Genomic DNA, 103371 nt, shown 5'->3' with positions numbered 1-103371 from the left:
CTGTTAGGATACAATCCTGTTCTGATAATGCCTGTCGCCTCCAGAGAAAGGGAAGTGCCTAGAAGATGTAAAAGGAAACTTAGCTTGATAGCATCCTGTCTGGCAAGAACTCACTTATCAATAGCTGGGATGTGAAATCCTCACTTCTGTATTGTTTTGTCATTATAGTTCCCACTTTGCTATTGTTTGTCTGTATAATCTCTGTCTGGTTCTGTGATTGTTCCTGTCTGCTGTATAATTAATTTTGCTGGGTGTAAACTAATTAAGGTGGTGGGATATAATTGGTTACATAATCATGTTACAATATGCTAGGATTGGTTAGTTAAATTTCAGGAAAATGATTGGTTAAGGTACAGCTAAGCAGAACTCAAGTTTTACTATATAGTCTTAAGAAAAGGAGGATTTGTGGCACCTTAGAGACTAACCAATTTATTTCAGCATAAGCTTTCGTGAGCTACAGCTCACTTCATCGGATGCATATATATAGTCTGCAGTCAATCAGGAAGTGAGTGGAGGTGGGGGGGGAATGGGAACAGGGAATGGGGGTAAGGAAATTGGAATCATGTTTTGCTAAAGAGGGAAATGGGAACAGGGAATGGGGGTGGGGAAATTGGAATCATGTTTGGCTAAGGGCAGGAATGGGAACAGGGACACAGGTGTAAGGCTCTGTGGTGTCAGAGCTGGGAAGGGGGACACTAAGAAAGGAAACTGGAATCATGCTTGCTGAAAGTTCACCCCAATAAACATTGAATTGTTTGCACCTTTGGACTTCGGGTATTGTTGCTCTCTGTTCATGTGAGAAGGACCAGGGAAGTAAGTGGGTGAAGGAATAAGCCCCCTAACAATACCTGCTGCACCATTAACCCAGCCCTGGACTTCTTTGTAGCAAGGGGAGCTGGGGGTGGGGCTCATACAGGCAAGGCCACAGCAAGTTACATCCCCTGCCCGGTGCCCCCCACTGCCCATGCAGCCCGCCTTGAGGGCTGCTTCACCCTGCGCACCCAGCCGGCTCCAGGCACTGCCCCCAGAGCCAGCGGCTAGCTCAGTCTGTGCCCGTTCTGCCACACTGGCGGGTCCGTACTGGCCATGCTGCTGGAATGGTGCATTCTGGGAAAATCCCCCCATGCAGCTCTCCCCTAATGCCTCCGCGGCGGACGGAACGTCGAGCGAGATGCCCATGGAGTGACCCCACCGGCACGTAGGGCTCTGCGTTCGGGGAGCCCCACCATGCAGAGAGAGGGAGAAAGGCCCTCGAGGCCTGGGAAATAACAGGTGGCTGCACTGGCTCCGTGTGCCAGCCCAGACCCCTGGCGGGGGGTGACTCACTCTGCTGCTCGGATAACCAGCCCCAATTAACCCTGCAAATCCTGTTTAGAGCTAAGCAGGTCACTAACAAACAGGGCCTCCCCCTGCTTCTTCCAGCCACCCGCAGCCATGCATGGACCGTACACCCTGTGCTGTCAGATACATCCCCATCCCACCACCCTGCTTGGGCTCCATCTTATACCCACTGTTCACTGGGGTAAATGACCACACGAGGTGCCGGGTGGCAAGGAGTCAGAGCCACCCACTAGCACAGGGCACAAACCCCTGGCTGGGTCATCTGCAAGGCCTGAGCATCAGTGCCTGCTCCAAAACACAGATCTCTGACAGTCTGGAATTCCTGGGATGCACCGTTCCAAAGCGACCGTGTTACAGCCGGAGAAATGCCATCGAGCTGAGGATGGGGCCTGCTTTGTTCCAGACGGCCACGGAGAAATGACACCAAGTGGAGTTCAGGGCCTCGTTTTGCTCTGCCAATTAAAAAGAAAAGCTATTCAAATTTGTACCTTTCTGTATAATGACCCTCATGCAAAGTCACCATTTTAGGGCTTGTCTACATGGGGACATTAGGGAAAGAATCCAAATTAACTTTCAAAGTGGATTAGTTAAAGTGCCTTAAACCCCAGAGTGGACGCTCTTATTCAGAATTAAAGTGACCTTAATTCAGTTTAGATTACTTCACTTTGGAACCTGGCACCTTCAGCACCATGGCCCAGACCTCACAACATCTGAGCTACTGGAGCAATACTGTTAGCTGGTAGCAGTAGTAAACTGTTATCCCCCAGTTAAGCAGCCTCTGTAGGGTTTGTGTGTGACACTCTGGGAGGCTTCCTGTTTGATGGCCACTCAAGCCCCGCCCTGCCCTGTGTCTGGGGCGCTGGCAGAGTTATTTGTATTCCACGAGCAGCTAGAGGGCCCTGCACGTCATCGACCATGCTGGCCGAACTCTGTGCGTTGTTCAACTTTTTGAGTGCAAATGAAGGCCTAGCTGGAGTGGGGTGGGGGTGGCTGAGGTGTCCAGCGGGATGTACAGCTTGGCCTACAACATGCAGGGTCTGCAGAGAGCCATTTAAAGTGGGGGGGGGGACACTCAAGAGGGGTTGGATCCTGCCCCTAGAGGGTGTAATGGGGTGGAGGGAGGCCCCAGGGCAGGGGGGTCAGGTCCTGCCCTAGGGTGTGTGACATGGGGAAGAGGGAGTTTGGGTCTTGTCTCAGGGGGAGGCCCAGGGGACAGGGGTGTCGGGTCCTGCTCAAGGGAGGATGGAAGGCCTGAGGGGGCGGTGACAAGCAAACCCACCCTGCAGCAGTTCCTGTCCTGTGCGGCTGGCCTGGCTCCACACTCTCTCCCGTTGGCTCTCGGCACAGCATGCAGGCGGGCACCTCCTCTTATAGAGCCCTGCCCCCTTCCTGGAGCTGCTGGATCGCCTGCCCAAACTGGGCAGTGGCCAGTCAAAAATGGTCACACCATGGGTGGGCTGGTCCTCCCAATTCTGTGCCCTGTGCCAGCCTGAGCAGAGAAGTGCACAGCCATCAAATAAGCTGTGTCTTACCCAGTCTGTGTAGGCAGCATCAGGGGGCATCAGAAAGCTTCCTCTGCCTGTGGGAACCAGAGATCCTTTTGTAGTTCTTTGCAGTCTGTCTGGGATTTAACTATCTGGAGTAGTTTTTTATCATGGTGTAACCCTTCTGCCCGTCAGAGTTGGCAGCAACAAGGGCCGGGTTCAATATCGAGGGCTTCCGTTCCAATAACACAATGCAAAACCGGCTCGAGCCCCCACCCAGTGACCTGGGACAAATATATACCACCACCACCCCCACGCCTCTAAGAGGTCATACTTCTCCTTTCACAAGCACAGAGTCTGAGTGTAGCAAAAGCCTCTTAATAACAGAGAGAGACAAGGTGGCATTATGTTGGGGAAACACCACCAACAGGATTCATAACACAAACCATGAGCAAAAACCCACCCCAAGCAAATTGGGCCTTTGGTTCTTGAGTTCAGCAACCCAAAAGTCACCCAAAGTCCCAAAAGTCCAACAACCTAAAAGTCTCTGTCCCTGGTCAGTGCAGCTCCAGAGTTCGAAAGTTTATCTGCAGAGTTTTAACTCCCAGCCTGGGTGGAAATGGGGGGGAGGGGTTAAGGGGCACCTTACATGGTCCAAAGCCAGCTGCCCTGCCTCTCCATGGGGCTCCGCTCTGCTCCGTCAGCCACCCCACAATAGATCTTCATGCCCCCCCCCACTACTTAACACAGCACTCAGTGACTTCAGCTCTTAGTAATTTTAGCTCTTCAGTGATTTCAGCTTGTAGTAGGGGAGCCTCAGTGCTGGTGCACCATTAGCCCAAAACGGATTCAGCTCAGCAGCCTGTAACTAGACTCCTCATAGAATCAAAATTAGCTGATATTCCACAGTGGAAAGGGAAGACAGTGCAAATGGTGTTTCAGGTTCTTACAACCAGCCCATACCTCCCCCAGCCTCTTTCAAGTCACTAGGTTTTGGAACCCATGACCCTTGCCTAGAGAGTGCTACTTAGTTGATGGCGAGTCCCTCCATCATAACAGAAGGCCAGCTACAGTTCCACTGTCCTTGATTCACATAATCAGGATAATAAAAGTTTGTTCTTCCTGCTCCAATAAAAGAGAAACTGGGGCTCCTACAGCTGCCAAAGTGACCATCTAGGCGGGGTGGGTGTGTCTATGCAAATGAGATCAGCCCCTGAAGTGCTTTCCCACAACCCGCCACAACTCGCCATCAGATGTCAGGGTAGAGCTCATCCTAACTCTGCTTCCGTCAGTTTTTGCAAAGGGAAATCACACCTCACCTATCTACTAGAATTGATGAGGGGGGTTAACAAGCATGTGGACAAGTGGATATAGTGTACTTAGATTTTCAGAAAGCCTTTGACAAGTTCTCTCACCAAAGGCTCTTACGCAAAGTAAGCAGTCATGGGATAAGAGGGAAGGTCTTCTCATGGATTGGTAACTGGTTAAAAGATAGGAAACAAAGGGTAGGAATAAATGGTCAGCTTTCAAAATGGAGAGAGGTAAATAGTGGTGTCCCCCAGAGATCTGTAGGGGACCAGTCCTATTCAACGCAAAGTAAGCAGTCATGGGATAAGAGGGAAGGTCTTCTCATGGATTGGTAACTGGTTAAAAGATAGGAAACAAAGGGTAGGAATAAATGGTCAGCTTTCAAAATGGAGAGAGGTAAATAGTTGTGTCCCCCAGAGATCTGTAGGGGACCAGTCCTATTCAACATATTTATAAATGATCTGGAAAAAGGGGTAAACAGTTTTGTAGATTTGCAGATGATATAAAACTACTCAAGATCATTAAGTCCCAGGCAGACTGCGAAGAGCTACAAAAGGATCTCACAAAACTGGGTGACTGGGCAGCAAAATGGCAGATGAAATTCAATATTGATAAATGCAAAGTAATACACATTGGAAAACGTAATCCCAACTCTACATATAAAATGATGGGGTCTAAATTAGCTGTTACCACACAAGAGAGAGATCTTGGAGTCCTTGTGATAGTTCTCTGAAAACATCCACTCAATGTGCAGCGGCAGTCAAAAAAGGGAACAGAATATTGGGAATCATTAAGAAAGGGATAGCTAATAAGACATAAAATATTATGTTGCCTCTATATAAATCCAAGGTACACCCTCATCTTGAATACTGCATGCAGATGTGGTCGCCCCATCTCAAAAAAGATGTATTGGAATTGGAAAAGGTTCAGAAAAGGGCAACAAAAATTATTAGGGATATGGAACAGCTTCCATATGAGGAGCGTTTAATAAGGCTGAGACTTTTCAGCTTGGAAAAGAGACAGCTAAGGACAGATATGAGAGAGGTCTATAAAATCATGACTGGTGGGGAGAAAGTAGATAAGAAAGTGTTATTTACTACTTCTCATAACACAAGAACCAGGGGCCACCAAATGAAATTAATAGGCAGCAGATTTAAAACAAACAAAAGGAAGTATTTCTTCACAAAATGCACAGTCAACCTGTGGAACTCCTTGCCAGAGGATGTTGTGAAGGCCCAGACTATAACAGGATTAAAAAAAGAACTAGATAAATTAATGGAGGATAGGTCCATCAGTGGCTATTAGCCAGGCTGGGCAGGGATGGTGTCCCTAGCCTCTGTTTGCCAGAAGCTGGGAATGGGCGATGGGGGATGGATCATTTGATGATTACCTGTTCTGTTCATTCCCTTTGGGGCATCTGGCATGGGCCACTGTCGGAAGACGGGATACTGGGCTAGATGGACCTTTGGTCTGACCCAGTATGGCTGTTCTTATGGTCTTATGACTCGAAAGAGAGGGAACCCCAAGCCATCTTTCACCAAAGATGACAAAGGAGCACTCTGGACTCCATGGGAGACCTGCTCAGATGGGCGATCAGCCATCTGGCTGGAAGGTGGACTGGTAAGGAAGCTGTCTTGAACAAAGCCTGCAGCTTTGTTACGTCTTAGTCTCCCTTTTATGTGCTTGCCCCCATTTCTAACTCCACCCTTTGAACTCACTGATAATCCTCTCTCCTTGTGTGAATAAACTTGTTTTCCTTGTAATCTAAACCCGATGGGGGCTGTGTTTGAACTGAAATGCTCGCTAACACTGGTTAAGGTGATAAGCTGTGCAGTGTGTCCCTTTAGAGGAGCAAACAAACCTTATTATTCCTCTGAACGGTCCAGGGCAGGGCTGGGCATTGCAGAGCACATGGATTGGGGGCATTCGGGGCCTGGGGTTACTGGGTTCTTGCCAGGTGTAACCAGGAGGCCAGAGGGTGGCTGGGGTGTAGCAAGCAGGCTGCTGGAGTCAGAGAGGCGGTCCAGGGCGGCTTATTGCACGGACGCTCAGTGCCTGCGGCCGGCTGGCTGGGGGCCTCCAGACAAGGGAGCTACAGCAGCAGATCACACGGGATCACAGGGCAAGTGATGGCACAGCCCCTCATGGATAACGCCCCAAACATGACAGTGACAGGTCTGGGGGGGCAGGGAGGGGTGTTTTGGGGCAGTGAGGGAGAGGGGTGGGGCAGTGAGGGCAGGGAATGGAGGAAGGGGTTGGGGTGGTTGTGGGAAGTAGGTGTAGAGGGGGGGTTGAGGAGGGGGTTGGGGTGTTTGGGAGCACTGGGGGTAGATGTGGGGGAGAGGGAAGGGTGGTTGTGGGGCAGTGGGGAGTAGGGGAAGGGGAAGGAATCAGGGTGGGTATGGGGCAGTGGGGGGTCAGGTGTGTGGGGGTGTTTGGGGGCCCTAGGAGGTAGATGTGGGGAAGGGGGTTGGGGTGCTTGTGGGGCAGTGGGGAGTAGGTGTGGGGGAGAGGGTTTGGGTGTTTGGGAGGGTAGATGTGGGGGATGAGGTCAGAGTGGGTGTGGGGCAGTGGGGGTAGGGTGTGTGGGGGTGGGATGGGGGTGACGAGGCAGGGGAGGGAAATGGGGGAGGGGCAGATGGTGTCCTGGAGAGGGCGTAGCATGGCAGAAGTGCTGGGGGGTGCATGTGCTGTGTGCCAGGGGTGGGTGCATCGGGGTTCCCATGCCATGCAGTCAGTCAGGCGTGGCCGCTCTCCCCTCACTAGGCCGCACTCTCCCTGGGGCTCCCTCCCCCTGGCAGCAATTTGGGCACTGGCCTGGCCCGGTGTCTCACTGAACTGCCCCGCTCCAGAGGTGACTTGCTCCTGACCAGGCCTTGCTGTGGCAGGGGATGAGATGCCAGCCTGCCCAGCTTCCCCTCACCCCTCGCATCAGTAAGGAGCTGGTGTCCTGGGGCCGCCTGGCTGGGTGTGGGGGCTAGGCAGGGCTCAGGCTGCATGAGAACAGGGAGGCTGCTGAGTCCTGCGGATCTGGGCTCAGATGCTGCGCTCTGGACCAGTGGGGTAGATCTAGAGTAACCCCAGAGTCACTTCAGCATGATCTGCCCTGGTGCGGTCAATCCGCAGCGCCCTGGCTTCTGGGCAGCAGGAGACACCGGGGCAGGCAGGGTGACCTGATTCTTGTTCTGAGGGGCACGTCACTGCCTAAGGTGCCAGGCCTTGTGTCATCACTGTAGCAGGCTCTGTCCTGTGTCCATGCAAAGCATCTGCCATTGGCATTTGTACCACTGTCCCTTAAAGACCAGCTTTGCTCTGCCGTCTCCATGCCACCCCCTCCCCTCCTATTTCCTTGCATCGTAGATAGCTGCATGGGGCTGGGAGACTAAAATCGGAGTGAACCAGGACCAAGTCTCACGCAGCCTCTCAGCGTGGTGTTAATGGGAAGTGAGCTGTCCAGCACCTCCTCCCTCCCACCCACTTGGAAGGGGTGAGATATTCAGAGGAAGCGTCTGCTATTCATGAAGGTTCCTGCAGGAGGCAGAAGACACGGTCCCACACTGGGGCTTGCTGTGCCCAGCAATGGGGTCAGGGGTGTGAAGCAGCCTGGCCCAGGAGCGGAGAAAGCCTTCAGTGCTGGCAGCAGGCAGCCTCCTCCTCCTTCCCACCCCAGGAGCAACTGCCTGGTATCTGGTGCATGGTGCTAGGTGACCGGCTGCCCCCTCTTCCCCTCCCCAGCAAGCTGCAAGCCCTGGGGAGCCATGTGCAGATGTACACAATTGCACCCGACCCTGGTGTGACGTTATGAATGTAATTTAATATCTCATTGAAAGGTGACAGGGCCAGAAAGAGTTAACTAACTCACAGACTGACCTGACCCATGGCCAAACTTCAGAGACTGGTTAGGAAGATCTGTAAATGAACAGAGCTTTGAAACGCAGCCGGCATTGTTAGAGATAGAAGGGGAGATGTTTGCTCAGGTCTTGTGATGTAAGCAAACAAGTCTTGTACATTGCTATAGCTTTGATTCAAAGATCAAAAAAGAAATATTAACATTTAGGAAGACACTTGAGTGACAATTATTGTCTATCTGTCTCTCTGAAGGTTGTGGTAACCTGCATCTGAACTGTTTAATGGATAAATTACCTTATGCTAATTGCCATCACGTCAGGGAGAAGGAAAGTTAAGCCTATTGTTTTCTCAGGCCAAACGGCTGCTGGAAATGTATAAAAACCTTGGAACACGATCCTTCTTCATCTCAGAACTGCTCTGGATTTCAAGAGCAGGAAAGCTGAAGCCATAAGGATTGAGATCCCCAGTCACTGACTGGAGTCACCCTGACTATGAACATTGGACTATAACCGATGGACTATTTCTAAAAGGACTTCTGGCAACTATAAGCTCATCTCTGCTAGAAGAAAAGGAGGACTTGTGGCACCTTAGAGACTAGCAAATTTATCTGAGCATAAACTTTTGTGAGCTACAGCTCACTTCATCAGATGCATTCAGTGGAAAATACAGTGGGGAGATTTATATACATAGAGAACATGAAACAATGGGTGTTACCATACACACTGTAATGAGAGCGATCAGGTAAGGTGAGCTATTACCAGCAGGAGAGCGGGGGGGAACCTTTTGTAGTGATAATCAAGGTGGGCCATTTCCAGCAGTTGACAAGAACATCTGAGAAACGGGGGGGAAATAGTTTTACTTTGTGTAATGACCCATCCACTCCCAGTCTTTATTTAAGGCTAAATTAATTGTATCCAGTTTGCAAATTAATTCCAATTCAGCAGTCTCTCCTTGGAGTCTGTTTTTGAAGTTTTTTTGTTGAAGAACTGCAACTTTTAGGTCTGTAATCGAGTGACCAAAGAGATTGAAGTGTTCTCCAACTGGTTTTGAATGTTATCATTCTTGGCGTCTGATTTGTGTCATTTATTCTTTTACGTAGAGACTGTTCAGTTTGGCCAATGTACATGGCAGAGGGGCATTGCTGGCACATGATGGCATATATCACATTGGTAGATGTGCAGGTGAACGAGCCTCTGATAGTGTGGCTGATGTGATTAGGCTCTGTGATGGTGTCCCCTGAATAGATATGTGGACAGAGTTGGCAACGGGCTTTGTTGCAAGGATAGGTTCTTGGGTTAGTGTTTCTGTTGTGTGGTGTATGCTTGCTGGTGAGTATTTGCTTCAGGTTGGGGGGCTGTCTGTAGGCAAGGACTGGCCTGTCTCCCAAGATCTGTGAGAGCGATGGGTCGTCCTTCAGGATAGGCTGTAGATCTTTGTTGATGGGTTGGAGAGGTTTTAGTTGGGGGCTGAAGGTGATGGCTAGGGGCGTTCTTTTATTTTCTTTGTTGGTCCTGTCCTGTAGTAGGTGACTTCTGGGTACTCTTCTGGCTCTGTCAATCTGTTTCTTCACTTCAGCAGGTGGGTATTGTAGTTGTAAGAATGCTTGATAGAGATCTTGTAGGTGTTTGTCTCTGTCTGAGGGGTTGGACCAAATGTGGTTGTATCGTAGAGCTTGGCTGTAGACAATGGATCATGTGGTGTGGTCTGGATGAAAGCTGGAGGCATATAGGTAGGCATAGTGGTCAGTAGATTTCGGTATAGGGTGGTATTTATGTGACCATCACTTATTAGCACCGTAGTGTCCAGGAAGTGGATCTCTCGTGTGGACTGGTCCAGGCTGAGGTTGAGGGTGGGATGGAAATTGTTGAAATCATGGTGGAATTCCTCAAGGGCTTCTTTTCCATGGGTCCAGATGATGAAGATGTCATCAATGTAGCACAAGTACAGTAGGGGCATTAGGGGATGAGAGCTGAGGAAGCGTTGTTCTAAGTCAGCCATAAAAATGTTGGCATACTGTGGGGCCATGCGGGTACCCAGAGCAGTGCCGCTGATTTGAAGGTATACATTGTCCCCAAATGTGAAATAGTCATGGGTGAGGACAAAGTCACAAAGTTCAGCCACCAGGTTTGCCGTGACATTATCGGGGATAGTGTTCCTGACGGCTTGCAGTCCCTCTTTGTGTGGAATGTTGGTGTAGAGGGCTTCTACATCCACAGTGGCCAGGACGGTGTTTTCAGGAAGATCACCGACGGATTGTAGTTTCCTCAGGAAGTCAGTGGTGTCTCGAAGATAGCTGGGAGTGCTGGTAGCGTAGGGCCTGAGGAGGGAGTCTACATAGCCAGACAATCCTGCTGTCAGGGTGCCAATGACTGAGATGATGGGGTGTCCAGGATTTCCAGGTTTATGGATCTTGGGTAGCAGATAGAATACCCCTGCTTGGGGTTCTAGGGGTGTGTCTGTGCAGATTTGTTCTTGTGCTTTTTCAGGGAGTTTCTTGAGCAAATGGTGTAGTTTCTTTTGGTAACCTTGAGTGGGATCAGAGGGTAATGGCTTGTAGAAAGTGGCGTTGGAGAGCTGCCGAGCAGCCTCTTGTTCATATTCTGACCTATTCATGATGATGACAGCACCTTCTTTGTCAGCCTTTTTGATTATGATTTCAGAGTTGTTTCTGAGGCTGTGGATGGCATTGTGTTCCGCACGGCTGAGGTTGTGGGGCAAGTGATGCTGCTTTTCCACAATTTCAGCCCGTGCACATCGGCAGAAGCACTCTATGTAGAAGTCCAGTCTGTTGTTTCGACCTTCAGGAGGAGTCCACCCAGAATCCTTCTTTTTGTAGTCTTGGTAGGGAGGTCTCTGTGGGTTAGTATGTTGTTCAGAGGTGTGTTGGAAATATTCCTTGAGTCGGAGACATCGAAAATAGGATTCTAGGTCACCACAGAACTGTATCATGTTCATGGGGGTGGAGGGGCAGAAGGAGAGGCCCCGAGATAGGACAGATTCTTCTGCTGGGCTAAGAGTATAGTTGGATAGATTAACAATATTGCTGGGTGGGTTGAGGGAACCACTGTTGTGGCCCCTTGTGGCATATAGTAGTTTAGATAGTTTAGTGTCCTTTTTCTTTTGTAGAGAAGCAAAGTGTGTGTTGTAAATGGCTTGTCTAGTTTTTGTAAAGTCCAGCCACGAGGAATGCATCATCAAAGATCTACAACCTATCCTGAAGGACGACCCATCGCTCTCACAGATCTTGGGAGACAGGCCAGTCCTTGCCTACAGACAGCCCCCCAACCTGAAGCAAATAGTCACCAGCTACCACACACCACACAACAGAACCACTAACCCAGGAACCTAGCCTTGCAACAAAGCCCGTTGCCAACTCTGTCCACATATCTATTCAGGGGACACCATCACAGGGCCTAATCACATCAGCCACACTATCAGAGGCTCGTTCACCTGCACATCTACCAATGTGATATATGCCATCATGTGCCAGCAATGCCCCTCTGCCATGTACATTGGCCAAACTGAACAGTCTCTACGTAAAAGAATAAATGACACAAATCAGACGCCAAGAATGATAACATTCAAAAACCAGTCGGAGAACACTTCAATCTCTTTGGTCACTCGATTACAGACCTAAAAGTTGCAATCCTTCAACAAAAAAACTTCAAAAACAGACTCCAAGGAGAGACTGCTGAATTGGAATTAATTTGCAAACTGGATACAATTAATTTAGGCTTAAATAAAGACTGGGAGTGGATGGATCATTACACAAAGTAAAACTATTTCTCCATGTTTATTCCCCCCCCACACACACTGTTTCTCAGATGTTCTTGTCAACTGCTGGAAATGGCCCACCTTAATTATCACTACAAAAGGTTCCCCCTGCCCTCCTGCTGATAATAGCTCACCTTACCTGATCACTCTCTTTACAGTGTGTATGGTAACACCCATTGTTTCATGTTCTCTGTGTATATAAATCTCCCCACTGTATTTTCCACTGACTGCATCTGATGAAGTGAGCTGTAGCTCTCAAAAGTTTATGCTCAGATAAATTTGCTAGTCTCTAAGGTGCCACAAGTCCTCCTTTTCTTTTTGCAGATACAGACTAACACAGCTGCTACTCTGAAACCTGTCATCTCTGCTAGGTATCTGAACCTCAAGAATTGAATTTGTGTCTGTATGAATACTGATCTTTTAACCAACACTCTCTCTTTTTTCTTTTTTAATAAATTTTAGTTTAGTTAATAAGAATTGACTATAAGCGTGTATTTTGGGTAAAATCTAAGTTATCATTTGACCTGGGTCTGGGGCTTGGTCCTTTGGGATCAGGAGAACCTTTTCTTTTATATGGTGAAATACGATTTTCCGTAATCATCATCCTATTTGACATGTGTGTCTGGATAGAGGCCTGAGTCTGGGTACTTTAAGGGAACTGCATTATTTGGACTTCCGAGTAACCAGGGAGGTACTATAGAAGCTGTTTTGTGCGGGCTTGGTAAATCTAAATATTGGAATATCCATTGGCTTTTGGGGTTTGTCTGCCCCGTTCTGTTTGCAGTTCACCCTGATCGAGTGACCTCAGCTGGTTCCCATGGGCAGCATCGTCACAGCTGGGGAACTGGGACCAGGACCCGGGGGGGGGGGGGGTTCAACTCCACAAGCACCCTTGAGCTAAAGGAGATCTCCTTCAGCTGGCAGCAATGGGAGACGCCTCCCTGCGGGCAGCAACTAGACATCCCTCTCTCAACCACAGCATCCTGTTGGAGGCGGCTGAGCTGTGACCATTCACCTCTGGCAACCCCCATGCAAGGCTGCTGGGTGATTGTCCTAAGTGAAATGAGTTGGGGGGCGGGTCTCGGCTCAGCCACCCCCCTGCCCACCCTTGCCCAGGGCAGAGTCCACAAAACAAGCCTACCCCATCACTCCGTTCCGTGCTTCCCAGGTGTCCGTTCCAGGCCAGCGTCGGCAGGTGAGCCCTGGGTGGGCTCACCCAGTCGGTACAGTAATGGGGAAGCCCAGCTAAAAGCACAGGGAGAGCCCCCAGCTTGGGGCAGCAGGGCTCCCCACAGCTCCCCCTCCTCCTTGTCTGGTGAGGTGAGAGCGCCCCCTGCTGTCGCCACCTCCTTTTGTCCCCAGGCACTCCCATGCTCTCACCTCGCAGAGACTGCCACCGCATGTCAGAGGAGTAGCCCTGGTATCCCAGGGGGCTGCACTGGGCTTTCTCCCTTTTCCTTTAGAACTGGTTGGGTGACCCACCCCACAGCACCTTACTGCCTCCTTTCCCAACCTGTCCCCGCAAACTCCCTCAGCTCCAGCTGGATGTGGTGTTCTCAGCAGCTGTGCAATGTTGCTATTAAACAGTGGCTGTGTCCCACCCCAGAGGTGGCTGCATTGCAGCCGTGTCTTGCCCATAACTAGGAATGGACAATATTGATCATCGCTGGCCCGCTCTCCGTTCACCAGTGCATCTTGCTGCTTAGCATAAAAGCGCAGAGGATGGCTGTCAGCTCAGCAGGCAGGCGGGTAGGGGACAGGCCAAGTGGCAGAAGGGAGAATTGCATAAGGATGAGATGGAACCAGGATTCACTGGACTGCCCCACTGGGTGCAACGTCCCCTCGCTGGCCATGAGGAAGGAAGGAAGGAAACAGGGGTTAGCCAGATAGAATAAGAAACAAATAAAGACAAAATAGAAGCAGCAAAGCAAAAGGCTGAGAATGAAAAAGCAAGAGAGAAGAAAAAAGACAGACAAAACAAGAAAGAAAAAGAACGATAAAATAGGAAAAAAGAATCCAAAAGAGAAAATGAGAGAAAAGAAGGAGAGTGAAAAAGGGAGCTAGAATAAGAAAGAAAAAAGAAACAGAACGACAGAGAGGAAAAAAGATAAAGACACAAAGAGGGAAAGAAGGCGAGATAGAAAGCAAGCAGCCTGATTTAATCTGTCGGGCCCTGAGCTCCCAGGGCTCTGAAAGGGACGTTTGTTTCTTGCCATTAAAGCCCCTTTGATTTTGTTTCGAGAAACAGACCCAGCAAATTGCGGTTGGAGAGAAGTTACGATAAAGCCGACGCTGCGTGAGAGCAAAGGGGCTTTCACGAGGGGCCAGATCCTGCAGCTAGTGCCTCCAGCCAAAGCCCTGCTGAAGCCAATGGTGGGAGGGCTGCAGGGGGAGATAGACACAGAGAGAGGCTGAGTGTGATTGACTCCTGGCAGAAAGAAGCCGGTGCAAGCAGAACCAGGACACCCACCTGCAGCAGAGGGTGTGTGAGGCCGAGGTCCCCCCTGTGCATTCACTGCCCAGGAGGTGCCACCAGGGGTCAGTGCAGCTTCAGAGAAAGAAACGGTGTTGAGATCTGTCAAAACTCACTGCACTGAGCAGCCCTCCAGTGGGAAGGTATCAGCCCCTGCTCCTCCTCACAACAGGCACTGGGAAGGTGTGAAATACCGGGCACGTTCCTGCCACAATAACACTCTTTGCTCTGAAATATGGAGAACAGGATTCATTGTCCAAACCAGGGCAGGCCTTGCTGGACCCATAGGTATGCAGAGCCCAGAGGGAGATGACTTTTATGATACTACATTTCAGGGCCAACATACCATGACTGGTCCTGATACAACAGACAGATAGATCCCCCTACACAAGCTTCCCACACCCAGCAACGGCAGTCGCTGTGTCCAGAAGCCTCCCCCTCCCCCACACTGATGCCTGGAGTGGCTGGGAGGTTTCCCTCCCCTCTGAACCTAGAATACTGCCCCCCACCCCCAGCAGCAGCAAAAGTGACAGCAGGGTCCCCACCAAAGAACAAGGGAGGCCTGATCTGACAGGTGGCAGGTGTGGGACCAGGTGGCTTCCTCCCTGGCTGTAGCAGCTGCTGCTCCTCCCGCCGGTGGAGGCTGCCTGCAGACTCAGGCAGCGTTGCTGCGTCATTTACATGCAGGAAAGTCCTTTCTCCCTAGAACGACGGGCTCAGGCTCTCTGCAGACTCAGGCAGCGTCGCAGCATCGGTTACACTCAGGGCAGCTCCGCCCACCTAGAGTCATGGGTTCAGGCAGTGAGCCCCTGAGCAGCGCCAGCCCCATGCCCGATTCTGGCCCAGGGGCAAGTGCCAGCTGGGGAATCCTTCCCCTGAGGGTTGTAGAGTTTGATCCACAGAGATCCAAGTGCCGAGCCTTGAGAGGAGAGAGTGGAATCGGTCCCCAGGGGCCGGGCACAGGGCTGATGGGGCTGGGGGAGGGAGGGAAAGGGATGGCTTTTCTGGCCAGCTCCAAGGGGAGCCGACGAGATGACTGGGGCTGACAGCCTCCCGCCAGGCATGGGCCCCGGCCAGCTCAGCGCACAGAAAGGCTGTTTATGTTTCTCGCTTCACATGCTGCAACAGGAGGGCGATTTCCTCCTTTTCAACCCTCCAGATCAAACTCAAAGCCATGTCGGGTGAGATCCTCCTGAGCGGGACAAAAAGCAGCAAAGCCCAGCCGAGGCCCTTTCTCAAATGCTCAGGCCCTGGGATCAATCCAAGCACTGGGAACAACAGTGGTTTTGTGTCCACCCCGCTAAATTACGGAGGGCTGCTCGTTCGGTTGCACTCTGGGACTGCTGCCCATAGGCAGACTTCAAGTCGGTACCGCAAGGCATCTTCATGAAAAACCCAGAACAGTATCAGATGAACAGGGCCCATGTTCAGTGAGTTAAACGCTGGCTGGCAGCTAGGTCTCAAAATGTAACTGTAAATTCAGACTCACCATCAAAAGGGGTCCCACAAGGATCGGTTCCTGGCCCCACACTATTCAACATTTTTATGAATGACCTGGAAGAAAACATAAAATCGTCGCTGATAAAGTTTGCAGGTGACACAAAGATTTGGAGGGGGAGGGTGGGGGGTAGATAACGAAGAGGACAGGTCAATGACACAGACGCTGACTTTCCAAAGTGCCGGGGGTGGGGCTCGAGCCCAGGCTCTGCCCCAGGCCCCACCCCCACTCCAGCCCTTCCTCCAAGGCCCCACCCCTGCCCCGCCTCTTCCCGCCCAGTTCCACCCCCTCCCCCGAGCGTGCTGCATCCTCGCTCCTCCCCCTGCCTCCCAGAGCCTCCTGAACGCCACAAAACAGCTGATTGCGCCAGGCAGGAGGTGCGGGGAAGGAGGGGGAGGCGTGATCGGCGGGGCCCACCGGTGGCCATAAGGCGCAGGGGGTGGGGTGGGAGCTCATGCGGGGGCTGCTGGTGGGTGCTAAGCATCCACCATTTTTTCCCCGTGGGTGTTCCAGCCCCGGAGCACCCACGGAGTCGGCGCCTATGGGCGCAGAGCGATCTGGCTGGCTTGGTAAACTGGGCTCAGGCAAAGAATATGCGTTTTAACATGGCTATATGTAAATGTACACAGCTAGGAACAAAGAACGGAGCCATAAGGATGGGGACTCTCTCCTGGGAAGCAATGACTCTGGAAAAGATTTGGGGCGTGTGGTGGACGATCAGCTGAGCGTGAGCGCGGCGCTGTGGCCAAAAGATCTAATGTGATCCTGGGAGACAAACAGGGGAATCAGGAGTAGGAGCAGAGAGGTGATTTTACCTCCATTTCTGGCACTGGTGCAGCTGCTGCTGGAATCCCTGTGTCCACTTCTGGTGCCCACAATTCAAGGAGGATGGTGTTAGATTGGAGTGGGGTCAGAGAAGAGCCACGCGAATGATGAAAGGATGAGAAAACCTGCCTGAGAGTGACAGACACTTGGAGCTCAGTCTATTTAGATGAACAAAGAGAAGGTTGCGGGGTGGCTGGAAGTACCTAGACAGGGAACGAAAACTGGGTGACGGGCTCTTCAGTCTAGCAGACAAGGGTGGGACAAGATCAAAGGTCTGGAAGCTGGAGCGAGACAGGTTCAGACTGGAAATCAGGCGTGCAGTTTTAACAGTGAGGGGAACAACTGGAACAACGTCCCCAGGGCGGTGGGGGATTCTCCGTGACTGGCCATTTGTCAATCAAGATGGGATGTTTCTCTAACAGATCTACTCCAGTTCAACCCGGAATTAATTCAGGGAAGTCCTAGGGCTGAGAGGTCTGCTCGGGACCCAGACCTGAACTGGACCCAGGCTCACTCGACCCAAGGGTTGAATCATTTTCTGACCTGACTCTTCCTCCCATACCTGAGTTAGTGCCAACATCTCCTGCCATGGGTGGAGATTGGGGGGGTCATAGGGCAACATTGCCCTCCCAAAACTGGATACAGCGCAGAGGCAACGCTTGGTGGGATGCCCAGATTTCTCCCTTCTCTTTGGTCCTGCTTCCTCCCTGTGGAGGAACGTCTTGGGGGGCGAGCAGTGATGTCAGGCGCTCCGTGCGTCCAGGTCGGTTGGACCTATCCCTGTGATTAATAGTATTAGGCTCCTTGCACACACACACACACCCCCAAATAGAGAATCAAACGATGCCTCCTGCCTGTGGCGTCATCTCTTCTCCTCCTGCCCGTGGCTTGGAGGAAGCTGCATGCACCAGTGGCTGCGTGCCCTGCTCCTGCCACCTGCCGCCCCCGGGCTGCGCTGTGTGTGCTGCAGCAGGGGAGGCCCAAAGACTCCTCAGCACATGGGGGCAGGGGGTGGCAGCCGGCAGGAGCAGGGCACGGCCCCAGGGGCAAGAGTTGGAGAGCCAACCCGAGCCTGAGAAGATCTGGCTGACCCAGAGGCTGCGCTTTTTGTTGGGTCCCATCAGGTTCGGGCCAGATTGCTGGGCCGTCTCTGGCCTGCGTTAGCCAGGAGATCAGACGAGAGATTCCAATGTCCCTTCTGGTGCTGGAATCAAGGAATATTTTCTCCCATGTGGCTATCCATCCATCAACTGGAATAATAACACTGCCCATCTCTCTGGGGCCATGAGGCCCAATGATTGGGGCACTGGACTGGGATTCAGGGGATCTCAGGTCTATTCCCATAACAGGGAGAGTTACTTCCCTGTCCCCTGCCTTTGTTCAGCCTGTGGGCTCCCTGACACTCACTATGTCTTTGCACAATGGGGCCCAGAACTGGACAGTGACGACAATAAGGATCTACCACCTTCTGCTCAAAGTGCCTCACAGACATCACTGAGTTAACCCTCGCAGCTTCACTGGGGAGTTGGTAGCACCACCCGTGTTCGTAATACTGAGGAAACTGAGGCACAGGGAGGTAGGGACAAATCGGCAGCAGATCCATGTGTGTGGCAGCGGCACCCAGCTGTTCTTTGTCTCCCACAGGCCTGGCCAGAGAGAGACGCAGCCACCGTTATGGGTTTGTTATTTCTCTGGGTGGCAGGGGAGGCAGCTGCCTGACAGCTGTGGTGATTGGCAGGCACTCACTGTTTACATGTGGGGTGGGTACAGCTCCAGCAGTGCCAGAGCCAGCACACCCCCCCAACTAGACCAGAGGGTCTCCGGGGAGGTGACATGGGGGTTCAGTCAGGCCTTGGCCTCTCTGCCCAGGTTTCCCCGAGCAGCCCTTTAGCAAACAAGGACTCCATTCCAGGAACAAACCTCGTCTGTGCCATTCTTCTCCATCCCAGCGTGTGGCGCTCCTCCCTTCGGCCAGCACAGCCTGACTGGTGCATCAGAGCTGAACCGCTGTCCAGCTTTGTGTCTAGTAGAGACAACAGGTCAGTTTCTATCTAATTACTTACCTGGCCCCCTCTCTGAGGTACCCAAGCACCTCACCATCTTTACTGTGTCTCTTGACAGCCCCCCTGAGGGGCAGAGCAATCCCCCCGTGGAACACCGGGGCAAAGTGACTGGCCAAGGTCACACAGACAGCTTGTAGGAGAGGAGGGAATTGAACCTACATCTCTAGGAGCCATGGCTACAGCCTCAACCACCCTGTTTCCCACACATGGAGATTTCACAGCTCCGATTCTGCTCTTCTTGGCACAACCCCATTGACCTCAGTCCCGCAAGCAGTCAGGATTTAGCTCATGCTCCTGCCTCAGTGAGAGGACTCCCAGGACCATGGGAGTGGGGCAAAGCCTGCACTGGAGACTGCTCTGGCTCCGTCCCTCTTGAGCCAGCCGTCACTGCACCTGCCCCAGGCTATGGCTGCTGCGATGCATTGAAAAATTAGGGGTAAATGCAAACTCCCTTAAGCACTTAATGCAAGCAGTGGGGGATGGGACTAGAACCAGCAACCTGACATAGTACTAATGAGCATGTTTCATATAACTTCTTGACAGCTGCATAACACTACTAGGATCACTCAGCCAGCAAGGAAATGCAGCTGCCTCTGGGGTGGAACAGGACAGCTGCTTAAAAGCTACACAGCAACGCTGCACAAGAGTTGGGGGAAAGAAAGGATCCTGTATCCGAGTGAACTGGCATGAAGGGTTCCCAGGAAAAGGTGCCATCCGAGCAGACATAGCTCAGGAGTGATCCATTTGTCCTCTTTTCCTTTGGTGAAAAATGGCCCCTTCTTTCTGTTGTACTGTCACTTTTCTCACAGGGACTCCTGCTTTTTAGGCCATCTCCTCCCATCTCTTTCACTGAAAGGGACTCGGGTTTCAGGGTTGGATCAACTAAAGGGTCCCAGACAGATGCGTCTCTGAAAGCATCTCCTGCGATCCCCCAGGGCCCACGGACAAATGGACGGAGAAGCTGCGTCCAGCCCAAAGTCACTTGATACACCTGGTCGTCTCACTCTTATCTGCACTCGGAGTTGTACTATAATGGTCACTTGTTTAAAGCAAGCGTGGTTCGCGGCTGCGGTAGTGTGGTCTAGTGGTTAGAACAGCCAGCTGCTCATGCCGGAGCTTGTAGTGGAAAGGTTCTGTTCCTACATCCACCACTGACCTGCTACAGCGTGTAACCTTGGTCAAGTGCTTCGCCCTTCCTCAGTAGCTGAGCGATGGTTGTTGCCCCCAGGACTAAGGCAATCCCAGGAATCTTAGAAACGTTGCAAGTCTCATAGACCAATGGTCTCCAAAGTTTTTGGATCGTGCACCCCCATGGTGCCGCCGAAGAAAGAAGGAGGGAAGACCTGCCGCAGGCGTGCAGAGCTGCCGCCAAAGAAAAAAGAAGGCGGAGAGCCGTCCGGTGACACTCCTCCTGCCGCACACCCCCTGGGATCCTCTGGCGCACCCCACTTTGGAGACCACTGTCATAGACTATTAGGGCAGGTGTCTAAAGCGACGCTTAGACACCCTGATTGTCAGCATCTGCGGCTCCCATGGACCGAGCTGCAGGAGCTCGTCACCTTTGAAAGGGATCATTATTACACGCGGTACGGCAGCACCCCAGCCGAAGCACTGTTATGCTGGGTGCTGCATAGGTGCCCAGAGAGAAACGGTCATTAGAATGGCTCAGCAGCAGTTCTGCAGAAAAGGACCTAGGGGTTACAGTGGACAAGAAGCTGGATATGAGTCAACAGTGTGCCCTTGTTGCCAAGAAGGCCAATGGCATTTTGGGATGTATAAATAGGGGGCATTGCCAGCAGATCGAGGGACGTGATCGTTCCCCTCTATTCGACATTGGTGAGGCCTCATCTGGAGTACTGTGTCCAGTTTTGGGCCCCACACTACAAGAAAGATGTGGAAAAATTGGAAAACGTCCAGCAGAGGGCAACAAAAATGATTAGGGGACTGGAACACGTGACTTATGAGGAGAGGCTGAGGGAACTGGGATTGTTTAGTCTGCGGAAGAGAAGAATGAGGGGGGATTTGATAGCTGCTTTCAACTACCTGAAAGGGGGTTCCAAAGTGGATGGACCTAGACTGTTCTCAGTGGTAGCAGATGACAGAACAAGGAGTAATGGTCTCAAGTTGCAGTGGGGGAGGTTTAGGTTGGATATTAGGAAAAACTTTTTCACTAGGAGGGTGGTGAAACACTAGAATGAGTTACCTAGGGAGGTGGTGGAATCTCCTTCCTTAGAAGTTTTTAATGTCAGGCTTGACAAAGCCCTGGCTGGGATGATTTAGTTGGGGGTTGGTCCTGCTTTGAGCAGGGGGTTGGACTAAATGACCTCCTGAGGTCCCTTTCAACCCTGCTATTCTATGATTCTATGATTCTAATCATAGAATATCAGGGTTGGAAGGGGCCTCAGGAGGTCATCTAGTCCAACCCCCTGCTCAAAGCAGGACCATTGCCTGAGTCGACACAGAAATGACGGCTGAAGGGTTACTAGGCCCTTGGTACAAAGGGGGAAGCTGCGGGGTGAAATGACTTGCCCAAGGAGAGCTAGAAGTGGAAGCCAGAGCTCTAGATCACCAATCGAGCCCTTAACCCATGAGGCCACCATCTGCCGGACTTGCGGTCACTTTTATGTGTCTACCTGTAGGCAACCAGGTTTGACCCTGTTGGCCTGTCTGCCTTGTCCTAGCGCTGACCTGCGGGGGAGGCTAGCCCTCATCCCTAAGCCCTTTCCATCTCTATCCTAGCAACTCCAGCCAGTTAAAAGTACCGTGTCTCTCTCTTCTGTGCAGACAATAAATTCTCATGTCACTGGAATCCTGCGGGAACCAGTTCCCGGGCACAGTGAAGCCCTTATCTAGCACGTCAAGCAGGGCAGCTGTTGCCTAAAGGCGAATGCGTCCACCCCCCACAACACACACACACACAGGTTACAAATGGCACAGGGGAGCCGCAGGTGGTAGGCGGGCGTGGGAACCTCCCTTTACGACGAAGGCTGGGCGTGTGGCTCAGTTCCCTTCCCGGCTCACCACAGCCTCCCCTCCCTGCATGCCCTTGGACAGTCACCTAGTCCTGCTGCACCCAGGTAGCCGTTTAACACTTCCTGTCTACCCCTCCCACTTTGTCCGTCTCGTCTAGGTGGATGGGTAGCTCTGGGAAGCCGGCACTGCCTCTCCCTGTGGCCCCAATCTCAGCTGAGGCAGCTCGGAACTACTGTAATAAAAACAGGTGAGGTGGATGCCTCCTGGGGATGCTGGTTTCTGCAGTGTGTAAGCTTGGAACCCTCCCCTTTAAGGAGCTGGGATGTGGGGTGATAAAAGGCACAGGGATAGGCTCCCAGGATGACTCCTTTAAGATCCCTGCACTGGCAAGCCTGGGGCCTGTGCAAGAAGCAGCTGGGACATGACCCATGTGCTGCCTCGCCTGGGACATGACCCCTCAGCTCCCGCCTGTGCTCTGCTCTCTGTGCAGAGCTCACGTAGTGATGTGATTCCCCTTCTCTTTTGTGCCCAGTGCAGGGTCCCGACCCCCAGCGGAGCCCTCACTGCTGTGGCTGAAAACGAAACTGGTTTGGAAAATGGCTTCGCTTCTCTTTCCAGTCCTTTGCGGCCATGCTCACTTTCACCCCTGCGACCCTGTCAGGGAGCTGGCACTTGTTCCTCACACCCAGGGTCAAATGATTCTCCACCAACAGGGCTTGAGCTGATACAACACTGAATCCATGCCCCAGCATGCTGATAGGGGGCGCTGCAGGGGATACTTTTCAGCTGCGTTATAAATTGAGGTCTCAGGCATTTTTGGTCTCTGAAGATCCCAACACATTTTCCTCCAAAGAGCCAGAGTGTTACCCTTAGTATCTCTGCCAAACTGTAGCAGACCCTGACAGGCACAAGAGGACACAGAATTCTTCACCTCCTGTCCTGAACTGCTCTGTGGTGTTGCTGCACACTGTTAAACAGCTGCTGCCTGTCACCTCAGAGGTGGCAGCATTTCAGTGGTGGGTGAAGTGATCCCTTGAGATATAGTGAACAACTGAGAGAGAAGCATTTGTATCCATCCGGATGAAAGATACAAAGACTATTGTTATTGCTGCCTGGCTGCAAGTTCCTTTCCTGAGCCAGGGATGATTGGCCACTGGGGACAGGGCTAGAAACCAGGTGGTAACAGGTGCCTTGAACTTATAATTCATTAACCCATTTTGCTCCTTTCAGGGTCAAGTGAAAACTGAGTGGTCCAGCTAGAAGTGACTGGTCTCAGGTCGCTCAACAGTCTGTAGCAAAGCCAGGAAGAAAAGCTGATCTCCTGCTTCCCAGCTGAGGGTGAGAGCCACAGAACTAGCCTCCTCTTACCACAGGATTTGGCCCTAAACTTCCCTGCCATTGCTACCACCACTGCAACTCCCGCTATGGCAGCACTGGTGGGAGACCTAGTGTAGACAAGACTCTGGTGGCTGCCTGCAACTTTACTATCACATGGCCAAATGCCGTTAAAATGGCACGACCCCCTGGTGTGGGTGCAGTGGTACCAGTGTAAATGTGTTTATGCTGCCACGGCTATCCCTGAGCTCGAAGGAGAATAAGCTAGCCCAGTAAAAGGCACCTTTATACCAGTAAAACTGCAGCCATGCTAGGGGGAAAAAGTCACACACACCCTACCTATCCCAGGGCAAACAATGTCTGTAGGGCCGGGCTAGGAGCCAGGTTCAGGAAGATGCCTCCTTATTGCAGTCTGGCTCCTCAGTTTTAACTCCCCTTGGCTGCGTTAGCTGCGTGCCCTCACTCCCATGGAGTCACACCGTACCCTGCGCCCAGCCCATGGGGCTGGAGACAAAGGGAGGTTAGAGAGGGGAAGGAGAAAGAGCCATGAAACCCCAAGGAGGAAGAAGACACAAGCGGCAGGTGGAGGGAGCCAAGGGCCCTGTTCCTGTTTCAAGGCCAATTGTGTTCCATCCAGAGGGGCTGAGGCAGCACCCACGATTCAAGGATGAGGAAAACCACAAATCACACAGCTCGGCTCTGCCGGAGGGGCTGGCATCCCAGCTGCAGATCCGGGGGCCTCGCAGGGTTAATTAATAGAGCAAAAGATTAAAACCCAGGGCCTGCTCCACTGGCTTATACCAGCAATAGCTGGGGACAACTGGGAGTGTGGGGTCCTGCCTTTATCCGGGAAACTGCATTGCACTGGTGCAAAGACCTGCACTGGGATTTTCAAAGCATTGGCTGAAGCTGGGCACCAAACTCCCATGGCTCCTAACACAGAGCGGCTGCACCAATGAAAAGCCAGGCTTACGCCGGTCTGGTGCACGGCAGCAAGTGCCTGGACCTGTTCTCCGTCCCCTCATGCAGTCATCGACACCAGTGCAAGGTCATATAAAAGCCATCCTGGCAGAATGGTGGTGATTCATGGTGTTGCTGCACACTATTAAACAGCTGCTGCTTTTCACCTCAGAGGTGGCTGCATTTCAGTGGTGGGTGAAGTGATCCCTTGAGATATAGCAGACAATCAAGAAAGTTATGTTTGTATCAATCTGGATGAAAGGTGCAATAGGCATCATTATTGCTGCCTGGCTGTAACCATGCAAAGTTCTTTTCCTTAGCAAGGGATGACTGGCCACTGGAGGCAGGGCTGGAAATCAGGTGATAACGAAACTAAGTTTAGCCAGAAAATGCCCATTCACTGAACTGAAATATCTTGCTGATTCTATTGCAGATTTGACAAAACTTTCACAGAGCCACCTGCAGGTCTCCCATGTGTTCCAGGGTCTGCAGCTCCACAGCAGAGAGCCTGCCAGTCCCAGGAGTCCTGGCTAGAGCTGGCCTCTTGGGGCTGCTAAGTTCTACGTTCTGTAACAGGCAACTTGCCAGCCCCTGGATCTGGAGCCCTGGCTCCAGCTGGGTCGCTTGGGGCTGATAGGCTGGGGCTGACCTGCCAGGCAGACTGCCCCAGAGCCAGGCACCCCAGTGCTTCCAGGGTCATAGAATATCAGGGTTGGAAGGGACCTCAGGAAGTCATCTAGTCCAACCCCCTGCTCAAAGCAGGACCAATCCCCAACTAAATCATCCCAGCCAGGGCTTTGTCAAGCCTGACCTTAAAAACTTCTAAGGAAGGAGATTTCACCACCTCCCTAGGTAACGCATTCCAGTATTTCACCACCCTCCTAGTGAAAAAGTTTTTCCTAATATCCAACCTAAACCTCCCGCATTGCAACTTGAGACCATTACTCCTTGTTCTGTCATCTGCTACCACTGAGAACAGTCTAGATCCATCCTCTTGGGAACCCCCTTTCAGGTAGTTGAAAGCAGCTATCAAATCCCCCCTCATTCTTCTCTTCCGCAGACCAAACATCCCCAGTTCCCTCAGCCTCTCCTCATAAGTCATGTGTTCCAGTCCCCTAATCATTTTTGTTGCCCTCCGCTGGACGTTTTCCAATTTTTCCACATCCTTCTTGTAGTGTGGGGCCCAAAACTGGACACAGTACTCCAGATGAGGCCTTACCAATGTCGAATAGAGGGGAACGATAATATCCCTCGATCTATTGGCAACGCTCCTACTTATATAGCCCAAAATGCCGTTAACCTTCTTGGCAACAAGGGCACACTGGTGACTCATATCCAGCTTCTTGTCCACTGTAACCCTAGGTCCTTTTCTGCAGAACTGCTGCCTAGCCACTTGGTCCCTAGTCTGTAGCAGTGCATGGGATTCTTCCGTCCTAAGTGCAGGACTCTGCACTTGTCCTTGCTGAACCCATCAGATTTCTTTTGGCCCAATCCTCTAATATGTCCAGGTCCCTCTGTATCCTATCCCTACCCTCCAGCGTATCTACCTCTCCTTCCAGTTTAGTGTCATCTGCAAACTTGCTGAGGGTGCAATCCACACCATCCTCCAGATCATTTATGAAGATATTGAACAAAACTGGTCCTTGGTTCTGAGGCAGCCCTGCCATGCTAGGGCTTTCAGGCTTTTGGCTGGGAGTCCCAACTGTAATGGGTTTGGCTCCTGATTCTGCAGCAGGGACCCTGAAAGCACCAAGAACCACCCTGACCAGAGCTCCCTGGTCTGTGGTCCTGGGGCAGCTCTGCGGCGGACACTAGGGCTTCCAGGCTGCCCCACCAGTCAAAACCCTTCTGTTAATGACCATGGGTCTGGGCTGTTTCAGTGCTGCAGACCCAGTTAGCCCCTGCAGTGTTGAATGGAATTGACATTCTTGTCAGTTTCATGGCTGCTGTTCCAAGAGCCTGGATTTCACTCAGCAGCTGCCTGTCCCGGGGAGCAAATTTAACCCTGGCCACATCACATGGCATTTCCAGAATGAATTTCTCATTTTGGGGAGAAAACCTGACCTGAACCAAGTTTTTTTTTTTTCTTTTCATTTTTTGGTTTGGGCCCTAAACCAAGAAAATCTGTTATTTACTCAGCTCTCCTACCAGGTGCCTTTAACCTGTGTTTCATCACCGGGAGTGGAGTGAAAACAGAATCCTTCCCCCTTCTGTGTGCTTAGCTGACATAAGCACTAGTCTGAAATGGGCCAGCTCCTCCCCTGGAATAAATCAGCATCGGCCCATCGGGCCTGACTCCCAGTCACAGTAAGACCCTGTTCGTTACACCCCTCTGGCAGGGTCAAGGGGCCTTAGCGCGAACGACAATCAGACCCAGTGATCTCAGTGAATTTAGGCTGAAATACTCCACCTGGGGATCTGGCTCACTGTGTAAAATAACATTAAATATCCACCCAAGACACAGGGCAGTGAGCAATCAAGTGTTTTCCTTTGGCAGGTGTTCTCAGTGCTCAGAAAACCTGCAGGCAGCAGCACTGAGATTGCAGCCACGCAGGAAGGCAGAACTCATGTGGAAAGTGGCCTACAGCAGCGAGAGCGTACGTGGGACAAGGGGAATCTTTGGGCAAGGAAGGGAGCTTGGATCCTGACCGAGGTGCAGTCCTGTCACCGGAGAGGCTCGTTAAATGACCCAGATAAAAGAAGGGGATGTTTCCCCTTGGCCGAACCCCAGAGCACTCCTGCCACTTTGTTTGCACGTTGCCTCCTTAACCCCAGCCGGACTGTCCCAACCAACTTTGCACAGGTGGCAGTCGGAGCTGGGAGAATAATTGATATTTTGGTTCACTGGGAGTTCAAACATAAATAATACATTGGTTGGGTCGAACTGAATTTGAAAATTCAGAAACCTTTTGGTGAATTGTGACAGTCCATTTAAGGGGGAACAAAATGTGTTGTCCGGCCTGAAACATTTTGTTTGGGGGCATTTCTTAGGAGCTAGATTCACACAATGGGGAGGAGGACCCAGCCTCCTTAGGGGCCTCAGCTGGCCTGGGGGAGACTCAGCTTCATTTCCCCCCTCTGCCCAATGCAGTGAATGGATTGGAACTTGGGTCTCATACATTATACAAAGGGGCCCCAGACAGTCAGCTATGTGGGGAAGGGGCGCTCTTTCGGTCGTTCTGGCTGAAGCTGCCCCAGGGTGTTATGAGCTGGGTGACAACTTGTTATGGGTTGAGTTAAAACCTCTTTAAACTGATGTGTGGACTAGTCCCCCATTTCAGCCAGTTGTAAGAGCGAGTTAAGGGGCCACCCCTAAAACTAAGGCTCATCGAGTCTGCTCAGAAACTAGCAGGAAGTGGGTGATAGGGTGCAAGCGGATAAGGGCGCTCTTGGTGCTGGGAGCAAACAAAGCTGGTTCCTGCTCTTTGATTCCCTCTGTGTTCAGAGACACGGGGCTCAGTACATTCTTTGGAAATGCACAAAAGGGGGCTTGTCTACCCTTAAAACGTGGCAGCAGCGCCGCTGTCAGTGACCAGGCTGACGGGAGGGTTTCTCCTGTCGCCCTAGGTATTCCACCTCCCTGAGAGGTGGTAGCTAGGTGGACGGAGGAATTCTCCCGTCGACTTAGCGCTGTCTGCACCGGGGGTAGGTCATTTTAACTGTGTCACTCAGGGGGGTAGATTTTTCCTAGTGTAGACCAGGCCAGAGACATACCTGACTGCCCCCAATTTCTGCTCCCAGCTGGACCACCCCCCAACCTTGACTAGCCACTCAGGGCACAAATACTTAGTCAGTGGAGCAGGGACATAGGTCTTCTACCCAAGCACTCTAACCACTAGGCTGCAGAGTTATTCTCTCGGTCGCTTGCTGGACAAATGACTGTTTAATGATTATAGGCAGTGGTCTAGCTTCACCAGGAGAGCTCGAGAGAGATCCCCTAGGTCAGAGCCCTCAGCTGTACAGCAGGAGAGCGGAGCTCAGACACCATCATCTCCACGCCAGCTAGAGTGAGGCCATTCCAGGCCAGTTTTCCCCAGCCCAAACGAGTGCTAATGGCTGGGCACGCGGCATCTTGTCATCCTCCAGCTGTTTGATGAACAGTGCTTCAGTCCTTTAAAAAACAACAACATCATCATTTTCTGGCTGAAACTATTCGGCAAATGGGTGTTACGTTTGGGAATCGTTTCAGTTCTCCGAAACATGCGTGTTGCGGTGAATTTACTATTTACCCCAGCTCCAGTGGGGTCAGAAGGTGCAGGGCAATAGGAAATTGGGCCCGTAGGGGAGTGCATTATCCCCACTGAATGTGAGCAAGGGGAGAATCCTGCTATTAAAGGATCTATCCCTATGAGGGGTGCCAGCCCCTCAGCAGAGTGGAGCTGCATGAATTGTGGTTTTCTTCATTCCTGCAGCTGGTGCTCTCTGTTTTCCTTAACTGTCACTGTACCAGGAACCTAAGTACTTAATTATCCCTGAAACAGAAACGGACCCCTTGGCTCCCTGCTCTTGTCTCCTTCCTCCTCTGGGTTTCATTACTCTTTTCTCCAGCCCTTTTCTATCCTCCCTTTGTCTCCGCAGCCCATCCTGAGTGGCTCTCTCAATTGACCGGGCTCCACCTCACATCACCCCTCCCATGGGTTTGGAGGCTGCCTCGCGCCCATGGCCTTGAGCACCATTTACACCTCCAGTGCCAGCTGCCACTGAGCGAGAGGGCAGTCAGCCACCAGGCCTGAAGTAGTAGAGGTACAAAATCCTCTCCAGAGCCAGGCTCATCCTATGCCTAAGGAATGGTGCTGGGACTCAAAAGACTGGGTTCTGATCCCAGCTCTGCTACTGTCCTGCTGTGTGTTCTCATGTGCCTCAGTATTCCCATCTGTAAAATGGGGCCATGTAGCAAAGTGAAAACTCACCGGCATGGCGCCTCCTGCTAGTTGTCCTGGGAATTAGCTCAATTCCAGCCCAGAGCACCCTCTTCAGGCCGGTGGCTCACCCGCCTCAGGCCCTGCATGTCCCTCCCAGACCCTGGTGCCCCTTTACCTCAGGGTTCTGCCCCTAGCAGTAACCCACAGTCTGGGTCTCCCCTCCCAGGGGAACCTCCAACCCCACCTTGCCTCAGTGGCTACTGCCAGTCATCATCTAGCCCTACGCTCACCGGGGCAGACTGCTGTCTGTAATGGCCACTCATCATTGGCAAGGGGTTAGGACCTGCTGCTTTGCCTATTCCCAGGCTGTATCTCTGTATCTCCAGTACCTCTGTAGGCCTTCACCAAGGCCTGCAGCCTGGGGGTTTACCAGGCTGGAGCTCCCCCTGCACTCCCAGGCAGCTAACCCTTCCCACTCCACAGCTAGAGTGAGACTCCTCCCAGCGCCTAGCCCACAGCCCTCTTATCAGGGCCAGCTGGGCCCGAATTTAGCTGGCCACAGCTGTGGCTGCTTCCCCAATCAGCCTAGCTTAGCTGCTTTTAACCCCTGCCTAGCGGAGTGGGGCAGCTGCCCCACTACAGGGCAGGATATGCTATTTGCTTGGAGCTCTCTGGATACAAAGTGCTATGTAGGAGCTGGGCAGTGCTGTGCGGGCCCACGGTGGATGTAGATGTCTCTGTCCTGGTCCAAGCTAAATAAACAAGACATTGAAGGAAGGTGTATTAGCCTAGCACTGCAGTGGAGGCCCAGAGAGATTCCAGATGTAGCTACACACAGTTAATTTTGTCTCCATCTGTACACTCTAACGATTGAGGTGCCTTTACACCAGTCTAACTATGTCCACCTCACAGGATGGTGGTGATCCAACTAGACCAGTTGCTAAACCATCAGTACAAAAGGTTTGCCTCAGGTCACACAGGGAGTAGGTAAGAAAGCAGGGAGTCAAGCCCAGCTCTCCCCTGACTGCCAGCCCATGGGCTACAGCCAGACACCCCACCTCCCTCTCCTAACCTGAGCTGAAATACGGCCACGGACGTGATCAGGGTAAGAGCCCAATAATGTCATTGAAATAAACATCTGACGCGAGTCTCCCTGCAGAAGAGTTAAGCTCCTAGGGTGAATTCCCCCTGCTGGGGGAGGGCAATATTATTGCTTTCCTTTTACAGATGGGGAAACTGAGGCACAGAGAGGGGCAGTGGTGTGTCCAAGGTCACACAGCGAGGGCATCCCCACTCCAATGCAGAGGGGCTGGCAGGAAGCCTACACATCATTTAAATCCCTCTTAAGCCCTTGTGCTGACCATCTGCACTGGGTTGAGGGGGAATTACATCCTGTGGCCATTGCAAGAGATGTGCCTGCTGTCCTGGCAGATTTGGGGTAACGACTCAGGGCCCACAATTCAGCTCCCTCTGAAAGCAGAGATGAAACCTCTATGGACTTAAAAGGGAGCAGGACTGAGGAGCCCTGAGCTCTGGGGAGTTGAGGCAACTCTGGCCACACTATGCCAAAGGCAAGAATTTGTTTCTCATCTACTGGCTTAAAAATGACGCTTGCCCCCTAAACTGGGCAGCCTGCCCCATAGGGCTACAGGCTCAGGGGTGGAGGGGGGTGATTTTGATTGGCTGGCCGCTGATAGGGTGACCCCATTTCCCTATGCTGAATATGGGACACTTGGTAAAATTACTTGTATTCAAGCGAGTTCAAGGGCAATCAATCAGAACTAGGCAGGACAAACGTTCAAATTAACATCAAGTTGACTGAGCCCCTGTTAAAAAGAAATACTGTGTAATTGGATTCTTTCTATTTACCTTCTTATCTTTAAAGATTTAGGGTTCACACGGGGAGAGGTGATACACACACTCCTATTCCCCCCCATGGGGAGAGGTTACACACACACACACACGCACACACACACACACACACTCCCGTACACCTCTCTCCCACGGGGAGTGACCGACTGACCCAATCCTCCCTGCCCGGCGCTTTCCACCCTCCTTGCCTGGCTGGGCCCCTGGGATGAACTCACCTCTCCTGGTACCTGCTGCCGTGTCTTTCCGAGGCAACACATTGGGGAGCACACAGGGTCACATGCCCTCCCCCCCCCCGATTTCTGCCAGGGTTCACACCAGAATATGGCCAGCAGCAGCCTTTTGGCATTGTGCGGGAGGAAAGGGACGGGAGCTGCTTCCTGCTGCGGGGGGTGGCTGGGGTGGGAGGAAGGGATGACCTGGCCGATGTCTTTACAGAGCTCATCTCTCCACGCCCGTGCCGCCCCACCCTCCCCTGTGGCTGGAAGCAGCTTGTCCCTTCCTGCCCGCACAGTGTCGAAAGGTAACTAATACCTCCATGCTGCTGCTGACAACGACATAACCCAGCTGCTTCCTGTCCCCTGGCTACAGCGCCAGCAGGAAGGGGTTAAGCCCCAAGGATGAACTGTGCACAGGGCCCAGGGAACCTGACTGCAGGGGCTTCAGCCAAGTCCAGGGTCCTGCACTTAGGACGGAAGAATCCAATGCACCGCTACAGACTAGGGACTGAATGGCTAGGCAGCAGTTCTGCGGAAAAGGACCTAGGGGTGACAGTGGACGAGAAGCTGGATATGAGTCAACAGTGTGCCCTTGTTACCAAGAAGGCCAATGGCATTTTGGGATGTATAAGTAGGGGCATAGCCAGCAGATCGAGGGACGTGATCGTTCCCCTCTATTCGACATTGGTGAGGCCTCATCTGGAGTACTGTGTCCAGTTTTGGGCCCCACACTACAAGAAGGATGAGGAAAAATTGGAGAGAGTCCAGCGAAGGGCAACAAAAATGATTAGGGGTCTGGAACACATGACTTATGAGGAGAGGCTGAGGGAACTAGGATTGTTTAGTCTGCAGAAGAGAAGAATGAGGGGGGATTTGATAGCTGCTTTCAACTACCTGAGAGGTGGTTCCAAAGAGGATGATTCTAGACTATTCTCAGTGGTAGAAGATGACAGGACAAGGAGTAATGGTCTCAAGTTGCAGTGGGGGAGGTTTAGGTTGGATATTAGGAAAAACTTTTTCACTAGGAGGGTGGTGAAACACTGGAATGCGTTACCTGGGGAGGTGGTAGAATCTCCTTCCTTAGAAGTTTTTAAGGTCAGGCTTGACAAAGCCCTGGCTGGGATGATTTAATTGGGGATTGGTCCTGCTTTGAGCAGGGGGTTGGACTAAATGACCTCCTGAGGTCCCTTCCCACCCTGATAGTCTATGATTCTATGACTCTATGAACCCAGCCAGAGAGGTGGCTCAGCAGGGGAGGGTGTCTAGAGAATGGAGCACCCTGCATTCCCTGGGGGCATGACCCAGGGCTGGTGAAGAGGGTGCTATGCCCCTGCCTGGGGGGCTGCTGTGGAGCCTGCAGAGTTGGGGCGTGAACAGGCTGGAAATCGCTTCCGCCCCCCACGACTCCAGAGCTTAGCTGTGGGGCAGAGAGGCTTCCCCGTGCCGGTGCTGTGCGAGGCTTTGGCACATGCAAGGCTTGGCTCCTCCTGGCCAGTGCCCTGGGCTGGAGGGTCTTAGGCTTTCCTGGGGCGCCGGCCCAGCCGCAGGCAGTGGGGGAAGAAAGGAGCCTGCTGGCCAGGCTGCTGGTGAGCTGAGCGCTCCGACCAGGGGCTGGTTCTCCACCCAGCGCTGAGAGCGGGACGCACCCCGCCGGGGGGGATATGGAGGAGCAGCAGGGCTGGGGCGGCGGGGTGAAGGGGCAAAGCAGGGAGAGGACAGTGAGAGGAGGAGCACATGGGTTTTTCTGGCTACTGCTGTGGTGTATTGAAAACTGTGTTAAAATTACGATCAGTCACTTTAAATCCTGAGGGAGGGGGCTCCGTAGGGAAGCAAGCATGTGGTTGGTGTCAGCCAGCAGCCAGCCAGCATAGAAGCATAGAATCATAGAATATCAGGGTTGGAAGGGACCTCAGGAGGTCATCTAGTCCAACTCCCTCATCTAATCCAACCCCCTCATCTAGTCCAACCCCCATAGAGGAAGGTGTGGGGACTTGTTCCCCTCTGTTTTAGGGAGCAGCATGGGTGGTGGGTACCATAAGCCAGGGGAGGCCAAGCCTCCCCTAACCCAGGCCATGCCCCCCCATTGCTCTGCTGGGAGACCCTGCCCTTGTTCCCCCCCTTCCCTGAAGCCAGCGGGGGCTCAGCTCCAGCCAAATGGCCAGGGCTGCTCAGGCCAGCCTTGGGATCTGACTGGTGCTGGGGCCGACCAGCAGCCCCGTGCTCGGGGGTTGGGCCGACTGGTGGCTTGGGGCTCTTCCAGCCACGGGCGAGCCAGACCTCTGGTGGTGGTGGGTGGAAGGGGCGGGGCCCGCAGGCTAGCCTCCCCAAAGGGGGCTTCACCTGCCGCCCAGGGGGAGCAGCCTGTTTGTGACCGTTCTGACTTGTAAGCAATAAAGTTGTATTACGTTGCCAACTTCCTGCAAGATATGCTGTGAAACATAACACCCGCTTCCCACGGCTGGCTGGGAATCCCAGCTGGGTTTTAAGCCCCAGCTCTGGCCTGTTATTCAATCGTCTGAGAAGGGCTAGCTGTCCTTGGGAGGTAGAAAGTGGAAAAGGGGCAGCTGGGGGCAAAACAGTTCTACTGCAGCCATAAACAGGTGCAATTCACACCCCCTTCTCTGTGTAGCCTGGGACATGCACACACACCCAAACGGGTTATGGGCCAAACTCACCTTTTCCCCAAGCTTTGCCTTTACAGTGTTACCAACAGTGTGGCACCCTCTGAGGCAGGACAACAACGTCGCGGGATGTTGCCAAAAGCTCCAGCTAGCGTGTGATTTGGGGAAAGTGAAACAGAGGGAGGCAGAGCCACCTAGGTATTGCACTTTGCCTAGGGAAAGAGGCACTCAGCTGTAAGCCCAGCACCCATGAGATCTAATCCACACCCTGTGCCAGCCACAGCCCAAGTTCCCGTCTTGGGGATAACTCTCATTCCCTCCGTTTCCCACCAAAGACAATTGAGAGTTTGCGTAAGGGCACATCGGACAGAACTGGGAATAGAACCCAGGTCTCAGACAGAGCAGTGGCTCGTATTCCGTTGCCTTTTGGTAGAAACGCACAAAACTGTTTGCTAGGAGCTGGGAATGGGCGACGGGGGATGGATCACTGGATGATCACCTGTTCACAGAATCATAGAATATCAGGGTTGGAAGGGACCTCAAGAGGTCATCTAGTCCAACCCCCTGCTCAAAGCAGGACCAATCCCCAATTAAATCATCCCAGCCAGGGCTTTGTCAAGCCTGACCTTAAAAATATCTAAGGAAGGAGATTCTACCACCTCCCTAGGTAACGCATTCCAGTGCTTCACCACCCTCCTAGTGAAAAACTTTTTCCTAATATCCAACCTAAACCTCCCCCACTGCAACACTGTTCTGTTCATTCCCTCTAGGGCACCTGGCATTGGCCATTATCGGAAGACAGGACACTGGGCTAGATGGACCTTCGGTTCAACCCAGTATGGCCATTCTTATGCTCTTAAACTGAGTGCTTCTGCGGCTCACTCCCCAGCAGCTAGACCACATCTAGATGTTTGTGACTCTGCTTCAACTTCTACACTAAGAGATTTGGTACTTTGCATCCAGTAGCAGCAGCTCCTGCTTGGCCATGCAGCGGTCCCAGGTCTAGGGGCCCATTGGGCATTGGTGCTGCCTGGCCCATAATCTGCGCCTGGAGCCAGGAAGCAAAACCAAGAATCTCAGCACTTGCTGCCCAACAAATGCTTGTGTAACGAGCTGGCAGAGTGAGTGCTTTGCCTCCCTGTCTGGGCGGGGCCACATTCGGGCTAACGGCACCCTTCCCCGAGTGCCGATCACTCCCACCAAGGATGAGCGCCGTGCTGCAGATTGGGTGGTTCTGGGTTCAGACCCAGGTGATGGCAAGAAAAGCTGCTTGTATGTTTCACGGTTGGTGTAAGGCCCCTGCAGTCATTGTGGGAATGCTTTGATCTCGCATGATCTTTAGACGTAGTTGTGGGGATTGTGCTGATAGCTGTTCTGCGGTGGCCCTTCTAATCTCTGAGGAGTCCAGTGGCGCTTTAAAGACGAACAGATTTATTTGGGCATGTATGGGGGGAGACAGAAAATATGGGACAATTTGCCCGCTTTTAAGAAAATGTTAGGACACCCGCAGGAGGGCTTAAATACCGGCCTGTCCCTTTAAAAACGGGACGTCTGGTCACCCGAGCGGCCGATGTCTGGGAGTGGTGGCTTTGAGTGGCAGTCCAAGCAGATGCCTTGAACCAAAGGCTTTAATGAATTAGATGGTCATTTCTTTGGGGCAGGGACTGTCTCTCTGTTCTTTTGTGGGTAAAAAACCTACTTCTTCAGATGCATGGCACCCATAAATAGGTGAAGTTCACACCACCTGCTCCCATGCGTCTGAAGAAGTCGGTTTTTTTACCCACAAAAGCTTATGCCCAAATAAATCTGTTAGTCTTTAAGGTGCCACCGGACTCCTCATTGTTTTTGTGGATACAGACTAACACGGCTACCCCCCCGATACGTCTAATCTCTGTATGTTGGGTAATGGGAACTATCTCTTTAAGAACAGGATGGGGCATGTGACTGGTTTGGAGGTTTTCCCTGGGTGAGAGCAGGGCTCCCTGGCCATGGGGGGCTGGGGGGAGGGGTGGGCAGCCCGGGAAAGAGTAGGACTCGATTTAACCAAGGAATCTTTTACCAAGCTCCTTCCGCACCCACCCCTGCCCCAAGCACAAATTCAGAGCAGGGCCCCCTCGCTATCCAAGTGCTGATCAGAACTCCCAGCCCTTTGACTGATTTGGAGGGAGATTCTTTGGCCTGGGTAATACGGGGGGTCAGACTAGAGGGTCCGAATGACACAGGTGCCGACTCCGTGGGTGCTCCGGGGCTGGGTGCTCAGCACCCACCAGCCACAGCTGTCCCGTGAGGCTGCCAATCAGCTGTTTGGCGGCTGGGGGAGGTGCTTGGGGGAGGGCGGAGAGCTGGCAGGCAGGGGCCTCGGGGCAGGGTGGGAAGAGGCAGAGTGAAGGCGGGGTCTCAGGGGAGGGGGCGGAGCAGGGGCAGGAAGAGGCAGAAGGAGGGGAGGGCCACGGGGGAGGGGGCGGAGTGGGGGGTGGGGCCTCAGGCAAAGAACCTCGGGTTAAAATAAAACTCAGTGCCTATGCAGAATGGGCCTTACTCCGAATCAGTCAAAGGGCTGGGAGTTCTGGGGCCTCACTCCCCTCCCCGGGGGCCGTCGTTTACCCCAGTGCCATGTGAGTGTGAGATGGTACCAGGTCAGAACAGCAGGGCCTGATTCTTAGTTCCATTAATGCCGCTCTGGCAGCATAAAGGGGGCATCCGTTGCCATCCCACAATGTTGCCAGATTGCATGACTTTATCACAAGTCTTGCAATATTGGATGTTTTACATAAAGCCCCAGCTCCTGGAGACAGGGCATGATGGGAGACTCTCAGCTGTCTCTCTTTTTTTTCTTTTTTTAAAGTAAGTTTCTAGCCCTGCTGGCTGCAGAGAAGAGCCTGAGAATGTGACCCTGGAGGCTCAGAAACCAGAGACCCAATGGATTGAACCCAACATGTATTCTTTAAAAAAATGAATAAATACAAATCTCAAGCCAATCTCGTGATTTTGGCATGTTTGGGGCTGTCACGGCAGATCATACCCACGTTAAGGCCCCTTTGTGCTTCCAGTGCGATGCAAAGGTGTAAGTAAGACGCAGGCGGATGGCATTTTGGATTACCATGCCCTGGTATAAGCAGCTGTGTAAGGTGCCAGGGCAGGGAGAGCCAGGCCCTGTGAATGATTCCCAGCCTGTCCTGCCCACCTTCCCTCCACGCCCACCATCCGGAACCTGCCACCAGTCTGGGGATGCTCACCCAGGTGGCTGCCTGGGTGTAACTGACCTGGTGCTAAGCCCCAAGGTGACGCCCTGCATTATACCAGTGCAGCACTGCTCTGCAGGGCCTTTGTACTGCGTTAACTGACACCGGTGCGAACAGACAGGGCCTAGCACTGACACCTGCTAAGCCAGGCTTCCTGCGCCCTTTAAATCCACAGAGCTCTCCAGGGACTGGGGACTGGTGAAATCCTGCGCTGTTCCTGTTGTTCTCCATCCCCCACTTTCCCTGGGAGCGGTAACATGACCCTATCTGAGTGAGGGATTGATTTCCACCTCATTAACTTTCCTCTCAAACTTTCACTCTCCATCCTCCCTCTCCCGCCCCTTGCATCCCACCTTTCACTGCCAGTTCTTTCTTTCTTTCTTTCTTTCTTTCTTTCTTTCCCTTTTTCTTTTACACTCCCCAGCTCCTCCCACCCCCCTGGGCCCCTCCAATCACTGCTAGCCCCATCCTTCTGCGATAGGGCCCTCGGGAATGTCAATCAACTCCCTTTGCCGCCCCCTCCTTTTAAAAAATAATCCTTTCATTCAATTGAACTTGAACAAAGTTTTGTAAGAGGGGAAGGAAAAAAAAGAGGCATGAAATAGATGGGAGACCAGGGCTTTTCAGAGCCTCTTATCTGATTGTGGAAACAGCACTTAAGAGCCCTTGCCTCCGCGCCACTGCAGCTGAACCTTGGCAGTTTAGGGCACCAACTTTACCCCGCTCGGCTCGCAGTGTGAGAAAGTTTTGCACACCACTGCTCCGACCGGGCGAAGGGGGGATCGGGTCGTTTTCATCTCAGGTTCCACCACAGTCCAGCCATCGTGGACCCCGCCTGCGGACTGTCCCTCTTCCTCTGGACTCAAGGTAAGGGCAGGATCCATTCCTAACTGGGGTGAAGGCGGAGCAGGGCATGGGTCTGCGTTGCACTCTGATTTGATGGCCTGGACTCCTCATGGGTGCTGCTGCTCAACCGGCGTTACCCTGACTTGGATCTTCCATTCCGTCAGATGCCAAGATGATGGTAGGCAGAGAGAGAGAAAGAGACAGGCTGATTCTGATTGTGCTGATGCTGGTTTTACACTGAGGTGCATTTCAAGTGGGATCTATCCTGCTTTATACTGGGGTAAATGAGAGCAGGATCAGGGCTGGAGAGAGAGGGAGGGGTAGAGGGATGTCAGAGAGAATATAGCAAAACCTGTAGAGAGACTCAAACTTTTATTTGAAGTGCAGGCAAAGAGTGGAAAGTCTCTCATTCACGACAAAAATCTCCTGTAATCAATATGTCTTTGGGATCCCAGCTGACCCCCCTGCCCTGTGTCAGTCAGCTGTGAAGTTCTGTAGCCCGAGTGTTTACTCTTTTGCATGTCTGTGTGTGCAGGGGCGGGTGGGATCCCACCAGACAGCCCTCCCTGACTGCCCTCTGCCAGCCTGACATTCCGGGCTGCTGGAACGGGATCCGTCCCCGGCCCGTATGGCCGACCCCAGTGCGGCCTCCTTGTCAGGCTGGGATTCCTTTCGCAGCGGGGAGCGGGCACGGACTGATGAGTAGGTGCCACCGCAGCCAGTGTGGGGGGGAGATCGGGTCCTGCAGCTCTGAATTCACAGAACCCGCCACCTGGAGCTTGCTTCGCATCTGCCCACACTGGAGCCCCAAAGCAGGCACCCTGGGCTCCCCCTGTCACCTCCTCCGCCCACCTCCCCTTCCCCTCTCTTTGCATCTGACGTGGGCCCAGCAGCTGGAGATGGGCAGCTGGAAAACCGCTGCCCTCATTACTCTGCCCTGCCTGAGTCGCGATGGCTACAGGGCCAAGTGCCTGCACTCGTCCCTCAGCGTGACTTGGTGACAAACGCAGGGTTGGGTCCATGGTTCGTGAATGATGCCGTTAAATGTCCTCCAGGCTCCCAACAATTGGCTCGATCCAGCTGGTAACGGCACAATTATTAGAGGACCCCAGCCGAGAACAGGGGCTCCCTTAGGTGCTGCAGAGTCACCTCATGAGAGAGGGACCCCAAAGTGCTCACAGCCCACTGGCAGAGGAGAGATTATTATCCCCACTTGACGGCTGATGGGGAGAGATTAAGGAAAGTGCCCCAGGCTGTCCTGGGAAACTGTGGCAAAGCCAGGAACTGAACCCCGCTCTCTAGACTCCCTGCTCGACTCTTATGCTACAAAAGCATCCATCCTCTCCTTGTTTAGGTGGAAACCCAGCCCCATAAAGGCCGCACCTGCCCTGCCTCCCCGAGGCATGATGCCTGGGTGAGTTGGATGCTCTGTCCCGAATTGCTCAGAAACAGGCCCACAGCTGCCGATTGCCCATCCTGCCTGGGCTGAAAAGGTGGAGAGGGGGCAGAAAAGGGCCATGCAAACCATCTGAAAAAGGCTTCTCGTGAGAGACATACAGAACTCTGGTTGTTTACCTGATCAAAGAGAAGATGGAGAGGTGACTTGATTACACTGTAGGACTGCTTTCCCCGGGAGAAAATAATGGATGCTAATGGGCTCTTTGATCGAGGAGAGAAAGGCCGAATCAGAGCCAGTGGCTGGCAGCTGAAGCCGGATAAATTCCAGTTAGAAATTAGGCCCACGTTTCTAACCAGGAGGGTGGTTCGGCCTTGGGACAAACTCCCAGGGAAGTGGGGACGCTGCCTCTCTTGATATCTTCAAACCAAGACTGGCTGCCATTCTGGAGGAAATGCTTTAGCCAGACACAAGTTACTGGGCTCAATGCAGGGGAAACTGGGTGAAAGTTCCTGGCCTGTGATATGCAGGGGGCCAGACTAGATGATCGAATGGTCCCTTCCGGCTTTAAATTCTACGATCTACGACCCTATCATGCTGGGAGGCTGTGCTGCATTATACAGACATGCCAGCCCCACCGTGCTCATTTCTAAAGATATCCCTAAAAGGGCCAGGCTGGAGCGCGAATGGCTTCTCTTGAGATAACCGCCCAGGTGAAAGGTTGGGCCTTTATTGTGGACATCGGCTCCCCAGCAGGGTCTGCTTCCCATCTCCAAATCCCTGGACGGGGTGAGGCAGTTCCAACGCCTTGATAGTTTTATTAGTGCTGGGTGAGAAGTACAGCGCCAGGTCTGTGAATGCCACTTCAGAGCCTTAGCTGCTTTGTGCTTCCTCTCGTTCCTATGCGCTAGTCATTCGTGCCAATGGGATTTTGTTTGAACCCAGGTCTGGGGACTGGCTACCCTAGTGAAACAGGGGTAGAGGTGAGCAAATCAGAGAATCCCCTGCTCATTATTCTGCCAGGGGTCTTCAGTCCCAGAAGGAGGAAGGATGGTCAGTGGTTCAGGCACTAGGTGATAACTCAGGTTTCCTCTGGCTCCCTGTGTGACCCTGGGCCAGTTAATTCTCAACAACTGGGGCCAGATTTTTAGATGCAGCACAGTGGGTGCTAAGCGCATACAAGGAGCTGTTGCTGACTCTGGCGATTTTATCCCAAGTCTCACGTTTACTCGCTGTTTTTCTTCAAGCCCCAGCTGCTGGAGTCAGGTGATGACATGAGCCTCTCAGCTGTCATTCAGTACTAAAGTTTATAGCTCTCACAGTTGGGGAGAAAAGCTGAACATTGTGGCCCTGAAAGGCTCACAACCCAGAAGGCAAAGAAACAGAACCCACAATGTATTATTATTATTTGTATTCTCATAATTTTTAAGCCAATCTAGTGATTTTGGGGGGGCCCGGCTCATGGTTTTTAAAGGCTTAGAGTTGACAAGATTGTAGCTGGGGCATGCTGCTGAGCTCTTGAGAATCTGCTCCCCCTCTATCTATCTATCCCCATTCACCCCCTTTATCTATCTATCTATCTATCTATCTATCTATCTATCTATCTATCTATCCCCATACCCCCTCTATCTATCTATCTATCTATCTATCTATCTATCTATCTATCTACTGCACTTGAGCACCTCACAGATACTTAAAAAATCGTCTTTCTTTCCAAGGCTGTACAAAATCTTGTATTATATTGGGTGTTGTGTGAGTAGATGGGTGTTTTGTGGTGGAGGGGTTTGTTGTGTGAGTGGGTAGATGTGTTGTGGGGTGTGTGTGTAAAATATATCAAGGGAAAGTGCAGTTGAAGAAACCAGTTTTCCTATAGTTCTGAGCATAGTAAGGCCTGTGGCCTCTTCTTTGCAGTGGCCGCCGTGAGTTCCTCAGTCTCGCTTTAACCCCATGACCATTCTGCTTCCTGCGCTTATGAGCCTTCCCCCCCCCCATTGCTCCCTGACTCCATTGTACTGTAGCTGTCATGGCAGGTCCTGGTTGTGGGCTGGGGTGTATTCTCACTGGTCCCACAAAGGGCTCTGAAGAGCAGGACAGATTTGGCTGGACCCTGGGAGCTGGTGCAGAGATGGCAGACCTGGCAGGACATGTTGCTGAGTAGATGTGCTGTACCAGGGTATGTGGCCTCCCTTGCCACCCCTAGTAGCTGGAGGCCCGGCTCTGTGCTGGCTCCGAACGAATCGTTGCTCTGGGCATCCTGTGTCTCTGTGTCCTTTGGGTTTTCACTGCCTTCCTCGTGCCACTGGGCTGAGCTTTTCTTGCTTCCCGTGTCTGACAGCATCCCCACCCCCAGCACCAAGAAAGGGCAGCATCTTAGCCCCCTGCAGCCCCTTGTCTGCAAAACCATCACCAACAAGGGGGCAGCAAGATGCAGCCTTCAGCAGCACACAGAGAACTGATGGGGAGTGTGGGGCAGCTCTTATGGGTGTGAGCTGGCTCCAAACAGACAGAAAGGAGCTCACTTCATCGCCCCGTGCCTCAGTTTCCCCATCTGTACAGTGGGGATAATGGCCCTGTGTTGACTCCCAGGAGGTCTGTGAGGAGGAATACAGTAAAGATTATGAGGTGCCCAGACACTAGGTGACAGACAAATTACTTGCACAGCTGTATATATGGACTTGGCAGAGTCAAACACATCCACTGTCTTGAAGAGTTTACAGTGTAGGAGGGGCAGGACAGGCATGTGGGGAGGGCATGGGGTTATGGATGGGGAAGAAGTGGTTATTATGGTCATTACATTTGGCCCTTAGAATCCCTAGCCCTCAGAATGCTTCATGACACAGATGGGGAAACAGAGCGGGGCAGGCCTTGCTCACGTTCACACAAGAAGGGAGTAGAACAGCTCCCCAGTTTCCCCAGTCCCGGCCCTGTGCCCCTACCCCCTGGAGCACACTGGCAAGCTGGGGAAGGGGCTGACAGAAGGTGCCGAGCCAAGAGTGGGAGGGAGGATCAGGAGGAGCATCGGTATCTCGGGGCACAGGTGGGCTGGGCAGAGGAAGTGAGACCAGAGATGCGGGCGGTGGTGAGATCACACAGGGCGCGGTGGGTGAGGTTGAGTTGCCTGAGCCAGCTGGGATCTAAGGCAAGCAGCCAGCGTGGCAGGTGAAGGAAGGCCAGAGTGGGGTGGGAACGGGGCAGAGACCCCAGCAAGGAGCAGTCAGTGACCAAGGGGCAGGCAGAGCCTTCAGCAGCTGCCAGCCGGGCCACTCTGTTGAGGAAGAGGCCGGATGACTCTGCAAGGTGTGCGCTACAGGATGAGAAGGGCCCAGTGGCCACAGGAAACGGGCAGGCTGAGGGATTAGGAGGCCAGTAAAGGCCTCATCTGTTTGCCTCTCCCTCCCCACCACGTGTGGCACAGCCCCCCGGCTGCAGGGCCCACTTTGGCACGTCTCTCTGGTGAACCAACTTCAGATCACGACTGCCAAGGAGGCCAAGGGGTTTGGGTGGCCCTGACTGGGAAGGCCAGCTTGAGGGGCCTCAGGCCCGACCTTCCCTTGCCCTGCCCCTCAGCACGACACCTGCCACCCTCTCCCAGGGCAGCAGCAAACACAGGACTGCAGGACACACCATTGCAATTTCTTAAAAGGCCAGACCCACTCAGCACCGACAGCTCCCCTGGCTATCCAAGCGGGGTTTATCTGACAGCCGTCCCACTGGAACATAGCAGAACGTAACCCACGCACCAGAGAAATGTACCTAGGTCAAAGGACAGTCCTTGAAACCTGTAGACTCTCCTAGTGATGAAACCTACAGGACTCTACAAAAATTACACAGGGCTTGGTTTATGCAGCCGTGTTGATCCCGGGATATTAGAGACACCAGGTGGGTGAGGAAATGTTTTTCATCGGACCAGCTTCTGTGAGTGAGGGAGACGAGCTACCCAGAGCTCTTCTTCAGCGCTCGATAGAAATTACTCTCAAAATCACACTCACACCACTATAAAGTGGATGTCTGAGAGTGTCTGACCCCATTTTGCACTTGTGAAAAGCTGTCCACAGGGCAGGGTGATGGAAAACCAGGCCCTGGAGATTTCAAGGCCGACGTGTCTAAAATAGCCTCTAGCACAGAATAGGGCATTTTTTCTCCCAGCTATAGAATTTCTCAAGTGAGTTTGAGAATTCTGCAGAAATTACAGTGACCTTCCCTAGGACTGTTCCTGGAGGGAAGCACGTGGTGTCGAAAAGCGTCTGTTCAGTCAGACTTTTTGTATTTGCTCAGGATTCTCTGCGCTACATTTTTAAAGTATATGTACTCCAGAAAGACCTTTATCAGAAAGGAAAGCTGACATTGTAGTTAAGGCACTAGTCTGGGACTCAGGGAATCTATGTTTAATTCTCAGCCCCCTCCTGAGCTAAGTCACATGGTCACCCTGTGCCTCAGTTTCCCTTCTGTGAAGTGGGGGTAATACCCTTTCCTGGCTTGTCTATTTCGATCGTGAACTCAGAGTGGCTCTTAGCATTTCCCATCCCTTTGCATTGGTGCACATTAGAGCAGGACTGTTAGCTCGATGGGAGCAGTCTTGCATTCCACCGACGTCCCAAAGCCAAGCGTTTCTGATAAAGAGCCGAACTTTCATGGGTTTATCTGGGGAAAAATCCCTGGTTGTTTTGAGGTCAGCTCTTTCTGGGATTGCCTCCAGGGCTCCCATGTCACAGTGGAATGAGTCCTTGTAGTGTTTCACACCCCCTCCAGGTGGGTGTAGATGGGGACGTCAGCTGCAGGGCAAGAGAGAGTGAACGGGGGACAGTGACTCTTCCCTACCTCGCTGGACAGCACCTAGACGGGAATGCTTCCAAAGGCTCCCACAGCATTGGCAACAGGGGCCGGTCACAGCTAATAAGGCCCATTCTGATCACCTGGTCCAACCTCCTGCAGGGCACAGGCTAGAGAACCTTCCCCAGGGATTCCTACAGCCCGACACTAACACGTGATGCTGGGTGAGGTTCTATGGCCAGAGAGAGGTGGGCGTGTACAGGGATAGAGAGAGAGAGAAAGAGAGACAGAGAGGGGTGGATGGGGCTGGGTAGATAGATAGATGGGGATGGTTAGCTAGAGACAGATGGGTGTGTATAGGGATAGATAGATAGATAGATAGGGTTACATGGTGATAGACAGATAGATCCCACTCTTCGGAAGATTTCCATGACAGTTCAGCCTAAATTTCCCTTTGTTGACTTTCCTCCCAATGCTTCTGGCTGTAACTGCTGGGACCACACCTACCTCTTCCTCCCCTCCTAGGTGTTTTCCCCTTGAGGCCCCGCTTTACTCCCCAAACAAATCCCCACTGCTGCGTAGGTTCACCTCCGGCGGGGAGCCCTCTTTGCACTGTCAGGGCAGCGGTGTGTGTATGTTAGGACATGGGCTTTGGAACAGCGCTGTCTCGAATACGCAGCTCACCTGCCCAAGGATTAGGAGTGGATTAGGGTCAGATCATGTTCTCTGGTTTGCAAGGAGTGGAAACCAAACCAAGAGCATAAATCAGCAGCCCCTGCTTCCAGCAAGGGAGCGTGACAGCCTCTGAAAATAAACCAGCCAGGGGAAACAGATGCCCGTGTAACCCAGTGGTGAGAATGTGTGACAGGTCCCACTCCGGGCCGATCTAGAGTGCATACGAGTTGTTACAGCCACAAGCTACAGCAGCTTGGATCTTTAATTCAAGTTATAACAGCTCTTGCTTTTAGTCCTGGGGATCCCCACTTCAGGCCCTGGGGTGCCAGCCGAGTTGGCAGCTGTCACATGCACTTAGGCTGCATTTTCAAGGGTTCAGCTCCTACTTAAGAGTCAGAGTTTTAAAAGTGCCTGATACCCACAAACTCCCTCTGTGAGGCTTAAGACATAAAATGAATTGAACTCCGGCTGCCTGGGGGGATGTGGCACGAACATTTGACCCCATTTGTGGACTCCTTGCTTTTCAACGCCTTGCGTGTCCAGTTTGTTAGCGCACAGGCCAGAAGCCCGGGCTCCTGAGGTCTGTCCTGGTTCTCTCAGGGTGTGTCCTTGGACAAGTTACTTCCCCTCTCTGTGCCTTAGTTTTCCTCTTTGTAAAATAAGAATTGCCTGTGTCATGGGAGGAGGCAGCTGTGAATAAACAAGTGTCTGTGGTTTGACATCCGCAGGCGGGCGGTGATGTAGAAGAGAGTAAAGTATTACTGTGATTGATTAGGCACCCATATTGTGCTATAAATCAGTGCCTCTTACCGTCTCAAATGACAGTATCTGGTGCGCCAGCAACTCCTGAAAACAATCCTGTTTTCCAAACAAACGACTGGAATTAGGTTAGCTGATTCTGTCACGTAAATGGATTTGCGTCTGGAAAGCTGATTGGCGATTCATGGCCAAACTACACCATCTCCAAGCAAACAGATCAATAAGCAAAGTGCAGGAAGCTGAAATACCAATTTATGTAAATATATTTTAGCCTATTATATCAACGAGCATGCGAGTCGTTATGAGGTTTTTCCATATACAAAGAGCAATTGGGATGGATGGCTGACATACCAGGGATTGAACTGGGAATCTCCAGAGCTAAAAGCAAGAAATACCACAGCTTGAGTTAAAGCACCACGATACCCTAGCTGCTGCTCTAACAGCTTCATGTCCTCTGTGGATCAGAGACCCGTCTCTCACACATACTCACCAGCAGGTTACACAATTGTACCTTTCAGTTTGATTTTCCATTATTTTAGCATACACAAAATCAACATCTATAAAGAACCAAAATCAAGTCTCCCGGAAGAGAGCAGAGTGTGTGTGTCTCTCCTATAACAATCTGCACGCTGTGCTCTTTGATAGTATTTGTGGCACTGTAAAGGAGCAGTGCAGAGAAAACACAAGGTTTTACAGCTTCCTAGGACACAATCGTGAACTCTATAGCAAGGGTTGCAATCTGGTTTTAATTCTCAACCCCTCAAAACTTTCTGACTTTTTTTTGTTTGTTTTTGTTTTTGGTCTATTCTCAAAAGTGATGTTTCCAGGGTTTATTTGTGAGGTTTGTGGACAATCCCTTTTGCTGTTTTCAAGTCCGGTGTGTAGAAAAAAGGCACTTTTCTTAGGGGGGTGGGTAAAGAGGCTGCCATACTTTTATCTTACACAGACAACACACAAACGACTGACCTTTGAAACTTGGTTCCTGATCCTGCAGTCAGCTCAGCACAAGTAGATCTTGCATTGACTTCAGTGTGACTTTGCATGGTGCTTATTACAGAATCGGGGCCTTATTTCCAGTTCTCCATTGCCTTGCCCCTTGTGTTACCATGTACACTGACGCAAAGTGAGGCCTGAGTTACACTAAGGGCCCTTTACACACATGTGGCAGTGCAAAGGAGTGTTAAGGTGAGGGTAAATATAATTTACACACAATCTGAGGCCCTCCATACACAAACTGGAATCTCTTTGGGGCAGGGACCTTCTCTTAAACCAGTTTTTGTACAGCATCTAGCACATTGGGGCTCTGCTCCATGGATAAAGTTCCTTAGAAATACAATAATAATAAATAGCCTTAGTATAAATAAGAATCGTGCACAATTATGGTGATTTGGTAGCATTTCAGTGTTGCCAGATCTCGTGATTTTACGGCAAGTCTCATAACATTTGGTGCTTTTCTTAAAGCTTTTCTTAAAGCTCCAACTCCTGGAGTCATGTGATTAGGTGAGAATCTCAGTTTTCATTTAAAAAAAAAAACAGTATGTGTCCAGCTCTCCTGAGTGGGGCTAAAAGCTGGAAAATGTGATCCCAAAAGGTCCAGAGACCAGCAAGCCAATACAAAGGACCCCGTAGTCTATTATTTTTTGAAAACCTCATGAATTTGAAGCCAATTTCATGATTTGGGGGGCCTGACTCCTGATTTTTGATCCTGGCATTTTATACCCACTTTGCACTGAGGTAGATGTCTGCTAAAGGGGGACAGCAATGGGGAACAAAACGTTTGATGTGTAAATAATCCTGGCTCTCAAATCCGCTACATGACCAAATGTGGAAAAAATTGGCTGGAAATAAACAAAGTAATGGCTCTTTGAAAGTTGCCTGGGGAGTTTATACAGGAGAAAAGGGACATAAGAATGAAAAGGGACATAAGACCATAAGAACGGCCATACTGAGTCCGACCAAAGGTCCATCTAGCCCAGTATCCTGTCTTCCGACAGTGGCCAGTGCCAGGTGCCCCAGAGGGAATGAACAGAATAGGGAATCATCAAGTGATCCATCCCCTGTCGCCCATTCCCAGCTTCTGGCAAACAAAGGCTAGGGATATCATCCCTGCCCATCCTGACTAATGGCCATTGATGGATTCATCCTCCATGAACTTTTCTAGTTCCTGTTTGAACCCTGTTATAGTCTTGGCCTTCACAGTATCCTCTGGCAAGGAGTTCCACAGATTGACTGAGCGTTGTGTGAAGAAATACTTCCTTTTGTTTGTTTTAAACCAGCAAGGGGTGGGGAGGAAATGGCATTGCTATCCTTTTCTGCTTCTTTATGTTGAACAGTGCAGCCTGGAAGTAGTTTTTTCCCCCCAGAAGAAGTGTATTCTGGTTAGTTTGTGTGTGTGTTTACAGTAGAAATTCAGGTCTTGTTTACCTGGTCTCTGGTCAGTGTTACACAGGAAGTCAGACAAGATGATCACATTGGTCCCATCTGACCTTAGAAGCTATGAATCAATGACAATGAAGTGACTCTGAAAGACCTCGTGGAGAGCTGAGGAATCATTAGGCTCATCCAAGAGGCCGTGCAATGAAACCCACCCCACAGCGTGGGAAAGTTGTTTGGAGTGTTGTCATAGCGCTATTTGTTCGTTAAGAAACAATTAGGAGAGAAGGTTGTTTATGGACTTACTCAGATCTTCAGATACATAGATCCTCACCAGCTGCCTCTCTGAGACCTCCAGCCAAACCAGGGACAACTGGACTTCCCCTTGCGCTTGGCGCTGTACAAACACAGAATAAAAGACAGACAAAGCCCTGGCTCTGGACAGCTCAGGCTCAAAAGAAGGGAGACTGAATCCTCACTGAAACCCAGGCCCCTTCACAGAGCGTTGACAGCACAAAGGGACTGTGCAGTCAGTGGGTGTGAAATTTACACCCACTTTGAGGTGTCTTTACACTTCCGGAGCAGTGTGAAGGGCCCTTTGGGTCTGTTTCTGCTCCAGTCACAGGTTGGGCTTGCAGCCCATGTAGACACACTCAAATTAGCTGCAATCTAATTAGCTCAGGTGCAGGAGCAGTGAAACCATGGCAGCGACCTAGGGTTCCCGGAGGGCTTTGTACAGTCATGCCGGGGCCCGTGCTGCGGCAGCTTTACTGCTCCAGATCCCACGCTAGCTCCACTAAAGCTAGCTCAGGTGTGTCCACATGAGCTGCAGCCGCACCCCGTGACAGCAGTGTAGACATACCCTTCCTGGCAAGGAGAATCTGAACCCTGAAGCGTTATCATCCCCGTTTTGAGAAAACTCAGGTGACTCTGGTAGAGCCAGCCTGGGGCAGTTGCAGGGAGTCCCTGCAATAGAGGGGGATGGGAAGGTGGCACACAGGAATGGGGTGGATGAAGGGATGCAAGGAGCCCCTGGCCTTTGCAGTGAAGGAACCCCCAACAGGTCCCCCCTGCTAGTTAGTCAACAGCCACTGAAGGGTGTTTGTCTACACTGGAGCCATCCATGGAGTGTAACGTTGCTCGGGCCAGGTCTACACTAAAAAGTCATGATGTCCCAGCTACATCGCTCAGGGGCGTGAAAAATCCACACCCCGAGCGACATAGTTAAGCCGACCTAACCTGCAGTGTAGACAGCGCCAGGTGGATGGAAGAATTCTTCCATCAACCTAATGACTGCCCCTTGGGGAGGTGGATTAACAACAGCGACAGGAGAACCCCTCTCTCTCACCAACAGAGGTTGGTCTGTAAAAGCTATTACCTCCCCCACCCTGTCTCCCTAACATCCGGGAACCGATTCGACTGCAACTATGGTGCATCCATCAGCTGGGTCATTTGAAACCAGCCTGGGGAAGGAATGATTCCACGCTGGCCTGGATGACCGCACTGGGCTGTCTTGTCTCTGGTTCTCTGGGTCCCTGAGGACTCAGAAAGGATGTTCCAGTCCCGGGCTCCCTCCCCAGGGGTTTTTGGAGATGTCCCGCGTCTATGGGCATCTTGAAAGAGGGGTTTCAATTCCTTGATTATCCCCACTCTGCCTTCGGGCATTTCAGGCCTCGGTGACTCCTCATCCAGGGCCTTTCTCTCTGGCTCTGCAGGGTCAGGGAGCCGGGCTTTTGTGTTGCACAAACGAATTTCACCCGATCTCCATTCTCCCCAGCTGAGCTCTGTAGCAGGGTGGGAGTAGCCTACAGCTGGCACTCCCTAAACTTCCCTGCAGGGGCAATGCTGATTAAGGATGGGGTGATTAACCAGTTAACAAAGGGATTCAGCTCATCAGCTGGGGGAAGCTCAGGAAGGGCAAAGACACTCAGGATCTCAAAGCAGTGAGATCTCTCCCCCACCTTCTGCCTTGCACCTAGCACGTAGGTAGATGCTTGGGGAAAGCCTTCTGGGGGGACACAAACCTGTATAAGACACTGTAAATAAAGCACAGGGTGTTGAACCTCCCAGGGAGCATGTGAGGATTGTTTGTGGTCATTGTTGCTCCGCTTTCTGGTCCCTGGGGGTTCAGCACGCAGCAGGTGGGGGGCGAGGGGGGTACCACACACAATGGTCTAGACCTGATTTTAATGCTTCTAAGTAGTGTGGTAAAGGGCTGATGGAGCCCACCCTGAAACAGCGTTGAAGTCTGCGCTGGCTGCCACAGACGGTTAGATGCGATGTGACCTTTCAAGCAGGACATTGATACATGGGAGAGGGGTAAGAGAAGCCCCACGGGAATGATGCCAGGGTTGGAAAACCTGCCTCACAGTAGAGGCTCCAGGAGCTCAATCTATTTAGTTCAACAATGAGAAGGTTAAGGGTGGACTTGATCACGGTCTGTATGTACCTAGATGAGGGGCAGAAATTTGATAATGGGCTCTTCAGTCCAGCAGACAAAGGTGAATCAAGATCCAATGGCTGGAAGATGAAGACAGGCAAAATAAGGCTGAAAATAATGTGTGAGTTTTTAGCAGTGGGGGTAATTCACCATTGGAACAATGTACCAAGGGCTGTGGGGGATTCTCCGTCACTGGCAATATTTCAGTGAATATGGGATATTTTTCTATAAGATCTTCTCCAGTTCAACCAGAAATTAATTTCAGGGACATCCTATGGCCTGTGACATGCAGGAGGTCAGACTAGATGATCGCCTTCTGGCCTTAGAAGCCATGAATCTATAAACCCTGTTCCAGCCTCAATCTTGCCAATCTTGCACCTCACAGACTCAAACTTTATAGCCAAAAGAGACCATTGTGATCATCTAATCTGGCCTCCCGCACATCTGAGGCCGCAGATCCTCACCCACTCCTGAAATAGACCCCTAACCTCTGGCTGAACGACTAAAGTCCTCAAATCATGATTGAAAGACTCCAAGTTACAGAGAATCCATTTGCTCCAGTTTAAGCCACCGAATAGCCCATGCCCCATGCTGCAGAGGAAGGCAAAAAAAAACCCAGGGTCTCTGCCAATCTGAGCTGGGGGAATATTCCTTCCTGACCCCAAATATGGCGATCAGTTAGACCCTGAGTGTGTGGGCAAGGCCCACCACAAAGACACCTGGGAAAGAATTCCCTGTAGTAACTCAGAGCCCTCCCCATTGAGTGTCCCTTCACCGGCTGTTGGAGATATTTGCTGCCAGCAGTCACAGATCAGCTACATGTCACTGTAGGCAGCGTCACCATCCCCTCCAGAAATGTCTCAAGCTCAGCCTTGAAGTCAGTTAGATTTTTTGCCTCCACTGCTCCCCTTGGGAGGCTGTTCCAGAACCTCACTCCTCTGATGGTTAGAAACCTTTGCCTAATTTCAAGTCTAAACTTCCTGATGGCCAGTTTATATCCATTTGTTCTTGTGTGCACATTGGCCCTTAACCTAAATAACTCCTCTTCCTCCCAGCTATTTATCCCTCTGATATATTTATAGAGAGTAATCACATTGCCCCTCAGCCTTTGTTTGGTTAGGCTAAACAAGCCAAGCTCTTTGAGTCTCCCCTCATAGGGTAGGTTTTCCATTCCTCAGATCATCCTAGTAACCCTTCTCTGCCCCTGTTCCAGTTTGAATTCATCTTTCATAAACACGGGAGACCAGAATTGCACACAGTATTCCAGATGAGATCTCACCAGCGCCTTGTATAACGGTACTGACACTACCCTGTCCCTACTGGAAATACCTCCCCTGATGCATCCTAGGTCTGCATTAGCCTCTTTTCACAGCTGCATCACATTAGCAGCTCATAGCCCTCCTGTGATCATCCAATACACCCAGATCTTTCTCCTCCTCATAGACTCATAGACTATCAGGGTTGGAAGGGACCTCAGGAGATCATCTAGTCCAACCCCCGGCTCAAAGCAGGACCAATCCCCAATTTTTTTTGCCCCAGACCCCTAAATGGCCCCCTCAAGGATTGAACTCACAACCCTGGGTTTAGCAGCCAATGTCCTCTGTCACGTCCAACTGATAAATCCCTGGTTTATAGCAAAAATTCTTGTTGTTAGTCCCTATGTGCATGACCTCGCACTTGGTACTATTAAATTTCATCCCATTTCTATTACTCCAGTTTTCAAAGTGGTCCAGATCTTCTTGTACAATATTCCGGACCTCCTCTGTATTGGCAATACCTCCCAACTTTGTGTGTCATCCACAAATTTTATTAGCACACTCCCACATTTTGTGCCAACGCCATTAATACAAATGTTAAATAGGATTGATCCCAAGACTGATCCCTGAGAAAGTCCACTAGTAACCTCCCTCCAGCCTACAGTTCACCTTTCAGTATGACACATTATAATCTCCCTTTTGGCCAGTTCCTTATCCACCTTTCAGTTCTCATATTAATCCCCATCTTCCCACCTAATAATTTCCTTGTGCAACTGTATCCAATGCCTTACTGAAATCCAGGGAGATCAGCTCTACTGCATTTCCTTTGTCTAAAAAAACCAGTTCTCTTCTCAAAGAGAGCGATCAGGCTGGTCTGGCACGATCTACCTTCTGTACACCCTGAAGGCAGTGTCACGCAGGAGAAAATTCCACATCAGGAGGGAATAAGGAAACACTTTGGTGGCAGTTTGGGTGTTGATTGAAGCTACTCTGGGTGTTGAGTTGATTTGAGGTAACCCAGGCAGAGACAGGGCAAGTGTGCAGAGGCTGGTGAGGAAGTCAATGGCCCGTAGTTAGTGCAATTTGTCTCATGGTTCCTCTGTTCCTCCCAGGGAAGCACCACACATGTGGCATGGAAGGGCTCAGCTCAGGGTCATGGAGCAAGTCAGTGTCAGAGACAGGCAAAGAACCAGGAGTCCTTTCCCTATTCACCAGCGCTCATGTCATCAGCCCATGCACACCCCGAGGAGATACCTTTGCTGAGAAAATACTAGCTGCAACACGGGAGAAGGGGATTTTTCTACTGCGGGCTTCCTTGAAAACACAAGTGGCCGATTAAAATCCCAGTGCAAAACTCGGCCCAGTTTGCTGGGGGCCGGGCCAGGACGGGCAGGGGGGCTCTGCCGTCTTTCTCCTTTCGGAAAGAAAGCTCGTTTGCTTTCTGACAACTTTGTGCTCCGTGGAGCTGGCGAACGAAAGAGAAGCTGAACAGTAGCCTGGCCTTGCTTGCTGTCATCCATTTCCCCTCGTTCATTCTCCCCGATTCCTTCCCTCGCTCACCTCTGCGTGACACAGAGTGGCAGGGAGCAATGGAGGGGGAGACAGAGTGATGCGAGAGGAGGCAGCTAACTTGTCCCTGTGCATACTGATGAAGTCCCCATTGTCAAAGCTCCTTTGTGTGGCTGGAAGCTCATTCAGCCCCTCTCCTACAGGGCACACAATGGAGCCACTGTCTGGCCTGTTCCCCCCACAAACAGTCAGATGCTTTCAGAACCTCCCTCCACCTCCCTCCCCGGAGCCCGGACCAGTCCCTGCTCGCAGCTTCCTGATTTATCAGCCCTGAGATCTCCAAAGCCCGCAGAGGCTTTGGGGTGTGATTGTCCTTGCCCCACCGGACAGATCGTGGGAGAGCTGGGGGGCAGTTTTGGGGGCCCAGCATGGTGCTGTGAGGGGCCTTGGAGCCAGAGCTGCAGGGAAGCTGGTGTGCAGTTAGGAGTCAGAGCGCCAAGCTGGCAAAGGGCTCTCCCTGCTGGGGCTGGCATGCCAGGAGATGGAAACCAGCAACAGGGAATCAGTCCCAAGCTGGGGACTAGCAGCAGGTCCCTGGGGGGTGGGTGCTGGGAAGGACCCGGGGTAGCAGTGGCGGAAGCGCGTGCTGGTGGAGGTGCTGGGGATGGGCAGTCTGGCCTTGCCAGCTGGCAGACTCCTGCCTCCTGTCCCCCGCTCTGCTGCCTGCCTGCTTCCTGCCAGGGCCTTGTGTGCTTGTGGTTTCTGTGCAGGTCACATTCTGTCACCTCAGAGGGAGTCGCTGCCCAGACGAGGCCCTGGTGCCCGCTGAGCTGCCACTCCCAGCCTAGCCCCACAGGAGCCCAGCCACGCCGGGGCCAGGGTTGGGGGCACAACACATCAGGAGTGCTTAAAACATGGATCCTCACCTGCCCCCGCACCCCCACAGAGTTTCCCCCCCACAGCTCCCACCACAGACACACACACAGAGCTCCCACCACACACACACTATAGCCCAGTGGACTAGAGCTTGCCTTTCTTCGATTCAGTGCTTTGCATTATATTCAGCAGCAACACAAGGAACCTACAGGCCTGTATCCTGTAAAACGCTAGCTTGAGCAAGTTAGCATAAGGCTTGAGGTTTATCAACTTTGCACAGGGAAATGGCCAAATGGAAAACCCCGAGTATTGGGGAGCTGAAAATAAAGTGTTTAAGGTGAAGTTTTAACCATCTTATTCAGGTACATTATTCAACCACAAAAGTGTTATGGCAAGAAACTGATGAGATACCTCCATAGATACCTAACCACAAAAGGCCATAGTAACAAATTAACGGATGTAAGTTAAAATCGTTGATATACTAACCTGTAAAAGAAAGACACCCAAAAATTAGTAAGGTAAGAATATACAAATAAGGAAAAGGGGGGAAATCCCCTACTAAATACGCATCAAACACGGTAACGTCAGTGTAATATATTATTAAAGTTGCATCCCAGCCTAGGGGCGGGAGAAAAAGGAAACGTGGGAGGTGCCAAAATGATGCCCACTGGTAATGATAGGGAAGGTGATGGTGAGGAGGAAGATGATGGCTAATATTTCTGATTGTTCTACAAGGGATGGGGTGAGTAGACAGATGTGCAGCTGTACATTCTTTAGTCTCTCTTTTCAGAGCAGTAGCCATGTTAGTCTGTATCAGCAAAAACAACAAAGAGTCCTTGTGGCACCTTAGAGACTAACAAATTTATTTGGGCATAAGCTTTCATGGGCTATAACCCACTTCATCAGATGCATGGAGTGGAAAATACAGTAGCAGGTATATATACACAGTACATGAAACGATGGGAGTTGCCCTACCAAATGAGGGTCAGTACTAACGAGACAATTCAATTAACAGTAGAATACCAAGGGAGGAAAAAATAACTTTTATAGTGTCAGCAAAAACGAGGAGTCCTTGTGGCACCTTAGAGACTAACAAATTTATTTGGGCATAAATGATTTTTCCCTCCCTTGGTATTCTACTGTTAATTGAATTGTCTTGTTAGCACTGACCCCCACTTCATAAGGCAACTCCCATCTTTTTATGTACTGTGTATATATATACCTACTACTGTATTTTCCACTCCATGCATCTGATGAAGTGGGGTTTAGCCCATGAAAGCTTATGCCCAAATAAATTTGTTAGTCTCTAAGATGCCACAAGGACTTCTCGTTGTTTTTGTAGTCGCTCTATCTACCTTACTGAGCTGGGGTGTTTGTCACTGTGCTAAATGTACTAATAAACTATATTTGTAAATATAAAAGAGTTCCCCTAGTGTGAGTGTGACCAATGTGCACATCGGGGTTCCCAACTATATAATAATTTAAATAATACTGGGCCTGATCTTGGAACAAGAACCTGCCAACCCTCAAAGTAGTAACTGGGAATGCTTAAGCAATCGATATAATTAGTACATAATCTAAAGATTGGGCAACAACACACACAGAGAGCTCCCACCATACACACCACACAACTCCCACCACATACAGAGCTCCCCCACCACACACACACCACACCACACACACACACGCTACTACCCAGCGCTCCCATCACACACACCATCCACCTTCCACCACACACACTCACACACACGGAGCTCCCACCACACACACTGTAGCCCACTGGGCTAGCTTTCCTTTCTTAGATTCACTGCTTTGCATTATATTCAGCTTTGCATTATATTCAGCAGTAACACAAGGAACCTACAGGCCTGTATCCTGTAAAACACTAGCTTAACAAGTTAGCATAAGGCTTGAGGTTTATCAACTTTGCACAGGTTAACCGCCCAACGGAAAACCCCGAGTATTGGGGAGCTGAAAATAAAGTGTTTAAGGGGACGTTTTAACCACAGTTACATTATTCAGCCACAAAAGTGTTATGGCAAGAAACTGATGTACATCACAGGTTCATAAGATACCTTCATAGATACCTAACCACAAAAGGGCCATAGTAACAAATTAATGTATATAATCATAGAATCATAGAATATCAGGGTTGGAAGGGACCTCGGGAGGTCATCTAGTCCAACCCCCTGCTCAAAGCAGGACCAATCCCCAATTAAATCATCCCAGCCAGGGCTTTGTCAAGCCTGACCTTAAAAACTTCTAAGGAAGGAGATTCTACCACCTCCCTAGGTAACGCATTCCAGTGTTTCACCACCCTCCTAGTGAAAAAGTTTTTCCTAATATCCAACCTAAACCTCCCCCACTGCAACTTGAGACCATTACTCCTTGTCCTGTCATCTTCTACCACTGAGAATAGTCTAGAACCATCCTCTTCGGAACCACCTCTAAGGTAGTTGAAAGCAGCTATCAAATCCCCCCTCATTCTTCTCTTCTGCAGACTAAACAATCCCAGTTCCCTCAGCCTCTCCTCATAAGTCATGTGTTTCAGACCCCTAATCATTTTTGTTGCCCTTCGCTGGACTCTCTCCAATTTATCCACATCCTTCTTGTAGTGTGGGGCCCGAAACTGGACACAGTACTCCAGATGAGGCCTCACCAATGTCAAATAGAGGGGAACGATCACGTCCCTTGATCTGCTGGCTATGCCCCTACTTATACATCCCAAAATGCCGTTGGCCTTCTTGGCAACAAGGGCACACTGTTGACTCATATCCAGCTTCTCGTCCACTGTCACCCCTAGGTCCTTTTCCGCAGAACTGCTGCCTAGCCATTCGGTCCCTGGCTGTAGCGGTGCATGGGATTCTTCTGTCCTAAGTGTAGGACCCTGCACTTATCCTTGTTGAACCTCATCAGATTTCTTTTGGCCCAATCCTCCAATTTGTCTAGGTCCCTCTGTATCCTATCCCTACCTGCCACCGTATCTACCACTCCTCCTAGTTTAGTATCATCCACAAATTTGCTGAGAGTGCAATCCACACCATCCTCCAGATCATTTATGAGGATATTGAACAAAACCAGCCCCAGGACCGACCCTTGGGGCACTCCACTTGATACCGGCTGCCAACTAGACATGGAGCCATTGGTCACTACCCGTTGAGTTAAGTTAAAATCATTGATATGCTAACCTATAAAAGAAAGACACCCCAAAATTAGTAAGGTAAGAATATACAAATAAGGGAAAGGGGGGAAATCCCCTACTAAACACTCATCAAACACAGTAACGTCAGTTTAACATATTATAAAAGTTGCATCCCAGCCTACGGGCGGGAGGAAAAGGAAACGTGATTCTTGGAAGGAGCCAAAATGATACCCCCTGGTAATGATGGGGAAGGTGATGGTGAGGAGTAAGATGATGGCTAACATTTCTGGTTGTTCTACAAGGGATGGGGTGAGGAGAGGGACGTGCAGATATACATTCTGTAGTCTCTCTATCTACCTTACTAAGCTGGGGTGTTTGTGACTGTGCTAAATGTACTAATAAACTATATTTGTAAATATAAAAGAGTTCCCCTAGAGTGAGTGTTGCCAATGTGCACATCGGGGTTCCCAACTATATAATAATTTAAATAATACTGGGCCTGATCTTGGAACAAGAACCTGCCAACCCTCAAAGTGATAACTGGGAATTCTTAGGTAATCGATATAATTAGTACATAATCTAAAGACTGGGCAACAACACACACAGAGAGCTCCCACCATACACACCACACAACTCCCACCACATACAGAGCTCCCCCACCACACACACACACACACACACACCACCACACAGCTCTCACCATATACTCACACACAGTTCCTATCACACAACAGAGCTCCCATCACACACACCATCCAGCTCCCTCCACACAAACCACTACTCCCACCACATGCACCCCACACACACCACACACTGCTCTCACCACACACACACCCCTACTCAGGCCACACACACTCCAGTGGCTACACACCCCACACTGCTCATGCTTCACATGCACCACGCTGTTCACATCTTGCACACAATGCTGGGTGTGAGGATTTTGTATGTGTGGTGGGAGCAGTCACTCCCCATGCACAAAATCCTCACACCCAGCATTCCACACACACACAAAACCCTCACACCACATGCCTGCATGCCCCATGACCTTTACACAATCCTCACACCATATATACACCCAACAGCTCCATGCACTACATGCCTCTCCCCTGTATACCACATTCATCCCTCTCCCCCCACACCCTCTCCCCCTCTCCATCACACAAAGCTGGCCCGCCACCCTCTCCACCCGTCCACCACCCCTAGCTCTCTGGAATCCCAAAGGCCCAGTGCGTGGGGCTCTTGTGCCATACACCCCCATCCCATCCCCCAGAGGCTGCCTTGCTCCCTTTGGATGCTCCAGTATCTGTTCCCCTGCTGCAGCCTGGCTGGCTGGCTGGCTCTTGGGTATAGTACGTCTCGACTCCTCTCCGTGGGCATCAGCTGTGCCCTTCGTCCCCTGACAGCCGAACACAGGGTTTAACAAGCTGGCTCTTGTTGCCGATACCAGAATGTTGCCCTGGAGGCGGAAACATGTTTTCGACCTGGTCGTTTTAATCATCACTCGGGTTACAGTTTAACCCTGCTCCCCGCAGGCTAGGAAGACTGTGTGTCACTGGTACAAACATGCAGCCAGAGCTCCCGGCTCCTGCAGCAGAGAAGCGTTCACCCAGACGGTACCTCTCCACCGCGGGCCAAGGGCTCACTAGGAGCAGGGTACTGGTGCTTCACAGACCAGGGCTTAAATTCTCATAAAGTATTTCCCAGAAGCCCCTGCCTCCCAACACACTGTGAAAACTCCAGGGGGGGTTGAAAAGCTGGTTGAATTTAAGCCCTGGCCCGCGAGACAGTCCCCGGCCCAAAGAGCTCCTGATCTAAACAAAGACTGGGAGGAGGAGCAGAGAGGAAAAGTGTTTTTGCCCAAGGTCACACAGCAGATTTGTAGCAGAGCTGGGAAGAGAATCCCGGAGTCCCGAGTCTCATTCCAGTACACTAAAACCACAAGGTGCTGGAAAGCATCCCCACATGTTAGAGAGCAGCCTTATAAGGTATGTATACACTGCACACTAAGTCCAAGCTCTCAGTCAGGTTTAAGCCCAACCCCCCCACCCTTCACACCCAAAGTGTGACTTGGGTCAACAGGCACTTGGGACCCAGGCCCTACTAGGCAGGTGGGTCAGAGTCCAAGTCCAGCTGTGACTCATAATTTTGCAGTGAGGACGCAGCTCAAGCCACAGACCTGAGTCAGAAGGCCTATGAAGTGCAGTATGGATGCATTAGCACAGCTGTCAGATGCGGGTACAGCAATTGTAAGCTCAGGTTTACAATGCAATGTGGATGCACAAGGGTGGTCTTAGAAACGGCGAGTCCACAAGCTCAAGTCCCACTGGATTTACAATGCAACGTAGACACACCCTAATAGTGGGCAACTGGTCCTTAATACAAATCACTTCCTTTGCCTGGAGAGCTGCTTGCAAAGCTATATGAGGCAGTGCGTTGGGACTATGAGGTCGCCAGTCCAGTGCTGACAATGTTCAAGGAGGGACAGGGATGCCAGAGATCAGGTCTCACAGCCGATCTGCAGAGGAGAAAAAAAAAGCTGGAGGTTTGTGCCTTTGTTTGCTTCTCTGTGACAGGACTAATGAGGGTGAGACGAGGTTGGGACATGGGTTTCCCCCTGCTTGTTTTTACGTTATAAATATCTGCAATATCCAGGCTTATCTCCATGGCGAAACTTATTGGCAGTCTCAGAGATGTGGCTTGTGAGCTTCCTCCCACCTTTAAGTGAAGGGGTTGAATCTTTAACAGTCATCTGCTCTCCCGTGTTTTTATTCGGCATTGGAGTTAAATAGTTGCTAACAAAACCAAAGGGTTTTAAAACGCTGATGGAAAATTGCTTCCCCGCTGGACTGGTCAGGAGGGTGAGTGAGGTCATAGTTTCACTGGGTCTTTAGTCACCCATTGGGCTGGAGTAAGATTGCATTTCTAATGCAAAAAAACAGTAGGAAAAAAATCTCTCTGTGACATTCGCCAGGGTACAGTCTGGACAGTTGAACAGCTGGGCCCTCTCAACCCTCCAACCTGGGGTGCCTTTCACACTGCTTTACTGTGAGACCAACCACTGTTCACCTGGTCACACACAGCCTCCAGCATGCAAAATCACTCCCACCTGAATGATATGAGTGCTCTAGTCAGTCGCTCCTGAGTTCTATTGCAGGATGACACCAGCAAATTCTCAGTCCAGACTTGTACCCAGAAATGTGCATCCAGCACCGTCTTGGACAACACAAGTTCATGGAAACTCTCAGATGAAGGTTATCTCAAATGAAGGTTCCCAAACACTTCAATCCAAACACACTGGTTTAGATCAAACAATAAAACAAGTTTATTAACTACAGAAAGATGGATTTTAAGTGATTACAAGTAATGAGGCATAAAAGTCAGAATTGGTTGAAAAGAAATAAAAAGTAAAAGGCAAACTAATGCCTAACTTAACCAGCTAGGTGTACTTAAAGCAACAGGATTTCTATCACCTCACAGCAGTCTGGCTGGATATTTCAGCCAGGAGTCCTCCCCCAGTTCAATGATGCTCCTTTTGTCTTTCAAAGGTTGTTGATGGTGTGAGTAGAGGTGAGGGGAGAGAGGTGATTTGTATCTTCTGTTCTCCTTTCTTATAATATTTCTCTTCTTTGAGAATCATCTCCAGCTGGGGTTCATGGGACAGTGAAGCCTGTCTGCCGAGACGTAAATTTCTCACTCACAGCCTTCTTCCTGCCAAAGAATGGCCACTTAACCAGGTGATAGTCCATTTGATTATATTGACACCTGGCTGAGGTGCTGGCTTTTGTCTCTGAGGAATTGGTTTGAAGCTATTTCTCCAGACTTGGAACATGTCTTATACAGTAGAATTTTATAACTTTACATACAATGTTGCCACAAATATTTCACAAGGACAGTAATGATCAGCAAATTATGAGTTTTCAAAGGCTACCTCATAAGGAATACTTTGTACAAGATTTATCATAGTCTTGTAAAAGTGGTGAACATAAGGTTACAGTCTGTCACACCCTCCTAGTTCTTCCCTTATTAGAAAGGGCATGTGCCCATTAGCCCTGCCCAGAGCAGGTCACCTTGAAATCGGCATAGAACTGTGGTCTAGTGAACAGGGGACAGGACATCAAAACATCTGGGTTCTTTTCCTGGCTGTGCCATCATCCTGCTGGGTGGACCTTGGGCAAGTCACTTCCACGCTCTGTGCCTCAGTTTCCCCATCTTTAAAACTGAGCTATTTATTATTTGTTTTACAGCAGCCCCTACCAGCTGCATTTCCCAGACATATAGAGAGACAGGCCTTGTCCTGAAGAGATTATAAACTGAATAGATAAGACAATAGGTGGAAGGGGAAACTGAGGCACAGATAGGTGAACCAACTTGCCCAAGGTGATACAGCAGAGCTGAGAATAGATCCCATGTTTCCTGACCACCAGGCCAGCTGGTTGTCTATTGACTCAGTACAGTGCCTCTTAATCTAGTGATACTGCCTGGCACTATAATGCCAAGGTAGGCTGGGTGATCTGCTGGGTTTAACTCTTCCAGCTGCACAAGGAATTAAATAGCATTCTCCGCTTCCTCCAAATCCGTAATACACCGAGTGCTGTCACACCAGCCAGCAAAAACAAGGGAGAGACAGAGACACAGAGTGCACTTTGAAGACCCCACTAAGGAAATGAAAAGGGGACAGATCCTGATCCTGGTTATACCTGGAGCAACTGTTCTTCAGAGCAGTCCCTCTTGATTTGTAGGGGTGTCACAGCACCTGCTGCCCAGGTCTCTGGGGCTTCCCTGCCCATGTAAAAACATTAGAATGGCCATACTTGATCAGCTAGCCCAGTATCCTGTCCTTCCATAGTGGCTGGTGCCAGCAGCTTCAGAGGGAATGAACAGATCAGGTCAATTATCAGGTGATCCATCCCCCATCGTCCAGTCCCAGCTTCTGACAGTCAAAGGTTTACAGACACCCAGAGCATGGGTTGCTTCCCTGACCATCTTGGCTCATAGCCATTGATGGGCCTCTCCTCCAGGAACTTGGCTAATTCTTTTTTGACCCCAGTTATAGTTTTAGCTTCCACAGCATCCCCTGGCAACAAGCTCCTCAGGCTGACTGTGCGGTGTGTGAAGAAGTATTTCCTTCTGTTCCTTTTAAACCTGCTGCCTATTGTGTATTGTGTGCGATTCAAATTCCACCAAGATCCGAGATACCTTCATTTCACTTTCCAGCCCTCAGGTAGCAGGATGGCTGCTAGCAAGTGACATGCAGCTTCCCCTAGCCTGAATCCACAGGCGCGCGTGAACCACCAGCTGGGGAAGGCTAGCCCCCAACCCTGCCCCTTCTGCCCGAGGCCGCGCCCCTTCTGCCTGAGGCACCCCACCTTCCGCGCCCCCCCCAGAGCCCAGAGCGCCCCCCCTCACTGCGGCTACCGGCCCCTACTCCAGGCCCCTACTCCCCCCAACCCCGGAGCTCCAGGAGGGCGGGCATCCCAGCCCCAGCCCCAGCCGGGGCCAGCACTGGGGGACTGGAGCCACACACAGAGCGGGAAGCAGGAGCAGGGGGCTGGAGGTGGAGCATGGGTGGGGCCACACCTCACCTTTTAGGGAGGCACAGCTTCCCCCAGCCTATGGGACCCAGCGCCCGTGCCTGGATCACTCCATTCAGGTCCGTTCAGAGCCGGGGTCTGGAACGAACCTCACCCAGCGTCTTTGGGAGAAAGGGGGGATTGTCCGTCACACCAGAGAGCCGAGGGGTTACATTTTCCATGCCACCCCTTTAAGGGTTCGGTAAGAGGCACAGTCCCATATGGGGAAGGCATTCTCCAGTGCAGGCAGTCAGGCTGATACCAGTTTCTTTCTCCAGGCCGCATAGCAGCGCTGTGGCTTGATGCGCTGGGGCTGTGGCAGCTGTCTAGGCATTGCAGCCAGCCATAGGCACTCACTATGCCAGCAGCGTGAGTCTCCCATGTCCCAAATCTCTGTTGTCATTTACAGCCGGGTACAGTGGGTGTAAAAACACAACCAAAGCCACAGACCTCTATTCGCTGTCGCTAGCATTTGGCACAATTCCCACACATCAGACAGGGCCAGTCTATGCGGGATTCAGGCCTTTGTTACAGCTGAGTGGAGAGGAAGGATTACCCAATAGTTTGGACACTAACCCGGGATTTGGGAGACCTGGGTTCAAGCCCTTGCTCCACCACAGACTCTTTGTATGACCTTGGGCAAGTCCCTTAGTCTCTCTGTGCCTTGGTTTCCCATCTGCACAATGTGGACAGCAGCACCTAGAGGCCATCAGTCGAGGCCCTGTTGTGCCAGGTGCTGCACACACATATAATAAGACTTCCAAGCCGCTGAGACATCAGATGCAGAGAACAGTGAGGCCGCTGGAGTTAGTCTCATAATCAGGGGGGACAGTTCAGCCATTTTCGATCAGCCCAGATGATCCTCATGGGTGGAGCAGAGCTGGGAGTGATGCCTGGATCCCCTGTATGAAATGGAAGGTGGTGTGGGGCTAGAGCAGGAAGGGTTAAAAGAGAAGTGACTTGGGTTCCCGCTACAAAGCTGTCATGTTGCGAAAGAAACCCTGTGAGCCAAGCTCAGGCCACTGGGCTGGTGGGTGAATCTCCTGCCACTGGGAGCAGAGCCGATCAAACGTCATGCAAAACAGATCCACTGAACGACCTATGGCTGCTACTGAGGGGATGGGGTGACCAGATGCCCCGATTTTATAGGGACAGTCCTGATATTTGGGGGTTTTTCTTATTTTGTCTCCTATTACCCTCCACCCCCTGTCCCAATTTTTCAAACTTTCTATCTGGTCACCCTATGAGGGGACGATTTATTCAGCGAATAGTTATTCCACCAGCAGCTGAGTAGATCAAATCCCTCCCGAAGAGGCAGCTTCTCCATCTTTCCGTGTCTTCCGGTCCAGGCTGGCTTCCTTTTTGGAAGATGCGTTTGTCGAACACAAAGTATTGGGCTCTATACAGTTGCAGCTGGGTGACACTGACTGGTCTGTGTTATGCATGGGGTCAGACTAGAGGCTCTAATGGTTCCTTCTGGCCTTAAACTCTATGGTTTAGAATACAGTATGAGTCAAAGAGTGAAATACACTGAATGATCATAGAGTCATAGCAACGTAGGGCTAGAAGGGACTTCAAGAAATCATCAGATCCAGCCCCCTGCACTGAGGCAGGACCAAGTAAACCTAGAACATCCCTAACAGGGGTTTGTCCAACCTGTTCTTGACAACCTCCAATGAAGGGGATCCCACAACCTCCCTCGGAAGCCTGTCCCAGAGCTGAACTCCCCGAACCTAGATCTCCCTTGCTACAGAGGAAGCCCATTACTTCTTGTCCTGCTTTCAATGGACCTGGAGAACAATTGGTCCCCATCCTCTTTCTAACAGCCCTTAAAATCTCTGAAGACTGTTCTCAGGTCCCCCCCAATCATATTCTCTCAAGACTAACCGTACCCAACTATTTTATCTTTTCCTGATAGGTCAGGTTTTCTAAACCTTTTATCATCTTTGCTGCTCTCCTCTGGATTCTCTCCAATTTGTCCAGCTCTTTCCTAAAGTGCGTTGCCAAGCATAGGACACAGTATCCAGCTGAGATCTCACCAGGGTTGAGTAGAGCAGGACAGTTACCTCCCGTGTCTTACGTACAACGCTCCTGTTATTACGCCCCAGAGTGATGTTAGCCTTGTTTGCAGCTGCATCCCATTGTTGACTCATATTCAATTTGTGATCCACTCCAGCCCCTGGATGTTTTTCAGCAGTCCTGCCGCCTCGCCAGTTATTCCCCATTTTGCAGTTGTGCACTGGGTTTTTTTCCCTTCCTAGGGGCAGTGCTTTGTACTTGCTTTGTTGAATTTCACCTGGTTGATTACAGAGCAATTCTTTAATTTGTCACGGTCGTTTTGAATCCTAGTCCTGTCCTCCAAACTCCTTGCAACCCTCCTCCTTCCCCCCCCCCCAGCTTGGTGTCCTCTGCAAATTTGATTAGCTCCACTGGATCTTGCAGACAATAACCTTCCTTCCTGTCCAGGTTGCTCTGCCCCATCCCTGACCATTATACCTATTACAGTAATGATGTTTTTACTGGAGAGGAACCAACACCAGAGCATGATCCCCTCACAGGTCTGTTGAGAGAAATGTGGAGTCCCAGTATATCACCTTCACAGAGGCCTCACTCGCCCCCTCCCATTTCACCCCAGTCACAAACATTTGGGGGGCCCTGAGCCAAACCGCAGGAGACTTACTGAGCTCAGTCATTTCAGAGGCCTCCATGCCACTGCACACTACCCAGTTTACTGGGCTGGTTTTACAACTGGTCTGGGCCACCCCTTGTGACCCCTGCTCAGAGGGGGCGGTGCAGCCGCTCTGCCACTCCTTAGCAGGGTGCAGGGGGCACCACCCTCCGACGCCAGCTAGCTCCTTGCTCATGCCCCCTCTTCTGCCCCTGTCTGCAGGCCAGGCCCAGAGTCCATCGCTCCCACCTGCCTCCCATTAGTAATAATTTGCACTTCCACAGACCCCACTAGGGCAGGACCTCATGGCATTTTGTAGAGGTTAATAACAGGGGATGTAGATTTGTACCACAAGGCATAACAGCACTCAGTTCACGTGGGTAACCAAGGCACAGAGAGGGGAAGTCACTTCCAAAAGGCAAAATAGTGAGTCAGGACCAGAACGCAGGAGGCCTTGCACCTGGCCACTAGCCCACATCTCTTCCCAAAGCCAGCACTAGATTCTGGATTCTGACTGGCATCCCTTCTGCTCTAACCACTAGGACTTCCCAGAGGTGTCACTAGAGCCCTGGAGTCCTGACTCCCAGGTGCCTTACACTACAGAATACTCCCTTCCCAGAACGAGGAATAGAACCCGGAGTCCTGATTCCCAGCCCCCCGCTCTACCCCACTAAACCCCACTTCCCTGCCTGATCCTTTCCAAGCTAGGCTTAGAGACAGCTCCCTTTGAACAAGGCACCGCTGATCTCATTTCAGAGCCCAATTTTCCTCTGCCCCACACCAGCCTGCTTCTCTCCCTGCTTGTCCCTCCCTGTAAATTATTGACACCACTAATGCAAATTCCTGGAGTTGAGGTTAGAGCAAATATTCCAAGCACAGCTATTGTGTGCAGGATCCCCTGCAGTCTGTCTGGGGACTGAATAGTACTGGGGTTGGCCGCTGCTCAGACACAAAGTGAGAGACAGTCTCTGCCCCAGCTCATATCTGGCTTCTGTTGTGCTGGGCGCTGCACAGACACAGACAGTCCCTGCCCAACGAGCTCACAAGCTAAACAGACAAAAGGCAGGAGGGGAAATGGGCACAGGGAAGCAAAGTGATTTGCCCAAGATCACCCAGGAGTCAGTGGCAGAGCGGGGAATACAGTATCGCCAGCCCTGAGCCCTTGCAAATCATGAGCCGTGCCCAAAAAATCATGAGATTTTTTAAAATTATAAACGCGGTTTCTTTGCCTCCTGGTTTCTGACCTGTCAGGGGGCACCTGGGTGCCATTCTCAAGCTTTTTCCTGCAAGCAAGATAGCTAGAACCGGCCTTCTGTTTTTAAATGGAAGCTGAGACTCTCACATCTTCCCATGGCTCCAGGAGCTGAGGATTTAAGAAATAAAATGATCCCTGGAGCTGGCAGCTCCAGGCACAGAACCCGGTGCTCTCTAGAGCCCTCCCCACTGGGCCCCCCCAAGGGCAGATGTTTGTCTCTCACCTTGTCGAGCATCCGGGAGTGCTGGAAGCTTTGGGAATGTGTGCTTGCTGCCGTCCACCCTCACTGACCTGGCTTGGCAGCCTGAACTAGGAGGCCAAGGACAGACCCGACTCCCTCCTCACCCCCTGCCCATTGGCCCTGGGGAGCGCATGAGAAAAGGGGAGCGCTCGCTACCAGTGACTGGGCTGGCTGTGGGACTGAGGCCTTCCCCTTGCAAGGCTGGAGGGGGCTGTGGCTCAGACACTAGGTTTCAGTGAAGTGCCTTAAACCAAACGTCAGTTGGCAGCAGAGTCTGTATGTACGCCTCGCGCCCCCCATCCCCAATGGCCATCCCTGCCTTGAGGCTCTACCGGCCATTGGGTATTACCCAGACAGACCGGGTTTTGGCTTCTGTGTCCAGGTGCCATTTAGGGTTGCCAGGTGCCCGGTTTACAGCCAGAAAATCCGGTGAAAAACGGGGACAGCCCAGCAAGTGACAGGGGGTGGGGAGGAGAGGAGTAAGCAGCAGGGGCGGGGCCTTGGGGAAGGGGCAGGGCCTCAGGGGAAGAGGGAGAGCAGGGTGTGGCCTTGGGGGAAAGAGGTGTGTCAGGGGGCGGGGCCTCGGGGGTCCGGTTATCAGCAATTAGAAAGGTGGCAACCCCAACTGTCCATCCCCTTCTACCAATAGTCCTTTGCCCATAAAGCTCTCCATTGCTCAGTCCCTTAAGCATTCAGGAACAAGGCTGCCTTTGGTCCCTTCATGTCCCCCAGCCACCAGTCTAGCAGCTCTCCAAGTCCCTTCCCCATGCTCATTTCCCCGCCCCCTCCCCAACTCTCCCCCTTTCGGACTCTCTGGGAAAAGGGAAAATAACCTTTGGCCTCATTTCCAGTCTCACACAGTTTGGCCCTTTTTCCTTGGCACAAGCATTCCCATCGTGCTGGCCAGTCCCACCCACCAGGCCGCATGCCAGTGCATCCCCTTCTTCCTCCCAGCTTGGTGCGCAGCAGGGCATCCCAGAACACACTGCCCTGCGTCCTGCTGGTGGCCGCTCTGCGCACATGTCCCTGGGTTCTCCATCCCCGAGGCACTATGGGAGAGGGGCGTGGATTTTTCCCATGATGCACAGCTCAGGCAGCATGATCAGTGTTGGCGCGCAAAGCCAGGCAAGACGGGGTTGTGTCGTGCCAGAACTTGCCCTGTGCAGCCAACACAACAGCATCTGTTGTCATGAGGTTGGAGGAAGGTATCATCAAATGAAACATGAGGACGAAACAAGGGAGGCCTTTCCACTTATTGTACATGCATGTAAAATGTGTGTGTCACACCACCATCTAGTGGCTTACACATGCAGAGGATAACAACCTACTACTTCAGCATCCAGCATCCTCTTTGGAGCAGGGACTGTCTTTTTGTTCTGTGTTCGTACAGGGTCCTGAGCCATAACAGAGGCTCTTTGGTCATACAGTCTTGCAAATAATAAATATTAATGACGTTGCAGCTACCAGTTAAGGAGGTCGCTCCTTTAGCTCTGTGTTTACCGCTGAAGGTCCCAGATTAAGCCCTGCCCCTAGCAGCAAGTCATAACCCTAGCAACAGTATTTCAAGTTCTGCTTTCAGGCAGGTACCGGTATACAGGTCAACCATGGCACGAACTGGGCATGGTGCCAGCCCTTTTAGAAACCCCGCCAGCACCTGTAGGCCCCAAGCGTCCAACCCGCAGTCACCCAGAGCTCCCGGAGCAGAAGACACAGACCTGCTGCTTGGCTGCTCATTGCATAATAGCCCCCTGTGCTTATTTCCAGGCAGTTACAGGGGCCTGGTGTTGTCTACTGCCCACACTGGGGCACCTCGAAGGTGGGAGCAGCAATTAGCACCTTGTTAGGCAGGCTGCGTGCCTGGCTCCCGAAGCCGCCGTCAGGGCTGTTTTCACCCAGGTAGAATTCCCAGCATAGCAACAGTGTATTTCAATAGCAGCCCTACGTGCCAGTCTCTGGCTGGCTGCTCCAAAGCTCACCTTCCTGTCACAGCCTCCAGCATAGACACCGACCCACGGTCCCCTGCCCCATTGCCCCAGTGGTAGGGTGACCAGATGTCCCGCTTTTATAGGGACAGTCCTGATAGTTGGAGCTTTTTCTTATATAGGCACCTATTACCCCCCTCCCCTGTCCTGATTTTTCACACTTGATATCTGGTCACCCTACCCAGTGGCAGCAGGAGGGGAGGGGACCCAGATCTGTCTATGGGTCTTACACAGTCCCAAGCATAGCCTGTGAGTGCCTCACAATCTTCAGCCCTGCCTCCCACCCCCATGACAGAGGGCAGCGCTATTATCATAGCTCAGTGGTTTGAGCATTGGCCTCCTAAACCAGGGTTGTGAGTTCAATCCTTGAGCAGGCCATTTGGGATCTGGGGCAAAAATTGGGGATTGGTCCTGCTTTGAGCAGGGGGTTGGACTAGATGACCTCCTGAGGTCTCTTCCAACCCTGATATTCTATGATTTGACAGAGTCTATCTGCACTGGCGGTGTAATTTCCAGCTAGGACGGGCATCCCTACACTAGTTCTGGGCAAGCTGGTGTGCTAAATACAGAAGTGTAGCCACAGCAGGACGGGCGGGTGGGATGGGCTCAAAAAAACAAAACAAACATATTTTTTAAAAAGTTAACATGTCCCATCTTGATTTTTCACTTTGAAATGGTGTTTTGGTTTCCAATCTGGCTATTTAAACACACACGCTGAAAAACACCCTGAAAACAGCTGAATCAAAAAAAAAGAAAAACTTTTTAAAAGTTTTGTTTTGAGTCAACCCAAAATGTTTTGATCAATTCAAAAAGTTTTCCCGTGTTTTTCGCTTTGATGCAAATTTTTTAAAAAATTGGTTTAGCTTCAAATTGAACTGGATCTTTTTTTTCCCCAGATTTGTTGGTTTGGCCCCTGAACTAAAAAATCCATTATTCATTCCGCTGTAGTCAAGTCTCATTAACTCCGTTCAAAAGAAGGAGAAACTGAGGCACAGACTGAGTGCCGCAAAGCAGCAAGGGAGGGGGTGGCAGCGCGAGGATCACCACTCTAAGGGCTGGCTCTGAATGGGGGTCATTTAAATTCCCTTTGCAGGGGTGTAAGAGATTGCATGAGGGGCAGGATGCTGGCACTCGAGGCCCTAGTCTGGTTGCTACACCATCAGCCCACCCCTCCACCTGCTAAAAATGGTAAGGGAGAGCTCTCGCCCGTCGGCTTACAGCATCATTAAAGTGCTACTGTGGCAGTGCGGCTGCGCCGATGCCGTGTTTTAAGTGTAGACATGCCCTTATCTGGCTCCTGTTAATATCTCAGGGCCGGTCTGCACTACAGAGTTCAGCTGATGCAGGGAAGCTGACGTCGACCTAACTATGGAAGTGTCCACCTTAAAATTTCACTCCTACCAATGTAACTGCCCCAGCCTAGGCTGACTTCATAACTCCACCGCCCCGAGCAGCGTAGAGACCCGGGCGATGTAGTTAGGTCGGCGCAGCGTCTGTGTAGACGCTGCATTGCCTACATCGACTGTGACTGGCTTCCAGAAGCCATCCCACAATGCCCCACACTGGCAGTACAATTGATACGAGCACTCCTGGTGAGGACGCACACTGCTGACACAAGGAGCAAAGGGTAGACCCGCACCAGCGCTGGAATTGCTGCGGCGGCTGTATGCCAATGTAAGGTAGGTCGACTTAATTTTGCAGCGTAGACATGACCTAAGTGACTTGCCCGGGTGTGCGGTAGAACAGGGACTTGACCTGGGTGCCAGGGGTCCTCTACTTCCAAAGGCTAGGCTAGTGGGCAGTCATCTCCAGAAGGAAGGGCTGGGAGCACCCTGGCCGGAGACATTTAAAACAGCACCTGGGTCCGTGCTCTGCACACAGACTTTTTGTCCCAGAATCACGACGCAGGGTTATTTTTTAACCCTACAATTATAGCAGTTCACCCCCTAGTGTATTATCCTGGTACATACCGGTGTGTTCTCTTGGTACAGAAAGGGACCATGTACCAGTCTCATTTATTCCCCTTTTCACACTGAAGTCGCTATAGCAGGATAAACACTTTTCTACTGATATGACAGTGCCCCTCTTACGCTATGTCTGCACTTTAAAATGCTGCAGCTCTACAATGTAGATATGACCTGTGCCGATGGGAGGGGTTCTCCCCTGGGTGTTACCACGTCCCCGAGAGGCGGTGGCTAGGTCAACGGAAGAATTCTTCCAGCGATCTAGCACTGTCTATGCCGGGGACTTAGGTCAGCTTAACTATACTGCTCAGAGATGTGGCTTTTTCACACCCCCCCGAGTGACATAGCAGGGTCAGTCTAATTTTCTGGCATTAACCAGCACTTAGGAATGTTGCTTTGCTTTATCTAGACCAGCACAGTTAAATCAGTACAACTTGTGTGTGTAGACAAGGAACGATGCTGCCCTGCCCATGGGGGTATGGGGCTGGAGGAGTCTAGCTGGAATCTACCAGGCCTTTTTCTAGCTCTCGTTTCCATGAGCCTGTTTTTTGTTTGGGTTTTGTGACACTTTTTATTAAACCAAAGTTACGATAAACCATTAACATCCTACATTTATGTTACTTATTCAGGATCAAGTTAATATTCAAAGAACCTGGCTAGATTCTGGTTTGCTGGCTGGGGAGCCCTTCTCCTCTGACAACGCTCGACAGGGCGACCAAACTTCTAAATATCTATCTTCTCTTTGGAGCTTCTCTTGTGCCCATCCTTGGGGTGAAAGATCTTCCATTACAAGGCCAATCCGTATTTTATTATGCCCCAGTTCCATAGGAGAGTCACATTTTTCCAACCGAGAGTCTAGCTGCTAACAATAAAAAAAAAGAAATGAATGTGTTGTTCTGTTTACACTGCAGATCCTTCCCTGGATCATTAAGTAAGCAGATCAGGAGACAGTGAGGAAGCCGGTATTTTGTCATAAAAATCAATCTCTTTAATAATTTCCTCTCAAAACGGTCTAATTCCTCTGTTCCCCTTTCCCCACAACCCTTCCAACCAAGCACCTTCCTAGTAGCAAAAACAGCTGGAGTCAAATGCCATCTAGACAGTAATAAATACAAATGTTCTTCAGGAGCATGTATTTAAGAGGCAGCTCTGTGTGCAGCTCAGTAACAATCAAAGAAATCCCCCAGGCCTGCACCCACCCTTACTTTTGATCTCTTTAGGGTTTTATTCTCCAAGATTTAGTGGAACAATGGCCCATTAAGATAGTGCCAGGAGCACTGGGACGTTAAACTGCAGGCAAGCACGCTGAATGCCATCACAGGGGTGTGTGTGGCTCTGTGCCACTAGAGGGTGTGTGTGTGTGTGTGTGTGTGTGAGAGTGAGTGTTTGTGGGATTTAACCCTTCGAATGCTGACATTTTCCACACGCCTACACCAAATCAGTGCTTAGGAAAGAGAGACCGAACAAAGGTGGTCAGGGTGCTTACGGCCTGGTGTTTTTGGCAGTCAGGGTGTTACAAAAGCTTTGGGGGAAGCAGGGGGGGCTCTACGAATTTTGCCGCCCCAAGCAGTCGCCGCCGAATTGCTGCCGCCCCCAGAAGAGCAGCGGAGCTGCCGCCGAATGGCCGCCGCGGGACACGGCCTGCCGCCCCATTCTCATTGCCGCCCCAAGCACCTGCTTGGAAAGCTGGTGCCTGCAGCCGGCCCTGGCGGGAAGGGGGATTCATAGATTCCAAAGCCAGAAGGGACCATTGTGATCATCTGTCTGACCTCCTGGGGAGCAGACACCAGAAAACCTGCCCAAATGAATTCCCGAGGGCAGAGCTTTTAGAAAAGACATCCCGTCTTGATTTTAAAATGGTCAGTGGTGGAGAATCCACCACAATCCCTTAGCAGGTTGTTCCAACGATTAATTACTCTCGCTGTTAAAAATGTACACCTTAGTTCAGGTCTGAATTTGTCTAGCTTCAACTTCCAGCCATTGGATCATGTTCGACCTTTCTTGCCTAGACTGAAGAGCCCATTACTAAATATTCTTTCCCCACATAGGTACTTATACCCTGCGATCATGCCTTTATTATTCCATGTTTCCGAACCACAAGCAGGGGCCCCTTGGGCTAGGCCCCGACACTGCTACTCGAAGAGTTTATAATCTAAAGGGACAAGAGAAGGATTTTTAGCCCCACTTTTACAGCAGGCAGCTGAAGCACCAAGGGTCTGTCTACGCAACAACTAGACACCCGCAGCTGGCTAGTGCCAGCTGACTCGGGCTCGCCGGGCTGTTCCATTGCTGTGTAGACTTCCAGGCTCAGGCTGGAGTCCGAGCTGTAGGGCCCTGCGAGGCGGGAGGATCCCAGAGCTTGGGGTCCGGCCTGAGCCCGGAAGTCTATACAGCAATGAAACAGTCCCACAGTCCGAGCCCCACGAGCAGGAGTCGGCTGGCACAGGCCAGCCGCAGGTGTCTAGTTGCTGTGGAAACGTACCCATAGTGAGTCGCCAAGGGGAGCGACACTGGAGTTGGGAATTGAACCCCGCTCCTCTAGCACTCCCTAACCCGAAGGTCTGGCACCCTTCCTTGCGCGCATCTCTACAATCCTGCCTGCAGCCTCAGTTCTGCAAACACCGTCTTTTTCTCCCCTATGCTTCGGAGGTCATCGTGGCCGTTCCCTGGCCGTCCCAGCCCCCAGAACTATCGGAGAGGGGCCCCTGCTGCCCGGCGCGCGCACTCACCTTTTGTGACTCCAAAAGCTCCGAGGCCCTTCCAGAAAATTGCTTGGAGAAGGTCCCGGGAGTGAGGTTACATGGAACCAGATCTGCTGGCTATTCACCGCGGCGGCAGATTGTCAGCTCAGGTTTTGCACCGTGTGCTTTTGGATGAATGATGGCGGGCAGCGTGGGGCTGCTGCCTGGGGAGGGGAGCCCAGTTCCTGCCGTTCCAGCTCCAACCAAGGGCACCTGCGGGGCTGTGTTACCTGAAGTGTGGAGGGGGGGCCCATCCTCTGATGGGCTCAGACAAGCCTCTCGATTGTTCTCCAGAGTCTCCACAGTCACTTAAAAAAAAAGAACAAGCCAAGTGTCTAACTGCTGTGGTAATGAAGGACCCCTGGAAAACAGGCTCCGAGTGGAACTGGTGCACGGGCGCCTGTCTGAGCTTGCAGAGAGCCTGAAACAATCCCTCCAAGGTGAGAGTTACCCCATGAGTCTCCATGGGGGCAGACTCAGATGCCCTTGAGGGTGCTTTAAATGTCACCATTGTTAACTATTTCACTGCACACCATGAGAGAAACCAGAGGGAAGCCCGGCTCCTGGTGCACTCCAGCCTTTCCCTTTCTGTGTTGGCAGGGGAATGTAGCGGCCTAGCCGTGCAAAGGGACTGAAGATGTATGTGTTAAGATGTACAGGACTTCAACAGCAAATGGGAGGGCACTGGGGGTAACCGCTGGTTTCATGTTCCTGACGTGGGGGACAGCTTCCAAAGGTCAGAGTAATGCTGCTTTAGGTGAGCAGTTACTGTTGGGAGCTCCCAGCTACTCCAGTCCCGGTGTGACCCAGCAGGGGGCACTGTGGGAAGCAGGGCAGAAGCACTGCCCATGGGGGGCAGAAGGGGGCGGCATTCCTGGCTACTCCAGCCCCAGCCTCTCCCAGCAGGAGGTGCCGTAGGGAGCGAGGTAGGAGCACTCTCTCTGGGGGGAGTTCCCAGCTACTTCAGTCCCAGTCTCCCCCAGCAGGAAGCACTGTAGAAAGCAGTGCAGGAGTGCTGGCTATGGGGGCAGCTCCCGGCTACTCCGGTCCCAGTCTCTCCCAGCAGGGGACGCTGTGGGGAGTGGGGCAGGAGCGCTGGCTGTGCAGGGAGCTCCCGGCTACTCTGGTCCCAGCCTTTCCCAGCAGAGGCCGCTGTGGGAAGTGGGGCAGGAGCACACACTGTGGGGGCGTGCCGGGCTAATCCAGTCCTGGCCTTTCCCAGGAGCACGTATGTTGGGCAATAGTATGTTAGGCCACTCCTATCATGTGATTTGCCACCACTATTTTAACAAGGGGCTCCTACACAAATAGCCACCCTTATGCCACAACAAGCCCTGTGTCTCAGAGGTGTGTGCACAGCAGAGGGTGTTGATTCCTCTCTGGATGCCCCTCGCCCCCAGCTCACAACCTCCTAAGTAGAGGGATGTGGCCAGAGGAAAGGAGATGCTCCCCAACCCTGGGGCTCTGTGCTGGGCACAGCTTTGCTGGACCTAAGAGTCAGGACCATAGGGGCGGGTGAGAGCATAGCACAGGGAGATGGGTGTAATAGGAGGAAGGATAACCTCGGGTGGCATAGTGGTTAGGGACATGGGGCTGCAATGGGGGCGACCTGGGTTCAAGTCCCCCGTGTGTTGGTGATTGTGGGTGACTTTGGACAAGTTGCTTATTTCCTCTGTGCCACATCTTCCAAGTCTATAAAATCGTGACAATACTTTGCTAGCTCGTTAGGTGCTGGGCAGATGACTGTGGAGTCACATAACTACTGTAAATCATGTACTGCCCTCGCCAAGTATTCAAAAAGCATGAGCAAGTCCTGTCAGAAATTCTGAGGTTGTATTAAAAATCAGGGGGTGATAATAGTGCGGTCTCCAGGGCTCACATTTTCCAGCTTCTCTCTTCAACCTGGAGGCACATAATTCCATGGCTCCAGGAGCTGGTGCTTGAAAGAAAAACAGCAAATATTGCGGGTCTCACAATAAGACCACAATAACTGGCGATGCTGGAAGAGGGGGCTTGGGAGGAGGCCCTGGGGGGAAGATTTTTTCCAAAAAACCTGTCACTGTGTGTGCAATCTGATCCACTCAGAAGGCCAAAAATAAAGGCCGTCTGCTTCTCAGCATCCTTCTTGGTGAGGGGGTGGGAGAGATGTCAGGCAGGATGAAAGGCACCGGTGACAGGGAATGCAGCCTAACCCTTTGTACACTGCAGCCAGGTAGCAGAATATTAACACAGGGCTTCCCCGGGGCATGGCCAGCTGATCAATGCTCCAGCCTCTCTCTTTCTTGGATGGCCACATGCATTGGTGATTTGAGGGGACCCTCAAAGGAAAGAGACGCCGTCCTTTGAGGAGAGTGTAACAAAGGGGAAGCACGGACATTTTGATGACTCAGCCAAAGACGGGGGCCAACTCTGACAAAAGGGACCCAAAATGCCACCTAGGGTCCCCCACCCTCAGATCCATCTTAGATCTGCACCCCATCTGAATTATAACGAAGGGAGATTTATCCTTACACCAGAGTGACCCCTGGCACCGCTCCTACCACCCAGGCCTGAGGAGAGAAGCCCGGTGGTGCCAACAGCTGGCATATTAAGGGCAAGGAACGTTCTGCCTTCTTTCTAGCAGCCGGAGAGATGGACAGGCGCACAAAGCTTGTCTGGAGCGAGATGGGTGATCAAGCGAATGGGGTGGATACATAGAATGACACTTCCTGGCCCTTTTGCCCCACAACACCTCACTGTCCCCCCCCCTTTCCCCAGCCACCGGAAACGCCAAGGAAACAAGAAAGGGCGGCGCAGGGGCCATGTGACTCCGGTGGGGGGAGGATGAGGATGAGCCAAGCTCTTCGCTTCCAGGACAAGTTTCCAAACATTGACGCGAAGATGAAAAGGGCCTTTCTTGTTCCCTCCCGGCTTGTTTTCTGTTTGCAGGGAAGGAGACCGTGGCTGGGGGAAGCAAAGAGTTGGGGCGGGGGGGAGCCTGGCCGTGACTCAGTCAGAAACACACATCGCTTTCTTCCCCGGCGGGTTTTGTCTCTGTCTGGTTCCATTTATCTCCCAGGCTGGGGATTAGTAAGGGGAGAGAAAGCCCTGCTTTTGGGGCCTTATGTAAGATGGCAGGGCCCCCTCTCCTGCCGCCTTCCAGCCCCACTTTCTCCCTTCACGCATTTGCATCCCATCCTGCCCCAGCCTCTGGAGTGGAAAGACTTGCTCCTTCAGTGCAGCCCTCCAGCCACACCGAGGCAAGCGGGGGGCAGATGGGGGCCTCCCCAGAGCATGAGGTTGTAGTCACACTCAAGCAAGTACCCTCATTTCTATGGGGACAACAGGGGGGAGGGAAGTGGCTTCTAGTCACGTAACAGGGGTAGGTCTGTTATATTTGGACCAAGTAGAGCAGCAGTTAGACCCAGACCCAGAGGGAGCTGATACAGACTCAGCTATCTGCATTATTCAGGCAGCAAAACAACAGGAAAATGGGGCTTTTCACTGGGTTGGGGGAATATGCTGACATTTAAAGGGACAGGACTTCACATTCCTCCATCCTACTTTAAAAGACTTACCAAGCATACATTATGCTTTACATGGCTATCGTAAAACACTAACAAAAAGTTGTGGGTGGACCGAGGGATTATTCTGCCCTGGAATAGCAAAATATTAATTAAACAATTTATAAGTGCAGGCATACCCCTGGTTTTCACGCTGTGTCCTGAACAACAGGTGCAGTCAGTGGTAAGCAATCAGCTGGCTCTGGTATGGGATCAACTGGATCTGGTACCAAAGTTTCTGCCAACAAGTCACCAAAATTAGGAGTTGTAATGGAAGAAGGTTTGACTGGAAGAGCAGAAAGTCCTGCTGGAACATCCCCAGACTCTGGTACTTATTGAGGCCGCAATTGGTCCATATGTCGTTTCCATAAAATACTGTTGGCTAGTTTCACCACAAATAAAACTGGACTCATGCATCTCACAAGTTCTCCAGGAATCAATTTCACTCCACTGCCATAGATGCGAGTCCAGACTAAGTCTCCTACTTGAAAAGAATGATTATGCGTCTCACGTCGTCAATCAATTTGCAGAGCTTGGGATTTGGCTACACATGAGAGGCAACATCAGGATGAAGCCGGTCCCAATAGCTATGCAAAGATGGCTTCAAGAAAAGAGTTGCAGGTGACTTCAGGGTAGTAGCATGTGGTGTGTTCCTCCAGACAAACAAGAAATTGTCCAATTTCTGCTGAGGACTCAAAATAGACTTGTTAGCTTTTAAGACGTGCTTGAGCATCTGTACAAAGCGTTCCACTAGTCCGTCTGTAGCAGGATGGATGGAGCAGAGCCTACCTCTAAAATTCTTCAGAGCAGAACTGAGGTCCATTGTCCAACTGTAACAATAAACAAAATTGGCTAAACAAGGTATGAAGAGTCCCAGTTGTCTTGGTAGAATCATAGAATATTAGGGTTGGAAGAGACCTCAGGAGGTCATCTAGTCCAACCCCCTGCTCAAAGCAGGACCAACACTGTAGTAGAAGTCATTCTGAAAACTTCTGACCATTTCCAATGGGCATCAACTACAACCAAGAACATATAACTTTCTAATGGTCCAGCAAAGTCGATGTGAATATGTGTCCATGGAGCCTGAGGCCACAACCATGGGTGTATCTGAGCTGGGCCAGGATCATGCTGAATTTGCTGGCACATAATACAGCACTTTGCCTTCCTCTCAATATCATCGTCATTCACTCGCCACCAGACACGACTCCGAGCTATGGCCTTCCTCCATACAATGCCCAAATGACCTTTGTGAAGAGCTTCCATAATCTGAGATTGAAGTGATTTCAAAATGATCACTCACTTTCCCTATAAGATGCCACCATGTTTCACAGATAATTCATGTTGATGTGACATGTGGTGTGTAAACTGAGGATTCTTTTGATCCTTATGATACCATTCCCTTCACAAGAGAAATAACAGCATCCTCAGTGGGTTCTTTGTTGATGTCTGTGCTTATGAAGGGCAACCTATCCATCAAACTGAGATAGAACACTTTGTCCAAGTTTCTTTGCATTGATGGGAGCTTGAGCAAGGTAAGCATGACAGCCAAATTGAATAGTATGGAAATGAACTGAAAGTTATAATGCCCCTCACTGCATACGAGCAGCAACTAATGATGGAATTCCACATTTCAGTCCAAAATTGAAGGTAACAGGTGATGCCACAAAAAAGAGGCTTACAAGAAGTGGAAGATTGGACAAATGACCAGGGATGAGTATAAAAATATTGCTCAGGCATGTAGGAATGAAATCAGAAGGCTAAATCACACCTGGAGTTGCAGCTAGCAAGAGATGTTAAGAGTAACAAGAAGGCTTTCTTCAGATATGTTAGAAACGAGAAGAAAGCCAAGGAAAGTGTGGGCCCCCTACTGAATGAGGGAGGCAACCTAGTGACAGAGGATGTGGAAAAAGCTAATGTACTCAATGCTTTTTTTGCCTCTGTCTTCACGAACAAGGTCAGCTCCCAGACTACTGCACTGGGCAGCACAGCATGGGGAGGAGGTGGCCAGCCCTCTGTGAAGAAAGAAGTGGTTTGGGACTATTTAGAAAAGCTGGATGTGCACAAGTCCATGGGGCTGGATGCGTTGCATCCGAGAGTGCTAAAGGAATTGGCGGATGTGATTGCAGAGCCATTGGCCATTATCTTTGAAAACTCATGGCGATCGGGGGAAGTCCCGGAAGACTGGAAAAAGGCTAATGTAGTGCCCGTCTTTCAAAAAGGAAAGAAGGAGGATCCTGGGAACTACAGGCCAGTCAGCCTCACCTCAGTCCCCAGAAAAATCATGGAGCATGTCCTCAAGGAATCAATTCTGAAGCACTTAGAGGAGAGGAAAGTGATCAGGAACAGTCAGCATGGATTCACCAAGGGAAAGTCATGCCTGATTAATCTAATTGCCTTCTATGATGAGATAACTGGTTCTGTGGATGAAGGGAAAGCAGTGGACGTGTTATTCCTCGACTTTAGCAAAGCTTTTGACATGGTCTCCCACAGTATTCTTGTCAGCAAGTTAAAGAAGTATGGGCTGGATGGATGCACTACAAGATGGGTAGAAAGTTGGCTAGATTGTCGGGCTCAACGGGTAGTGACCAATGGCTCCATGTCTAGTTGGCAGCCGGTATCTAGCGGAGTGCCCCAAGGGTCGGTCCTGGGGCTGGTTTTGTTCAATATCTTCATTAATGCTCTGGAGGATGGTGTGGATTGCACCCTCAGCAAGTTTGCGGATGACACTAAACTGGGAGGAGTGGTAGATAAGCTGGAGGGTAGGGATAGGATACAGAGGGACCTAGACAAATTGGAGGATTGGGCCAAAAGAAATCTGATGAGGTTCAACAAGGACAAGTGCAGAGTCCTGCACTTAGGATGGAAGAATCCAATGCACCTAGACCGAATGGCTCGGCAGCAGTTCTGCAGAGAAGGACCTAGGGGTGACAGTGGACGAGAAGCTGGATATGAGTCAACAGTGTGCCCTTGTTGCCAAGAAGGCCAATGGCATTTTGGGGTGTATAAGTAGGGGCATTGCCAGCAGATCGAGGGATGTGATTGTTCCCCTCTATTCGACATTGGTGAGGCCTCATCTGGAGTACTGTGTCCAGTTTTGTTTAGTCTATGGAAGAGAAGAATGAGGGGGGATTTGATAGCTGCTTTTAACTACCTGAAAGGTGGATCCAAAGAGGATGGATCTAGACTATTCTCAGTGATAGCAGATGACAGGACAAGGAGTAATGGTCTCAAGTTGCAGTGGGGGAGATGTAGGTTGGATATTAGGAAAAACTTTTTCACTAGGAGGGTGGTGAAACACTGGAATGCGTTACCTAAGGAGGTGGTGGAATCTCCTTCCTTAGAAGTTTTTAAGGTCAGGCTTGACAAAGCACTGGCTGGGATGATTTAGTTGGGGATTGGTCCTGCTCTGGGCAGGGGGTTGGACTAGATGACGTCCAGAGGTCCCTTCCAACTCTGATATTCTATGATTCTATGATCCGTCAGCAAGGTAAAATGTCCACAATGGAGATAGACATGGAATTTCCAAATTCTGAAGATAATGCTGAGAGCTTCTTTCTCTATTTGCACATAGTTCTTCTCAGGCATGGCGAGTGTTTGTGATGCAAAGGCAATTGGTTTCTCCATGCCATTAGGAAAAATGTGCATGGAAAGAACTGCAATCGCTCCATTTTGGTGAAGCTTCACAATCCAGCTGCAATGGTCGCAAAGCACGAAAGTGCGTAAGAACTTTGGCTGATGTCAACAGGTTCTTTGCTTCCTAAATACACACTTACATTCTTTAGTCCATTTCCATTTTTTTCTTTGCTTGTAACGGTTCATGTAAAGGTGCCAATACCGTCACCAGATTGAGCAGAAATTTACTGTATTAGTTAAGCAGTCTGATGAATGAACATGACCGTGACATGTTCTCTAACAGTGGCACTTCAAAAACTGTCTTCTCTTTCCCCGGCAATTTCTTTAGGCCCGTAACGTCAATTACATGTCCAAGGGATTCAGCTGAAGGTTTGAAAAACTCATATTTGTCTTCACGTACTCTCAGTCCATGGTCTTCCAAACATTGCAAAACAGCATCCAAATTTTGAAGATGAGCCTCTTACTCCTTTCCTGTAATAAGGATGTCATCCAAATAGCACTGAACTCTATTCAGTCCCTTCAGAATCTCATCCGTGGCTTTCTGGAACAGGGCAGGTACCAGTGTGATACCAAAAGGCCTCATGTTGTAACAAAATGCACCTTTTTGTGTGTTGATTGTGAGATATTTGCGAGATGCCATCTCAATCTCCATTTTTGGAATGCGCAGAGCAAATTCAATTTACTGAAACACTGTCCACCACGAATAGTAGCAAACAAATCTTCAATACGAGGTTGTGGACATAGTCTGCACGTAAAACTGGATTCAGCATCACTTTGAATCTCTGCAAATTCGGACTGAGCTATTCTTGATCACTGGTATGATGGGTGTGGTCCACTCACTGTGTGAAACTGGTGACAGGACTCCAATGTTCACTAAACAATCCAAATCAGCTTCTACCAGAGGCTTCAGAACATAAGGCACAACTCTGGGCTTGCAATATTTTGGCTGGTTGTCATACTTAAGAGTGACCTTCATTAACATGTTTCTTACCTGTCCAAGCTCTTTTTAAAACATTGTGGAGTGTCTGTCCAGTATTTCTTGATGATTTCAAGGTGCTTTCATGATCACCTTGATCTCCATCCAATCCATCTTGAGCTTCTCAAGCCAAGATCTGCCAAATAATGATAGATACTTTCCTTCAATCACATACAAGGGTAAAACAACTGGTTGTCCATCTAGTTGAACTTCCACCTGGAGTATCCCTTTTGGGAACAACTTTTCTCCAATTTAAGTCTTCAAAACTGTGGAGGTTTCTTCCAGAGGAACTTGTGACAAAGTCTGGTGATAGGTAGATGCAAGAATCAGTGAAACAACAGCTCCAGTATCAAGCTCCATTCTTGTAGAAACTCCTTCAATCAAGGGCATGATCCAGATGCCATCTCTCACTCCAGCTTCTGATAACACGTGTAGTGATAGATTGTGGTCAATGTCACTAGAGCTCTTGTTTTTTATTACATTATGAAGTCCTGACTTTCCTCCTTTCTTAGGTTCAATCTTCAGAGGTGTCGTCTTCGCTGGACGGTTACTCTCTGTTGCTCATCAGTGAACTCTGTGACAGGTCACGGTGATGTGTCCTTTCTTCTGGCACATTCTGCAAATAATTTGGCGTGTCCAGCAATCCTCTCAGCATGCGTAGTTTGTGCACAACGGCCTCACAGAAGTTCTTTACGTTCCCATGATCCTCTTTCTCACCAATGCAGGAAATGAACTTCTTGGTTCACACTAAAGTCCAGAGAACCCTTCTCTACAATCTTCAGGGCAACAGCTACTTCAACAGCCTTCTTGAAAGTAAGTGCTGATACAGTTGATAACTTCTTCTGGGTCTGGTCACTGTGTAGTCCAGAGACAAATTGGTCATGCAGGACATCACTTAATGGCTGTCTGAACTGACAGTGTTCTGACAGCTTCCTTAGAGCTTCAACGAATGGTGCTACTGACTCTCCACTTCCCTGGTGTCACTCATGGAACCAATATCATTCTGCTACCATTGCTGCAGTAATCGCAGTGTATGTGGCAGTTCTGGGCACCGCGGGAGACACTAGGTCACGCAGCAGTCCATGTGCCTTCGGACCTATCGCTGTCGGCAGGGCTGAAACTCGTTGTCCGTCTGGAATGGGGTCGCAAGTTACAAATTACTCAAAACGTTCAAGGTACGCTACTCAAGAGCTGCAATTGTCATCAGCTTCACCGACACGCTCCAGAAAAGTTGCCATTTTCTCTCCTCTGCTGTTGGACTTCACAGCTCCTGGATGTCCCTCGCCCCAAAGAAACTGTCTTTTTTGGCCTGGCACAATCTGCACTTGACCTGCCTCTTCTGGCTGTGTGCCATCGCAGCTGTCTGCAGTATTCTTCCTTCAGCTGTGCTTGGGCTCCCTCTGCTAGCTATAGACCCTCCATGCAGGCTGAGCTGTTTCTCTTTCTCTGCCTGCTTGCATGAGGGCAACCAAAGGGCTGCTTACTTCCCCCTCACTGTTATGTTTGCAGGAGCTCCAGGCAGCAGCTTGTTCCTGTGGTCTGTTGTTAATTGCCAATTCCCCGTCGCTAGCTGGCTGGTTCTCACTGTCCCAGCAGCAAAAGCAGCAGTTGGCCACCTCTAGGTGAACTTTTCCCCTCTTTTCATAGTATTATTAGCATACATTTTCCTCTTCTTCTTCAGGCAGAGGCAGCGCTGGGCACTCATGGGCTAGAAATCTTTTTCACCAAATGTTATATCTGGACTCAGCAGAGAAGGGCTTAGACACAGACCCAGAGGGAGCTGGTAAAGAGACCCAGCTCTCTGCTTTGGTGGTAGCTTTATTGTTCGGGCAGCAAAACTGAAAACAACATGAAACTGAGGCTTTTCACTGGGGTGGGAGGAAGTATTCAAACGTTTACAGGGGCAGGACGTCGCAAGGTAGATGGCAGTAAAAGGTCCGGTGGCACCAGGGTCCCATGGGATTGTGGGATGCCAACGAAGACACAGCCACCCTCGGTTGCTGTGTAGCGGTGCTGGCTTTCAGCTGCACTGCAGAGAGGTCGGGTTAGCAGCTCTGGAGGGAAGCGCTCTCAAGGTCTGTGCTTCAGGGGTGTCCCCAGAAATTTGTCACGTGATACGAAAAACTGACCGTCCCTTGTATCCACCTCCTCCCCGCTGGCTCCCCCAGGTGGGCAATCACCCTAGCTCCCCAGACTGGTAGCTGGTCTTGAGGCTGGCACTGAGAGCATCCAGCAGGCAAAGCAGAGGGTACACGGACTGCTGGAAGTGGGGCAAGGCCAGGCAGGAGCCCTGGGGCAGGAACCAGCCCTATGGCAGAGGTGAGAAGGAAAGGCACTGGGCACCCCACGGCCCCCTGTTGTTTGGGCCCCATGGTTCCTCTGTATAGAGATAGAGTGGGAAGGGGTGGGGGCTGGGAATCAGGCCTTCTGGGTTCTGTTCCCAGTTCTAGGGATGTATCTACTAGAGGGAAGCTGGCCTTGGTGAGGCTCATGATTTATAGTGGGGGGTTTTGAAGCCCCAAATGCTAGACCCAAGAAGGTGCAGGAGAATCTCAGTCTGCACTAAAGGAAGGGTACGTGTCTAGCCCTCGTGGCTGTGGAGAAAAGTTTGAAAATGTGATGGGAGGCTCAGAAACCAGAAAGTAAATAGATAGTGCTCAGCATTTATTAGTTTGGCTTAAAAATCATGATTTTTTTTTTTAATCTCATGATTTTGGAGGGGAGGGGGAACTGGCTCACATGCTTTGAAAAACTCAGGGTTGGAATAGAACCTAGGAGTCCTGGCTCATAGCCCCCTACTTTAACCACTGCCCTCCCCAAACTGGGACAAGAACCCTAGAGTTCTGACTCATAGCCCCTGCCCCACTTTAACCACTAGTCCCCACTGCCCTCCCCAAGCAGGGAATAGAACCCAAGAGTCCTGACTCCTAGCCCCCTACTTTAACCACTAGACACGAGCTGTGGTGTATAGGAGGCAACAGGGGGGCAGAGTGCCTGGGTTCTGTTCCCAGCTCTGGGATTTTACCTGTTGAGTTAAAGCAGGGGAGTTGGAGCCAGGATGCCTGGGTTCTGTTCTACTCTGGGATGAGAGTGGGTTTTTTGCATGGACTTAAGTGAGTCACTTCTCTTCTCCATCCCTCAGTTTCCCCTTCTGTAAAACTGTGGGTGCTGATGCTGCCCTTATTTGGCAAAGTGCTTTGAGGTCAATAGCTGAAACATGTGAACATGTGCCCGGCAGCCTGGTAAGTAGCTGGTGATGGCACCAGGCGAGGGGCATGGGCCTGTTGTTTTGTATGTCACAGCCAGATATTTCCTCTCGCTAATTACATGTGCCCTATGCCTTCAATCATTACCCCCAACCCTTTTCACCGGAGGATCCCAAAGCACTTTATAGACACCTGTCAGCCTCACAGCAGCCCTGGGAAACTGGTCTCCCGTGGTGCTGATGGGGAAGGCGAGGCCCAGAGTGGTTACAGTAGCGGAGCCAGGAGCAGAACCCAAGCATCCGACCCCCCAGTCCTGTGCTTTAGCTGCAAGATCAGCTGTAAACTCCTCTACAGTAAATTCTGGAGCTGCCTTTGTGCCCGGCCTACTCTTCCGTTCCAGTGACTGGAGCTGTCTTCCCCGGTTACTCCTCAGCCATGCAGTGAGACAGGATTTTAGTATGCAAGGCGTTCTGGGTGACAGGCCGGTGCACCTGCGGGGGATTCATGCTCCCGCATTCTCATGGCCCAGCTCCTCCTCTGGAGCACTGAGGACAAGTGACGGTAATGAAAGGAGAGAGAGAGAGAGGGAGAGGGAGGGAGGGAGGGAGGGAGAGGATCCTAGGCTGCCCGCCCTGGCGAGGGGAGGCCTGATCTAGTTAGGGCATCTTGCAGGCCGGTGCTTTATGGGTCCTGGTATCGGAGGGTCCCAGAGCATGTGACAAACCGAACGGCACCCAAGGCTCTCTGGGGAGGAGGGTAATTAGCAAGTAACTGACGTGGCCCATCAGACACACCCACCCCCCTTTCAAAAGGGGCTCGGACATGGCAGGAGGGATGGAGAGGGAGAGAGAGAGAGGTGTGTATGGGGATAGTTAGAGGGACAGATAGATAGATGGGGGAAGTGTCTGGGGATAGATCGATAGGTTTTTGCAGGCTGCACAACGCTGCATGCAAATCCTAGCCCTTCTCCCAGTGGCGAAAGGAATGACCAGGCCTGGGCAGTGGGCATGTGAAGGAGAGGGAGGCTGTTGTGGCCAGTTGCAGGTGGCAGGAGTTGCAGAGAAGACATGTGTGCCCCCAGCAGAGAGGTTGTGGGGAAGCACAGGGAGGAGGCTGGTGCAGCCAGGAAGAGCAGGAGAGAGATAAGATCTAGAGGGCCACAAGCACATCCGTGGCAGGGGTGGTTTAAGATCAGGGGAGGCCTTTATAGCTGTTGGGTGGTCCCCCGGGGTGAAACAAGTTTGTCAGGTCTCAGGCTGGTTCCTTGTGGGCGAATGGCTCCACCACAAAAATCATCTTCCCAGGCAGAAACCAGGTTTGCTCCCTCAGCAGGGAGGCAAGAGCCAACCAGGTCAGAGGGACTGATCTCCCCCTTCAACCCTGGGCTGGTCTCTCCAGCTCATGGTCAAGGTTCACTGGCGGAGGGGGGGTGAGTGGCAGCTGCTGCGGTTGGGGCAGATATCATCACCTCTCTGCTGGCAGGTCCATGTTCCATAGGAGGAGAGATCAGGGCTCCAGAGACTGAGGACTTTTTAGAGTAACTCATTTATTTACACTATATGCACCAGTCCTGGAACAGCAGTGTCCCAGACAGCAGGCCGGCAACCCTCCTCTCAGGCATCTCAGCCCACGCCCGGTCCCCAGGGCGCAGCTCTGCCCTAAGAGCCGACTGTAGTTAGAGAGATTCCACCAAACTGCCTGTTGCTTGCAACAGCTCCCCCAGAATACAACATCACCCCAAACTAACACCACTCCTATGACTGTGCAAGAGCGCCACCTGGTGACCCCTGCCAAAACAACATCAATCTCGTTAAAACCAGGCCCTAGATCAGAGCAGTGGAGTGGAGCAAACACTGTACTTGAGCCTGATTCCCCATCACCCTGCACCTGTGTACCTCAGGTCCGTGTTTACACCAGTGCAATATGGGGGTAAATCAGAAGGGCAGTGATCTGCACTCATGTAAATGATGACAGTGATGGAGAGTAAGGCCCACTATCTTTCAGGATGCCCCTAAGAGTGATTCTGGGAACTGCAGGCTTCAGTATGGATACACTGGTCGGAACAATAATTAAAGAGACATAACAAAGAATCCAAAATAGTTCACAGGCTGAAAAGCCAATGGGAAATTTTGTGATCACTGCCCCTGACTGGCTAAGAACTGTATGCAGCTAATGGTTATCTTTCGTTTTCCATGCGCCTTCCTGCCCCCTGCATCCTCTCTCCAGCCGCTTCCTGGTTGCGCCCACCTGTTTTGCCTTGTCTTAGACTGTAAACTTCTTGGGGTGTTACTATGTGTTTGTACCAAAATATTGCAGTTTTCATAGAAAAAAAATTTAAAAAACGGTTTCCCATGGCTGAAAACTGAAAAAAATTGCAGGGTGGTTTGGTTTGGTTTTGCTTTTTGCTTTTCAATGAAAACCTGGAATTTTCGTAGGGGGGAAAAATCATCTGCCAGCCAAGCTATCGTTTCCAAACTGATTTAGTCTGAGCCCCTTGTGTGGACGCTATTAAATCAGTTTGAGTGGCTTATTGCTATCCAGAAACTTGGGTTTGAACTGGCAATTTAGGGATGAAAGGTTCAATGGGCCAGATTAAAGCCCTGGTGTAACCCCTTGAGTTCTACAGCATGATAGTAGGGATGGGATTGCCTCTATATCACCTCACATCCATCCTGCTTTATTGGTCGCCTCCACTGATCACCCAGGTAATGCTGTTCACATGGATCCCAGTGATCATGTCAATTACAAGCGGTCACGTGGATTTCTGTGAAGCTCTGCCTAGTACACGAAACCGGACACAGGCGGGGTAGAGTTTTGCCAAGCAATTCTCCCCACCAGCAGGAAATGAGCATTGATGTGGATTAGCGAGGGTGGGGGCGAGAGGAAAAAGCAAAACATTTTCTTTTCACTGCAAATTTCTGTGCCGGCAAAATGGCATCGAGCCCCGGCTGGGAATCTGTCAGCTCTTCCCAGCCAAGCAGCTGCTTTTCCTGCAAAGAAACCTCCCTGACAAACTTCCACTGGGGTGGGGGGAATTCGGAGCGGGCCGAATTCAGCGTGGAAAAAGGCAGGGCCTGCGTTCTGTGCTGGACTCACCAATTTTGGGGGGATGGTTATAAAGCTGCAGCCTTTGGCTTGAGAATGCTCACGGTGGCAGGGTGGAAATTCACCCGGTGCAACGTAGCTTAGTTACCACTTAAACTGCTAGTGCGTAAGTGGCGAATAGGCCCTGTGAGTCCAGGTAACTCCGGAAGCACACTTGCTCTCTGGTCACGCTAATCCTAACTGAAACGGCTGCCAAATGACCCTCTCCTGATATTCATGGGGAGTGTTTAATCACCTTGAAAGTCCTTCTGGCTCAGGGCCCAATCCACAGCAAGCTGAAGTCAGTGGAAAGACTCGTATTGACTTCAAAGAGCTTAGGATCAGCTCCGTAGCGTGTTCAGTCACATCACCCATTAGGGTGCCTCCCTAAGGGTAGGCAGCCTTGTTTAACAAACTGGGAATTGCACTGGGGCTCAAGAAACCTGGGTTAAATTCCTGCCTGAGCCATAGGCAGCCACGGAGTTTAGGCCAGTCACTTCACCTGCCATGTCCATCTGTAACATGAGGGTGACACTTCCCTACTGCCCAGAGTGCTGAGAATATAAACCCCATTAGTTGTGGTAAGGTGCCAAGCCCCTTGAGTGATGACAACAGCCTGGAGTCACCTCTGGCAGGCAGCCACCCATGGCCAGGTGAAAAAGTGTCCTCCATCAGGGTTGGGGCCAGTGCTTATGCAGCTCCAGGAGTCAGGGTTCCCGTCCACCTGCCGACTGTGGTGTGTGAATGTATGTATTAGAACCTGGCCGCCCCGGTGGGACTCAAACCCCAAGAGGCGTCCGCTGGCTGGGAGGGGCTCATTCAACCACGTAACGCACAGGGGGAGCTACTGCATCGGTTCCCTGCTGACAGCTGTGCGGAGTGTGATGCGTAACCAGGGTGTGAGAGATAGCTGAGAAGTGGGACTGCCCTGTGCATTTCTGGTGATGGCAGCCCCACCGTAAGAGGAAAGAAGAGTTAGAGAGCCAGCTGGTGGCCTGGGCTCAATTCCCTGCTCTGCCGCAGAACTCCCAGATGACCTGGGGCAAGTCACTCCGGGCTTGACCCACAAGGATATTTAGGTGCCTAACTCCCACTGGAGGCTCTGGGGACAATGGGGATTACAGCACTGCCACGCTGGTAATGAGCACTGTCAATGTACTAGATGGAGGTAGGGTCAGAGACATCCACCCCTGCTGGCCTGGCCTGCAGCCAGCATTATCCCTCTACAGGTGTCCACGAAAGTGAGCAGGGGTCAGAGGGGTCACATGATCCTTTTAATTTCCCTTCCCCGCCCCCCCCGTAAAAGCGGCACCATCACCCTCCTTCTCATCCTAACTCCCTGAGCTCCCCCTCCTGTTCACCACTGTGTACTGCATGTCCTGCTCTATGTTATCCCTGGGAATTAGCTGAAAACTTTTTGCCCATAATTAAGGGAGAGCTCATCTGCTGGTGAACATAATCTCGTGGTGACTTGAACTTCGGAGAGATACAGGACCAGGGCAAAGCCTTCCCTAAGCCAGTCTAAGTTAAAGAGGGGCTCTGGGTAAAGTCTTAGGGCAGCTACTAATGAGGTCTGCTGAATAGCGGGCTAGACCAGGAATCAGGGGACCTAGGACCTTGGACAGGTCCTATCCAACACCTTGTCTTAAATGCTTTGAGGCAGGGACTGCCTCTGTGTTTGTGCAACACCCAGCGCCATAGAGCCCTGGGCTCTGGCTACAATAATAACAATGCAAACATACCTGCTCAAGTGCCCAGCTGATATGGGGGTAGGAAATCCGTGACTGGTGAGAGCTTTCACAGCTATGCTGGGCCACTGACGTGGGTCAATCACTATCACGCCACTGATCTACTTATCCATGGTGGTTATTGAGCTTTCTACACTGCCTAGTTAACCAATAATAGCAAATCCACGTACGGGATCATGCCCCCTGTGCTCCGGGCAGCGGTGGGGTTAGAGTGACACTTTCTGGGGAAAATGGGGAAAGGAGGTTTGGTTTATCTATTACTATTGAAGGGACCAGGACATGAGAACGACCTGATTTGTTCCCTAGCCCTTTGTGAATTCACAGCATTTAAGGTACCATTAGATCGTCTCCTGTGACTGCCTGTATACCACAGTCCTTACCTTTCACCCGTTGCCCCTGAGCTGAGCCCAGTAACTTGTGTTTGGCTAAGGCGTATCTTCCAGAACGGCAGCCAGGCTTGAGCTGAAGACCAAGAGATGGAGAACCCATCACTGCTCTTGTTCCAGAACTTCATTACCTGCACTGTTAAAAACCACGTGCCTTATTTCTAATTTGAATTTGTCTGGCAGCAGCTTATTGGGTCGTGTCATGCTTTGCTAGCTGAAAGAGCCTTTTAGTACCCGAGATTTTCTCCACATGAAGATACCGTATACGCTGTAATCAAGTCACCTCTCAGTCTTCTTTTTGACAAGCTAAACAAGTCCCTGCTCAGGAAGAGGCTGAAGTAACTCACCATCGAAGCGTCCGGTGACCTCATGCCTCCCTTGTTGCAAGCACGGTGGAGCAGAACTGATAGTAGCAACAAATAAAACGTGTAAGGGGGGAGACTAGGAATGAAACGGTAGAGGAAGGCTGGTCCTGGGATCTGTCATGGGGCCCACTCACCACAGCAGCGCCTCCTGCTGGCTGTCACGGGGATTAGCTCTGCCAGCCCACGTGGCAGAGCTAATCTCCTGGTGGTGCCTCTCCCATCATCATCTCCACCTGCAGACCCGCCTCAAGCCAAGTACTACAGTGTCCTTTTCAGGACTCAGCCCTCCAGTCATGCCACCATCAGTATTTCCCCGTTTCCAGGGTGTGGGTGTGTGTGTGTGTGTGTGTGTACGGGGAATTACTATCCTTGCCCAAGTCCTGCCACTTTCCCAGTGGTGGAGGAAGAGTACCCAGGCCCACCCATTACTCTGGGTCCCTGCCCAGGGACCCTGTGCATAGCAGCCTGCTTCTGAGCTTCTTTAACTTCTGTCTCTGCTGCTTCAACACTCTGGGCCACTTCCCCGAGGCCCCAGCACCATCTTCATTCTCTTCTCCAGGCATTCAGCCCACTAGTCCCAGCAGCCAGCCAGGAGCTCCCTCACACTCCCCCCGGTCTCTGCTAGCAGCTGCTCTGTCCAAGGTACTGCTAATCCTCTCAGCTCCTCAGGGATACCTTGCTCACTTGCTGAGCCACTGACTGTCTCTGGCCCTACAGCTCCTTTTATGTGAGCCCCCCGGGCCCTGATTGGCTGTTCCGTGCAGCCTCCCTCCAATTGGCTGCTTCCTGTGCAGCCTCCCTAAGCTTCTTGGAGGACTCACCTCCACTGCTCCTTTCTGGGACAGGGTGTGGCTGGCCCATGAAGCCTCCATTAACCCCTTCCTCTCCAGTATAGGTGAATACCCCATCACAGGGTCAAAGCCCTGACCTAAACTAGCCCTTGGATGACAGCAGTTCTATTTCCTTCTCTACTATACACTCTCCATGCAGCCTTGGGCAACTTATTTGGGCCCAGAGTCTCAGAGATGCTTACAGCACCTACCTCAATGTGAGTTAGATGTCTGCATTTCTTTGGGGATCTGGCCCTTAATCTCTCTGCCTCAGTTCCTCCTCTGTAAAACAGGGAGTGGGGGAAAGTAACGTTTGCTTTCCCCCTACCCATCATCTGTTTAGACTCTGAGGCCTGGCGGGGCCAGGCCTCTCACACACTACATGTTTGTGCAGCACCTGGCCCCATGGGACCCTGATCTCAGCTGGAGCCTCTCGGAGCCTCTGTTGTACAAAGAAGTAAGAATAGGCCTAGCGTCAAAAGGGCCAATTTCTAAGGTTTGAAAGGATCTGATGCATTGGCTTTGGGGTCCTTTTCCGGGTCTCTAGAGAGTCTTCAGGCTGAAAAAAATACAATCTGAGGACTTTTGAGGACCAGTTTAGCAGCCTTGGGAAGTTCCTTGGGGTGAGATTAGAGTCATAACTATAACATCCTCTCCTAGTAATGACACCTGCCCTGATCCCGGGACACGCCCCCAGCCCCCAGTCGGGTCACATCTGGGTCATTTCCAAATAAGATCAGGCTCCTTGCTCAGTTCCAACTCAGGCTAGAGCCCAGTGGTCTCAGGGACTCACATGCTACTGTACAGAACTGCCCAGATATGTGTCATAGGCCCTCTACTGCTAATGGCTAATGGATATGCCCATTAGCTCAGGTTGCACGGGCATGTACTGGTAGAGAAGGAGGTTCACATCTGGCTTCCTTCCCATCTTGAAAGGGATGATCAGCCACTTCCATCCCTCCCCAGCTGCAACCCTTTGCTGGACCAGAAAGCTATGTGTCAGGCAGGAGTAGGCTGTGTGTGGTGGGGCGGGGGGAGGAGGATTTGTAAAGTCCACTGCACATATTGGCCACCCCCCTCCTGCATCAGACTGTGGAAAAATTAATTTCACCCGAGAATACTTTGCTGCTCCACACCCTTAACCTGTGGAACCCCCTCAACACACATACCCTGAGAGTGGTCCTATTGGCAAAACAGGGGAAGGCTCCAATGGTAGATAGATAGATAGATAGATAGATATAAATGACAATCGTTTGCTAGCTAGCTAGATTCATATGGCAAGAGACAGGCAGTGTCTGCTGGTTCGTATACACTGCAATAAAAGACCCACGGCATCACGTCTCAGAGCAGGGTCAAATGACTTGGGTTTGTGGGGCTATAAATAGCAGCGTAGAGGTTGGGACTGGAGCCTGGGTTCTGGGACCCTCCCCCTAGCCAGGTTTTAGAGCCCAGGCTCCAGCCCCAGCCCCAACATCTGCGCTGCTGTTTTTAGCCCCATGGCCTGAGCCCCATGAACCTGAGTCAATTGACCTGGGCTCCGAGACTCAGTGTGGCAGGTTTTTCTTTGCAGTGTAGATGTACCCTTTGGGTGAAATGTTGGCCCTAGTGAAGTCAGCAGGAGTTTTACCATTGACTTCAATGGGTCAGGATTTCCCCTCTCTGTCAGGTAAGTAGCTGGATTGTTTGGTCTGTCTATCTCTGTCTGTCTGACCGGCAGATTAGATCCAATGCTACTGAGAGAGTGGTTGACTTTCTACTTCACCCACAGGCCTTGTAGAATTATGGTCATGGCCCATCTGCTTCCAATTACAGCATTTAATGAAATGAAGGAGATCACATCCATGCCTGGGTATTTAATCCCTGTGTCTATCCCCATTTGAAAAGCTGGCACATTTGGTTTCATGACAGTACACAGTGGGAACGAAAGAGGTCTGCGCATTGAGTTTATCAGTGTAAGTCATTTCAGTTCTTGCAAATCTACAAAGAACTGGTAGGGTTGTTGAAGAAGAAGAAGAAAAAGAAGAAGGATTGGATTCTTGTTGCGCTAGGTGCTGTACAAACATAAAAGACTGTCCCTGCCCAGAAGCAGAGTAGAATCTAAAAGATATTGTATTACTAAGTCATTTATTATTAAAACTAATAGAATCCTGCCCCCTCGTGGTTAATTAGCAATTTTCTCTTCTAGGCTTCTCCAGTATTTGAAGTGCGCGGGGGAGAAAGACTGATAAGTGAGCCCAGGAATCAGAAGGGCTAATAAACACACTACGGTGTCCCTGGTGGAGATAGAGGGCAGGATCTCAATCACAAAAATCCTATGGTGATCATTGAATGAAACATTTAACATTCTTAGAACTAACAGCAAATAGAAACTGCCCCTTGTCTCCCTTCCGTACAGTTGGCTAAAGTGGCAAACATTCATTAACTTTAATAATAAATTACTTAGTAATACATTATCCAACCCAGCAATCCTCATACAGGCTGTCTGTCTGCCTGTCTCATCCAGCTGCTGTCCACGCTCAGCCCCTCGTTGTGTCTGAGCTCAGCCCACCCTGAGGTGGCTCCTAACCATGTCCATCCCTTTTGCCCTTTCCTCCAGATGACTTCCGCCACCAAGGTGTACTACAGCCAGACCACCCAGACCGACAGCCGCCCCCTCATCGGCTCTGGCCTGCGCAAGCGGCGCGTGATGACCAAGGATGGCCGGAGCAACGTGCGGATGGAGCACATCGCTGACAAGCGGTTCCTCTATCTCAAGGACCTGTGGACCACCTTCATCGACATGCAATGGCGCTACAAGCTGTTGCTCTTCTCCGCCACATTTGCCGGCACCTGGTTCATCTTCGGGGTGATCTGGTACCTGGTGGCCTTGCTGCATGGGGACCTACTGGAGTTCGACCCCCCGGCCAACCACACCCCGTGCGTCATGCAGGTACACACGCTGACTGGAGCATTCCTCTTCTCCCTGGAGTCCCAGACCACCATTGGCTATGGCTTCCGCTACATCAGCGAGGAATGCCCCTTGGCCATTGTACTGCTCATCAGCCAGCTGGTTCTCACCACCATCATGGAGATCTTCATCACTGGCACTTTCCTGGCCAAGATCGCCCGTCCTAAGAAGAGAGCTGAGACCATCAAGTTCAGCCAGAACGCGGTGGTAGCCCAACACAATGGCAAGACCTGCCTGATGATCCGGGTGGCCAACATGCGCAAGAGCCTGCTGATTGGCTGCCAGGTGACCGGCAAGCTGCTCAACACCTACCTCACCAAGGAAGGGGAGTGTGTCCGGCTTAACCAGGTCAATGTGGACTTCCACGTGGACACGGCTTCTGACAGCCCCTTCCTCATCCTACCCCTCACCTTCTACCATGTGGTGGATGACTCCAGCCCCTTGCGGGACACGGCCCTGCGCACAGGCGAAGGAGACTTCGAGCTGGTGGTGATCCTCAGCGGCACGGTGGAGTCGACCAGCGCCACCTGCCAGGTGCGCACCTCCTACCTGCCTGAGGAGATCCTGTGGGGCTACGAGTTCAGCCCAGTCATCTCCCTCTCAGCCAGCGGCAAGTACGTGGCTGACTTCAGCCTGTTTGACCAGGTGGTCAAGGTGTCGCCTCTGTGCTGCGTCCACGAGACAGTGCGGTTCGGGGACCCCGAGAAGCTGAAGCTGGAGGAGTCCTTCCGGGAGAAATCAGAGCGGGAGGGCAGCCCCCTGAGCGTCCGCATCAGCAACGTCTGATCCTGCCCACCGCACACTGAGCTCCAAGGAGATTCGCTTCACCCTTTCTTTTTAGCTGTTTTTTTCCCCTGGTCTCTTTCTTTCTTTCTTTCTTTCTTTCTTTCTTTCTTTCTTTCTTTCTTTCTTTCTTTCTTTCTTTCTTTCTTTCTTTCTTTCTTTCCATGTCTCATGGGGCAACTCCAGTGCTCCACTCTTTTTAGGAACGCACCGGAGGATGGCAGCTTTAGTTCCCCCGAAAGTGCCACTCCTGTCCTCGCTGGGCCCGGGAGGCCCTGGGTCCAAGGGAGCAGCTGGGATGCAACTCTTCCATCCTCCATGCCAAAGCATTTTCCAATCCCTCCTTTTCAGTGGCGTGGTGGCGGCAGCATGACTGTCTGGGAGCACCGGAGCCCCCTGCGGGACAGCTGGTCACCAGCCAGGAGGACTGCACCTCCCGCCACAGAACACAGATTCTGTAGGGTGTGGGGGGGTAACTACTCTGCCTTCGATCTGACCCCGTCCTCACCATGCAGACTCAAGCCTAATGCCCAGCTAATCTACCAGCGAGAGACAATGCCAGGTGGCCCCAAGAGAAGCTGGCACCTCCCTCCCCTGCCCAGGACCTAGGAACATAGCAATGGCTACACTGGATCCAACCAAGGACCCAACTAGCCCAGTAGCCCATCTCCAACAGTGGCCAGCACCAGCATCCTCAGAGGCTGAAACCCTGTAGCAATGGAATAAGCTGCCCATGGGGAAGTTTTCCTCCTGACCCCCACTGGCCCTGAAGCAGACCGGTGGATAGCCCCTTCCAAAGCTCTTGGTTGTTTTCTTAGATCCTTACTCTTCTAACTCTGGATCATCTTGTTACACAGAAAAAGGCCCAGTCCTTTTGCAAATCCTGCTAAGCTTCTGGCCTCTATGACCCTTGTGGCAGTGAGTTCCACCGGCTCACTGTGGGAAAAAACATTTGTTTAAATTTGCTGTGGGGAGCTTTGGGGGGAGGATTTTGCCAACAGAAACAATGGATCTCTGAGAGCCCCCAAACTGTCTCCATGGGAATGAAGAGAGGGCAGCATGAAGCTTTGAAAAGAGAAATGGTCCCAGTTCAAAACACCTTCTGCCATCCACAGGCCTTCATGTGGTCCATGGTGCTGGTCTATTTTCCTGGGATGTTGTGCATACAGTCTAGGGGCCTGACGGGAGATTAATCCCCTTTGCTTGCTTCTCAGCACCAGGGACAGCTGGACCCAGGGCTGGCAGAGCCACACACAGACCTCAGAGCCAGCAATTAGAGAGACGGCACACTGGGTTTGTGTCCCTGCTGTCAAGCAGCACCAGCATCCAGTGCTCATCACCCTGGGTTCCTCTCTCAGACCTCTCTGGGGATTTTCATCACACCTGAAGGAAGCTGCACTTCAACCGGAACCAGGTGCAGCTTTTGCATCATCAGCTTGGGTTGGCTCTTGTCCACACAATGGTTATAACACTGTGACAAATCGGACTTGGATTTCACTGCTGTTATCACCATGCTGCAGGCTTGGGAGCGCACGGCGGTAGTCGCTCCCAGCCACTGCAGCCTGCACTCAAGGAGAACCCTCATCAACTCTTAGCAATACAGGGCCTGTGATGGGTGGTCAAGCAGTTCTGATTTCCATCCAGAAGAGAGCAGTGGCGACAGACCCACCAGCCAGTATGAATCCCCTGCATTCAAGCCGGAAACCAGCAATACCCCAGAGAAGTTAAAACGAAGGCGGACACTTACCTCTCCTTTGTACCCGAGCCCCAGGTACAGGCATGCAGCTTAGACCCAGCCTTACCTCCACTGTCCCAAACAGACCTGCTGTGATTTCGTTCTTTATTACTGTAAATTACTGACATCAGAAATGCTGAATCCAGAAGCTGAGGCTATGGGAAACCTGATCGGTGTTAAAGAAATGTTTGATCTCACTTTATCCCAAGCTCTCTGATCTGCCGGCTATCGCATCCGATCTCTGTCACACATTTCAAGGATCAGTGTCTTGGAAGTCTGGGAACTGAGCGGGAACATTATACACTGATCTGCAGTACTGTGTCTGTGTTTAAGGTGCCATTTGAAATTGATTTTGTGCCTGCCACATGGTCCCTGTAACAGTTTACTCATGGGTCAGTTTCTTTCATTTAAGGGTTTTGGAGGGTTTTTTATTATAGTTTTAAAAAGAAAAAAACTTCATAAAATATACATTGACAAACATTCACAATGGAGAAGCTCTAGATTGAACAGTATTTATAGATCTTCTAAGTTTTTAAAAGGCAGAGGACTATTCAGGGAACTACATGTTGGCTGAATTGTTCTCTGCTGTGCGAAAACGAAGTGAAACCATGTTTAATTCTCTGCCTCCCTAGAAACATGGTATCGTGTAAAAATGCAGACAGACTAGTTTAGTTTATTAACTGGAGTGATGGTAATAGCTTCCACAGAGAGTTCTTTTTAACGAGTAAAGAGTTTAAAAAAAAAAAAGCCCAGAAAAACAAAAGCTTAATATTTACACAGCAGCCAGTAACAGGTCAGAGCTATTTTGACATTGCTTTTAAAATGGCACACATTGTGCGTTACAAAATCCCTAGTGGATAACTGCTGCAGAGGCATTTTCCAAAGCTGAATATCAGCGTTGTTCTGCTATTTCCCTTTGCAAAATACCAGCAAAGAGTGGATCACATGATGGAAATGTCCCACAAAAAACACCACAGTCTGATAGATTATCTCTGGGTTGGTTCAAAAAACCCAAAGGTAGGCTCAGATTATCTATTGAATTCTAAAGAACCCTATAATTTCTATCTCCCCCTGTTCTGTTTCTAGAGCTCATTGTTGGTTTCATCCCTGCCAAACCATACGGAATTTTTCCCATCAGGGATATTAAAGTAGAATTACTATGCCCTGAACTAGCTGCCGGTCAGTTTCAGCGCTGATATTCCCTGAATGCAGAAAAAAAATTGTTTGTTTATAACCATGTAACTTACAAATGTCAGTTTCACATTCATTCCTATCCCTTTAGACAGTGAGGATAATCACAGCACGCCTGAGATATTGCCAGGCCAGGGGGCTGAAGAGAGCATCTCCTGATGGAGAAGGGAGGGCCCTGGATTGAGATTAAGGCTACGACTTTGCCATGCCAATTTTTAGTTAATTCCATGGTGAAGGTGTGGGGAAGAAAACCCATAGTCATGGAAAGGTCATGGCTTAGTTGTGGGGGCATTGAGAACGAGCCTGGCCCGCACTCACTCTGGAACAGCGGCTCCTGTCCCTTGGGGCAGGGGCTGACTCCCCATTCCGCGCCGTCGCAGCACTACTCAGGTTTGGTGCATCCACCTCTCCACGGAGGCGGACACACCATATTTGAGTGGCGGAGCAACCGTGTGGTCCACGTCGCAATGCCCAGTGCGGGGGGGCAGGCCCACAGGAGCTGCCTCTACCAGGGTCAGGGACCTTATTAAAATTCACGCCTACCATGAACACTGTGATGAGTATAAAGGGAGATTATTTTTGGAGGATGCAGGACATAGACACACCCTATGGTTCTCTCTGGCTCTTCAGCTGTCAGCCTATGTCAGGGTCTCTCTGAATTCTGGCCTGGGTTATATATAGGCATGCATCCAGCATGCATCCTCCTGCTGCAATACTAGCTCACCCTGTAGCATCAGAGCAGAGCTGTGATTACAGATGCTGCTGAATGATATAGCTTAATGTCCAGCTTCAGTCCAGCACAAAGAGCTTTTATTATTAGTGTTATGTTAGCACCTATAGGCCCCATCTGCTAGGTGCTGTACATACCCATAGTGAGAGACAGTCCCTGCCCCAAGAGCCAGCAATCTACATAGACAAAGGGGAAACAGAGAGGAAAAATGACAGGGTCAAGGTCATACATCACGCCAGTAGCAGAGCCAGGGATAGACTCCAGGTCTCCTGCAGCCCAGGCTGGTGCCTTTCCCACTTTAAATATCCCCATGGTGCTGCCTTCCAGCAGCCCTGAGCCTGCCCCTGCTTCGGGAGGCGGGAGCTTTGCCATATGCCGCAGCGGGGAGCCCAGAATTCAGGCACATTCCACACACAATTAACTGCTCTGAAGACAGTGCCATGGGCTCCTGTGAGATGGAGCCAGCACCCCACTTGGGAGCAAAGGTTTCTATTAAAAAAAGGAGTACTTGTGGCACCTTAGATACTAACCAATTTATTTGAGCATAAGCTTTCGTGAGCTACAACTCACGTCATCAGTTTCTATTGTAATCAGCAATACGGCCTTCATTGTGATTGGCAATCAGCTTCCTCCTTCACCTGGGTTCTTTCCCAGCATTGTAGCCTTGATGTAAATCCAGCTGCTTCCCTTCATTTTCCCATCAGGACTGATGACAAAGGTCATTAATGGCTTGTCTCTCCCTCCCAATAGGGAACAGGACACTGCCATCAGCCCAGCTGGCGTCTGAGTGCTTTTTTTCATCCAACGTCCCCAAGAGCTCCGCCAGTTTTACAGAACGATTACAAACCGAGATTGTTTCACTCACCACTGAAATGCGGCCACCTCTTGGCCAGCACTCGGCAGCTGTTTAACAGCTGCATGTCCACACTGCACAGAAGTTTAAGGCAGGAAGTGAAGAAGGATTTTTTATCCACTTGTGACGGGAGAATTTACGTTGGCCAAATGTCTTTACCCAAGGTGGGATCTGGCAATTAGTGCAACACCTGCCATGGGATTTTAAATTCTTATTCTGTATTGTGGTAATTATGGACAGGACCCCATGGAGCTAAGCACTGTACAAACATGGAACAAAGAGATGGTCTCTGCCCCAAGGAGCTGACAGTCTAAGCAAATGACTACACGTGATTGGGACCTCACTGTTATCTCTTGTCTGCCAAATCAACCACTGGGTCAGGCTCCCAGGTGCTGTAAAGCAGGTGTAGCGCCATCCAGGGGGAGCCAAGCCAGTCTGCACCAGCTGAGTGCCTGGCCCACTGTGTGTCAGGGGATGAAAATAGAATTGTTTGGAAAAGAAACAGAGAGCATCACAAATTCATCATTTTGCCTGGAGTTAGGCTGTGATTAAGATCCAACCCCCTCTCCCCACCTCCAACTTTTTCCTGAGTTAGAATCTGAAAGCTCTTTACTTTGTGGTGCTGAAACTTTGGTTACTGGCTGGGAGGAGAATCCCTGGCTCATTTCATTTAGAATGTTAGAGCTCCTGGATTCTAGAATCTGGAGCCTTGTAGCACTTCCTGGGTTCTACCATTCCAAGTCTTGCAGAATTTTAAGGGCTACGTTCCATTTAGGAGAAAGAAAAAGAGAATTTTTTTTAAAGCTCTTTGATGCTTAAAGAATTTCCATGGGATTTTTTAACAGGTTGACAGTTAAATTTAGCAACTATAAAAAATTCTTGTGGAGAAATAGCCCCTTGGGTAGGGAGGCAGATGTCACGGGGTGGGGGAGAGAACAGGCAGAGAAAGTGCAAAAGTAGAAGAGGGAAGAGGTATTTGAGAAAGAACATTATAAAACCTGGATGATCTTTAGAAAAGTTCTAGACTTTTCCCATTGCCCCAAACATGTCTCTCTCCTATGTCTGAGTCCTGGCTGCTGTGTATGTGTGCCCCTGCCTTCTACCTGAGAGAGTCAGAATAGGCCTTTTCTACTTCAGAAACCAGGTCACATCGTGCGGCATAAAATCGAGGCCTTGACTTCATGTGGTCATTAAAACAATGGCTTGCCCTTCTCTACCATCTTTCTTCCAAGGATCTCAAACATTCTATAATGAAGTCTGACAACTGTCTTGTGAGGCAGGCAAGGGAAAGCTTCACCAACCACTGAAATGCAGCCACCTCTGGAGTGGAACGCAGCAGCTAGTCAACAATGCACAACAACCCTGTATAACAGCTTCGCATATAAAGTGAAGAAGAATACAGTAAATTATGGACATGATACGGGGGTATGACCAGAGTTCAGGTTTGATCAGGATACCAGAGTTACTCTTAGGAAGAGCACCATGAGATTTTTCATGACAAGACGAGGTCAGGAGGACATCGATTTCACCTGTACAGGCTGGAGCACACAATAAATACTCCCACACCTCCAGCCACACAGTACCTCTAGCCCCACACTGGGGCCTTCATTCCATTCCTATCCAAAGGGAAGAGCACGTGCCACATAACTGCAAATGCCACTCCAGTGAGCTATCTACAGATCTCCCCCCTAAGTAGGATGTAGGATCAACCTGGCATCTTCAGCACCAAAGGCACAGCCGCATCCTAGTCAGTTAAAGGAGTCACTGCCTTAACTGCTAGTATGAGCGGGCTCAGTATATATTTATATGGACCAGTCATGAGAGGGGAACATGACACACTTAGCCAGAGGGCTAGATCCAGACCACACCAGCTGTAGTCCTGGGCCTGATTTTCAGTCATGTTAAGTCCTCTTTACACTGGCGGGAGGGGGTGGGGGGGGCTGAAAGTCGGTGTAGCATAATCTGCAGCCCCTCTGTGCTGCCAGAGCTGTGCAAAGGTGCCAGACAGCATAACTGAGCAAATCCAGCCCAGATAAATTACACGGGGCTACAACAAACAGGCAGGACCTGATTCCCCATTGCGCAGCCTCTCACGCCATCACTTACCCCTGGGCAAAGTGGGTGTGGCACTACAGAAATAAGAGTATTTTATGCCCACTTTGGCCCTGGTGTAAAGGATGTCACACTGGAAATCTGGCCCATAGGTGCCATATGAAGATAGTTTACAACCTCCTCCCGCAGCCCATAACTCCCCAGAGTGTCTTTCTGGTGTAAATGTTTGAAGAATCCGATTACAAAAACTCCAGACTAGTGTTGTCAGAGGAACCTGGGTCTCACATGGTCAGATCCTACTGAATTTCCTATCTCCCATTGCCCCCTTTGAGACACCCAATTGCCCTGCCCCTGGCATGGCCTTGGCATTCTAGGTCTTGTGCCAACAAGTGAAGCCAACAGGTTCTTTAAAGGTGGAGCCATTGGGTTTGGGCGTCACATCTGGATTTTTGCAGCACTGATATTTTAAAGGTGTACTAGAGACTGAGATGAAGGACCCACTGTGGAGAGGTCGATAAGACAGCAAGAGTTCCCAACTCTGCCACTGTTGCCAATGCATGTGATTTTATCGTGATTCTTGTGATAGCTGGTGCTTTTCTTAATGCCCCAGCTCCTGGAGTCCTGGGATAATATAGGCATCTCAGCTTTTGTTTTGTTTTAGAGGACATTTTCTAGCCCTTGTGGGTGGAGGGGCTAGAAAGTCAAAGTCGCCCCAATGCGTCCCTAGAAGCTCAGTGGCCAGAAGGCAAATAGAAAGGACCCAACTTTTATTTATTTTTTTAAAGTCAATGTCATGAGTTGTAAGCCAACTTCATGATTTTAGGGACCTGCCTCATGATTCCTGAATGCTCAGGGCTGGCAATGCTGTATCCCTCCTGGTTCTGAATGGTCAACACTGGCTTAGATGCATTTGGGGCCTGAGTCTCATTTACACTAAGGCCCCTTTGCACCACTCTGGCTGCCGAAAAGAGTCTTAACGTGGCTGTAGCTGCAAGTTGCACTTTACACTGCCAGGGCAGAGTGAGGGAGAATCCAGGCCCCGTGTCTGTGATGCTCATAGGCAGAGCCTTACTGCCTCCTGAGCTGAGCTCCTGCCTGGCTTTGTCGCAGACGTTGAGTTGCTTGAGGGCTTCTTTTCTTCTTTTCAAACGCTCCTCCCGTGAAACAAAAGGAAAGGAAACAATCAAACCCACATCATGCTCAAACCGAGGGCTTCTCGCTGTCTGGAATCCCCGTGCTAAGAGAGGCAGCTTGCTAAGCCTTGAATGGGACTGACTTTCCCTGGTTCTTAGGACTGTTTGCAAAAGTCCACCCCCATTCTGCGTGCGTCGCTCCCCAAGACAAATGCTTCAGAGCTGTTTGCTTCTAAAAGAAAAGCAATGTTACCCACCCAGCAGTTAAGAGAAACCCTACAATAACAGCCCATTGCATGCACCCCGGCACCGACAAGCAAACCACAGCGAACAGCCCAGCATTCACAAGCAACCCTATGAAAATCATAGAATCATAGAATCATAGAATATCAGGGTTGGAAGGGACCCCAGAAGGTCATCTAGTCCAACCCCCTGCTCGAAGCAGGACCAATTCCCAGTTAAATCATCCCAGCCAGGGCTTTGTCAAGCCTGACCTTAAAAACCTCTAAGGAAGGAGATTCTACCACCTCCCTAGGTAACGCATTCCAGTGTTTCACCACCCTCTTAGTGAAAAAGTTTTTCCTAATATCCAATCTAAACCTCCCCCATTGCAACTTGAGACCATTACTCCTCGTTCTGTCATCTGCTACCATTGAGAACAGTCTAGAGCCATCCTCTTTGGAACCCCCTTTCAGGTAGTTGAAAGCAGCTATCAAATCCCCCCTCATTCTTCTCTTCTGCAGACTAAACAATCCCAGCTCCCTCAGCCTCTCTTCATAAGTCATGTGCTCTAGACCCCTAATCATTTTTGTTGCCCTTCGCTGGACTCTCTCCAATTTATCCACATCCTTCCTGTAGTGTGGGGCCCAAAACTGGACACAGTACTCCAGATGAGGCCTCACCAGTGTCGAATAGAGGGGAACGATCACGTCCCTCGATCTGCTCGCTATGCCCCTACTTATACATCCCAAAATGCCATTGGCCTTCTTGGCAACAAGGGCACACTGTTGACTCATATC

The 103371-nt window shown here is 51.0% G+C and overlaps 1 protein-coding gene and 1 long non-coding RNA gene across 2 annotated transcripts; both read left to right on the top strand.

The window, feature by feature from the left end:
- The first annotated feature begins 26437 nt into the window (after nt 1-26437).
- On the top strand, nt 26438-31121 carry LOC141977456 (uncharacterized). The gene is made up of 3 exons (XR_012636234.1): nt 26438-26480; nt 28462-28626; nt 31053-31121. It is a non-coding gene; the product is annotated as an uncharacterized LOC141977456 (long non-coding RNA).
- Nucleotides 31122-37252: 6131 nt separating this feature from the next.
- KCNJ10 (potassium inwardly rectifying channel subfamily J member 10) lies at nt 37253-103029 on the top strand. The gene is made up of 2 exons (XM_074938736.1): nt 37253-37562; nt 93525-103029. Exon 2 carries the CDS (start codon nt 93525-93527, stop codon nt 94659-94661), a length of 1137 nt encoding a protein of 378 aa, XP_074794837.1. The 5' UTR covers nt 37253-37562; the 3' UTR covers nt 94662-103029.
- Nucleotides 103030-103371: the final 342 nt, after the last annotated feature.

This window comes from Natator depressus, chromosome 24, assembly GCF_965152275.1.
Source record: "Natator depressus isolate rNatDep1 chromosome 24, rNatDep2.hap1, whole genome shotgun sequence".
Lineage (NCBI taxonomy): Eukaryota > Metazoa > Chordata > Testudines > Cheloniidae > Natator > Natator depressus.
The sequence above is the reverse complement of the archived record's forward strand: the minus strand, read 5'-3'. Positions and strand labels throughout refer to the sequence as shown.

Bases quoted from the DNA above. Each gene is read 5' to 3' on its own strand.
- KCNJ10 (XM_074938736.1), top strand. From the start codon at position 93,525: ATGACTTCCGCCACCAAGGTGTACTACAGCCAGACCACCCAGACCGAC.